This window comes from Vicugna pacos, chromosome 1 (assembly GCF_048564905.1).
Source record: "Vicugna pacos chromosome 1, VicPac4, whole genome shotgun sequence".
In the NCBI taxonomy this organism is placed as follows: domain Eukaryota; kingdom Metazoa; phylum Chordata; class Mammalia; order Artiodactyla; family Camelidae; genus Vicugna; species Vicugna pacos.
The window spans coordinates 31296470-31440648 of record NC_132987.1 but is presented as its reverse complement, the minus strand read 5'-3'; the positions used below and the strand labels follow the sequence as shown (position 1 = coordinate 31440648).

At 36.7% G+C, this 144179-nt stretch overlaps 2 protein-coding genes across 5 annotated transcripts; one reads left to right on the top strand and one right to left on the bottom strand.

Moving 5' to 3' along the window:
- Positions 1 to 30682: 30682 nt before the first annotated feature.
- GMPS (guanine monophosphate synthase) lies at positions 30683 to 90621 on the bottom strand. 3 transcript variants are annotated; one of them, XM_072959571.1, is made up of 16 exons: positions 90525 to 90621; positions 69791 to 69972; positions 66564 to 66678; positions 60135 to 60232; positions 57692 to 57795; positions 49887 to 50080; positions 49471 to 49636; positions 47110 to 47261; positions 46442 to 46615; positions 44984 to 45089; positions 43512 to 43627; positions 41149 to 41274; positions 38368 to 38483; positions 33122 to 33252; positions 32029 to 32201; positions 30683 to 30802 (listed from the first exon to the last, which is right to left on the bottom strand). In XM_072959571.1, the coding sequence occupies exons 1-16, from the start codon at positions 90567 to 90569 to the stop codon at positions 30701 to 30703; spliced, it is 2100 nt and encodes a 699-aa protein (XP_072815672.1). In that variant the 5' UTR covers positions 90570 to 90621; the 3' UTR covers positions 30683 to 30700. The 3 variants fall into 3 exon arrangements, with proteins under 3 accessions (XP_072815672.1, XP_072815667.1, XP_031535100.1); XM_072959566.1 differs by lacking the exon at positions 90525 to 90621 and adding an exon at positions 89009 to 89569; XM_031679240.2 differs by lacking the exon at positions 90525 to 90621 and adding an exon at positions 76469 to 76604.
- Positions 90622 to 105335: 14714 nt separating this feature from the next.
- On the top strand, positions 105336 to 128849 carry SLC33A1 (solute carrier family 33 member 1). Of its 2 annotated transcripts, XM_072959503.1 has the most exons (7): positions 105344 to 106651; positions 118088 to 118278; positions 122887 to 123071; positions 123354 to 123471; positions 125633 to 125848; positions 127011 to 127207; positions 128554 to 128849. In XM_072959503.1, the coding sequence occupies exons 1-6, from the start codon at positions 105877 to 105879 to the stop codon at positions 127176 to 127178; spliced, it is 1653 nt and encodes a 550-aa protein (XP_072815604.1). In that variant the 5' UTR covers positions 105344 to 105876; the 3' UTR covers positions 127179 to 127207; positions 128554 to 128849. The 2 variants fall into 2 exon arrangements, with proteins under 2 accessions (XP_072815612.1, XP_072815604.1); XM_072959511.1 differs by lacking the exons at positions 118088 to 118278; positions 123354 to 123471 and having other exon boundaries at positions 105336 to 106651; positions 127011 to 128849.
- Positions 128850 to 144179: the final 15330 nt, after the last annotated feature.

Here is a 144179-nt window from a genome sequence, read left to right as displayed (position 1 = left end):
AAAAATCCATGTGTAGGTGGATCTGTGCAGTTCAAACCCATGTTGTTCAAGGGTCAACTGTACATCTTGATCAAGTTGGGTTAATATCAGAATTGCAAGGACAGTTAAACTCTGTAAAATCTATGTATGTGTCTATCATGTTAATGGATTAAAGAAGAAAAAACATACATATAATCATTTCAATAGAGGCATAAAAAGCATTTGATAAAATCCAATATGCAATCAGAATTTAACAACAAAAACCCTCTTACCAAACTAGGAATAAAAAAAAACTTGCTTACTTTGATAAAATACATCTAACAAAAACCAAGAGCAAACATAATTCTAAATGATAAAAGTATTCCCTTTAAAGACAAGAAAAAGATAAAGACACCCTCTGCTATAAACTGAACTGTGTCCCCCCAAAATTCATATGTCAAAGCCCTAACTCATAATGTGACTGGATATGGAGATAAGACCTATAAGGATGTAAAAAAAGTTAGGTGATGTAATAAGGTTAGGGCCCTAATCCAACAGAACCAATGTTCTTATAAAAAGAGGAAGAAAGTTGTGGTATATTTATACAATGGAATACTATTCAGCCATTAAAAATAAAATAATGCCATTTGCAGCAACACGGATGGATCTGGAGATCGTCATTTTAAGTTAAGTAAGCTGGAAACAGAAAAAAAATATCACACGATGTCACTCATATGTGGAATTTTAAAAAAAACAGACACAAATGAATTTATTTACAAAGCAGAAACAGACTCACAGACACAGAAAACAAACTTATAGTTACCGGGGGAAAAGGGTGGGAAGGGATAAATTGGGAGTTTGAGATCTGCAGATACTAACTACTATATATAAAATAGATAAACAACAAGTTTTTACTGTACAGCACTTACAATGAAAAAGAAGATGAAAAGGAATATATGTACGTATATGTATGACTGAAACATGATGCTGTACACCAAAAATTGACACAACATTGTAAACTGACTATAGTTCAATAAAAAAAATTAATTATATTAAAAAAAGAGGAAGAGCTCACTCTCCCTTGATGTGCACAGAGAAGAAGCCATGTGAGGACACAGCGTAGAAATGGCCATCTGAAAGCCAGGAAGAGAGGTCTCACCAGAAAACCTCCTGGCATCTCATCCTGAGACTCCCAGTTTCCAGACCTATAAGAAAATTAATTTATGTTGCTTAAGCCACCCAGTGTGTGGTGTTTTGTTATGCAGCCCCAGCAGACAAATGACATTCTCAATAATTGTTTCAGTTCAACTCTGTATTGCAGGCCTCAGCTAGACAGATTAACAGGAGAACACTCTATGACTTCAGGATAGGGATGTAAGCAATACAAAAGAGTGCTATCCATAAAACAAAATACTGATAATTTTGAAACGGAAAAGACAAGCCACAAACTGGGAGAAGATATTAGCAACACATATATCGAACAAAAAATCAATACCAAGAATAAAAGAACTAGAAATCAATGAAAAAGGATACAATAGAAAAATGTACAAAAGAAAGCAACAAGTGTTTCAAGGAAGATGAAGCAAGAGTGGTGAATATAAATAGAGAAAGATGCTCAATCTTCTCAAGGTAACAGAAAGTAAATAAGACACCATGGTATACCCGCTGCTTTGTCTGACAATAGCAAGTATTGGGAAGGAGTAGATGAGTGGAGTTTTTTTTTTTTTTACACATACACACACCCCTATACACTATCTAGAACTATAAACTGGTACAGAAACTTTAAAAGATAACTTGACATAATCTTGTAAAGGTTAAGTATGTGTGTATCTTACAACTTAGCAATCCCACCCCTTGTTACATACCCAAAAGAAAGTCTTATACATATGTAGCAGGAGACATGTATAACTATTTTTATACTAGCATTGTTCATGATAGCAAAAAACTTGGAACACTCAAAGGACCACTGACAAGAGAATGGATAAGTAAATTGTGGGGTATTCCTACAGTGCAATACTATATAGCAATGAAAATCAATGGCTCACAGCCACAAGCAACATGAATGAATCTTAGAAACAAAGTTGACTGAAAAAAAAAACATGTTTTAAAAGACTACATGCAGTATAAAAACAATTTTATAAAGCACTAAAATAAATGATTTAGTGATGTGTATGTGACAAAAATATTTTTTTTAAAAAGCAAGGGAATAATAAATCCAAAATGTAGGATAATGTCTACCTCTGGTGGGAAAGGCAGAGGGATAGGCTAGAGAACACTGACAGGTTAAATAGCACTGGCAAAGCTCTTAAACTGGGTTGTGAACTTGCCAGTGCTCATTTTATTATTATGCCTTATAACTTTGTTGTATATATTTGTATATAAATTAAGTATTAAATAATTTTTAAAAATTTTAAATACTAAACTGACTTCTGACTGGAAAATTCAGGCTGAAGTTGAATTCTGAAATGCCTCGTGAAGTAGGGCAGCTCCTTGGTCCTTCAGTATACGACTCCTTAAGAGCCTTATGTCTTACCTCTAAAGCAAGTCCTATATAAGACATGTTATGTGCTATCTGTAATCTGAATTTTGATTGCTGAGGGTGTTACGATCTACTGCTAAAGCTTCAGAAGTTCTGATTTTTCCTTTAAACATTTTATTTCAATTGATCACATTTGCATGGATATAAAGTGATTTTGTAGACTCCTGTTTTGTGTGTTCAGAAGATTTTAATATATCTACTTTATACAGCACTGTAGCTCATCACATGTGTGTTACTGAGTTGAGTATTTGATAGGTGCTTACTCTGGTTTTTGCTTTTTCCACTGGAAGAATAGTTCTTAAAATGTGGTTTGCAGATCCCTGGGAAGACCAAGACCCTTTCAAGAATTTCACAAGGTCAAAACTGCTTTCACAATAACACTAAAAAATTATTTGCATTTTTAAAGGATGTTAACACTTGCACTGATGATGCAAAAGCAATAGTAGGTAAAATGCAGGCTCTTTAGCATGAATCAGGACAGTGGCACCAAAGTATGCTGGTGGTATTGCATACTTCACCTCCACGCACGTGCAGGGTCTAGGGCCTGGTGGGGAGGAACCAGGGTACTTACTAATGTCCTTGATGAAGCAGTAAAAGCAATTACATTTTATTATAGCCGACTTGAGCACATGCCTCTTACATACTCTGTGGCATGAAATGGGGAGTACGCACAGAGCCCTTCTGCCTCATACCCATGTCTGGTAGCCGTCTCGAGGAAAGTACTTGCGCAACTGTTTGATTTGCAAGCTGAACTGTTTTTCGCATGGAACACCACTTTTACTTGAAAAATAGCTGACAGATAAACTAGGTTATTCAGATTTGAGTCTGGTGGACATTTTCTCAGAAATGAACAAAGTGAGCCTGTCCCCTCAAGGAAAACAATTGACAGCATTTGTTGCTAATAATAAAATTCAAGTTTTAAAGACGACATTAGAATTTTTGGAAACTTATGATCGCCACCACAAACTGGACAGTTAGTTTCCCAGTCCTCAAGGACTTTTCTGATGAGATTGGTGGTGACATTAACAACTATGATTTCCTTTTATTGTATATGGAAATGTGCCACATTCAGAAGACCTGTATAACAGCAAGCCAATATTTTCCAAGTGACTAATGCATGGCATTACAAAATTATGCATGGGTCAAAGGTCAATTCATATTGCAAAATAGATTAATTCGAAAGTAAGACAGTAGGAAAAATAATAATCCTGTGAATATTACCAAATCAGACTATTTTAACAAGTTTAACAAAGTTATTTCCCTCTGTAACTTCAGAGGAGAGGGACCGTCTCTGCTTTCCTTTGGTTAATAATGAAGACTTGGGGTTTTTTTTGGGTTTTTTGGTTTTTTTAGGATCTTAGCAGTTATAAACCAAAACAAAGCCTATGTAAAACTATAATGACATAAAGCAGATCAGTTGTTCCCTGGTCCTGGGGGCAGGGGACAGAGATGGGGGTTGACTGTAAAGAGCCAGGAGGAACCTTCTTAGAGTAAAGGATCTATGCTATACCTAGATTATGGTGGTGTTACATGACTTTGTGCAATTACCAAAATTCATCAAAATAATATCTTAAACAGTAAGAGGGGAATAACTAGCCAGTAGGGCTCAATTTTACTGTCAGAAGTTGAGTAAGAAATGAATAGATTTTACTTAAAAAGATGAAATAAGGCACATCGAGCTTTTTCTTTCTATGAAAAAGCTTTTTTTGCAGGCCCAGGTGTCTATCCTGGAGGTGGAATGCATAGTGGTTACAAATTCAGATGTTCGAGTTGGACAGTCCTGAGCTTGAAACCTGGTGTTGCCATGTACTATCCACGTGACCATGGGAAGGTCACTTTTTCTAAGTCTCACTTTATCTGTAAAGTGGGGATCAACATAATACGTAGCTCATTATTTTAAGAAGATAACGTGTATAAAGTACCCAGCCCACAGGAAATGCTCAATAACATTTGTAATTACTTTATTGAACCATGTAGACACTTGATTGCTGCATGCGTATCCCCTTAGATGCTATGGTTTGAACTGTGTCTCCCCACAAAAAGATGTTGAAGTCCTAACTCTAAGAATGTGACATGATTTTTGGAAAGAAGGTATTTACAGAGGAAATCAAGTTAAAATGAGATGATTTAGGGGCAGGCCCTAATCCAATATGACTGGTATCTTTATGAAAAGGGGAAATTTGGACACAGATACAGACATGTACACAGGGAGAACACCATGTGACCTGAAGACAGACAGAGGATGCAGCTAAAGCAAAGGAACGCCAACGATTGCTAACAAAACACCAGGAGCTGGGGAAGAGGCAGGAAATAGATTCTCCATTGCAGTCCTCAGAAGGAACTCACCCTGCCAACACCTTGATCTTGGACTTCCAGCCTCCAGAACCAAGAGACAATTTGCTTCTGTCATTAAGCCACTCAGATTGTGGTACTCTGTTACAGCAGCCCTAGCAAAGTAATGAAAGTGCTAACTGTATAGAGGCCAACCCTTATTAACTCCGGGTCACCAAATAACTCAGAGAGACTGTACAATATGAACATATATAAGTCACTGCAGGCAGAGTGGAAGAAAGGAGAGGGGGAAGGGAAGGGAAGGAGAAGAAACACAGAAACAATGATTGGGACTCCAAAGGCAAAAGAGGAAAAGCTGAGAAGGGAGCAGTTTGCATTTACAAGAAAGGGGAAAAAAAAATAAAAGCACAGAATCTTGCCCACTGCCTCTATAGGCTTCCAGGGGCACCTCATCACGGATCACAATCAGTGTCTGTATAACAACTCACCCCCAGCTGGAATCCATTTACTGGGTGAATCAGGATGTCTGAAGATCAGGTTTTTGCTTCTCTTTTCTGCTAGAATTTCTTCATGGGAGGAAGGTCTCAGCTCAATTCCCCTTTATTAAACCACCTTCTAACCCCTGTCACCAAGCTCTGACCAAAACAATTAGACCCAATGCTTCCAGCAAGTATGTCCTTTCCCTACAGACTCAGAGGGAAAGGTTTCCCAGCCAACCTTTATCACTGCACAGCAATCACAAATCTCCACAGTTCACTGGCTGCACAGGTAATGGACTGTCTCCTAAGGTTTTTTTTTGTAAGAAATATTCCTATTTTTGTTATAAATTGCCCTGCACCTTGAATTCAATTGAATAGGTCTGATTGAGGAAACTAGAATATCCACTTTCACAATTTTCTTAAAAACATGGCCTAAGAGAAACAGCCCTTTAAAATAATCTGGTTTAATTCGATCACCAAATACTTAAATTCGGTCAAGAATACAGGAGTGATAGAGTCAGGACAAGGATTAAAGTCCACTCAAACTTTTAGTACAGTGATTTTTCCTATATATCATGCACTCCCTGTAAATTTACAGTAAAATAATTGGGTTTCACGATTAAATAGGGTCAGTCTGGATGCTGAAGTTGCCCTATTAAACAGAGTATAAACTCCCTCCTTTTACAAGAAAAGCTAGTTTTATGTATACCTTTGCCTGTTGTATGAAAAGTAGGAAGCAAATGTTTCACAAATGTTCATACAGATGTTGGCAGCTATCTGTCCCTTTCTGTTATAAGAACTCTGAAGGCCAAGTCACTGTGCCTCCGGGCATCAAGGCCATCATAGAATGCACAGACCAGTGGCAGGGCTCGAAAATGCCCGTGGCTTGCACTGTTTGTAGGGTCATGCCGAGAAATAGGTCAAGGAGAGACCAGAGGAAGAAAGATACATATTCAAGCAGAACCCTTACTCTCTGGCTATTGTTGGGACTAGGCCTCCAGCAGCTGAGACTCTGAGATGTATTCATTCTAAGGTGAAAATATGAAATGACAATTAGCAAATCACTAGCTCCCACAGCATCTAAAAAGGTATCTGTGCTTTCTATGTACTACACCCTGTTCCAAGCACTTTACACATACTAACTTATTTTCTCATCAACATTCTCCAGAGGTAAATATTATTATCCCTATTAAACTGATGAAGAAATTGAGGCACAGAAGGGTTAAGTAATTTGTCTGACATACCAAAGCTAGCAGCAGCAAACCCAGGATTCAGAGGCAGTCCGGCTCTGGGGTCCACATTCTACATTACCTTCCTATTACCCTTACCTCTCTCCCACCCGCAGTGGTGTGCTGGTAGATGTTTAACAACCAGTTCTCGGGGAAGGGGAGCTAATTTATAGCATTTGCCCGTTTCCACCGTGTAGCTTCTCCCACTATGGACAATTCCAAGCTACCAACATGATATCACTGAATATAAAATGGGTGAGAGCCAGCTCCAACACACCAGTGAGTTGAGCCAGAGAGTAAGTGAATGAATAAATGAAGATTGGGAGGCAGGGACTAGAATAATAAAGCATGCCTTCACCATACTACCCCTCCTAGCAGCAAGGCCTGAGGAATTTGCAGCTGTCACAGGGAGGATCCCATTGCTGAGTTTGGTTCTGACACCTTATTCACTAATAGGTTCTTTCTCACCACCAGCCTGAGAAATGGCAGTCTTGGGAATGTAACCAAAACATGCTGGTGCCAAACCATGAATAAAAGTTTGAAGGCAGCTGGGGGGAAGGGTTTTTCAGGCAGTGGGAGAAGTGTAAAGCCATGGAAATGAGAAAATATCATGTTTTCAAAGAAAGTAAAGGGTATATACAAAACTGTATGGTGTATCATGTATTTTTCATATGCAATTTCTCATTTTTTCTTCCAGAGATTACCTTCTCCATTGAATAGACAAAAAGCAAGTTATAGCAAGTTTGAATTCCCTGCTCAAAACAAGGAGTATATAGCAAGTTAAATGCAGGAACATATCTATAATCCAAAAAAAGCTGGGTTTAGTGGAATATTTGCAAGCACAGAAAGCCATGGGCCCTCTCAGTAAGAGTTTCTTGGGAAAAGGTTATTATATGATTTGGGCTTGTGTTAGATGTTCGGGGGAAAATCAGATGAAGCATGGTTTTGTTCTGGATTGAGTGCTCCCAGGTAGTGGGGACAATTGTATACTTGGATATGTTGCTTCTTTGTGTCTAGTAGGCAGAAGGAACACAGTGGGGAGAATGCTGTAATTGGTAGAGAAGCAATGGTCATTTGTCAGAGCCAGGTAAGGGGATGTTTGGCATTTTTGCATTTTGCACCACATTCTTATTTTTGTCTGTGTTTAGACACGATTACAGAGTGGTCTTGTTTGTCTCCCTCTATTGCAGACACAGAAGGCCCTTGTCAGATACTCGTTTTGTAAAACTGTTAACATTCAACAGGAGAACACCACAGACTAGCAGTGAGGACGAGGCCAGCTCCCAGCAGCTGCTTGTATCTTTCTCACGTAGCTGGGCTCAAACCCCTATCTTGTCAAATTGGTACAGCTACTATGGAGGACAGTATGGAGGATCCTTAAAAAGCTAAAAATAGACTTACTATATGACCCAGCAATCCCACTCCTGAGCATATATCTGGAGAAAATTGTAATTTGAAAAGACACATTCACCACAATGCTCATAGCAGCACTATTTACCATAGCCAAGACATGGAAACAACCTAAATGTCCATCGGCAGATGACGTGATAAGGAAGATGTGGTGTATTTATACAATGGGATATTACTCAGCCATAAAAAAGAATGAAATAATGCCATTTACAGCAACATGAATGGACTTAGGGATTATCACTTATATGGGGAATCTAAAAAAAAAGATACAAATTCTATTTACAAACCCAAAACAGACTCACAGACATAGAAAACAAACTATGGTTACCAAAGGGGAAAGAGAGGAAGGGATAAATTAGGGGTTGGGGATTTACAGACACACATTACTATATATAAAATAGATAAACAAGGAGTATATAGCACAGGAAACTATACACAATGTCTTGTAGTAACATATAATGGAAAAGACTCTGAAAGGAAAATATATCTGCATGTATAGGTATAACTGAATCAGTTTGCTGTACACCTGAAACTAACATTGTAAATCAACTACACTTCAATAAAAATTTTTAAAAGCAACCCTATCTTGTGGTGGCAGGCCCCCTGCTCCTCCTGCTTCACGCTCGCTCACCAGCCTCTCGGGTTTGCAGAGCTGCAGCAGTTGCTGGGCCTTATTTGGCAGTTCTCCTCATCTCCCTTCTTTTCTGTTCCAGTTCCTTCTCCCACTCTTTTTCCATTTCCACTTTCTGATTATACTGTATATATTTTGCATAAAAATGAAAAATTGTAACCACAAAGGAGAACAAATTTGTACAATACAATCACTTATGAACCCACCTCCCTAACAAACCGTATGGTTCAGTTTTGTATTCCCTTCCAGCTCTGGCCTACAAGCATCGACATTTCTATCCAGGCATGATGACAGGGTAAATATAATTTTGTATTTTGCTTTTTTCATTCAATGCTACATGAGAACTTTATTTTCCCAATTACAAAATTACACAGCGTAATGAAGAGCAGAGTTGAATAATTGCCTTTTTAAAGTATCCACACACTTTGGTTGGCTGTCAGTGGGATTCCACACCCAGGATGAAAAACATGAGGTAGAAAGTTCACAGGTGGGTCTAGTGGTGGGGCTAAGCAGAGCTGCTGACTGACTGAATGACGTCCGAACCCCCAAGCTTTGGAAATCCCAAGACCCCATAACTGGGTTCTTGAGCACTGGAGCACCTTTGGAGATATGAGAGTTCCCTGCAGGCAAGGATAATCTAGGGATCTCTTCTCCTGGCTCAGAGAACAGTAAAAGGAAAGCTTAAAAGGAAACTTAAAAGATGATTGCTCCCTTAACACCAATCCAGAAGACAATGAATAAACTCTCAGGAATTTGGACGAGGTCCACTGCTAGGGAACTTAGTAGGTGTTGCTCAGGCCAGGGGACGGTAAAAGTGGAATTCAGAGATATAGGGCCTGCTGGAACCCAGTAGCCAGAGAAACACCGCACCCTGGGGACTGAAGACAGGCCTGTGTTTTAGAAAACAACTTCTCAAGGAGAAAGTCCTCCCACAGGGACTGCAAAGTGTTTGAGGGTTGGGTACCATGTGTCCTAGGCATCTTCTAGAACTGTGCTTAGTAGGGTCCCCTTAAATGATTGCTGAATGACTGAAACTGGCCCAGAAGAGTGGCTACAAAGGGCAGCACCGATAAAAAAGCTTTCCTGATAAACAAACTGCTGCTCCCCAGCACCACCTGCCAAAGTCCTCCGGCACTGTGACAGGAGCCCCTGCCTAGAAACCCTGACGGGAAGCTTTAGGCTCTGCTCAGAAGCTAGGGAACTGTGGGCAGGAGAGCACTACCAGCTTCGGGACCGAAGCAGCACCACTCTTGATTCCCGGTGAGCTCCCTGGCCATATTTCCTACTGGGAAAACAAGGGGGCAGAGACTACTGATTTCTTTATAATCAACAGATAATGGTGGGGAGGGCAGCACATCCAACTATAAAGTGTTCTGGGAGCTGGGCTGATCAAGGTGGTTAGAACTAGATGCGTGGCTGACACAGATCCACAGAGTAGATAAGTGTATAAGGACTGTTTCTGGGGGAAAGAGATTCATGAAAAATATTTAACTCATTGCAAGACATTCTAATTTCAATTCACTTCATAATCTGTGTATATGTACGTAATGGTCAGTTCCTTAACTAGCTAGTGACTTTGGCTCTGTCTGCTGTAAAAGACATTTATTTACCTTGGAGATCTGAGGTTTCCGGGTTCCTCTTCTTTACGCAGGAAAGAAATTTTCTGAGGATTGAGCTGGGTATTGAGATATAAAGAAAAATGAGACATAAAGAAAAATCACTGCACACGGTGTAGTTAAGGAACTCCTCTCTTCTAGGAGAAAAACTGTTGCCAGCCTTAGGACATGACAGAGGATTGATGCTCCAGAACCTTAAGGTTTCTCTTAAGAAGGCAGAGTTTCTCAAGTGTCTGAAGGAGCCCTTTGGAATGGAGGGGCCACAGGATAATTGCAGATTCAGTAATAGTGGGCTGGGTTGGGAGGGGAGATGTAGTGTCTGTTTTTCCTTTGCTCATGATAAAGAGAAGGTACAGGTAGGGGCAGGGGATGGAAAAAAGGCACATGGCCATCAAAACCATACGTTGAAGCATGAAGTGGTCCAATACTAACTTTTGGAGAACTAGCCACTTCTTTCTAAGTCTGGAATCAGATCATAAGAACAGCTCTGTTGAGTTTTAAGAGAGTAGCACTCACTTCACTCTAACAAGAAAGATTGTCTAAACCTATGTAGACAATGGGAAGGGAAGAGGTGAAGGTGTCAAAAAGCAATGAGATACAAGGGTGCAAGGAAAGGGAGAAGCTATCAGACAATGGCTATGTCACAAGGGTTCTAGTTTTACCCCTTGAGTATCACCTCTGGGTCTATTGGGAGGATGTCCAGTTTGGAATCCAAGCTAGATCTGGGAGCATTGGACTGACAAGTATCAACACTGGTGGGTTGGTTTCTGAGCATGGATGGGTAGGGGGGTATCTAAGGACAGAGGCTGTGGTGTTGGATGGGGAGTCCTCTTCAGCATGTAGAGAACTAGGATCTTAACTGGGCAAAGATTTGGGTCCTGGAGTTACCTCTTTATAAAAACAGTATGCTTGAATTCAGAGAGCCAGGTGGGGCCATGTTAGTGAGGACTGAACCCCAGAAAATGTCAGCTCCCTTGCTAATGATAATTGCAGGAGTCTAGGAGAGACTACAGAGGGAGGTAGAGTGAAACTTTGATATGACAAAATTTGGGTGACCAATCTTGGTTAACAGGGACAAGCCAGGGAGTGGTCATATTAGGTAAGGAACTGGTTCTGGAAAATGTTAGCTCCTTTGTTGATGGTAATGGGAAGAGCTTTAATGCAACGAAAGAGATTGGAGTCAATAGTAGGGAAAAATTTGGCCATTTATACGTAGGAACCAACTAGTTAGTGTTCACATTAGGTGAGGAGCTGGGCTCCCAGAAACATTAGTTCCTTTGTTAATAATTGGACGAACTTTACGGTGATTACAGAGGAAACTAGAGAGAAACTGGGTTGGGATAAAACCTAGATATTCAAGTTGGGTTCAAAAGGATGAGACTGGGAAAGAACCAATTTCTTAAATCTACTGGGACAATGATCTCTGCCCTTATGGGTGGTCAAATGGGGGAGGTTTCCCATGAGGTCTGATCCTTATAGTTTAAAATTTTTTTCTAAGATAATAAAGTGAGAGAGACCAAGAGTTTGTCACACAGAAAGAAGCTTGAAACAAACAGTAGAGTTGAAGTCGATATTGAGAATAAAAAAAAGAAATGTAGATACAGGAAGAGAGAAGGAAAAAATGCATACTAGGAGAAAGAGTCACAGTATTGAAAAAATGCTGCTATCCAAGTGCCTTTAGACACAACTTCAAGAGGATCACTCAACACTGTAGGGTGTAAGGGCAAATTTGCTACATCCATACTTGTGTCTAGGGTTTGGACTGGGCCAATTAGAGCATCACCAAACTTCAATCTGGGGCAACCTGAAGCAGATAGCTGAGAAAAGTTCATATTCTTAGCATTACCAGCTAATATATTATTCTTTAATATATTATTGATTGGTGCTCTATTTCCAAAAGGCTTTTGAGGTAGCTTCCAAAAGGCTTTTGAGGTAGTTGGTACTGGCTTCTCACTGTCACTTAATAAGGAGGAATCCTCTCCAGGAGAAAGAGATGAAGACAGATACATTTTAATGGGAGCAAGTGGAACAATAAAGTTGGAGTGTTAACATCACAATGGAGGCTCTTCAGAGGCTACAGGCCACTGGAGAAGAGTGGCCCATGTACCAGATCACTGCTCAGAAAGAGGAATGGGAAAAAGGATTTCAAGAGCGAGAAAAACTCTTCAGAGTCTTACAATATTCTACCCATCCACTCAAAAGATTAGGGAACACTGTATCCCTAGTGTGGACTTAAAAAAATAGTAATACAGAAATGGAAATAATACATTGAGTTATTCTCTTGAAAGGTTCTTGAATATAGAATACAAAGTAAAATGTTGAAGCCCTAATTTCCCCCTCCACTGACCTATCCCAAATGTAACTACTTTAGACAGTTTACAGTTCTTTTTTATGCATTTACATAATTACATTTTTTCAAATGTAAGTATGATTAGCTATATGAGTTTTTCTAACAGTACATAAAGCTTGTTCTTTTTAGCAGCTACGTGAATACTAGACTATACATGAACCCTATTTTGTTGGCCATTCTCTGGATGGAAAATGAGTTTTTCCCTATCATATATTATTGAACACATTTCTGTCATGATAATCCTTATGTAAGTCAAGGATCTGTGTGTCTTAAATCATTACATAAACTTAAGGTGAATGTGAAATTAAAGCCAACTTAATAGTTTTCCTTTATAAAGAGAATTGTGAAAAGTCACAATAGAATTAAGTCCAAGAAACACACTTTTCATTAAATATTTATAAGTAATTTTTAAAATAGGTATCATTTCTCTAGTATGCATAGAGAAGATAGTCCAGGAAGGGAGAAATAGGGATGAGTAGTGAAGTAGAAAGGAAGAGACAGATAAAATCAGTACCCTTTCTGAAGCTCAGTGGGCCAGGTATTAATAACACACTTGGTCAACACATTTTCTAAAACAAAGTTTCTTAGCTTTTGAAAGTTCAAAAATATGGATAAATTTGCCAAGTTTTAAAATTCTTACTTAAAATATGAGAGCAGAAACTTTCCTCAGACCCCCCATTTTCTGGATTTTCAATGAGAAATATAGCTCTGTGGACTAGAGAAAATGACTTTTCAGATTTTAGGAACCAGAAATTGAATTTCACAGAATACCACCTTGTCCTGCAAGCCCCTAAATTCTAGGATATTGTTACAAAATACTTTGGAAAACTGCATTTTTGTTGACATACGTGGGCCAGCTCATATTAAAACCAAGGTGGAGATCATATGGGGCTAATTTCTCCTCTCCTTCAGGCCTAGTCACCAAACTTGGAGTTCTTTCAAGACTGTGTTTACCAAGAATGTGTGATATTGAGTGATCAAGAAGCAACTGAGGATTTGAATTTTATTATTAGTCTGAACTTAATTCGCTTTAAATAATCTTTATTCTTCAGAGGCTGAAAGACAAACAAGGTCACAGACACAATATGGTCTTAATCAACTCTAATATAGAACTTTCTACAGCCCAGGCTCTGATCAAGGGCTTTGTGCTATGCCTGTTCCTTGTCTGTAAACTAGGGATAATGATAATAATACCTACTTCGCAGAGCTGTCATGAGGTTATATGAGCTTGAGTAACTTGTCCGAGGCATATATCCAATGTCATGCTTCACCACCTTTACAATTGGTTCAACTTCTGCTTCCATTCACTACTGGTGCATTCATTCTCCAATTTACTGCAAAGAATGACGGAGGTGAGATGTGACCTAAAAGTTCATTCAATACTCTTTTTACTCATCTGCAAGTTTTTTAGCTTATGTTCTTAATGAGTGCTCAGTTGCAACTAAGGATATAAAAAAAACTTTTTAATATTCATTTAAATCTTGATCTAAAAATCTCGTAGTGGGGAGGGTATAGCTCAGTGGTAGAGTGAATATTTAGCATGCACGAGGTCCTGGGTTCAATCCCCAGTACCTCCATTAAATAAACAAACCTAATTCCCTCCCCCCTACAAGAAAAAAGAAAAAAGAAAAAATCCTAAAAATCTCATCATAAATACAAAACCTAAATGAAAACCTAAATGAAAAAAAAATAAGGAATCCTAAAATAATTTTGAGTAATTGGAATTTTTATGTAATTTTGAGTAATTATGAAAGCTTCCTCCCTTTCCTTTAACCTTTATGTGACAAGATTTGATACTTGGAATAGAAAAGGAGTTTGTGCAGGCTCTGGTTGATTTGGATCAACTGTAAACCAGTTTGGGTTTTTCTAAATAAACTTTCCTGGTTAGGGCAACTGTTAACCTCATGTTAATTAGTGACAGTGATTCAATACTAAAATTCAAAAAACCTAACCAAGAATAAAACAATGCATGTCCAAGTATGTCATTACATGTAAGTCCCCTACACTCATTCCTCCTGTGTGCGCCTCTCAAGAGCCACTGTTTACCTTCTATAGAATGGCATGAGCGTAGTCCCCTCTTATCCAGACCCCTGGCTGTGTGGCTTCTAGCTATGGATTTAATCACGTTAAATAACAGGGAGCTCATTCCACTTCACAAGGTGCCCAGGGTTCCCAGGCACAATAGTTTCAGTTTCCAACAAAGGCATCAGGCCAAAACACAAGGCTGGAAGTTTCCTGTTAGGCCACTGCTTTTCTGCTTTGTTTTGTTTTGTTCTCCCCCATCTTTTCTTGGGCTTTCAGAGAATTCATACTCCCTTACCAAGTACCAAAGTCTTTTATCAAGACATGTCCTTTCCCATATACCCCGAGGCTCTGAAAAATCTCTTTTAACCCATTAATTTCATCAAAAAGCCCTATTCCTGGTTTTCAGCTAACGGTTAAGCAAAATTATAGTCTAATTAAAGTACCATTAGGCCTTCTTCTCAGAGGAGTATCTACTTCTGTTTGGTGAGAATTTTTTTTTTCTTACTGTAAAAGCATGTGTTAATTTTGGATAATGTAGAAAATTCAAGCAAAAATGAGAAAATTTAGAGTTCCCTCTAATCTCCTTATCCTGAGGTAACACAGCATTAACATTTTAGTGAATATCCTTACAATTTTTCCATATGAACATTTTTGCAGAAATGGGTTCATTTAGCACATTTTGTATACAAAAACTACTTTCTTACAACAATGATTTTCTGTAATATCAATGAATGATCATGAATGTGCTTTAATTCATTTAACCAATATGCTATTGTCCTCAGGTTACCAGACCCTGAGGACTTGCACCTAGAAGAGAATGGACACCAACTAAAGCCCCTGAGAATGGAAGCCCCATGGTGTGATGGCAGTTGTCTTCTGATGCAGAGGGAGAGAGTCCATCTGTGGTTAAATGTGGTTAAAAGTCATGTCCAGTGGAGAATTCTTTGGCCAATTCCACTTATGCAACAGTTTCATCCTGTGCCAAGAAGCCATAGTGTTTAAACACTAAACCTTTCCTTGAGGTGTTTGCCCATCTCACTGTGTATTTCTTTAAAAGTTGATCTTACTTCAAAGTCATGTTTCATGTTAGACACAGACACTGAAATAATTATAGACACATATATATGCATGGGCACATACATGCATTTCCTAGCTTGTCCACTGAGAGCACCCAGAAACAGCAGCACAACACGCAGAAGCAACAAGCACACCCAGCACCCAGACCTTCTAATACCATTATTTAATGAAAGAACCCAGGCTCCTTGGAAAAATGGATAATTCTAGGGCTGGGGCAAGGAATATACAAGATGAGCCAGAAATATCTTACAGTGACAGGTAAAAAGGCTTTAAAAAGGGCAGGAGTGGGTGCACATGTCAAAAAGACACAACCCAGGAGCCAACCTAAAAGGGCTTCCAGTGGCTAAAACTGGAACACTCTGCATAACAAAATAAACAGCATGGCCCCAAAGTATAAAATCAATATCCATGAAATATCTAAGGCATGAGGTAAATATACTAGTATAAATAAATGACTGAATGGGAGAAAACCAAATCTCCCACACAGAACTCCAAATAATTTATGTAAATACTTCCACCTTCCACTCCCCAACCCACCCCAATTGCCTCCTAAAAGTAGGGTATGGAAAGAAGGGGAAAAGCAACTTTACAGTGAAAAAGCCTGGCAAACACTACCCTGACCAGGTAATCAAGATTAGTATTACCAGTGATAAGTCACACAGATAGCAAGTACCCCTTGTTAGGATGTCATGAGGGTGCTTCACCCATGTGCTCTTCCTCCAAAACAAAACAAACAAAAACCAAAAACAAAACTATAACTCCATTCTAAGTAGAAGAAAAAAACATCAGAAAAATCCAAATTAAGGAAATACTATTCGGCCATAAAAAGGAATGAAGGACAGATACATGCTACGTTGATGAACCTTGAAAATAATATGCCAAATCAAAGAAGTCAGTTGTAAAAGACTTACCGTATAATTCCATTTATACGAAGTGTCCAGAATAGGCAAGTCCATAGAGACAGAAAGTAGATTAGTGTTTGCCTAGGGCAGGGGTGTTGGGGTGGGGGAGAGAGCACTGGGAATGACTACTGTTGAGTATGCGGTGTCTTTTTGGCGTAATGAAAATGTACTAAAACTGATTGTGGAAGTTGTTGCACAACTTTGTGAATATACTTAAAACCACTGAATTGTACACTTTAAATGAGTGGATATTATAGTGTAATTTCTATCACAGTAAGGCCATTACTAAAAAGAGAAAGAAAAAACAAACTGAGGCATATTGAACAAAACACCTGACCAGTACATCTCAAAGCCATCAGGTAATCAAGAATAAAATGTCTTAAACACTGTTACAGGCAAGAGTGGGCTGAAGCGATATGACAGCTAAAAGTAAGGTAGTATTCTGGATAGGATCCTAGAACAGAAAAAAGATATGAGGGACAAACTCGTGAAATATGAATAAAATGTGTTTAGTTAACAGTAATGCACCAGTGTTAGCTCCTTAGCTGTGATAAATGTAGCTCAAAAATTGCACTCCAGTCTGACTCAAGTTGGTGTTTAATCCCCGAACACCTTGCCTATCTCTCTTGCAGCCCAACCTGTGGGAGTTGAGCCTTGTTCCTGCTCAGGTACTGCTTCAGTTTGGGGCCACCTCCCCACACTGATGCTGGGATTCGTGGACAGTGGGGGTTGGAGATAGGCCTAAACCATGGTAGGTAGCCAGCCTGACTCCAGCCTTGTTGGAAGCTTACCCCTCTCATCCAGGCCTACCACTGAGATTCCAGGGGTCCTCATCAAAAAATCCTCATGAGTTAAAAAAGAAACATCACTTCCTTAGCTCTATCTAGAAAGAGATTAAAATACAAAGTAGAATCAAAGTATCTGAGAATCATACCATGATTCTCTTCTGTTTGAGTGTCATGAGATGATTCAAGCATGGAGTGAGCATTCAAATGCTGAATTATTAAATTAGCTTTTGAAGGCATTAAATATCCTTTTTCCAAACATAAAAAGTTAAAATTTTACCTTCCAAGAAGACCTCCAAAAATTGAAAAATCAGTCTATAATCTGATAAAAGTTAGCTTGAAAGAGATCTTGAGGTAGTGGTTCTCTCTCTGCTAAAAGGACTCTGGTCCTTCCTTCAAGAAGCAAGCAGGATGAGTTTCTTAGTTTTAAACTACGCTTGACAGGGAGGCCCCAAATGATATGTCAGTGACCCAAGACATAGACTAATGGGAACAGACACCTGTTCTCAAGTGGGGTGGTAGGTGGTGGGAGGTGGGAGTCTCTCCCTGACCACTAGGTTCTACAGGGCTGAGAATCTCACGCAGAGAGAAGTGTTCCCTAGAATGGAGTTCTATGTGCACCTCCACCTTTAACCAGCTGTGCGCTCTTCCCATCGCTGGACATGGGAACTTCCTTTGGGATAAAATACAACTCTTTTTCCTTACCAATTCTCTTTTAGAAATCTGAATGAACTCAATAAGCCTCGAATAACCTTGGGGTAAACAGTATTTCCTCCCCCACTAAAGTTCTTTATAGGTTAAAGTTATCAAGAAGTAAAATTTAGTGTTCCTATGGCTTTTCCTCTTCTTTCCTTCCCAGTGACCAAGATGGTAACAGGCAGTTCAATAGCTAAAGACAGGCAGTAAGAAGACAGGGAGCAGAGGACATAATTAGGCTTGCATAGCTGAGGGATGGATAGATATCAAAAAGCATTTTAAACAACTTGTAATTGGACCAGGTCACACTTTATGAGCACCAACAGCTTGTACCCACCAATCAATACACACTTTTTTTGTTTTTCCTAGAAGCCAAAGGCTCCAAAAGAATGATAAAAATACAATTGTTTAAAACAAAGAAAAACTGACTTCACATCACTTTTTTTTCAGGCATCTGGTAGCAAATGTGTTTTAAATTGAGACAGTCTGACTTCTGATGTTAAAGGATGAAAAGGAAAAGGAACCAATTAAAATAGAAACTCTTTTGTAGGCTGAAATCAGAAACTAAGCTGGTAAAGAGTTCTGTGTCTCAATCTGGGTGTGACAGGAAGGAGAGGGGGAGCCGGAGATATGGGGAGTGCTTAACCCTTCTTGTACAAAGAGAACGCTTAGATAAATCTTAACATTACTTCTGAATTATCAGATCAGGATAGGTGGATTTTTTTAGCCTAGAGTTTCACTGCCTAAACTGCAAAGCTGAACTAAGATTTTCTTCCCTTTGTTGCTCAAATTTTCAGCATTTGCAGTATCATTTTGATCATTCAATTTCAGCTACAAATTGCATAATCTGTGTACCACTGCTCTCCGGGTTTGGTTCCTTTAGATTCTAATGCCAAGCTCTTATCCATCATAGGAGTTGTGACTGGGTTCTAGCTGCCTGGCACCCTATACCCTGGTGCCCCAAATGATCATATTTGAGCCTCCCAGGGAACCAAGACTGCTCCTGTCATGAACCTCCAGTGTTGTAAGGACCGGGTCCCAAAGGCAAATGGACCAAAAGATCACATGCAGACAATTCCTCAAAAACCCCGTCTGGAGTAGCACGCCAGGCAGCAACTCTGCACAAACCTGCCTAACTAGCTGGTCGGCCACAGCCCCAGGAGGAGAGGAAGTAGGAGCAACAATGCCCACATACTGCACCAGGCCACCTCTTCTGTCATCTATGGCAAGACACAAGAGGGCCCCTCGCTGCCTCTGGAAAACTACTAAGAGCTATTAAGAACTGACCTAAAGGAACTGAGGGGGGCTTCTAGGAGAGGTGACTTGAGCTGGGCCTTAAAGCTTGAGCCGGCTTTATATTACACCAGCCTAAGAAGAGCACAGCCTAGATATATGAAAGGGGCAGAAAGATGCCTAAAGCTTCAAGAGATCCATTGGCTGGAGAATAGAGTCTTAGAAGATGAAGATGGAAAAATAATTGTGTGTCAGGTAAAGCAGTCTGGGCATTATTCCACAGACACATGAGGTTACTGATGCGTTTTGAGCAGATGAATGCGATGACCAAAACTTTTTTTAAAAATTGTTTTAACCTTTTTTATTGATTTATAATCATTTTACAGTGTTGTGGACCAAAACTTTTTATGAGTCCATGATCTGTGTTTTGAAATGGAGATACCAATTTGGAGAGGGAAGAAACCAGGGGCAAAGAAAACCCCTAGGCTGCACTGCAGTGAGGTAGATCTGAGACAACCAAGGGCCTGGACTAGGGTGGAAGCTGAGAATGGAAAGAAGATGACTGAAGAGACATCTTGGAAGGAGGAGCAGTCATTTAAAAACAAACTAGATACAATGTGGACAGTTGGGTATGATGAGGGAACCAGAGGAATCAAACATGACAAGATCTCCTCCAGGCGTGAAGCCTTGTTCTCTGGAATCTAGTGCAGTACCAGGCAGGTACAGAACAAGTGCTCAACCAGCAGTTACTGCCATGAATGGACTCATGCTTGCTGCTTGAAGGATAATAAATGTCAAGTCACGTACACCTTCTCTTTACTGAATAAATGCAAAATGTTTACATTATTACGATAGATAATAAATCTCTTTTACTCTTCTACCACTAAGCCACAACATAAATGCAGCCTATAGTTGCCTCACATTTGCCAGGACACCCAGCAGCACCCACTTTTGTGAGTAATGAACTTAGTATCCCCCTGCTGCCACAGAAGCTGAAACACTCTCAACATTCACTGCTTAAACTTCTTTTCCAAAATTCTTTTATCTTCTGAAAAAAGAGTACTTATAAAATGTCCAGAGAACTAAAGAGCAAAACATTTTCTAAAGGAAACCTGGCCTGCCAACTGGCGTGTCTAACCATAAGCACCACGGAAATTGTTCAGACCACCTGAAGTCAGGCCCACCATCCCACTTCTTTGAATTCTGTAGTTTTCTGCTTCCCAGACAGGGAAGCCCTTAACCACCCAATCTCACTGAACAAATACTCAATAGCTGAATGCTATTCTCCAAGGACTCATATTTTAATTTGTAATTCAAACAGAATTTGCCACCAAAAACAGACTGTCTACCTAGAGTTTTTTTTAAAAAAGCAACAAAAAAGGGTGAAGCTACATATATAGGGAAAAAATGTAAGTGGTTTCCCATTTGGTGGTATCGGTGTGGAAGCAAGGGTGCAGGGTAGGCTACCTAACTTAGCCTAGCTTCTTCACTTAGGTGTCTGTTATTTGGAATTCTACTATTAGACATTTATTCCTTTAAGTAAGCTTTGTCTTCTTCTTGAAGGTCTTTTTTTTTAATCATTTTTATGTTTTATGAACCAGTCTCTGAAAGTTCAAAGATGAGTAAATCACTAACCCTGCCTTCGAAAGTTTGTATTTATTTTCTTCAGCCAGACTGTAAACAAGAGAGAAATAAGAAATAAAATATACACAAATAGTGATGGAATTCCTCAACAAGTAGTAGGAACTTGAGAAAGGAACATTGCATCCTACAGACATGAGGAGGGACTGTGAAGTCTCCACAGACGAGACCCCCGTGAGTATTGGAAATTGTGGTTAAGTGCAGACATTAAGGGTCCTGGGGCTGCCACTCCAGGCAGAGGAGCAGTGGGGCAAAGGTGAGAAGTGGAACAAAAGGGCATGAAGGACCCACAAGTGGACCCACCTGGCTGCGGAAGACAAAGTCAGGCCTGGCTAGTGGGCAAGAGTTAGGCTGTGGAGGGCCTTAGAAGCCACACTAAGCACTTTTCTCAAAGATACAGCATGTCACTTGAACCACGTAAGTAGCATGGAAATAGTTCATGTGATTGACTAGACTGACTAGAGATTATCACAGACCACATTAACAGCAAAGCAAATGGGTCAATGCTACTTTCTTACAGAGCAGCTGGGCCATCAGTTCTCCATTCCTTCTGGCTTCTCCAGTACACACTCCCAAGTGAACACAAATCAAACCCTTGGCTCAATCACAGCCCTCCACAGTTTTACACCAGCTCTCCAGTTCTACCTCCTAAACAACACAGGCCGGTCAAAGTTTATTCACTTTTGGCTCCTTCTGGCCTCCACCCACCAGAATACTCAACACTTTCTACCTCTCCATAGCCTACCTCCAAGACTCAGCTCCAATCTAAAGGGTAACGTAAGGCACTTGAACATCATATCAGCTTCAGGTGTTCTCCCTCACCTCTCAACATCTTATGGAAATTATTGCTTGAATGTTTTATTCTACAGCTACTCATATGCTGACTTACCACATCTATTATTGTCCCAAACTTCTCTCCCCAACCACAAGATTGATACAGAGGACAAATGTTTCATTATTGCACACACCACTAGAATCAGAAGAGAAACTGGACATACAATTTTAGTACTTTTCAAGTACAAAATTGGAGATTAAAAGACGGACCTGTTCCCTTATGGCAGGGTTAATATCAGGTGGTATAAATTTCATAAAAATGAATATATAGCCCTTGTACAACTGAAAGCTGTAACTCTCACCCCACCCTCAAAATCTGGAGACCTGGCATAGTGTAAATTTATCTGAATTGTCCCAGCTAATTGAGCACAATGGAATTATTAATCCATAGCATTTGTTTCATCTGCACTGCCATCTGTTTTAAATAACAGATCATGCTTATACTAGCATTTTACAGATAAAACATTTTCATACATAATGTATTCATTTTTTCATACTTAACCCTAACAGGTTTGAGTTAACAGGTATTTGAGTTAACTGTTGCCCAAGAGACTGGTGCCTTGCCCAAAGTAATATAGCTACATGGAGTTAGAGTCAGAAATAAATCAAGTTTATTAGATTTCAGGCTGATGCTGAATCAGCAGAGTTCGGAACAAGTATTATTTCTAAAATACATTCTCAGAATTACACCTAACAACTGAACTAGGAATCTTACTCTATGTCATCAATACTCCTAAGATTTCATGGTAGATTCTTATTCTCATGCCTCAGGAAATTTTTACATTTTCTACAAAGGTTTTCTTCTGAGATTTAAGGTTAAGAAAGCACACAAAGGTGAAACTATATACAAGAGAACTAAGCTCCTTTAGTAAGTTTTAAGTTCAATCTATTCCCAAACTAATGTGAGCTGTGCTGATTCCCCACTCCGCCTTCTCTTACAAAGAGAAATTAATGTAGTAACAAATGTGTAGATAGCACATTAGCACAGTCTAAATCCAGCAAATTAAAATATTCACTTCTGTAGCATACGATAGTTTTAAGCCTCTGTAGCAACAAGTTATCTGACAAAGCAAGCTCCAAGGTGAACGGCAGTATACATCAAACTTGGATCCAGGCACATTCTATACACGCATACTTTATGTAATAAATGGCATGCCTGTTTCTACACTCCCAGGAAGATGCATTACGATTTTAAAGTATCTTTATTTTTGCAAAATACTTCAATTCTTAAGTGTCAAAACCAAAGACAATTCTTCCAATATTAAAGACACAAGTATATTTTAGATGTACCCTTCGAAGTTAAGGAAAAAAAAAAAACATTAAAACACTGAGACCCCATGGTTCTCAACCTGTTCACTGAGGCACTCCAAGCCACTGCAAACTCACAGACACAGGAACTACTAGCGTACGGTAGTTACGGGACCATGCTACATTCCTTTCGATGATGCCGTATCTTTGCAAAGCCGGGTTTTTAGTGGCTGTTGTGATAAAAAGTACCATTCAAAAAGTCAGCATGGAATGGAAAATGAAGACCGCAGTATTCAACCTATTCCAAGGTTTAGTAAGTTGTCCAACACCCAAGAAATACATACACCCCAATAAAGATTAACTCTAGTTACTTATGAAGTTTTTTTTTCTTTCAATGTATAATATATTTTTTCAAACAGCTACTATGTTGTTAGGACATAAATACTTTTTATGTTGTTTGAATATTACTATCACTTTACGAAATTTAACTGTTAGATACTTATTTTGGCCTAGGGTCATTATGAAAAAAAATTACCAGCAGAATTGTGAAAGGAGAAAGTTTGAGAACCTCTAAATTCACATCAGGTACTTTTAAGAGCTGAACTAGAAAAGAAAGAAAGAAGTCAAAATGATCTTTCAAAATGTTTCCTATTCAATGGTAAAGCCTTAACTGTTTCTCTTTAAGCACAAATCTGACAGAAAATAGGCTAGGAACGCAGCATAAATATTGAATTACTTAAGGAAAAAATAGTCCAAGATACCTCACCTATTTAAAAATCTCTGGGTACTTATTACCAGCTTTTGGGAAGTCTCAACTATGTGCTGTATGGTTTTTTCAGTCATTAAAGTATTATTCTAATTCTTGAATCTGAGTATTAGAAATATGGAAAAATGCTAAATGTTCTACTCTACGTTTGTGTATGCTTAAAAAACTTTAAGATTGTTGAAAACACAACAGTCATTTTATATATAATTCTTGGTACTTTTCTTCCCCCACAAAATAAAATAAGCACTATAAATTAGAGTTCAATTCATTACATCCTTATCACCCACATTGTAACAGACGTTGCTTTCCAAAGAATCAGAAGGTAGAATTTTCTTGCATTTTGCTAAATACTAAAATTTAGTCCATTGCTCTTATTTAGAACAAATATCAATATCCTAATGTAATTAGGGAAAGGCATCTTGACAAAAGGCTCTCATGTTCTCTACTATTTAATGTAGCCACATTAAGTGGAGATTTTAAAATAGTTTTATCTATGGTGTTCATTTTTTTTAGAAAGTATGTGTTGGCAGGTTACATATTGTCTAAAATAGTAATATACAACTACATATGGAACAGCATCCTAAAATATTTAAAAAGCATTTAATTAGAATTCAACACTATATTTGGATATCAGTGAGGTTTAAGTGGGATTCCTAACTGCTTTTCCTAGTATCTAATTTAATATAACTCATAACTCACTAAAATAATTCACTAACACTCTACCGAAAAAAAAAAAAAACCTTAGCTATGGTGTGAAATATAGCTTTTGATAAAAGTAGAATTTTTTAAAAAGGCAAAATGACATATTTATGAGGATGAAAGATAAAACTCAGTAATATTTTTTGTTTTGAGTAATGTTAAAACAGTAAAAATTTACCAAATACAGTTGAATCAAGTACTGTCTTCCCAGACAGCAGAAGGCCAGACTAGGTCATTGATCTGAAAGGACTGAGCTACCAGAGGAATGTAGCTACCTGGAAGTAATTCCTGAATTCAGTTTCTGAACATGGCTATTTCCTCTAATCCTCATTAGTAACTCATTAATACAAACATCTATTTTGATGGGTTTGATCAATTCTGATAACATAGTTCCAAACAATGAAAAGGACCCAATTTTTGAATTAAATTAATAAGCAATTTATGTTTTAAGAAATTGAGAACAGTTTTGATCAAATATTAATGAATATTCAAGAAATCAAATAAGTATATGTGTACATACATATGACTTTAATTTTGGAAACACAAACATCTTTAGCTAGTCATTTAAGTATCTACCCAGTATTTTATATTCACCGTGTCCACTGTTAACACTCTGGGCGAAACACTGACACCCTCCTATATATCTAAGAGAAACAGGTTAATTTTATTACCCAGAACCCCCTGATAGCATATGCAATTTCTTATTTCCCACATCCTGATAGTGTCCACCCTATTTGCTCTTGCTTCTCTAATGAACACTGACATTTAATGACAAATTACAAAAGTCATCATTTCCTCCTTTATGAAGTATAGTGAAGACAAAAAAGCATTGAAGTCATTTGACATTAATTTAGCAAAGCTATTTTATGCCAACAATATTGCCACAACATACAATAAACATTTCAGTATACCATGAACAATTAGTGATTTCACAACTAGTTACTCCAATTAACAAAATATTTTATAAAAAATCTGTTCAAAAAGACATTACATTCACTTTTTCATTTAGTATAAGGTTGCAACAATGGTCATAGTAGATTCAAAACCAGAAAATTACTTACCTTGGACATTTGTATTCTCCAAAGGCATATACTCCACTTGAATTACTCAAGGTTCAGGTTTCCTGGAACACTCACTCAGAGGACTTTGGAGCTACTGAACTTAGCATACCCAAGAAATAGCCAAGCTCCCCCCAAAAAGTCTTGATTTTGCTAATCAATGGGCTTCTAGCAAGGTCAAAAGAAGCCACAGGATTCACCAGTGAACAAATACCCTAAATGAAAAAATTGAGATGGAGCTACTCAAAAGATTTTCATTCAGGAAACTCAGGTTACAGGTTGGTCATCTCTAGCTCTCTAGAGAATTATATCCAAATGGTACAGCTCCAGAAGCATTTCTAAGTAAGTGTAGTAATCGTTTCAGCTCCATAATCTGGCTTAAATCTGATCTGGAGACTTGGCTGCAGCCTAGGGGTCATTCCTCCTCTTTGACAAAGGCAAAAAGGAGTAGGAAGAAAGATTCTCAAAGAAGCTGGTATAGTTGTTGCAGACTTCAAAGCAAGTACTATCTATGTTCACTGCACTGATTATTACCAAACAAGCCCTTGGAGTGTCTCATCTACAACACAACACAGGTATTCCCTGGTTTGAAAGTTCACTTTACGCCACTTCACTTTTGCAAAGATCTACAGTAATACCTGTTTTCACAAACCAAAAGAAATTCAGAAAGGATTTAAGCTTTTATGAAAAAGGACAAAATGTAAAAATAGCATTCAGCGTTTTGTTTTGCAGGTCAGTAGAGGGCGTAAACCTCAAGCAGCAAGAGTGGAACAGCCAAGCTCCTTCCCCAGGGAACCACACTCAGCATCAAGCTGCCATAGCTTTGAACTATGTGTATAAGCACCTGTTCTTTATCTAGATTTATTTTGTGCATTGTTAGCAAGATGTATCCTAAAGTAATTGTTCCTTTGCTTTACATCATTTTGGCTTATGGAAAGGTTTCATAGGAATGCTCTACTTTCAGAATATCAGGGAAAACCTGTATAGGTAGCATCATTCCAGAGTCTGGTCTGTAGCTTCAAACTAATTTAGCTCCAAGATCTTAAGCAAGTTAGTATCTTTGGCCACCTCTTTTCACCTGTTTGACTAAGATTTTAAGCTGTAACTAGAGAGGCCAGGTATGTCCCTCAGTAACAACTTATTCCAACTGGGATATGGTTAACCGTCGATGCTTGGGCCCCACCAAGATACTAGCTTAACTGACTTGATTGTAGGGTCTGAGCATTATACAGAATTAACCCAAGTGGTAATAACAGGTATTCAGGGTTGAGAAAAGTTAGAATTGGGTGGAATACCTGGGCCTCTTCAATATATATGACTAGGATTGGGTGCTGGCATTTTGGTAATTTTGGGGAGATTCCAAATCTCTTCACTTGTCACTAAATGAAGTATTTGGGAATATAAGAGCCAAGGATGCCACCATTACTGTTGTCAAAGCCCTACATTGGTGGAAAAGATTCCCTGGCTCCCAGTATCACCTGTGTGGCAGCTAAATTACCTAAGGACAAAAGGGGTGCTTTCCAAGTGTAGAGACATCCACACTGTATTCAGTTCCCTGTTAAATTCTAATTTGAGCCCATGAAAGGAATATCCACCATGGTAATGACTAAGGTGTCTTCTCACCACATTCCAACGAGAATTCAGGAAATGGGGAGAGGGTAGAAAGAGGTAAGAAAGCGGTAGGGGGAGTAGCAGAGGAGAGTTGTGTGGAAAGGTAGGAACAAACAGAGGTATAACATTGGGCACAAAAGTATCAGAGGATTTCTGAGAGACAGTACTATCTCCAGAAACCACTCACTCACTTATTGTAACTAAGATGATTAATACTTTGGAAGCACATTCATCCCTGATGGTCAGTTACACACTGAGAACTTCTTGTTAAGCCTTGCCTTGAAGGGCTCTGGAGCATTGCCTCTTCAACACAGAGGGCACAAAGCCTGGATTCTGGCTCTGTCGACAGCTGTATATAACTGAGTATGGGAGAATTTTCATTAGTCTCAAAATCAAAGCATATTCTCTGTCAACTTTTCCAAAAACACATAGTAAAGAGACTACCACTGGGAACATGTTGACGAGTATCTTCCAGGTGTCATAGTCACAACAGAAGAAAGATTCTCAAGTGGTCAAACCTTGTTGACCCATGCCTCAGTTTCAAAAGAACGGGTAATTAATACCTGATTTTACAACATATTTTGATGCTTACTGTTGACTGGGTCATATCTGATGTTAAAAGCACTTTAAGAAAGAAAACTGTCCCATTTTTCAACTCATCTCCTGCCACGTTTTTTCTTGTTAATACGAATTTAGGGCTGGATTTGGTGTAAATATAATTCAACTGCCTCATCTTACACGTAAGAAACAAAAAACATAAGAAAACAAAAATTCTGAAATGACCAGTTTCATACAGCTGTTAAACAGCAAGACAAAGCACTAGAGATGAACAGCCCACCTACCTAACCTGAAAGCCCTCATTCTCTAGAGGTTTGATTCAAGTTACTCAATAAAACAGGCTAACAGGAGATAAGCCCAAACACAGCAAGGAAATAAACTTTTTTGACGCTTGTTTGGCTACACGCATGCAGTTACCTTAAGATAAAGGAGCGGCAAAAGATGGGAAAACTTGGATAACCCTATCTCCCAGATATATTTAAAGACCTGCTCTCAGAAATTATGACAGGCTGTTATTTCTAACAGAGCTGACGATCACAGATGGGGCCACTAAAGTGAGCCTAGGTATTTGGTTCTTGAAAACTTTTGTGCCTACCAATCTTAGGAATAGATGATGCTTTCACTAACCTGTCTCCCTCCTTCTATAGGTTCAAAGAAACAAAATACGTCTCTTAGATGGAGAGGTAAATAGGTGAGGGGAATGCAGTCAAGAGCTGCCAAGGATAATCAATGATAAATGTTATTGGTCAGGGAGTCACTGTCTTAGACTTGGTCAAAAAGAACCATTCCGTAATTTTATATAATTTTAGGTGCCAGAATTTACTTAAACAAAGGATAACTGGGACTATGGAAACCCTACGTTTAATTCTGAAACTCATTAGGTAACCATTACTAAGTTGACCTTGTTTTCTTAACTGTAAAACGGGACTGCAATCTTAACTTTTCTCATGTCCTCAGATAAAATACTGTGAAGGTACAGAGTAAATGTCATATGGCACAAAGCAAAAAGTGCTTTGTTAAAAAAGAAAAGACACTAAACATTAGGAAATTTGAGTTCTGGAATTTTTTTTTTTACTATATTATATAAAGATATGTTTTGGAGAAACCATTTTTCAGTATTAAGATTATATAAAAGGGGTTTAGTGGACAAGTATGAGGAAAACAATAGGTTTAAAAAGTTTAACCATTATTTCTAACTTTAAAATTTCTCAGAGCTCTGAATATAATGTATACCATAAATGTCCAAGACGGAAGAACAAGTGAGCAGCACTTTCCAAACTTATATGACCACCCTACCTTGTATCTCTGTGGAATACTGTTACACAGAACATACATGATGGGGAAAAAAATTCTAACTATATATTCTTCCCAGATTCCTATTATTTGCTTGAATACAAAATCATAAGACACTTTTTCTAGAAGAATTCTTTGCACATAAACGCAAATGTTTCTAAGCCTTTTATAGGTTGTCTGTTTCACCTCTAAAATAAATTGACTCCAAATCTGTTAAGGCCAGGCCACTAACAAACATATCCTCTTTGCAAAAGGATCCTCTTTGCATTATGAGTATCTCATCATCGGGACAGGAAATGAACCCTTCAAGTTTTGTAGAAGTCAAATACTCCTTTGTCTCAGATACAAATATGTTACAATAGACAGAAGCTTCTCCGTTGCTGGCCCAGCAACACAATTTTCTTATCCTCTAGGCCAACCAGAATGAAAGGAAGACTTCTGCCATGTGTATTTTATTGTTCAGCTAACACTGAATCCCAAACAAAATTGTGTACCTGATCCAACGCCGAAGATCCAGAAAATCAGGTAAGAGGCAGCAACCTGAGATGAAACTGGTATGAGAAATATATGGTAATGTTTTTAAATAGAAACATGAGCTAAAATACTGAGAGAGAAATGGTTGTAGAATTTAAATCCAGTGCTATCTATTTTTATAGCGCTTACATGAATGTTATAAAAGCGTCTGTTAGAAACTGGCAGCAATGGCAGAGCCCTACACCAGTTCTTGGATCTTCTCTTACAGCTGGTAGAGAAAAGTACAAAGTTTGGCAATACTCTGCATGGACCCAGACTGGTCACAATCTTCAGAGCAGTAGGTAATAAGCTTGTCTACCAATTACATGTAAGAGTTCATCTTACAGCTCTTTACTAGAGCATGCAAACTGCAGGCATGCATTTGTAAGCTGTGGGCATGCATGATGGTTTCTGTGATCTCAGAGATATCCTCTGACCAAACAACATTAAAATGTTCAAATTTATCTATGCTAGACCACAGACAGTCTCTTCTGGAGAGAGAACAGGTAATGTCCTCTGCAAGGCTATGGAAGTTGGCAATATAAGGCTGGGAAGATAAAGCTCCCTTACTAATGAACAGGTTGACAGCAATGTGAAGCATGATTTGAAAACATTTTAAACTAAGACTACTCAGTTCCTTCCTCCCATGGCTGTGATGACATAAAATTCAAATTAACTCAACAAATTCCTGGTCTTTTCCATCTTAAGGTAGCTTACCACTTCATAGCCCCAGTGTCATGCAAAAGTGGCTGCAACAGATAATCTATACATTTATCTGATATGTTGATCCCTTCCCAGAACCTTTGGAGGAATAAGGTTACTTAAAAGGAAACTCAGATTCTCCAAAAGGTATACATACTAATTCACACTGGTAGATAATGGGTGTTTCTACCATCACTTGGAAACTGGCAAGAGGACAGAAATCTATTACTAGATCGCAAACTCATCCACATCCATACATCTTCAATGACAGACATATCAACAGCAATAGTGAGTTTATACATAAAAAACAAGTGAGGCAAAGGCAAAAGCAGTGTCAATCTGAGTGTAGGCAATGGTGCTTTGATTATACCCGTACAAACTCTTCAGTCCCTTTTAGTTATCCCCAACTCAGCTCTTAAGCCGTAGGTTTTTGCTGTGGAGAACTCAGATGTGATGTAGTCGTTTCAGTAACTCTTTCGACAGTACTGCACTTCAATACTGGGAATGGTTTCTAATCAATTTAAACTCACACGGAACTTTAGTAGAACAAGTTTATTACTCCCACTCAGTAGTTCCTGGGGGCTTTGATGTTAAGTCGTACATAATTCGAGAAATGCCAGGAATCTTCTTAATCTCAGTGACCATCTTTAACACCACCTGTTATAAAACAAAGATTGTAAATACAGAGACAGGGTCCACTGCATGTCCAACAGACCTAGAAGGCTTGCGTTTGTAATCTGAAATTAAAATGTGATCTATTTTTACTATAATCCTCTATGTATAGGAGATAGTCCCGGATTAATTCATGTAGTGACCCTTTATAGATTTAAGTGACTTAAACTCAACACTGCTCAAAGTGTAGTCAGCAAACTGGTGTCAATCTGCAAATTATGTTTATTACTGGTCCATAACAAGTGTTTAGAAACATTTATAGCAGTTTGACATTGCTGTGGCATCCAATCATGTGATTTTATGGGCTTAAGCCAATGCTTCACAAATGACCGGTGGCCTACAACTCCAAGGCCAACAAGATGGTACATGATGCACTATAGTAATAACCACTGCTGTGTGGACATAAGGAGGCCTGGTCACTTGACTGTCCAGAGAGACTTGGCAAATGTGAGCCTAAGGGAAAAGAGACTCTAAGACACATTCCCCTACCCAGCTATCTAGCTATAATCAGAGCCTTGGAGCAGTGGTCCAACTAATAAAGTCTGACTTTGATTTTTATTTGCTATCTATCATGCAAATAGCTCCTTTGAAATACTCTGGTTGAAAAATAACAGGAGAGGGAGACGGTGATCAAAAGTGCAACTGACAGTAACAAGGGCATTAAGAAATTCAAGGGTGCTTGGCCATAATGCCGTCAAATCTCATCCTTGGGGGAAGGGTACAGCTCAGTGGTAGAGCACAGGCTTAGTCTGTATGAGGTCCTGGGTTCAATCCCCAGTACCTCTGTTAAATTAAAAAATAAATAAATAAACAAACAAACCTAATGACCTTCCCTGCAAAAAAACAAAAACAAAAAAATCTCATCCTTATTTCTGATAAACTCTTCTTCATTCCAAGGATTTTCTTTTTTACTTGGAGAATACTATTTATAAAGTAGAGGTTGGTAAGATTAGATAAAATGATAGATTAGAGTTGGTTACTCTCCACATAGTAATCAGAAATCTGGAGGGTTTTAATAAATGTAAGGCCTTTTCCTACTATAGTGCATTAAGCAATCAATTATGTGGAGATAAAGAAAAAAAAAGAACCTGTCTTGTGAACAGAAGACCAACCTCAGAAACATCGACACTGTCACAGCCTATCCCATTCACCATTACTGTAAAATGTATAAGGTATTAAAAATGTACATTAAGAAAAAATACATAAATTACCTCCACAGGGATCTCATTGCCAGGGGTTGCAGGTATACCAGTCATGAAATCACTAGTAATAAAGGTTCTAATAACCACAGATCTCTGGCATGAAGGCTGCTTCTGAAGTGGGTCCCGATCAAAATGTAATGGTGTCAAAATCACCGGCATCTGGCTGATTTTCCCAGCATACCCTAGAGAAATGAAGGTAACATGCAGAACCAATCACTACACCATGGAAAAGCACTCTAACCTAGTTCAATTAAATCCTCCCGGACAATATCTAAAATTGCCTACATACACACATCACTTCTTCAGGCTGTCATCATGTACTATTCTCAGTTACTCTCATAGCACTTTTAAGTAAACCCAATCACAAATACAAGTAACAGAATCTGATAACAGCAGTGGTATGTGACAGTGATGTGAGATATATATATATATACAGTCAATTCATTATTCATGGTAGTTACGTTCTGTACCGCAGACACTAAGTTAGGGAATACTGAACCACTACTCCTAGGGGAAACAGAGTTGGGTTCCTGCAGGCCTCTGGTCATAACATTTTCATCAACTGATCAATACACAACCTTGCTTAATGTGTGTTTCTGTTTAAAGACATCTTATTCAATATTTATTGTGGATTCATTAACATTGGACTCACAGCCAATAACACCATAACTCATGGCTGAATGAAGCTTATCTAACACACGTATTTTCTCAGTAAGGCACTGCACACAGCCTTCCTGTGCTTGGGGGACATTTTAAAGTGAAATCACCAGCAAAAAGCACAAAAATGCAAAAAACATGACCTTAGACTATAAAAAGGATACATGTTTATAGCAAGAGAGCTGAAACAAGAAGACAGAGGGTCGCCTTGTTCAGCCTCAGCTGGGAACATGCAAGTTGGGCAACTCAAATTTTCTGCCACTGTGTGCATGTTCACAGAAGACCACAAAGATGAATAAATTTTATATAGATAAGGCAGTATCAAAGAACTACCCACAGAATTAAATAATAAAACTAAAAGCTGCATCCTCCTACTAGACATTATAATGCCATGCTTCCAAAACCTAGTTAGAACATGCAGTGATAAACAAAATGGGCAACCTACCAGACTCCCTGAGAATGTTATGGGCCTCAAAATCAGCTTGGCGTAAAGTACTGAGCACCCCCGTTGTCAAGAAAGTGGGAGTAACGTCTGTAGGAGGTTCTTTAACTGGAGGGCCAAATATATAGACAACTCTAGAAGTGGAGGAGGTGAAAATTATACAGAAATTATGTTTTAGTATGAGAACCAAGACACATAAAGTAACATTCTTTCCATTTATTCTTAGGCCTCTCTCTTATCCACTTCAAATCCCCAAATGAGTAGGACAGGATCTAAGATTATAGAAGGTCTATGCTCTATGCACCTTCTCAAAGTATATTCTCTGGTATACTCGTATCTCAGAATGTGCAAAGATTTTTGAGTATCACCATCATCTTTTCATATAATGTACTGGATTAAAGTAACCCCAGAACTTCATGTCCATCTGGAATCTGTGGATGGAAACAGGGTCTCTGCAATCAAAAAAAAGGTCATAATGGCTTGGGGGTAGGGAGGGCATTAATCCAATGATTGGTGGGTGTCTTTCTAAGAAAAAGGAAATCTGGAAACACAGACACACAGAGAAAAGAGGGCCATGTGAAGACGGAGACAAAGATTGGACTTAAACTGTCACAAGTCAAAGACTGCCAGCAAACACCAGAAACCAGGAAGAGGCAAGGAAGGATCCTTGCCTAGAGTTTTCAGAGAGAGCACAGCCCTGCTGACACCACCCTTGATTTCAGACTTCTGGCCTCCAGAAATGTCAGAGAATAAATTTCTGTTGTTTTAAGCTTTCTAGTTTGTGGTAATTTGTTACAGTGGCCCTGGGAAATTAATCCACATAAGGCTGGGGAATCAATGAATAAACAGGTTTTATGACAAAACTTCAGAAACTTCAATATGCTAGTATGCACTGGAAACCTCCAATATGAGGCTACAGTGAATTGCCCAAACTTAGTTGGCTGTCAACTCAACCTCTTTTATCATTTTGGGAAACACTAATCCAAGAAAGATTCTTATTTCCACTTTATTAAAAATGTCACCTTGCTACTAGAGCTGATCGAAGAATTCAGCAAGGTAGCAGGTTACAAAATTAATGTTCAAAAATCAGTTGCCTTTCTTTACACTAACGATAAATCAACAGAAAAAGAAGGTAAAGAAACAATCCCCTTTAAAATAGCACCCAAAGTAATAAAATATCTGGGAATAAATCTAACCAAGGAGGCGAAAGAATTATACACAGAAAACTATAAACCATTGATGAAGGAAATTAAAGAAGACTTTAAAAAATGGAAAGATATTCCATGCTCTTGGATTGGAAGAATCAATATTGTTAAAATGGTCACACTGCCCAAGGCAATCTACAGATTTAATGCAATCCCTATCCAATTACCCAGGACATATTTCACAGAACTAGAACAAATCATAATAAAATTTATATGGAACCATCAAAGACCTAGAATTGCTAAAGCATTACTGAAGAGAAAGAATGAGGCTGGAGGAATAACTCTCCCAGACTTCAGACAATACTATAGAGCTACAGTCATCAAGACAGCATGGTACTGGTACCAAAACAGACATATAGACCAATGGAACAGAATAGAGAGCCCAGAAATGAACCCACAAACTTTTGGTCAACTCATCTTTGACAAAGGAGGCAAGAATATACAATGGAATAAAGACAGTCTCTTCAGTAAATGGTGTTGGGAAAACTGGACAGCAGCATGTAAAACAATGAAGCTAGAACACACCCTTACACCATATACAAAAATCAACTCAAAATGGATTAAAGACTTAAACATAAGACAAGATACAATAAACCTCCTAGAGGAAAACATAGGCAAAACATTATCTGACATACATTTCAAAAATTTTCTCCTAGAAGAAATAAAAGCAAGAATAAACAAATGGGACCTAATGAAACTTACAAGCTTCTGCAGAGCAAAGGAAACCAGAGATAAAACAAGAAGAAAACCTACGGAATGGGAGAAAATTTTTGCAAGTGAAACCGACAAAGGCTTGATCTCCAAAATATATAAGCAGCTCATACGACTCAATAAGAAAAAAATAAACAACCCAATCCAAAAATGGGCAGAAGACCTAAACAAGCAATTCTCCAAGGAAGACATACAAATGATCAAAAAACACATGAAAAAATGTTCAATATCACTAATTATCAGAGAAATGCAAATCAAAACTACAATGAGGTATCACCTCACACCAGTCAGAATGGCCGTCATTCAAAAATCCAAAAATGACAAATGCTGGAGAGGCTGTGGAGAAAGGGGAACCCTCCTACACTGCTGGTGGGAATGCAGTTTGGTGCAGCCACTGTGGAAAACAGTGTGGAGATTCCTCAAAAGACTAGGAATAGACTTACCATATGACCCAGGAATCCCACTCCTGGGCTTGTACCCAGAAGGAAATCTACTTCAGGATGATACCTGCACCCCAATGTTCATAGCAGCACTATTTACAATAGCCAAAACATGGAAACAACCTAAATGTCCATCAACAGGTGACTGGATAAAGAAGAGGTGGTATATTTATACAATGGAATACTACTCAGCCATAAAAATCGACTACATAATGCCATTTGCAGCAACATGGATGCTCCTAGAGAATGTCATTCTAAGTGAAGTAAGCCAGAAAGAGAAAGAAAAATACCAAATGAGATCGCTCATATGTGGAATCTAAAAAACAGAAACAAACAAACAAACAAAAACAAAGCATAAATACAGGACAGAAATGGACTCATGGACAGAGAATACAGACTTGTGGTTACCGGGGGGGGGGGGGGCGGGGTAGAGGGTGGGAAGGGATAGACTGGGATTTCAAAATTGTAGAACAGATAAACAAGATTACACTGTATAGCACAGGGAAATATACACAAAATGTTATGATAAATCACAGAGAAAAAAATGTGACAATGAGTGTGTATATGTCCATGTATGACTGAAAAATTGTACTGAACACTGGAATTTGACACAACACTGTAAAATGATTATGAATCAATAAAAATGTAAAAAAAAAAAATGTCACCAAAGTAAGATTTGGAATCTTACTATTTCCTTCCAAAAGGAATGATTGACTACGGCTTTAAGCAAAAGTCTGTTTGAAAGATATGAAGATACACTGCAGGTGTTAATAAAAGTACAATTTGAAAGACAGCTTGAGGAAATTAGACTCAAATAATTACAACTTAAGGGGACTCTTGCCACTAGTTAGGGCAAACTGTTTCACAACCTTCTCTCAGAAAACAAGAGGCAGCAGGGGTAGAACTGAGTGCCACCTAGCTCTTCCCGATCCAACCAGCAGGCAACTGTCCCTTTTCCTTAGCCCAGTCTTTAGCAGAGAAAACAAACCCCCCCTGCAACTACCACAGTTGAGGTTTAGTAATGTTTTTTTCTTTTTTCTTAATATGTATTTAGAATAAAACGTAAGAAAACAGCATCAGATCAAAACCACCACTACCACCAACTACTTCATTGCCTCCTTCCAAACATATTGCAGCAGGAAGGTTTTTGTGTCATGCACAGAAAGCCACAATTTTAAACAATACAGTTCCTAGAGCTCATAAAAAATCCTTAGAGGAAAAAGCTACTAGGCAAAAAAAAAAAAAAAAAAAAAAAAAAAAAAAGCCATGAACTTGTTCTTTTTATCTTATTTCTTTCAAACAAGAGTGACCACAGATTGTACAGGGATAGGCAGTCTTCCACACTGTACAGAAGAATAAAACTGCAACAGTTCTTCTCTGTACAAAGAATTCAATCATAAGAATTAGAGGGGGAAACTGGCAAAAATTGAAAATTTTTAAAAAAGTTCTTTAAATTCCAAAAGGACTCTGGCAAAGAAATAGAAAATTCACCAAGACTCTTTAATGGCCTGCTAGGTTCATATCTTAAAATCTAGTTTTTTGTTTATTGGTTATTAGACTGCATTTTTTTTTCTCTTTTGGGGAGGAAGGAAGGGTTAAGAAAGGAGGGAGAGACAAACAGAGAAAAAAGAAAAGATAGGCAAAGAAACCAGCATATAAAAGGACAAAGATAAAGTATAAGCATGAGTGAGTACGTTTAGCAAAAGAAAAAGAGAGAGATGAAACTATAAGAATGTTGTGAAATGAAAAACATACTAATTATATAGTAAAAGCAGTGGAGCCAAACTTAAGGAAAAGGAACTTTCTGTATGACCTATAAAGTTTATTTAGGTAGTAGCATTTTTCAAAAGATGAATGATGAACTATTACTTTAACCATGACAGTTATCTCCATTCAAAATAGGCAATTACAAATCTACCATTATTCATTAATAATTCACTTTTTTCAGTATATTAAACAAGCTTCTGTATCTGAGGGCTTTGGACTCATATGAGTAAGTTTTTTAAAGGGCGTGTTCCTATCAGTAAAAATGTGATTTTTCTTTAACTCTCTGTCTTAAAGGTCACACCAGTAGACAGGTATAAAATATACACAGCGTGTTAGGTGAGTACCAACAGGTATAAAATATACACACCCTGTTAGGTGAACATCAATAGGTAGATTTATAATTTCTGTAGCTAATTTGAGTAAACTGAAGTTTCAAATAATACTTTTTGGCTGTTATCTGCCTGATACTCATTAAGAAAATAGAAAAGAGTAAACAACTGTGAAATAAGAACATTTAATTAGCATCTGGTACTAAACAAGTATGATTTTTTTAACTATACATGAAACAATGCAACCATTACATACAGATTATAAATCAGCTGTTGATATATCCAACAAAAGAAATTAATGTGCAAATTAAAGGAAAACTGGATCTGAAAAACTAAATTCAAAGTTAGTTATATATTTAATGCAGTTATTTTAATGATATCTGGCATATGTTTTTCTTTTGATTTACTCTAGGATTATTAATAAATTGACCAAGTCTCTAATGGTAATTCTATAACCTGTATAATTTTTTCAGTCCTTCTGGAATAAAACATGTTATCATTAAACAAATAGGTAGTCTAAGCTCCTAATCAGGAAGACATGTTTTAAAGCTGTTTTTAATACTGTACCAAAATGCAAGACTTTTGTATTTCTCCCTTAAACAACAAAAAATTTTAATAAGCAGATGACTGCACTGTAATGAGAAAACAAAATACAAGGTATTACCAAATACCTGCTGGATTGTGACCTCAGCACATACCTGTATCTACACTTGAGCCACTGGTCTCTCAACAGTGGGGAGACCTTAAAAAAACACATCCTTCCATTACATCTCTCCCCCACCCACTGCAGAACACACCTGTTAATGTTGTGACACATGCGAGGTATAAGCCTAGCCAGAAAAATAAGAGATTCCCAGTCAGGCTCATCCTTACTGGAGATTCCACACACGTAACTGTAAGAACGACAGTCACCCTAAAAATAAAAATATAATTGATCACTTTTAATGGTTTTATAGAAGCCAAAAGGTGAACTGGAAAATACTTCATGCATGGTAACACCATTAATAGTAATTTAAAAAATCTTTTGAACAAAAACATGCTTGAATAAAAGTATATGTGGATAGTTTACTAATAATATAAATAAATCCTAAAATTAAATCCCCTAGTAAATCATATCTAAATCAGTTCAGACATAAAGAAAGTGTCAAAGTAATTTCAAGAATTTATTCAACATGCACCAGAGATCCACTGGGATTTCATTCCAAATACCTGCCCAACTGTAGGTGGCCAGCACACTTAATTTGGCAGGCAAGATCTGCGCATGTTTATTAGGTGGATAAAGGATTTTCACGTCAGAGATAAAAATAATTTCATACATATTTACTTATTAATTCCTTTAAAATGAGCAAAGAAAGTTAATTTTAAAGGAAGTGAATAAAACTGATAATACTGATTCTCATTTCCTTTGTCCTATTTAATCCAAATAATTTGCTTTAAAACAAAAAAAGCCATAAAAATTAAACTGAAAAGCAACTTAAGAGTAAGAGTCATTAGATAACTACCTAATACCCAGTATACTGAGAATATGAGAATTCAGACTATTTTAATGCTAATAGTATCTATCGAAGTTTAAAATGTATATGCTCTTTCATTAAGGAGATATTACTGAAACACATGAGTAACTGCTTGAAGAAATAAGATATTTCTTATTTGTTACTTGCTGAAACACCTATAATAGCAAAAAAGTAAAAATTATTTACATGTCCGTTGGTAAGAAAATGGTTAAACAAATTATGGTATAACCATACATGGAATATAAGGCAGCAGTTAAGAGTAAGAGTCTACTGGTAATGGCATGAAAAGATAAGAAGTTCATGGTGCTCAGTTAAAAGAAAAAAGTGATGAACAATATGTCCATAATTCCCTTTCATTTTCTTTCCAAAATGTTTCTAGAAAGAACATTTAACTGGTGAGCAGAAACAGAGAGAATCTTTTTAAATGTATTCCATTTTGAATTTTTTTCTTTACAAGTACAGTTTGATATTTAGAAAATAAACTTCACTGCTATCATAACCATGAATTATGATTTTTATCTGGGTTTATAAGGGTCTCAGCTTCAAGGGCCTATGAGACTAGATAAAGTTAAATAACTAACAACAAAAGAAACTTTTATTTTGAAAGGAAAAGTAGTAGAAATTGAGTAAGTTTTATTTTTTAGAAAAAGAAGTCCCTCATTCAACCAACTGTATTACCTCAAACATTTTATCTATGACATTATCTACAACACTTATCCAAAAAGGGGAGTGAAGAACTAGGTCAGTTCAACTCCCTGTCTAGCAGTATACAGAGCTGGAAGTTCTCTGTAATAGATCCATTTAGGACTGAGGAAAAAAAGAAGGAAAGAAAAAAAAAAATCAACCTATCTGCTCTTCTATTTACAGCCAGAGTAATTTCTGGCTGTAAATCTCATATCATGAACTTCAAAATGAATTTATGATAAATGAGATAACCTATACACCACTGAAAGAAAATTATTTTTACAATTCCAGGAAGGGTTATTTCAACAGTGATTTAAAAACAACGTAAGTAGCTTACACACAGGGCCTTTAAAAAGGGGAAGAAAGAGGGGGAAAGAGTCCTGTAAACAAAATAGCTGGCCCTATCACTTCCCTAAACCAAAATATTTTAGTTTAACTTTAAAACAATGAATTTTTATTGTCTTATTTATAGACAGAGCTACATGAATTCAGGAGGGGGAATTTAAATGGATGGCTCAGATTCAGATATTTAAGAAAAAGTATATTTATCAAGTTTCAGATGAATCTCTAAAACAGATTTAACTTCTTTCCACACATAATTCTACTATAAGAGAGCATTATAATATAAACATATTAACTCACTAACTGGCATTCATGCCATTTCGAGTTGAATTGTTGACACCATTTCTAGTTTTCAAATTCTAAATCACAGAAAAGAAACCTTCCTCTTCCTTCGTCTCCCAAGCATCTTCCCCCTCAGAAACTCACTTGAGGGTCACATAAATAAAGGAGAACTTAATATAATCTATTTATGAATAGCATTTCAATAGTGAGAACTATATTATCCTCACATGCTTTAACACCTGGAAAGACAACAATAAATACAGAAAATGTTAGCTGTACATTATCACAGCTAAGAGAGCAAGCAAGGACACAATGAAAAGGCAGAGGGCACTGGTTTCAGGAATACACAATCTGAGAACAAGACCTAAATGGTTTAACGTGTTCATCCAGGGACCTTCTTGCAGTTAAAGACTTCTAAAGCCACAGACCATTTCATATCAAGAAGGATAAAATGAGGACATGACCTCTCGGTACCTGTCCTTCAAGGCAGAAGCAAGCAAGCCAATCCTATAGCAAATCATTCTTTGAATCTTTTTAACTACAGATGACATGTTTCAAAACTACAAAATCTCAGTCTGTATGTTTCATTCCTATTACCTTACTCACTTCATAAACATTCTTTAAATTTTGCCTTTTTACATCTAAATTTGGTGTATACACTTTCATATTTCATTTGCCTAAGTCATTCCTATTTTAACATGAGCAGAAACAGCAGCAGAAAGTTATGTCACAGGTCAATGAATTCACACAACTCACCTGCACACCCACAGTTTTAATTGGTAGCAGAAAGGCATTCAGTGAATGCAGGCTTGTAATTTGCATCAGCTTTTCCTGATCCTCTTCAGTCGTGCAGGCTTTGACTCTTTGTAATAATGTATGCGGCTGGGAAAACCAAAGACACACTTCTTGGGGTTTCAAGAAATAAAGTACTCACTCTTTTGGTACCTATTACTGTTTTATGTGTCTATAATTACTGGTTTATAGCAATAGATCCTATTTGGCATTTCTCTCTGACTTGTGTGTGCTATACATTGTATCAGGCAAGTCAAACTTTCTCCTTATCTCTAATAAAACTTTCTGCCATAAAGTCAACTTTATCTGAAATTATTATCTTCACCTATTTCCTTTTTTTCCCTGGTGTAGGTTTTCCTTTTTTCTTTTTTACCTTCACTCCTTCTATCCCTAGATAAACAAACTAGAGTTATTAGTCCTTTTTAATCGTGGGTTAATAATATAGTTGAATGCCATCCTACCATTTCATTCAGTAGCTTCTATTTGCCACACTTTTTGTTTCTTTCTCCTTTCTTATTTTCTTCTGAACTGATGATTTCTGACAGTTCATTTATTTCCCCTTTGCTAGTTTTGAAGTTAAACTTTCTATTTTTATTCTTTAACAGTCCCCTTTCAATGTTATCATGGATACTTAACAAAAGAGAATCAACCTCTCTGTCCACCTGGCGAACAACACAAAGCATCTTCAAATGCTTTAACTCCCATCAGCCCCCCTGTGACTTAAACGTTATTTTAGCTATACAATGTTATACGGTTTTTAAAAATAAACATCAAAAATCAGACCATTATTTTATACAGTCTATGTCTGTTTAATTTTATCCACTTACCATTTTATTTGCTTACCACTCCGTTTTGTATCTCAGACCTTTCAACCAGGATCCTTTTGATTCTCCTAAAGCCAGTTCTTTAAAACAGTGGTTCTTAACCCTAGCTGTAGACTCAAATTACTTAGTATGCTCAGGTACCATCCCACATCAATTAAATAAGAAATTCTAGAGAGAAGGGGCCCAAGCATGGATACTTCAAAAGCTCCCCCTGTTGAATCCAATACACAGACAGCGTTGAGAACCACTGCCTTTATCCTTAAGTAACAGACTGCTCGTAATAAATTCTGTTTATCTGAAAATGTCCTTATTTTGCCCTAGTTCTTTGAGACAGTTTATCTGTTCACTATTATTCATAATTATTTTCTCTTGGCACTCTGAAGTCTTTCTGCTTTTACTGTTGCTTTCAGTAATAGTCTTTCCTTTATGTGGAAATCAATCTTTTTTCTGCAGCTGCTTTGTCTTTCACATTCTGCAGTTTCCACAGGTAAGCCTAATGGATGCCAAATTCTTTTCCTTTATCCTGGTTGGGATGTTATTATGTTTCCTGAATCTGAGGCACGGTGCTTTCACCAATGTGGAAGAATTAAAATACTTTTGTCTATTATCTCCTTCTAGACATACATTAAAGTTGACATTCTCATTCTCTCTTAACCTCTTCTAACCATATTTTCTCTTTGATGCTTTGTTCCAATTTCCAGATAATTTAACATCTGTCTTCAAGTTCACTAATTCTTTCATTAGCTCTTTTTAATTCCAGTTATTTCTAGAACTTAATTTTTTTTTCCAAAGCACCCCAGCCATTTTTTTTAGTCTCTTATCATACACTTTAATCTTATATCAATAGCTTCTTTTAATTCTATGTACTTTACACATTGTCAGTCTGCTAATTCCAGTACCTGAAGTGCTTGAGGGTCTTCTGCTAGTTGTTCCCACTAGCTCTCATTCATGGTGCCTTACTTTTTATACATATTTTATAGTTTTTTATTGTAAGCTCATATTTGTTGGAACTCTATCTACAGGAATTCTTTGAGACCTAGTTGAAGATATTCCAAAGAGAATTTACACTGCTTCTTGCCTGACACCTGGAAGCACTACCAAACAAAGTTTAACACAGATAATAAATTTAGGCACCAAATATATAAAGAACTGGAGACTTTTCCATCATCCTCAATTTAGAACTAAAATGATTTCCCTTACTTGCTTGCAATACGTATGAAAAGGTGTTTTAAAATACTTTATATCTAGCATTTTTAGCGATTAAAGGTATCTGTTAAAATATATGGAATGGCTTGAAAGAGAAGACTGCATTTAAGAATCTCTGTAGAATACTTTCTTCATAGTCATTTCAAAGATTAAATTACTTAGAAATTTCAAACAATGAAACCCTAATCACTTCACTATAAAAACTGGAGTAAAACAAGAATCCATTCAATTCCTTGTACTGATTATCTGTGTCTGTTTAAAGTTCCTATAATATACATATTCAATGTAAATTACTACCTTTTTAACACTTGCAGAAAAATCAGCTACTATTTTCAAAATATTGTTGGTTTCAGGAAAATCCTTACAAATATAAGGTTCTTCAGCACATATTACTCTGATTGCCAGGCCAGGACCTATAGAGAACAGTTAACAGTGGTATTTAATTTAAAGGTTATGTTAAATACAAAAAACTGACTTAAAGTCACTATTCCCAAAATATATTTTTATATTATATTTTTTACCAATCTTTTTGAAATATAATTGACATATACAGTGTAGGTTTTTTCAAGTGTTTAATTTCAAATGTAGCTATTACTTTCCCATCCAACACTTCATTTTTTAAGAATGCTTCAATTCTCTTTAAATCAATGATTTCTGTCTCCTATCTTGAAAGTTCATGTATGATAGTGTCACAGAATTCTCCAATAAATATTTTTAATTCACAATATGTATGTCAATCTGTTTAAAATTACTTATATACATAATCCTTTGCCAACATACATGTTAGGGACTGAGAATCTTAAATTACTAGAGTTTAAGTTAATAATGTAAACAAGTGCTAATACCAACATGGGTTATACCTTTGTGACATTGTTCATGGAGATAATACAGTAGCTAGGAGTAACAAGCTCTGAGGTGAGATTTTTGGGACTAGAATCCTGTTTCTAAACCCAACCTGCATAACCCTTGGCAAACTGTCCTCTGTCCCTAAATTTCCTCATCTGCAAAACAGATTCTATTGTGAGGATCAAATAAGACAATGTGTGTAAAATACTCAGCAGAATGCCTAGAACATGTTAGTATGCAAGAAATGTTAACTATTATTATGTTTTTTTAATTTAATTAGACCATTCTCTCAATTCATCACCTAATGACTATGTAGAGGCCTAGAAACTGAAGTGTAAGACTTGTCCAAGCTCAAGAACTCATAACAAAAATATGTTTAAGACTCTCAATTCTAACTTTCAACAAATATCACCTCTAATTATCTATTTTTTTATACAGCAAAGTATTTTAAAAACTGACTATTTTTATTTGTTCATGAATTAGTTACATAAAGCACTGTTCAAAAAAATCGTTCCTCCATGCAGACAAGTCAGCCATGGGATAAGGGATTTCAGAGAACCAAGTTTTAACCCCATCTTCCATGGAATATGTCCTAGTACAGTAGAAGGAACATAAAAATCCCAGCTCTAACACTAAGAGTTGTGTAGCAGTGTTATTAAAATATCTCTATTTCTTGGCTTTCTCATCTGATGGCAACATTACATGCCAATCTATACAAAAATGGTTAGATGAGTATTTAATAAAAAAATGAAATATATACAGTAGGCACTATAAAGAATGTTTATTCCCTACCCATCCTTTCCTTTCTCTCAAGTTACATATGTCCTAAGATGATAAATTACTTCAAAAACTGTCTGAGTTGATTTTTCTTCAACATTAAGGCCTAATAACAAATCAAACAGAACTCAGTTCTGTTTTTTCACCTGGAAACGGATGCCTGGAAACTAACTCTTCTGGAAGTCCAAGTTCTCTGCCTAAAATTCTTACTTCATCTTTATGAAAATCTTTCAGAGGTTCTATTACTTTTCCCTACAAAGAAGAAAAAGGCCAATTAATACAAAGTAGTAACCAAAATGACATGGAAAACAAAAAGTAATTACTGGCTTTTCCTGTTGTCTTTTACCTTAAAAAATCAGTTTTCAAAACTCGACCTTTTAAAGTATTTCCTCCTATATGCTTATAAAGAGTTAGATGAATAGTTTAGTGATCTTCATATTTCTCTTTGAAACACATTTTAAACATAAACCTCTTAAATAGAAATAAATCAGAGCAAACAAACCGACTCAACTCTGATCTAGTTCTCATTTGAAAACAAGGCAATCAGAAAATACTGTGCTAGTGCTTAAAAAACTCACCAAATGATACCATGAATAAGTGAAGACAATCCACAGAAGGCAAATCATGTATCTAATAAAGGATGTGTAACCAGATTATACAAAAAACACGAATCAATAATAAAATGATAAATAAGCCAATTTAAAAATAGGCAAAAAATCTGAATAGGTATTTCTCCACAGAAGATACACAAATGACCAATAAGCACATAAAGATGAGTGACATTATTAGCTACTAGGGAAATGTAAATCAAAACCACAATGAGATACCACTTCTCATCCACTAGGATGCCCAAAATAAAAAGGGACAGATAATCCTCAACCCTTAGAATGGCTACTCTCAAAACGAAAACAAAAACCAAGCAGAAAATAACAAGTGTTGGGCATGCTGTAGAGAAAGTGGAAGCTCTATGCATTGTTTGGTGGGACTGTAATATGGTGTAACTGTTATGAAAACATTTAAGGAGGTTGCTCAAAAAATTAAAAATAGAACTACTGTAAGATTCAGAAATCCCACTTCTTGGTATATATCCAAGAAACTGAAAGCAGGGGCTCCAAGAGATATTTGCAAACCCATGTTTATAGCAGCACAATTCATAACAGCCAGAAAGTGGAAACAAACCAAATGTGCATCGATAGATAAATGAACAAAATATGTATATACATACAATAGAATATTATTCAGTTAAAAAAGGAAGGAAATCCTGTCACAGGCTACAACATGGAAGAATCTTGAGGATCTATTATACTAAGTGAAATAAGCCAGTCACAAAAAGACAAACATTGATTTCACTTATATGAGGTATCCAAAGTAGTCAAATTCACTGAAACAAAGTAAAGTGGTAGGTTACTGGGTTAGGGAGAAGGAGAAAAGGGTAGCTGTTGTTCAACAGGTATATAGTTTCAGTTTGGGAAGACGGAAAAGTTGTGGAGATCTGTTTCACAATACAAATATGCTTAACATTACTGAAGTGTACACTTAAAAAATGATTAAGGGAACGGGGAAGGGAGGGAGGATTTATGGCACAAGTTCTCATAAGCTCTTACCTCCTCTCTCAACTTTCTGATAAGCTCTGTGTCGTTGTGATGGGTTTTGATGAGTTCAGCTTTGCCACTTGCAACAAGGGATGCACTTTCAATTAGATCAGGCCGTAAAGTACCTTGGGCAAGGAAAACCTCCTCTGGTTTCAGGTTCATTTCTCCTATTACTTCATTGGCAATCTATAATCAACAGGAGTAAACAGCCTTTTAAGAAGTGAATTTTTTCTAAAAGACAACAAAAGTTTATACTTTCAGCTAAATTTTTCAACAGTCCTTTTGCAATACTGACCAGCAGATGAAATCCACCAGCCCCCAAAATAAACTCCTTTAGAACATATCCTTGACATGATTCAAAAAGGTATGCCAATATTCCCATCAAAAGCCTAAAAAAAAAAATCTAGCCACTGAAATACCCAAAGAACTAAAATACAATATCAAGTGAAAACACCTATCCTTAAACAATTAAACCAATAGCCTGACAAAGCAAGTACATTCGTTTTTTAAAACATAAAATGCTTTCTACTGCTCAGTAGAATAGCAATACACAGTAAAACTCTTAGCTAACAAAGGAATTAACATTAGCCAGAAAATGTGGTTATCTGGTATAATGACAAGAAAAAAAATACTAAAATTCACATCAAAAATAGTACACGTTGAGGATGTTAAAAAGGTACCTTAACAAAAGTATCCCCAATGATTTTTCTTTTCTCCTCAGGACTCGTAGTCATATTTAATGTTTTGCTTATTCTTTTTCGTGGAGTTCTGTCTTCATCTGATATTGGTAGAGTTGTTGTTCCATTATAAAAAGAATGAGCAGCATTTATCACTGGGGAAGAGGGGAGAAGTATGTTTTAAACTCATAGAAGATTGTTTTAAATCATAAATAATAGGTCAAACTACAAAAAGAAAACCTAGACAGATCCTCTGATCTCCCTTTAGTTTGCCTACATATTTCAGAACCACCAATAAACCATGAGTCCACACACAGGCACTCATTAAATTTTATTCTTTTGAGAATCCTGTCGCATTTAATGATCTTGGCCCATAATATCACAAATTATGCTAATTGCTTTCCCTCTATTCAGTGTTTCACCAGAGCAACAGCAAAAGCCCCAGCAAGAAGCACAGCCCCAAAGGAATTAAAGCAGTAGCAGATATACAGGGATCAGAGTTCTCAGAATTTCATACTGACCAAGTCTCTTAAAAACTTGATGTCTATGAATATATATTCAGCGATCCTTGGCTGTCCTTTTATATTTAAGAGTGAAATATTTAAATAAACTAACTAAAATCTCTATTTGGTAATAAAGCTGAACAACTGCTGGGCTTCGCTGTAAGATGCCAAGGCAGCTGGCTACTTCACTCGGGACCACCAGTGAATTTGTAGGTCTTTCTCTTAAGCTGGTCAATTATCCCAGAGAAGATATCTCCAGTTTCCTGCCTATCAGCATTTTGGTAGTTGAACAGTTCAGAGGAAGTTGTGGGAGGAGGGAGATACCAGGAGATTTTTACTTAATTTTACTGTTTTTAATGTAGAATATTACTTCCACCCTCAACTCTGTCTGGAATTGATATGCCCAAGTCCAAAGTTTCTCTTGTTTAGCCTCTCTTGATGAGAAGGGATAGCAGCAGTGTGTTCCCGTTTTAAGGAAAAAGATCTGCTCTCAGATTTTTAACAAATCAGTTTTAAAATGACTCAGTGAGCCAGGCCCAACAGGGAAGCCAATGTTCCAACTCCTGAGCTTCCCCAGAAGTGTTGCTTTTTGTTGGCTTCCTTCCCTTACTCCCCACACCAAGGTTGTAAAGTCCTCCTTTCTCCTATGTCAGTTAACAGGGACAGATGCAGGTTTTCGTGGGGCTGAAATGTTTACAATTCGGAGGCTTCCTTCAAGAAAAAGAATTAACAAGAGATGCATTTTTTAAATCACAAGTTAAGACTAGGATAGCTAACACAAACTATATACAGAAACAATTGCACATTGCATATATAGCACTAAACCCCAACTAAGTGTACCCCCAACTCAACTTTTCCCTTGCCTAATCTCAAAATGCCTACACCCCAAAACCACCCAAAAGAAAGCAAGTTAGATGGAAAGATTCAGTAAACTAAATTAATTACAAATTATTAAAATATCTTACTTGCGAATTTCATACAATTTATGACCACGCGAAGGACACTACTAGGGTCTTTCCCCAGGTTTTAGAAAAGGCTTCGCTAATGAGGGTCCTGAAATTTAAGTTTCATTAGCTTATCAGAGAAAATCTGCATTATCCGTCTACTTTCCACCTTCCAACATTTTGTTGAAACCATTAGACTGCTATCACCTCCTCTCTATTCCTTATCCTTGTGGCATTACACTTGTTTTAATGCCTATACTGTTATTTTTGTGAAGTTTCAAAAGAGGAAAAGAAACAGATTCATCTTTACTTCATTTTTAACTCTGTCTTCATTTTATATTCACATCTTTTAGCAACAATTCCAATTAAATCAATAATATGTAGTTTATATCATTAAACTATTGACTTAATTTCACTCTATTGATTATATCTTGTCTTTAAAAAGTATACAAGATATCCACAAATGTAAATGCAGTTAAGGCTTAAAAAGTTTACTAGTGGCCCTAAAAAAAGTGACTTACAGACGCTTCACTCCTTTTCTCTATATAAGCTCTTTTATCTGTAAAATAATCTGTACATCTGTATCAGTAACAGGAAAGCCTGGATATTCTCATGCACAGATATTATGGGTGGGAAAAGATAATTTAAAAAAGAATGAATAGAAAGAACAGAATGGTAGCTAGAAAATGATAACTTGTTGATCTATATAAAACATTAGGAGTAATCAACAGTTTTAAAATTTACACTGGAACCCCTCTTGAACCAGAATTGTAATGTAAAATTAAGAAACATTTTCAACCATGAGCTTATTGGGAAAACTGTACTTGGTTAAGGTAATGCACTTACTTAAACCATAGGCTAGATTTGATTTAATAAGCCCTGACATGTAAACTAACTTTTCTGGAGTTCATCAATACCTTTCACTTGAATTCCAAGCTTTTTGAGGGCCTCTTCTACAGACTGACTTTCTCGTTTTCTCATAAATCCATTATCAATGTGCACAGCAATGACCTGATCTTGGTTCAAAGCACGATTCAACAAAGCTGTACAAACTGTTGAGTCTACTCCACCACTGAGTAAAACCTAAAAGGTGAAATGAAAAGAAAAACTGAGCAGAATAAGGAAAAAGATGACAAAAGCTATCATCTTAAATCACTACCTAAAATACACTGTTATCAAAGGTAGGTATGGTAACTGGAAAAGCGCCCTGAAAGAGTGCAACTCACAAAGCACATGATCACGCAGCCAACATTTAAGGGCTATGTTGAGGAAGTCAATTCTGAGTTCCAACATTATTGACAAAAATTTAGACTTACAGGTGTAAATTGCTTACCAAAACTTTTGATGTGCCCACTCTCTCTTTGATCTCTCGAATGCACTCAAGTTCTCTGTTCTGCACAGTGAAGGTCCCACTGCACCCAGCTATATCGTAGAGGAAATTCTTCAGTATTACTTTCCCATTTTCTGTAAGGCCAACTTCAGGGTGGAACTGTGCTCCATATAATTTTTTAGACTCATTTGCTATACCTTTATAGGGAAAAATAACAAATTAATCTTTTTCGCATTGAAAGGACTCAGCCATCACTTCTCGGCCTTTTGGCTAAGATCAAGTGTGAAAGGACTCAGCCAGTACCCACAATAATTCCTCACAATTTCTTCCCCTATAAATGTGAAAACTGACACAAATTAGTGGACTTTTAGCTATAAGGGGAAAAAAACACAATACAAAGAAAGTTTACATTGTCATGATCTATCTTTATAAAAGTCTTTCTTTACGTAGTAATTAATGAACAATATATATATGACAGTAAGAAAAGTTCTACAGAGATTATTTCATAGCCCCCTCACTTCTCCACCCAGGTTACTGCAAGTGTCTTGTCTATTTAATGCACTGATACTCAATTTTGGTTCTCAGTCCCATATGCTTCTCACATGCAATGTGCAGCTACCAATTTTCTATATTATAAGATCCTGAGACATTAAACCTATCAGAATAATCTAGTGTGTTTCTTCCTCAGATATTATTAACCACAAATATAACTTCAGGGACTTGATTAATGTTTCTGAAAAATTATTATCTATAAAGCAGCAGGTGTTAGGCTAGATGTTTTACATACACACGTATTACCCCTGTTTATGTCTCTGAGATATCAAGAAACTTGCCTGAATTCCCAGCTAGTTAAGTAGTAAAATCAGGCCTGCCAGACTCCCAAACTTATACTCATTGTACTCTATCAGGGAACCTCACACTTTCTTTACTCAGCTTCTAGGACACCACTCTCTTGGTTCATTTCTTATCCCTTCTGAATCTTCTTTGCTGGCTCTTCATCTTATCCATCTCTACATATGAAAGTCACCAAGTACTCAGCCCTTATATCTCTTCTCTAAACACTTTGAGTGATCCCAAATTCTCATGACCTTAAATACTGTCCATATGTTGGTATACCCCCGAATTTATTTCTCCAGCCCAGTTTTCTCTTCTACTGTCTTCACTCAAATATACAACTGCCTATTCATACCTTCATTTCAATGTTCAATAAGGCATCTAGAACTTAATAAGCTAGCTCAAACTCCTGCATTCCCTCCCATCAGGTAAACAGAAACTCCATCCTTCTGGTTGCTTAGGCTGAGAAATTTGGAAGTTAAAACTCAACTGTCTACTCTCTCTTTCCCACTCCACATGCAATCCAACAGCAGATCCTTTGCCTCTGCCTTCAAAACATAAAAGAATCAATAATCAAACACCTCCCCGAAACTGGCAGGACCAGATGGCTTCACCAGTGAATTCTACCAAACATTTAAAGAAATAATACCAACTCTTATCCAACTCTTCCAAAAAAATACGAAAGACAAGAACATGCCCAAACTCATTCTATGAGGCAAGCAATACTCTGATATCAAAGCCAGACAAGAAAAGACGACAAGAAAAGAAAATCACAGGCCAATTATCTCTGATAAACATAGTTGTAAAAAGTCCTCAACAAAGTATTAGCAAACCAAATACAATATATTAAAAGGATCACAAGCCATAATCAAGTGGGATTTATTCCAGGGATGCAGAGATGGTTCAACATCGGCCAATCAAGTGATACACCACATTAACAAAATGAAGGATAAAAATAATACGGTCATTTCAACAGATGCAGAAAAAGCAACAGATAAAATTCAACACCGATACGTGACACAAACTCTCAACAAACTGGAGACAGAAGGAATGTACCTCAACATAATGAAGGCCATATACAACAAGCCCACAATTAACATCACACTCAATGGTGAAAAGCCTTTCCTCTAAGATCAGGAACAAGACAAGGATGCCCACTCTGGTCACTTTCATTCAACATAGTACTGGAAATCCTACCCAGACCAATTAGTTATGGAAAAGAAATAAAAGTGATCCAAACTGGAAATGAAGAAGTAAAACTGTCTATTTGTCTCTATTTGCAGATGACGAGACATTATATCTAGAAAACCCTAAAGACTCCACCAAAACACTATTATTACTAATAAATTATTTTAGCAAAGTTGCAGGATAGAAAAATCAACATATAGAAATCAACTGTGTATGCACCAACAACAAACTATCAGAAGGAGAAATAAGAAAACATTCTCATCAACAAAATCAAAAAGAATAAAATAGGAATAAATTTAACCAAAAAGGAGAAAAATTGGTACACTGAACACTCTAATACCTTGATGAAAGAAACTGGACGCATAAATAAAAAGATATTTCATGTCCAAGGATTAGAATTAATATTGTTAAAATATCAATTCTATCCAAAGTAATCTACAGATTCAATTCGATCTCTATCCAAATTCCAATGGCTTTTTTCACAATAGAAAAAACAATCCCAAAATGTGTATAGAATCACGAAAGATCCCAAACAGCTAAATCAATCTTGAGAAAGAATAATAAATCTGGAAGCAACACATTTCAAAGTATACTACAAAGGTTGCGTCATCAAAACAGTATGGTATTGGGATAAAAACAGACACACAGACCTATGGAACAGAATCAAAGGCCCAAAAATAAACCCACAGACATACAGTCAATTTATGACAAAGGAGCCAAGAATATATAATGAGCAAAGGATAGTCCCTTCAATAAATGGTGTTGGGAAAACTGGATAGCCACATGCAACAGAATGAAACTGGATCTCTGTCTTAAACCATACACAAAATTCAATTCAAAATGGATCGCAGACTTTAATATGAAATCTGAAATCATAAAATTCCTAGAAAAAAACATAGGGGCAAAGTTCCTTGACAATGACCTTGGTAATGGTTTTTTGGATTTGACACCAAAAGAAAAGGCAACAAAAGCAAATATAAACAAATTGGACCACCTCAAACTAAAAAATCTGCACAGCAAAAACTATCAACAAAACAAAAATACAACCTATGAAATGAGAGAAAATATTTGCAAACTATCCAATAAGAAGTTAATACCTAAAACATACAAAGAACCCACACAATTCAATAGCAAAAAAAAAACCAAATAACCCAAATAAAAAGTGGGCAAAGGACCTGAATAGACGTTTTTCCAAAGAAGACCTACAAATGGCCAACAGGTACATAAAAAGGTCCTCAACACCACTAATCATCAAGGAAATGCAAACCAAGCCCACAATGACGTATCACCTCACACCTGTTAGGATGTCTATTATAAAAAAGACAACATACCAAATGCTGGCAAAGATATGGAGGAAAGTGAATCCTTGTAGACTGTTGGTAGAAATGTATACTGTAAACTGGCAGAGCCACTATGAAAAACAATATGGAGATTCCACCAAAAATTAAAAATAGAACTACCATATGATCCAACAACCCCACTACTAGATATATATCCAAAGGAAATAAAGCCAAATCTCAAAGAAATATCTGTATGTTCACTGCAGCATTATTCACAATAGCCAAGATGTAGAAACATACTAAGTGTTCACTGACAGATGAATGGATAAAGAAAATGTGATAGACAGACAGACAGAATACAAACACACTCTCTCTGGAATAGTACACAGCCTCAAAAAAGGAAATCCTGTCATTTGCAACAACATGTATGAACCTAGAGAGCTATAAACTAAGTAAGCCAGACAGAGAAAGACAAACAATGCATGATATCACTTAGTAGAATCTTTAAAAAAAAAAAAAGCTGAATTCTAAATAGAAAGTGGAAAAGTGGCAGCCAGGGGTTGGGGGATGGAGTGAATACAAAGAGGTTGGTAAAAGGGTACAAACTCTCAGAAGATAAATAAAGTCTGAGGATCTAATGTATAATATGGTGACTATAGCTGATAACACTGTATTACATGATGAAAACTTGCTAAGCCAGTAGAACTTAAATGTTCTCACCAAAAAAAAAAGAAAGAAAGAAAAAGAAAAGGAAATACAATTGACCCTTGAAAAATGAAAAATGTGGGGCTTAGGGGTCCCTACCATTAGTGCAAACAAAAACCTACATACAACTTTACTGTTGGTCTTCTGTACCCACAATTTCAACCAACCACAGATCACACAGTACTGTGATTTAGTGAAAAAAATCCACATATAAATTGACCCACACAGTTAAAGCCTGTGCTGTGTAAGGATCAGCCGTATGTGATGTGATGGATGGGTTAGATTAACTCAGTGGGGGAAAATCCTTTCACAATGTGTATGTACATCAAATCATCACACTGTACACTTTAAATATCTTATAATTTTGTCAATTGTAACTCAATAAAGCAGGAAAAGTTAAATTTTTTTTAAATGTTAGGAGAAAAAACACCACAAACCTAGAAGTCTGTGCCCAGAGACATTATCCTTCAAAAGTACTGGAAAAATAAAAGATTTTCTCGAACAAAAACTGAGGCAATTTGTTGCCAGTAGACTGTCTTGCAAGAAATGTTAAAAGAAGTTCTTTAGAGAGAAGGAAAATGATAAAGATCAAAAACTTGGATCTACCTAAAAAAAGGAACATCAAAAAAGGAATGTAGGCAAAATAAAACCTTTTCCTTCCTAATTGATTTAACAGATAAGTTCATTCGAAATAATAGCAACAATGTATAGTTATGTATGCTTACATATACAGATAATCTTATTCATGCTTACTTCTAAGTGACATGAATGACAGCAATGTAAAGGGGATAAGAGGGAAGAATGAGTTTTATTTTGTTATTATAAGGTACACTACCTGTAAAGTGGTGTAACGTTATTTGAAAGTGAACCTGGGTTAGTTGTAAATGTATATTGTGAAATCTAGGGCAACTTTTTCTGAGAAAAGTAAAAAAAAAAAAAGAGGTATAACTTACATGTTATGAAAAAAGAAAATGGAATCATACAAAATGCTCAATTAAAACCATAAAAGGCAGAAAAAGAACAGAAAAACAAAACAGGAACAGAGAACAAAAGTAACAAATATAAGACAGTAACAGATAAGAAAGATATTAATCCAATCTTATCAACAATCACTTTCAACACCAATGGTCTAAATGCACCAATAAAATACAGAGATTGTTACCGTGGATCAAGAAGCAAAACCTAAATATGTACTGTCTACAAGAAATGCACGTTAAATATAAGGACACATACAGATTAAAAGACAATAGACAGAAAAAGGTATTATCATGGTAACACTAATTATAAGATAGCATGAGTAGCAATATTAATATCAGAGGAGACTTCAGCCAAGAAAAGTTATCAAGAATAAAGAAAGGCATATATACATATATATGTAAATACAAAGGAGTCATCCATTCTCAAAGAAGAGATGAATCCATTACTGTATTACAAAAAAAAGAAAACTAAACACCAATATCTTTCATAAACACAGATGTAAAAATCCTCCCCAAAAATGAAACAACGTATAAAAAGAATTATACACCATGACCAAGCAGGATTTATCCCAGCAAGGCTAGCTCAACATTCAAAAATCAGTTAATGTAATCCATCACATCAATAGGCTAAAAGAAACATTACATGATCATATCAACAGACGCAGAAAAAGCATCTGAAAAATATCCAAACACCCACTAATGATTAAAAACTCTCCATAGATTAGGAATAGAGGGGAACTTCTCCAACTAGATGAAAAGTATCTTTTAAAAAACCTACAGCTAACATCATACCTAACCACGAGAAACTCAAAACTTTCCCACTAAGATCAAAAACAAAGCAAGTATGTTCCCTCTCACCACCGCTTTTCAACATACTAGAAGTCCTAGCTAATACAATAGGAGAAAAGGAAATGAAAGATATACAGAATGGGAAAAAAGAAATAAAACAGACTTTGTTCACAGATGACATGATCGTCTACATATAAAATTTGAAAAAATCAACCAAAAACACTTGGAATCAGTAAGTGATTACAATTACATAAAAGTTCACAGCTTTCCCATGTACCAGCAATGAACAAGTGGAATTTAAAAAATACAATTCAATTAATATTAGTACCTCCCCCCAAAATGAAAAACTTAGGTATAAATCTAACAAAATATGTAAAACATCTGTATGAGAATTCAATCACCTCTGAGCACTTGCACCTCCACCACCCTGTTCCTTGCACATAGTCTCCTTTCCTGATTACTGTAATATATAATAGACATCTAGCTGGTCTCTCTGTCTCTACATTTAACTCTGTCTCTTTTTTCCTCACTATAACCAGGGTAATCCTGAAATTAGATCATGTCTCTCCCTCCTTTGTTCAAAACTCCACCTTACTATGAGTAAAGCCAACATTTTCACAATGGCCTCAAAGGTCGTGTTCTGACTTTCAAAACCTCTCTGACCTCAACTACCACACTCCCCTATGCTTACTCTGCTCTAACCACATGGTCTCCTTGCTGCTCCTCAAACATGGTCCCATTCCAGGAGCTTTGTACTGCCATATACTCTTTCCCCAAATATCCAGAGAGGTCAGCACTTACTTCCTCCGTGTCCAATATCATCTAATAGAAACACCTTCTCAGAATATCCCATACAAAAGAGTAACTCAACCCTAATCATACATTTCACAACACTCCTCTCTTCTGTTTTTTCAATGAACTTCAACATTGTCTAACATCTGACATTCTGCATTTATCTGTGTACTGTCAGACCCATCCATAACCCACCCCTGACCTCACCAACTAGCACATTAAACAGAGATTTTTGTCCATTTTGTTCATTGGCACCCGGAACTTTGCCTGGCATGTGTGGGTACACAAATATTTGCTGAGTGAATAAAAATAAATAAACCTATCTACCACTTTTGATCTTTCATATGAAATTAAAACCTGACAATATGAAAACCATTCCTGATAATTCTGATGCTAATATATTAGTCTGTCATTGAATTGGAAGCAAATTACTCAATTCAATTTATCCACAAATCTTTTTTCCAATTTTTCAGGTGTGGCATTTCAAACAAGAACTTCACTGATAAACTCACTTTTTTTATTTTATTGATATCCAGGATTACTGGTGATTATTTATGTTACAATTATTCAAGCAAGCAAGGGAAAACTCAGAAACTGTCAGAAAATCAACTCCTTTTCCTCAAAAAAAAAAAAAAGAGAACAAAAAATGGTTTAGAACATGAGTTGGCAAACTTCCTACAAAGGGCCAGACAGTATAAATTTTAAGCTTGGTGGGACACATACATACAAGTCCCTGTCTTTTATTACTACCTTTTAATAATGTAAAAATCATTCTTAGTTCCTGGAAATAAACAAAAACAGACTACAGATAGATCTGACTCACAGGTAACAAACAGTCTGCCAATCCTGATTCAGAGAAATGTCCTGAATGCTTAGTCTGGTATATACATGCCTATATATACCTAAGAAAGTCATTAAAGGGGGGGGAGGGAATTATGAATATAGCATGCTAGAAAGACAGTTCTCAAATTTTGCCTGAGTTGTAATAGTTGTATTTTATATCTGAAAAACATATCAGAATAAACATTTTTAGAAGTATTTCATAGCAAACTAGTGACTTCTAAATAATCCTTCTAATATATTAAATAAATACCTTTTATAAATTAATGGTTGACCTCATGACATTTACAGTATCTTTACAAAATAAGAAACATCAAAAACTGTACCTCGTACAGAAACATATGCTTAGACTCTTCAGATAAACTTTTAAAAATTAAATCTGCAAAAGTTTTAGAATTTTCACCTGCCACAATGTTCCCAGAACGTGCCACAACCTTGAATCCATCAGCTACTTTGTCTACACTATCTCCATGGGTAAGCAAAACAATTTCTTCCTTCTGAAGGCCCCTAAATACATAAAAAATAAAACACAATACACAAATAGCTTAATTATAAGAAAAGATTAATGGAATATTTTGCTTTGTTTCTAGCTTTATTGAGATATAAATGACATATAACATTATGTAAATATGCAAAGTGATGATTTGATATACATAATGTAAAATGATTACCACAATAAAGGTTAGTTAACACATCCACCACCTCACATAGTTAGCATTTTTTTGTGTGTGGTGGGAACATTTAAGATCTACTCTCTTAGCAACTTTCAAGTGTACAATACAGTATTGTTAACTGTAGCCAATACACTGTACATTAGATTCCTAGAACTTATTCTTCTTATAATTAGAAGTTTCGGGCTTTAGAAATACTAGCTTGTTCTATGTATAAATCAAGAAAATAGAAAAAGTATGTAAGAGTGCAACACTGATAGAATTTGTTTATTCTGTCCATTATAAAACCCATAATAACATGAAATCTCAAAAAAAGGCAATCCATAAAAACTGAAAACTGAAACATATAAAGTTGGTGGTATAACCATACACATAGAAAAAGTTTCAAGAGGCCATAAAATTAATAATTTCAAAATTCTCTCTCTGTTGGGATTTATCTTAAGAACAGCCATCATTAATGGCATAGTTTAAAACGGATGTAAGTAACATCAAATGCAACTGCATGAACTTTCTTTGGACTCAGATTCAAACCAATCAACCATAAAAAGATATTTTCTACATTATGAAAAAGTCTGAACAAGAACTTGGTATCAAATAAGATTAAGAAATAAAAAATTAAAAATAAAACAAGAAGATAAAGTACATTAAAGACAAAAGGATATTTTGGGGTGGTTATTATCATTACCATTGTTAGGAAGGATTATTAGTGTAGGTTGTAACTGAGTATCAGAATTTTACAATTAGAAACACAGAAAAACTTTAAATCTTAGCCAGATCTTTACATTTAAAGCCTCTTGCAGTATCACATACCACCAGCAAGATTCCTGAAGCAGTTCTCAAAGAAATACACTTGAAATACAGCTGAATGCAAGCAACACTTCTCCATTATGAAGTAGAAAAAGCATCGGATATCAAAATGTATTTTGGGAATGAGTAGCTTCAGTTCATAAAATTACTTTGAGCAACTTTTGCTTTTTTACTAATATTCCTTTGAAAAATGAGAATCTTTGAACACAGATACTCTTATCTTTGCTCCTAATACTGAAGAAGAGCCAGCCGCAGCCAATTTTGTGTAAAAACTGGGATCATATCTCCATTTCAAATAAAAACAAATTCTTAACTTGGATTTTAAAATTTCTGATCTGTCTAATTTGGAGAAAACTATTCACTAAAAAATTAACTTAGGCACAACTCAATAGAGCCTTAAGAATATCTGTAAATAAACAAATCTGTAACTAATAATAATTAGCACAGCTATAAAAAATGAAAATAAAAACTACATGTGCTCAGTCGTTGACATCAGCCTGCATTTTACAGATTTAATGCAGTTAGGGGGAAATGTGATTTTTAAATAAAAATGAAATTTAGGTTAAAAAAAAAAGTAACTCCACCAATACACCAGTACACCTAAATGGGCAATACTCAAAACATGGGAAAACCCAGAAAAGGAAAGCAAGTGATCAAAGCTTAAGTTTTCTAGTCTTTGAGAAAACTGAATGAAAACTCAGCCTTTTTATTTTTTTAAGTAAAGAAAATAAATGACTGTAAGGAAGCTAGTGAACAGCTCATTCAATAATTTTTAAATATATTAAAGCTACTACACCTAATCGATTATCACCTAGCAATAAAAGCAATTAATGCATTTGCTGTATTTAAAAGAGAATATATCAGGTACAGTTATGCTCAGATACAGTAGAGAAAGTGAAGAAGAGAGAAATAAAACACATGTTTAGTAATGAGTCCAGCAAATGGGTACCTTGCTAAGTACTGAGAGCAAGAACACGGAACAGAGGCAGAGGTACACAAATGCAGGACAGTTTAACTTCCAGCTGCCACATGTGTCACTGTAATGTTTAGAACCACAATTCACAGGAGTGAAAAGGGAAAAACTACAAATGCTGGCATCACAATACGTAATCCCAAATGGGGGTCCAATAAAGTAGTGCTTTTAAATTATGTCATTAAGTGCTTTTCTTATTCCTTATTAGTATCACCATCCTCTGCCATCTTGACACTCAATTGGAAGACAAATATGACAATTAACACCTTTGGCCACTACTGTAGCCTTAATTTTGTCTCAGAACTACAGAATCTCCAATTTTGAAGAATAACATTCCCAGCTTTAAGTTAGTTAATCTACTAACATTCTTATTTATCTAAAAATATCTGTAATACCTGAATAACGAGCATGTGTTATCCACACTAACACTGAAGACTCCATCTTCTCTAACACTTTTTTTGTGCACAGTACCTCCAAATACCTTATTCATCATCTGTTCCAAAAGAAAATAAATTGATGTTAATATAAATCAAAAGAAAATTATCCTATTTTGCGAATTTAATCATTTATATTTCTTGTTTCTATAATAGCTGTTATTTTTGTGCCCAAAAAATAAAGGAAGTTTGATAAATGTAGATAACTTGGTATTATTATATATAATTCTACAGTTCTCAAAAGGCCTAGTTACAAAACAAAACTAGATTAGAAATTTGACCTGAGGTTAATTTCTATTAAACACTGGCAAATTTTCCACTTAATGGACTTTAAATTAATTCATCTGTTTAAAATAAAGATTTCTTTAATACTTGCATCTGAGTTTAATTTAAAAGCATTTTAAAAGGTACTCTGAGCTTAGAAAGTACCTAAGTTGGTATTAAAACTAGGCAGATATAAATTCCTCCAAGCTTTGGCCCCAAAGGAATAGTCTGCAGAAAGCTGTGCTGTGGAGATAGGATATTAAAGCCAAAAGATGGGCAACAGAGAAAAGAGGTCAAGACAATTCACAAACAAATGAATCCATAATTACTATATTTATTTGGCTATTCTTATCATGGAAGAAAATTCTGAGTTAATAAGAACTTGCTTCTGACACTAGAAAAAGCAAAGTACTATAACATGTCAATTAATAATACTACTATTTAACTCAGGGAATACTTTCCTAGCCAACTCAATTTCCAGATGATGTAGTTAAATAAGATACATTGTCAAAAATTATCTCAATTAGAAAATAATTTTGATTACAGGAACCAGGGATAACTTTTCTTAAATGTATTTATTTATATTCTCACCTCCTCAGTAAATACATCTTACTGAATAAATCATTCGTTGATAAATGAGAAATCAGCATGTTACTGGCTCAGTAAGATCTTTCTTACTCAATAATCACACTCATCTGATAAGCCTATAGTGCACTGTTTGAAAATGAAGGAAGCAGAAAAGGTATCAAAGTAGCCAAAACAGATTTCCAAACATTTAACTCATAGAAGACCAGCGTATATGAATACTTCAATTAGTCTCTATTTAGTCTTGCTTTTGATACAACTCCAAGGAACATATACTTATTTTTTCCTTCCAGTTTTATTGAAATATTATAAAAGTTTAAGGTGTACAGCATAATGATTTGACCTTCATATGTCATGAAATGATTACCATGGTAAGTTTAGTGAATATCCATCACCTCATATAGTTATGAAATTTTTAATAAACAGAAAAAATATTTATCCTTCTGACAAGAACTCTTAGGATTTATTCTCTTAGCTTTTATATATAACATACAGCAATGTTAACTGTATTTATACATGTTGTAGATTACATCTCTAGTACACATTTATCTTAAACCAGAAGTATGTACCTTTTGATTGCCTTCATCCAATTCCCCCTCTCCCTATACCCTGGGTCCAGGTAACCACAAATCTGACCTCTTTTCTGAGTTACTTTTTGAAGTATCATTGACCTACAAGACTGTATTAGTTCCTGTTACACAACACACTGATTCAGTATTTCTAAACATTTCAAGGTCATCACCACAGTAAGTCTCATGACCATCCATCAGCATACTACCTAATTATTGACTATTTTTCTCACACTGTACACTTCATACTCGTGACTTTTGCATCTGAAAGTTTGTACCTCTTAATTTACCTCACTTATTTCTCTCTTCTTCCCATCCTCTCCCCTCTGGCAAACACTTGCTTCTTCTCTGTAATAACTCTGTTTCTGCTTTGTTATGTTTGTTCATTTGTTTTGTTTTTTAGATTCCACATATCAATCTGATTCTGTCAGACTTATTTCACTTAGCATAATACCCTCTAGGTCCATCCATGTTATGGCAAATGGCAGACTGCAATCTTTTTTATGACTGACTAACATTCCTCTGTGTGTTTGTGTGTGTGTGACATCTTATTTATCCACTCATCTGTTGATGGGCACTTAGGTTGCTTGGCTACTAATAATAATAGTAAATAATGCTACAATAAACATAAATGTACACGTTTTCTAATTAGTGTTTTTGTTTTCTTCAGATAAATATCCAGCAGCACACTCTGCTCTAGTCACCAGAGCTATATGCTCTAGGGGTGCCCCTGAAGTGGGCTGTATATGTTCTTCTGTTGTGGTGAGCTGACTACTGTGTGCAGTCGGGCAGGCATGGCTCATCCCCAGTCCTGTTGGTTGTTGCCAGGCCTTGCCCTGTGTAGAGGCTGCTGGTGGGCAGGGACAGATATGAGGCAGCTGACCGCAGAGCCCCGGAGGTCCCAGGGCTAGTGCTGGTTGCAGAGCCCAGGGTACCAGATAGTGTCAACCTGTTGGTGAGCCGGGCTGGTCCCTGACATGGCTGGCTATGGGGTTAAGCGTGTCCCAAAACTGATGTTGGCCTGCTAGTAAGTGGGGCCAGATCCCAGGGCAGCTGGTTAAGGGTCCCAAGTCGTCCCAGAGCTGTGTCAACCCCCTAGTAGGTGGGGCCAGCCTTGGGCCCTCTGGTGGGTTGTCCAGATCCCAGGGTGCTGGGTGGTCAGGAGGTCCTAATCCCTGGCCCATTTGTGGGTGGGGCTGTGTTTCTGCCCACCTAGCTGCTTGATCTGAGGCATTCTAGCATGGGTGCTCACAGGCTGGTGGGTGGGGCCCATTCCCAGCACTAATAAGCTAGAGAGAGGATTCCAAAATGATCTTTGCCAACACCAGTGTGCTCCTGGAAGAATGAGCTCCTCAAAATGGCTTCCACCACCCCCACATTCCAGGAGTGTTCATCTACATGAGCTTTCCTGGAGGCTGACATCTTGACTGGATCATTAGCACCAAGACATAGTCCCACCCAATAGCCTGTAGGGAAGCCTCAGGCCAAACAACATACAGGGTGGGAACACAGCCCCACCCATCAGCAGACTTCCTAAACCATAAAGGCCTCTAGACACAGTCCTATCCACCAGAGGTGCAGGACCAAGGTTCATCCAGCAGTGGCCATGAAACCTATATAATTCTCTAGTTTAGCCTCATCCACCAGGAGCAGATACCAGAAATAAGAAAACAACAATCCCAAAGCCTGTGGAAGGAATCCACAAACACAGGCCAGACTCTAAACTGGGACTGGCTGGACCCTGGCCCTTGAGTGATAAGAGAGGAGTGTACTGCTGGGGGTACACCTCTCCAAGGTTGAGAAATGTAACTAATCTACCTAAAAATACAAATAGAAAGATAGACAATATGAAGTGGCAGAGGAATATTTCCCAGGCCAAGGCACAAGATAAAATCCCAGAAGAAATAAGTGATGAGCAGATAGGCAATTTATCTGAGAAGTTTACAGTAATGATGGCAAAGATGTTCAGAGAACTCAGGAGGAGTACAGATGCACACAGCAAAGTTTTTAGCAAAGAGTTGGAAAATATAAAGAATACCCAGAGCTGAAGAATAAAATCACTGAAATGAATAGCACACTAGAAGGAACCAAGAATAGACTAAATGAAGCAGAAGAACGGATCAGTGAGCTAGAAGACAGATTAGTGGAAATTTATATTGCAGAATAGAAAAAAGAAAGAATGAAAAGAAATGAGGATAGTTTAAAAGAATTCTAGGACAACATGAAGTGCACTAATATTCACATTATAGGGGTCCCAGAAAGAAAAGAGAGAGAGAAAGAACCTGAGAACATGTTTGGAGAGTTAACTGAAAACTTCCCCAACTTGGGAAAGGAAACAGTCACCCAAGCCCAGGAAGTGCAGAGAGTTCCACACAGAATCAACCCAAAGAGGAACATACCAAGGCACATAGTCATCAAATTGACAAAAATCAAGGATAAGGAGAAAATATTAAAATTAGCAAGAGAAAAGCAACAAATAACATACAAGGAAACTCCCATAAGGTTATCAGCTGATTTTTCAGCAGAAACTCTACAGACCAGAAAGTAGTGGCACAATATATTTAATGTGATGAAAGGGGAAAACAACCAAGAACACTCTATCCAGCAAGTCTCTTGTTTAGATTTGATGGAGAAATCAAAAGCTTAACAGATAAACAAAAGCTAAAAGAATTCAGCACCACCAAACCAGCTTTTACAACAAATGCTAAAGGACCTTCTCTAGTCATCAAACCATAAGGAAAGATAACAAAAAGAAGAGGCAAAAAAAAACCTACAAAAGATTGCTTTGGCAGTTCAGGGTCTTTTATGGTAAATTTGGAATTGTTTGTTCTAGTTCTGTGAAGAATGCCATTAAGTATTCTGACAGGGGTTGCATTGGATCTGTAGATTGCTTTGGGTATAGTACGGCCATTTTGATAATGTTGATTCTTCCAAGAGCACAAGATATCTTTTCATTTCTCTGTATCATCTTCAATTTCCTTCATCAATGTTTTACAGTTTTCAGAGTATAGGTAACCTCCTCAGTTAAGTTCATTTCTATGTGTTTTGTTGTTTTTAATGCAATGGAAATATTAACGCCAGTTATAAAATTCTGGTTTTTGAAGTGAAAAAAAAAAGTGAATGAAGGGCTACAAATGGCAGAATATCCTTTTTTATGGGTGAGTTGTATTCCATTACATATACATGCTGCATCTTCTTTATCCATTCATCTATTGATGTGCACTTATGATGCTTCCATATCATGGTAATTATAAATAATGCTGCTGTTAGTAGCAGGGTGTATGTATCTTTCTGAATTAACTCTTATTTTGTGGTTGGCTTAATTCTTTTGATAACTATGTAAGTTTAAAAAGATAAAGCTCTAAACATTCTTAGAAACAATGAACAGTTCATATATATAAATTTTTTTAAATGTGCAATATATTGTGTATATGTATTTACATGTAATATATTGTATATGTGCACTCAAATTATAACAATTCTACTTAAACTGAAAAATGAAAAAAATGGGGGAAAAAAAGGCCGCCACCAGCGTCTGTGTCTCCATGGTGAGTTTCAGTTGCCTCCTGCCTCTCTGGGAAACTCTCTAAGATGTGTAGGTAGGTTTGACCCAGGCTCTTTTCAAATCACTGCTTCTGCCCTGGGTTTTGGATCTTTTAAAGATTGTGTGTGCACCCTTTAAGAGTGGAGTTTCCATTTCCCACAGCCCCCTGGCTCTCCTTAAAGTAAGCCCTATTGACCTTGAAAACCAAACATTCTGGGAGCTCATCTCCCCAGTGCACAACCCAGGGCTGGGAAGTCCAATGTAGGGCTCCAACTTGTTGCTCCTTGGGGAGAACCTCTGCAGTGGTAATTAACCTCCCAGTCTGTGAGTCGCCCACCTAGGGGTATGTGTTTTGACTATACTGCAACTCTGCCCCTCCTACCCATCTTGTTGTGGTTCCTTCTTTATTTTATTTAATTGAAGAAGATCTTTTCTGCTAGATTCTTGTCAACAGTTGCTCTATAAATAGCTGAAATTTTCATGTGCCCGTGAGAGGAGGTGGGCTATGGGTTTTCCTACTTCACCATCTTGGCTACTCCCTAGATATAATTAATTAATTAACATTACAGTGAAGACACCTGGGAAACACCATCTTAACCAAATGATGGAAATTAACATCACCTATCATGGTATTAATTGACTTTGTGCCTCCTAAAGAGATGCTCTAACAGAAGCACAGCATCACTTCTGTGGCATTCCTGCCCCAAAATACATAACCTGAATCTAACAATGAGGAAACATCAAACAAACCAAAATTGAGAGCTATTCTACAAGGTCACTGAAATGTACTTCTTAAAAAACTGCCAAGGTCACAAAAGAAAAGGAAAGACTGAGGAATGATTCCAAACTAAAGGAATGCGAAGAGACATGACAACTAAAGACAATATACAGTCCTAGACTGAATTCATGACTTATAACAGACATTAATGAGACAATAGTAAAATATGAATGAAGTCTGTGGATTAGACATTAACAATGAATCAATATTAAGTTCTTGATTCTGATAACTGTATTATAGTTACATAGGAGAGAATTCTAGTGCTTAGATAATATAGGTAACAGAAATCATGTCTGCAATTTACTCTCAAAATGGTTAATAATGCCAACAATTGGGGAATTGAGTAAAAGTGTACAGGAGCTCTGTGTACTGTTTCTGCAACTTTTATGTATGTCTGAATGTCTAAATTTTGTTTGTTTTTTAGTGGACAGTGTTGTGTTGTATGCAGTAATATAATTAGCTTCTTCTCTTAAAAATCCCCTCTCAGGTCAGCTCTGCCATATTAGTATTCATAAACAGTTGTAATATAAACAAATTACCTCATACAACTAAATATCCTAAATACTCAAAAGACAAAAAAATACTAGTATGGTAGGAGTGATACAGAAAAAAATTAAGGCAACTCAAGGCAAATTCACAGATATATGTACCTGCATGCCATAGCAAATTCCAAGAACAGGCTTGCCAATGGTGAATATTGCTGGATCAAACCAAGGAGCATCTTCTGCATACACAGAATTAGGTCCTCCAGAAATGATAATGGCACTGTAGATTTAAGGAAGAGAATCAGTGAAGAATCTCTAGCTGCTCATTTTTATACAAAGTCTATGCCCTCTCCTGCTTGTATCACTGAGAAAAAGACTCAATACAGGTTCTGAGATTTTGTTATGTTTCCAGTATATTGTAGCAGATCCAGATTCAATCACAGCTAATTAACAGCCTCCTATACAGCTTAATTATGTTTACTTTATTGCAATATGTGAAAGTTTATCAATTAAACAATCACCAGTTAATAAGCACAAACTTCCAAATATATAACACCAAAGTATCTATGAAGGTTAGCCTGAATTTGTTTTGTTTTCCTCATCAATGGAGAAAGTAAACAAGAATTCTCAAGGGACACGGAGAAAATAGAGGTCTTCTGCAAGGTAAGGAGTAAAGTAGGTCACAGGAAGACAACTGACAGTATTATGAAGGCCCTGAATGACTCAGAGCACAATACTTTACAATAAAGAATGGCAGAGAATGTGAAGAATTACCTAACTTTGCCTGTTTAAAACCTGTCCAACATTCCCGACAGTTTTACCTGTGACCCAGGAATGGAAGTTAACATGATTTGCCTCACATGCCCTGCTCTCAGAGCCCAAGTCAAAATTATTACTTAGCTACATTGTAATTTATGGAACATTCTATGGGTTAATTTGGGAATAGAACTATTATTATAAAGAAAGTTGAACACTGAGGCCTATATCTCTCAACCTCTGATACATCTAACTTTGGTCCTCAGCATTCAACCAAAAGAATTTTACAACACTTCAAATATTTTGAATTTTACATAAAAATTCAGATTTTGAAGTTTCCTTTAGGAAAAAGGAGGCGGGGAAAAATCTGTCAACACTGGACCTTCATCCTCACGTGGCTACAAATGACTGGAATCACAGGGAGACTTGCACCTTCAGACTACTCATGCTCTCCAGTTTGCCACACACGCCCAGTTACACAGTACAGGCATACTTATGCTCTTTACTCAATTTAAGATATTTTCAAACTCTTTTTAAGTTTGAATTTGTAGAAATTCTAATTTATCTGTATTTCTAAAAGGAAATACATTCCAAGATCTAACTAAAATCTACTTACAAATAAATTTGGATTACAATTCACTTTATAATTAGCGGTTGCTTGCCACATAAAAACATATAAACCAAAATGTTAGACTTATAATACATCCAGAAAAGTAATGCAAGTCAATTTCATAAAAATTACAAGCTAGTATATAGTTTTTAAATATGTAACAATAATTTCAGGGAGCTCAAAAGCCCTAATTTTGAACTTTGTACTGGTAACATGAATTATGGTACACATTACATCAGTTAGCTTATTTCCTGGTAAAAGAAACTGACAACAACCTACCCAGATGATAAATGTGACATCTTTAAGATAACAATTTTAAAGGGATGCAGGGTTAGCCCAAAGGGTAAATATATAACCTAGCTCCTTAAAAATGCAGAAGATAGAATTCTATAAAACATGTTTAATAATCAAGATCTCTAGAATTTCAGTATGTTTTATTTAGCTTTATAAAGGATAAGCACCATGGGACTGCCCAGCATCCCTCATTAATCTGCTAAACAACTCAAGGCTGTAAGATTCTTAATACTATTAAAAAGAAAAGGCAATGGACTTAGTCAAGGATAAAACTCAAGCAGCACTTAAACCAATTATGAAAATTCTTATCTCAGTAAGTCTTAAGATGAGCTAATCACCCATTCTGAGTTTTCTATTTCTACTGTGCTATTATTTTGAAATTAAATTGCAATTACAAGGCCCAGTAAGGCCCCCAAGGCATTCGATACCAATTTTATGTATCAGACAGATCAAGGTTCTGAAAACAGGTTAAGATGTCTCTCATGTCATAAACCTAAAACTTATTCTAGAAAAAGGGTGTCAAATAGCTATCTCAGCAGAAAGGATTACAGCAATGAAAGCCTCAGTACTATAGTTCCTACTCTTCTACACAGAGAAGAAGCTCTAGGCATGAGCAGGACCTAAGAACTCTTTATGAACAGGTAATTAGGTGACAAGAAAAAAAAATTAGACTTCTATTACCAAGAATTAGTTACCCTATTCTAAAACATCTGGTCTCGATTAGTTTGCTGGGGCTTTGTTTGTTTGTTTGTTTGGGGTGGCGGGAATGAAGGAGCTTGGATTTAACATTCAAATTTCTTGCAATTTTTTGATTCCCTTAAAACTGGTTCTCTCTGGCAAATCAAGACAGTTGAATTAGATGAACTCAAAGGATCCCTTCTTGCCCTAAAATTCTACAGTTTAAAAGGGATAGCTGTTTTAAATCTGCATCTTAAAACTAGAATAGGGTTAAATTTAAGCCTGCCTTTTCTGATTTCCAAGTCACTCTATTTCAGAAATAAGAATCACAAGAAAATGAATATACGTCTAAGGAGTTTTAAAGTTAACCATTTTTCTAATGGAAAAACATGTGTTTTTAAAAAGAACACATTATTTTGAAAGAAACATAGCACTAAGGTTTAAGAGCCATTTAAAGATATAAACTGCAGTTGCCTGCTTCTGAATAACACTCTTTATAAAGAATGAACATTAATTCCATGAGAGAAGACACTGCATCAACCCGAAATAGTTGTTAAAGGAAAAAGCTATGTAAGTTAGATGTCGTTTTGACTAGATTTAAGAGTACATGCTGTGGAATTAGCCCTTATATTAGACTTAGGAAGTCTTCATACTAGAAACTAGTCTCTGGGGATAAGCAGCAGAGACATATTGTACACAGGATCTAATCCAGGCATTCTAGCTACTATATATGTTTCTTTGATCAAATGCACTGGGATCAATGAATGAATGAATGACCATAATAGTAAATCTAAGCCTGACCGAGAAATCCTATAAAACATAAGATATTTAAAATATGATATGATATGATATGATAAATTCTTCTAACTGTGCACTTAAAATTAAGGTAATCTTTTCCTTTTTTTTTTTTTTTAAATCAGAGCCATGAGAAATTTCTTGTAAAACCATTCCATATCTTATTTTCATTAAAAAATTCAGCACCCTGGCAAACTAATAATAAAATATCCCACAATCTAAGCTCAACCTTCTCAGAAAAACTAAGTGAAAAGTCTACCGGAACCCTTGCTCCTTTATGGCAAACGCTGGTGTTTCCAAGGGGAAGATTTCAGACTGCACAAACAGTTCCCTCACTCTTCGGTCTATGACTTTCCCGTATTGAGCACCCGCATCCAGAATGACAACAGCTCCTTCATAGTGGTGGTGGCCATCCTTAAGGTCTCCTCCGGCATTCTCCAGCTGCAAATATTAACACAAATGTCTTCTTAATTATAAAAATTAGAGCTACTTTCAAAAATTGTGATCACTGTCAGCTCCAAAAACACACAGAAACAAAAATGGTTAATTTAGGATTTTGAGTTGCCAACTCAAAATACTTCTTTTAAAGGAAAGAGTTTTACATATATTCATCCACAGGAATAAATAAAAGCTACCATCTATTGACTACATGATATAGTCACTTCATGTTTAAAGAATCTTTTGCACATTATCCAATAATAGGGTAAGCATACAACCCAGCTAAGTCAAAATATAGTACTGGTTTATGCCATGCCTGTTATACTGGCATTATCATTAATAGTGCCTCCTTCAAATTTCAAAAGCATCCCAGTTTGGACAATAAATTATATGACCGCCCTATCTAATAGTCACAGCATCCCTATGAGGGAACATACTGATGAGGAACTGTAAGTTCCCTGCCAGAGTATAAGCATGCCCAAATTCACTTTACTAGCATTTTTATATTACCTGAGAAAAATTACATATGCATCTAACCCACAAGAGTAAAATTTTAAAAACATTTTTTAATCTTATCTCTGACAAGTGTACATTGAGAACATTTTTCTGGGAGAGCAATTCGGAAAAAAGTAAAACCTTTTCCATGTGTGCTGAAATATTTAGGCGGAGTGTGCTAAAATATTTACCTGCAACTGGCTTCAAAATAAAGCAAAAGTAGGTAGGTATGGATGAAACAAGATTGCCTACGTACTGAAATCATTGAAACTGGGTGATACAAACATTGTGTTTACTTTAGTCTCTCTCCTGTTTTTATAAATTTCAGGTGAGAAAAAGCTTTAAGATGTTTATGTACCCTGGAAAGTCACTTGGAGAAAGCATATACAATATGATCCCATTTCATAACATTTTGTGTAAAAGTGCAAGAGTGTGTATGTATGAGAAGAAAATGTATAGACAGATTATACACCAAAAGATTAACAGAGGCTGTATCTGAGTAACGAAACTAGTAAGCTATTTAAAATTTGTCTTTCAGACTCTTCAGTATGTTCTAAATGTTTACAACAGACGTATTTTTGGAGTTTTCCCCCCTCTAGTTGTAAAATTTGTACATTAAAAAACCTTGTAAACCCCCTTAAAGGCACTTATACAATCCTTTCACCCTTCTTGCATCTCCATTTATGTGAGATGCAGACCTCACACCACCACTCACCCTTCTGCAGTAAGCGAAAAAGCAACAATCATAGCCACATCTACAGAGGAGGATTTGTGAGAGGGACCTAACCACAGTCCAGAAGGAATTACTCAGATCACAAAAATGAAGGTTTTAATCACATAAACACTGAACAATGTAGAAAAATCAGATCAAGGAAAACAGAAGTTTATAGAATATATTAGTTCAAGAAATGCTAAAACTTTCTCCTTTCACACCGTTACCTTTAGTCTTTCTGTATACACACACATACACATTTCCCTTTAAGATTAAGGAATTTATCTAAAAATTCTTAATCTATTTTTAGTAAAGATTAAAGTATATTTAAAAGATCACTATGTTATTGTGTAAGTTTCTGATTCAGTTCCATTATCACCCTCAAAATTTTCATCAAATACAAGGACAACCTATTTTTTTCATATTAGAAGCAGAGTTCTCACTATGGATAATTTTTAAATGCATGAATTTCATGCTATGTTTTATATCAAGGTTTAGTTAACCAAAACAGTCCCTAACATCATGGTTCAAATTTCAGTTAACATATATTAACTGTAATTACATAAAGTACAAACCTTGCTCATCAATCCACAAGTTATCACATAAAAAAACATCATGATCAGTGACCAAGCCCGTTCTTTCTTTCAAAGTCTGTTGGTGACTAGTCACTGCACAACAAACAGCCAAGAGTGTGGTAGTGTTGCCTCCTTGTTGTCAGGCGGTAAGTCCACATCACATTTTACACATATGGATAAACCAAAGAAGTGGTCTGACAAGCAAAATGAAAGTGCAGCAAAGAAATGAAAAGTTGTATGCTAGAAGTGAAATTCGAGTCCAGTGTGAATGGAGTTATAGAAGAAATAGCTGGCCACGGCACTGTTGGCACTGCTGCTGTGTGAGCCCCTCTAGATGTGCAGTCAGACCCACTTAGTGAAGGAAAACTTATCAACATCAATGAGGGAAGCAGTTGTGATAAAAAGGATGACAATGTCCCAGAGGAAATGACTCCAGGGAAATATTTCCAATTAAAGAAACTCTGAGATATTTCATGACATGCAAAGGATAAAATATTGAAAGCCATCAAAGCACAGAAAAGATGTGAAGGGAAGCACTGTGTAAAAAACTTATCAAGAGTAGTTTAAAAAGAAAAGCAATTCTCAGTGTTTCTAATGTTTTAAGTCATACCAAATAGTAGTTTCACTATTTTCCCTATCCTTTTATAATTAATAGTAAGACTTAATATGTCAACAAAGTTTAGTAAAAGTCACAAAACCATCGTAATTTTTCCATTGATTTTAAGATTGCTTTGCATGGTTTCAGCTGGTAAGATCATTTTTATGATCATTTTAATATTGTGCAGCAAGGACTGTCTATTTCTTTAAATCAACAAATTTTTACTTAAATAAATTGATTTTAAAATAAAAGTTTTTGTTTCCTTAGTATGTTTTAAAATGTTCAATCAAATGACACCAGAGATCACTGAGGAAACACGGAATCCTTGGCCTCATTGCCTATCCAGCACAAAGCTTCAACAACTCAGGGGAAAGCAAAAAGGTCACCAGTAATAAAAGCAAAAGTTTCTTTCTCTTTCCCTAAAAACCTTGAATCTATTTACTCCTACTTCACATAAAGTTGAAAGTTTGATCATTAGACTTACAAAACTTCACCAGATTAGAAAAAGTAGCCTAATGAGAAAAATATCTCAGGAGTCACATCAATAGTAGAGACAAATGAAATTCCACATCACAAGACAGAAAAACCTATTTTGTCTATTTATAACATCTATTAAAAAGTAAAAACGAAAGCCTAAAGGTTTAAGGTTAACACCCCTCTCAAGTGACCTAGGTAATCATCATAAAGTAAGTGATGTTCATAAAGATATCTTTTAAGACAGCAAAAAAAAATATTAAGGAAAAACTAAACCATATTCAGAAACCTATTGAAGAATAAAGCAAAAGAATCTTGCAGATTCTGTAGAGATGGAAATGGCACTGGGGGAAGGTATATATAGCTCAAGTAACAGAACACATGCTTAGCATGCATGAGGTCCTGGGTGCAATCTTCAGTATCTCCATTAAAAAAAAAAACCTAATTAATAAATAACTAGACCTAATGACCTCCCCACCTCCAAAAAAAAAAAAAAAAAAGATGGAAATGGCATCATTTGGGGATCTTCTTGAATTCCTAAATATCACTGAACAACCAGACAGCAAACCAAAACTCAAGACATACGTAACTAAATGACAAGTTACTCCCCCAAGAATCCCAAAATACAAGCTGGTGGGAACTAAACAGTCACAATCCCTAGTGTTACAGCAGCTGTGTGTCTCATGTAACAACCAGGTCTCATAAAAGAATCTGAGGATAGAATTCCAAAATAGCCAACAGGTGCTAGCTAGCAAGCACATGGGCCAATGTAAGAACAGTAGCTGCACTGGGAGGTGTGCCCACTCTAACGGTGCGCAGGTGGCAACAAACAGGCCAGAGCTCCCTTCCAGGTCAGAGCTCACAGTAAGGAGCAACTGCTGGGAGCAGAATCAAAATTAAGTTAGGATAAGGACAAGAGAAAAGGAAAACAGAAGGGCCAGACTTAAGGAGAATGAAGCAGTGCCAGGAATGCTCAAAAAACAAACTGCCATGATTTTAACATAAGAGGGAACTCTATCAAAAGTTGCAGACATTATCTGAATATTTGTTCTAAAAATTCAAAAGATTAAATTTTCATGAAAGAGAAACAATAAGCAGAGAAGTTAAATCCCATACAAAGTTACTAAAAGTAAAAAAGGAAATAAGGAATAAAATAGTATCTCTAAAGAGAGCAAGTCAGAAAGACATACTCAACAGATCAAAACTGGAATGTATTATTTCTAAGTGAACTAAAGACATTAAGCAAATTATGCAAAGCATGAAAGAATATGAATCAAAATTTGACTATGAACACAGAATGACCAATCCCAAGACATCCTCTTAATAGTATTATGTGGCTTTAAAGAAAAAAATTTTTAAATATTTTGGGTAAAAAGCACACAACTTCTAATTCACTCAACTGAACACTCGTTACGTGTAGATTTCTTTATCTATGTTTTATTTTACAATAAAGAAAAAGGGAATTAACATTTAGTTTGTACCTATTATTTAAGGTGTTTTATGTATTTTCTTATTCATAAAGTATTTCTGTTTTACAGACAAAGAAAACGTTACTTCCCTGGTAATAGGACTAAAATGGTAGGTCTTTTCAAACTTCAAGACAATTAGCACTACAGAAGGTAGTATATAAATATGCATCATATTTTTGGAAGACTACCTTCAAAGTTACTTTTTTAATATCTTGGTGCTTTATTAAAAGGGGTAAAGCATTATTTTTAAGTTTGCTTACATGAGTGAAATAATGTTCTGCTGATGTCTGAGAAAATACATAAATGATTTTGGAAATTGAATTTCATCAACACTAAACTTATTTGGGTAGATGCCTTTGAAAGGCCTTTCAAAACAAAAGACTTCAATTGTTGAAATAAAATTAAAAGTTTTAGGATTAAAAAGATTTTAAAAACACCTACCCACACACATTTTAGTGATCTGGGATTCTCAACTGCCCAAAATAATCCTTTCATTATCAAAAGGCTACTGGAAGTTTGACCACAATACTTAATCTAATCTCACACCTGTAACTAAAAAAAAACAGTACATTCACACCCATAACTAAAAAAATAGTACATTTCTTCACAAAATTATCCAACACCTCAGGTACTTTAGATGAATCAACTTCACTGAAGGTTTTTCACAAGAGACCATCACCTCACATACAACGCTGAAGTTTGAGCTTACAACCAAAGGGTTAAATCAAAGAGTTAGACTCTAGCTCTTGACCTTATACTATGCTTGCTCTACCCTCCTTTGATTTTGAAAAATTACAAACCTACAAAAAGTTGAAAATCAAAAGCATCCTCTACCTAAATTTAACAATTAGTAACATTTTAGGGGGGTGGAGACAGCTTAGTGGTAGAGCTGCATGCTTAGTGCGCACGAGGTCCTGAGTTCAATCACCAGTACCTCTATTAAAAAAAAAAACTAACATTTTGCTTCATTTGTTTTATTTATATTTATGTATACTTCCCCACTGCCTGAAAAACTGGAGAGTAAACTGTAAATATTTAGCTCCCCGAAAAAACTTTCCATCATGTAGCTCCTACAAAGAGGGATATTCTCCTACACAATTACAATACCATTATCACACCCAACAAATTTAACACTAATATTATACATTTCCCCAAATGTCACAAATACCTTTATGGCTTTTTTAAAAATTCCAGGACCCTACCAAAGACCACAAACTTTGCACACACATTAATCTAGAACTACTCACCTCTTCACCTTTTTATGGTCTTTCACAACATGGACATTTTTAAAAGTTCAGAGCAAGCTTTTTGCAGAATGACCCACAACCAGGATCTATTTGTTGCCTCAAGATTATACTCTAGATAAATCTTTTTTTTTGAAAAATTGGCAACAATTTTACATTGATGATGATTTTACATTGACTTCTCCTGATATGATAGAACGGCAAGGACACAATGCCATTTTGTTCCACTACCAGGGATATCTACTTTGATCACTTGATTCACATGACTGTGTGCTCGAAAGAAAAAAAGAAAATCTGATTTAAGCCCTCCCCCTGCTTAAAACCCTATAGCAACTTTCCCTTAGAATAAAGTTCAATAAAGGCCAAAATACTTTCGAAGCCCTATGATGCCTTGGCCTACTCTTTTGCCTAAATTGCCATTTTAAACTTTCCACAGCCCTTCAGAGTAGTATGCTGTCCTCTCTGGCTGAAAAATCCCACATGGATGAATCGATCTCAGATACATCAACTGAAAGGAATCAGACATCTCTGAAATCATGCTATAACTTAAATTTTCCATTAGCCCAATGACAAAACTGTCATTGCCATGGTCATAGTTACATACAATTTGACATAAAATCCCTTAAGGGAGAGTGATTCCCAGAATCTCTCAGTTAATTTCCCTTAGAGCAGAAAGATGCCCCAATAGTTCAGGGAAAGAAATACAGGTGAGCTTGCCTGAAAGTCATCTAGAATAGACATGCTGGAGCTTTCTGTAATTCATCAAGTATGTCATTTCTCTATTCATTCTATGAACAGTTGAGAAAGATCCCTGGAAAGTACAGTGGCTTGTTATTTCTACTGGTATCACTGAACAAGCGCAATCCCTTAACATTTCAGTCAGCAAAGCTTTTTACAAACCATTTGAAGAAGGACTGAGTTCTGGTTATTACCTGAAAAACTTCCATTGACATCTTCTGGTAAGATTAAGGAAGCACTAGTGTCAAAAATTCCAGAATGAGTTGTCAATGGCCTGGGAAAAAAATCCCAGAAATAACTGAGCATCCTCAAGAAATACTGAATCATCAAAATTCTTGATGGAATAAAAGATCTGTGGAAAAACAGGACATGGACAACTCAAGTCAAAAAGTAATTCAGGAGAGGCTAAATGTGAAGAAGATTTAGAAACGCTAAAACTATTTCATACAAATATAGAGATCTTTTATCTATGTGATTCTTTAAAAAAAAAAGTAAGTCTGCTACAATATATAAAAAAATTCTAGGTCCAATTACTGAATACAGGTGACAGTTATTCAGTTGTTCATTTTATGTAACAAATGTATAAAATGCCTTTAGTTATACACCTAAGAAAAATCTAGAAGTCATGCGACATCCCCTGATGCAATAATACACAACACTGAATATACATTTAGTCGTTTAAGCAATGCTTACTTATCACCGACCGTTTCACGTTACCTAAATTATGATCACTGACTTTTGTTCCATTTGTCTATAATTTCAACACATTTGTAGATATTAAATATTATAATTTTGATCACTCAATTTGTTTGAATTCATTCTCTCTCTCGTTTAATCCAAGTATGCAACCTATAGGCCTCTAATGGAATATCTTCAATAAGTTACTATGTTTAAGTTTTCAGTGTTCAACAAGTTTGGGAAATACAAGTCCCTAGTGAAATATGGTGTTGACATAGCCGTTCACTGTTCTTGGTTAGTTAATGAGTTCAAACATTGAGGAAACACTCTTCCCTAACGAGATTTCAAGCTTGTAGTTATTCATCACTCTTACTTTGTTTCTACATGTTATTTGGGACCATGCTACTATCATTTCGGTATTATCTAATTTCTAGTTAAATTATTTTTTCTCCTTTTCTGAACTAATCTGTAGTACTTCTGATTAGAACATCATCTTCTCTTGAGTAAACAACTGTAGCTTTTGATTCTTCAAAGTCATTATAAATCCTCTTCTCCCCTATCTACAAAGGTGTGAACAGCTCCTTTCAAGTTCAAGTGGGCACCATTCCCGAACAGTCTGAATGTATTATCTAAATCAATGAATTAAAAAGCAGTTTAGCTCAGACTCAGAAACTACTTTTAGCAGCCACTTAAAGACAGCCATAACCCATATACACAAACCCTAATCATGGAAGTGGTTGAGAAATTTCAGCTTCTCAGATAAACTATAGCATTAATGGGTTTAATTTATACATATGATCACTGGGTAATAAAATAAACACACAATTCTAAATTATCTTTCTTTTCTAACTTCAAGGGAAATAAAAATTTATTCCAGTGTCACAATTTCTAATTCTAATTTTTAAACCTTTTGAAATCAATGATCTATTTTCCCCTTTGATTTCAATGATCCTAAAAGAGGTCTTTTGAGAAAGTTATAGCAATATTAACTTGGTTGACAAACTATAACTAAAAAAACTTGGCACTGTTGATTAAAATCAAAGTACACTATTCTTTACCTCATTTTAAATCCTTAAAAAGTTTTATTATAGCTACTTTTCCCATTCAATGGTCAGCATTAGCCAACTGAGAAACAAGGTGATCTCTAGATAAATCAAAACTACTATTAATTAGCCCAAATCATTCTGGTTTTTTTTCTGAAAGTTGGCAATATACACACCCAAACAGCATTCAGTAACTGTTGTCATACCACTAAAATATCAGAAGGAAAAGTTCTGAATTATGTTCAACCTGATTTTCTTAGTTACACGCCTCACAGGTTTTTTTCTTTATGTTAACCTTTAGTTTTCCTGACTGACTCTGCATTCTAATTGTGGCTGAGATCTATTATTTTAACAAAAAATACTGCCTTGGATAGGCTACACGATACTATAGAACCAAAGGTTCCTTGCAAAGAAGCAAACAAAGAAACAGAAATACAGTTTTAGCCTCCCTTCAGTTCATCACCTCATACTATCAGTATGACCTCAGATGACAACACTTTTCAAGCAGAGATGAAAGATAATCAAAGGGCTATCTCTTTAAATATACTGAGTTTGTGAAGAGCTTCAACTTTGCCTCTCTTATAAAATCACTATTCCTAAAACACGTTTAAGAATTAGTTTTAGCTTAGAAGAGATCTAAGGAAATCTATAGTTTTTTTTTTTCTAAGAAAAACTATAGAGTTTAAGCAGTAGAATGTCAGTTTCACAGGTATTCAGCACACAGTCCATTTTTCAAGATACTACTATTATACTTCATAATCCCAATCTCCGTTCTATATCTTGCCCTTTCAACTATCACATGTGCCTGAACTACACTTTATTGAAAATAATGAGTTAATAGAACTTGAAAAAACTATGAACCAAATTTTTGAGTTATGGGAAGGAATCATGTATACATATATTCTGCTTTTTAGTATCAACTCTGCCACAAGTAACCATAGGGTTAATGAGAGAAAGTTCTTTATAACAGTTCCAGAAAAAACAGAATTAGAATATCACCATTTTGCAATCTCTTATAAAATAATGGATCTAAGTTACTGTGGTCCACAAAAGGACCAGTGCTGGTCTGCAAACTGTCACCAGTCCATAAAAGGAAAATGTACATAAGTTTTATATAAGCATTTATAAACTTATAAAACAAGTTGAGAGAGTAATTTCATTTCCTTGAATCTGTAATAAAAATTTAAGGCTTTTATTCTCTGCATTAGATTTCTTAATTTTAAATATCTAAAAAGGTATTTTACAAAAACAGTAGTTACGGTGGATTGGAATTTTTTAAAAACTGATTCTTTATTGCAGATCTGTGAGAAGCACTGAATTAGACATTGGCTATTAAAATCATTAGGTAAAAGACTGATGAGGCATTTGACAATGGATGGATAAGACAGCAATGCCCTGAATCAAATGACCAATCTTAACCTACAAAAATAGATCAGACACATTTAACTTACTAAGGCACTAAGTAAACATATATGAAGGAATATTAACCACATGTTTCTAACTGCTAAGCTGAATGATGAGGACATTATAGTCTTTGCACTATTTGTACGTGTTTTTAATTTTCCATATGTAACAGACTACACTATTCTTCACTGTTTCCTATGTACATGCCTTTTGTCAAGTCACTTTGCAGTTTGTCCTATTATAAGCAGAATATATTTCCTCACTCTTGACACTGGGCTCAACCATGAGACCTGCTATGACCAATGTAATGCGGGCAGAAGTGATAGTGTGCCAAGTCTTAAGCCATCTTAATGCTTCCACTTGTCTCCTGTACTTCTGCCATTTTTATGAAAGCATCATGAGCCTACTTACTCGTTGAAAACGATGAGAGCGGTGGAGCTCAGCTGAGTTCAACCACAAACTCCTGGGCATGAAATTAGCATCACGTCTTTCTGAAAATGTTTCTAATACTACCTAAGTGAAAGTTCAAAAAACCATCTAACACCAAAGCATCCATGGCAGGTTATGAATCAGTAACAAATTATAATTCTACTTTCTCTGGCCATATATAACAAATACATAAGAATGTAGGACAGTGGGAGAGGGTATAGCTCAAGTGGTAGAGTGCATGCTTAGCGTGCATGAGGTCCTGGGTTCAATCACCAGTATTGCCTCTATAAATACATACATACATACACACACACACATATACATACATACACACACAAATCTAATTACTTACCCCCCCCAAAAAAGAATGTAGGGCACATTGTACAAAATGGTTATTATTATGCTTAGTTTTCTGTGACCTCCCTCAACTTCAAAATATACATTACACACAGGAGGAGGGTACAGCTCAAGTGCTAGAGCCCATGCCCGAGGTCCTGGTTTCAATCCCCAGTATCTCCTCTAAAAAGTGAATAAATAAACCTAATTATCTCCTACCTCAAAAAAATATATATACACATATATACACACAGTACACTGAATATTTAGCTTTAGAGATTAAAATATAATTGTATACTTACCTCTTTTTTTTAAGGAGGTAACTAATGAAGGAAAGACAACAGTGAAGAGAAACCACATAGGGGCACTATTAAATAAACTCTTGAACAGCTAGGCCTGGTGAATTCAAGAGGCACCACAGGAGACAGGGTAATATTAATATGCCTCACAAACAAACTGATAGAAATTTTCTTACCAAATAACCTGAAAACAACTTTAATGTGAAGATACTGCACCAATGCTAAGGTTGTTTAAAACATCCAATGTTGTTAAATCCAGAATGCTTCAAGTTCTATTTATTTTCATCAGTTTTATTGTCAAATTATTTTTTAATTTAAAATTCATAGATAAACAAGAAGTTCATACTGCATAGAACAGGAAACTATATTCAATATCTCACAGTAACCTACAGTGAAAAAGGATATGAAAACAAACATATGTATGTATATGTATGACTGAAGCATCCTGTACATCAGAAATTGACACATTGTAAGCTGACTGTACTTCAATAAAAAAATATATATATATACAAGTTTAAAATTAAAATTGCTACTATCAAATAAAGTAGTGGTTCATTTCCCTTGGTTTTTATAAACCTATCTAAAAGGAGCTTATTGTGTACAAACCATATACTATTTTCATTAAAATACAGCTGAGCAAGATACTTTTAAAAATATCCTTAAGCATAAAATATTATAATAGAACTTTTTAAAAGTTTGTTCTACTACACCAAGGTTTATCTCTTCCAGGCATCAAGTAGCCTATTACTACAGTCTAAATATTCCAAGCTGGAGGAAATGGGAAATACCAAACCTATTAAGGATTATCCTCTGATCCAGCAATTTCACTCCTAGGTATTTATACAAGAGACATGAACACCTATGTCCACAAAAACTGGGAACAATCCAAATGGTCATCAACATGTGAATGCATAAATAAACTCTGGCATATCTATGTGGAACACTACATAACAATAAAAATGAACAAACTACTGATACACACAACAACATGGATAAATCTCAAAAATATTGTGTTGAATAAAAGCCAAAATCATTGTGTGATTCTACTGATACATAATTCAAAAACAGACAAAACTAATGTATGGATATAGAAATCCGAACAGTGGTTGCTGCTGGAGAAGTGGAGGGGCTGACTGTCAAGGGGCATGAGGGAAATTTGGGAGTGATGGAAATGTTCTATATCTTGATTGGGGTGGTGGTTACATGAGTACTATATATATATATATTTGTCACAAATCAAACTGTACACTTAAAGATCTGTGCACTTCACTGTATCTACATTTTACCTCTATACAAATAAGTAAAAAAAAAAAACACTTATTAGTGACTTTTTCAAACTACCATTTCTCTCCACAAACTAAAAGGCAATGCTACAATAAGTAACTGTTACCCTCAGCCTTCAGGAGCACTGGATGGTCATGGTCAGTAACACTGGACGGTCATGGTGTCAGTAACAAAGCCAACACTCATTCAAACCTATGAGCCACTCTTGTTTCAAAACCAAAGTCCATCAAGTTAAATCCACTTAAAAGGACTGATTAATCACCCATTAAAACTTTATTCCTAAAAATGTTCAGTCTAACTCAAGCTGTAATCCATTCAAAGTATACCAACTACCTCCAAAAGAACTATGTTCTTCAGCCGAATGCTCTAAGTCTTGTGCAACAATATGAAAATGGCCCACCAAAATGTAACCAAGGGTCCGACTCCAAAAACTGATCACATAAAGCAAATTTAGTAAAAAGTGAATGGTATCCCAACTCATTCTATGAGGTCAGAATTGTCCTGACACCAAAACCAAAGACATTATAAGAAAACTCCAAGCCATTATTGCCTATGAATGTAGACATGAAAATCAATAAAATTAACAAGTCAAATTCAGCAACATATAAAAAAGGATTATACATCATTACCAAGTGAGATTTATCCCAGGAATGCAAATTTGATTTAATATCTAAAAATCTATTAATCTAATTTATCAATCAATATAATTAAGAACAAAAACCATATAATCAACTGAATATATGTAGAAAAAAGTATTTGTCAAAATCCAGTATCTTTTCATAAAAGACAATCCACAAACTAAGAATGAAAGGAAATTCCCTCAACCTGATAAAGGGCATCTATGAAAAATCCACAGCTAACATCACATTTAGTGATGAAAAACTAACTGCTTTTTCCCCACTAAGATCAGGAACAAGGATTTCTGCCCTTACCTAATCTCTATTCAGAAATGAAGTAGACATATTAGCCAGGGTAATTAAGAAAGAAAATGAAATTAAAAGTACCTATAGAGTGGAAAGGAAGAAGTAAAACTATCTCTATTTGCAGATGACATGATCTCACAAAAATAAAATCCTAAAAGTTCCATTAAAATACTACTAGAATAAATAAATTTGGTACGGTTGTAGGAAAACAACTTTGGAAAACAGTCTGACAATTCACCAAAGGTTAAACATAGAATTCAGAGCACATGACCCAGCAATTCTACTCCTAGCTACATACCCACAAGAAATGAAAATTTCTCTCTATACAAACACCTATACAAGAAGGGGAGAGTATAGCTCAAGTGGTAGAGTGCATGCTTAACATGCACAAGATCCTGGGTTCAATCCTCAGTACCACCTCTAAAAATAAACAATTAAATAAATAACCAATCTCACCTCCCCCCAAAAAACCTATACAGGAATATTCATAGCAGCATTATCCATAATAGCCAAAGAATGTAAACAATCCAATATCCATCAACTGATGGATGGATAAATAAAAGGTGCTATAGCCATACAATGGAATATTATTCGCCAATAAAAGTAAGGTACTTACACATGCTACCGGGTGGATGAACTTTGAAAGCATTTATGCTAAGTAAAAAAAAAGCTAGTCACAAGAGATCACATATTGTAAGATTATAGTTATATAAAATGTTCAAAATAGGCAAATCTAGAGAGACAGAAAAAAGATTAGTATTGCCTAGGGCTGGGAGGGTGCAGCAGGTGGGGGACAATGAGGACTGATTGCTAAAGGGTACAGGATTTCTTCTAGGGGTAATGAGAATGCTCTAAAATTGACTGTGGTAATGGCTGTAGAAATCTGTCATTATACCAAGAACTAATGAATTGTACCCTTTAAAAGGAGAATTTTATGGTATGTGAATTATATCTCAATTAAGCTAATATAAAAATCTTTAGGAAAAGTGAATGGTAAAATCAAGGTGGTGAACACAGATGTTGACTAAAATTTCTTCTAACTTGTCTGAAATTTATCGTAAAACGTTAAAGTGGAAAAAAAATCATAACATAAAAAAAGTTTCACTATTATCAATAATGTATCAAAACAATGACCTACCTACAACTATTTTTATTCATCTAAAATCTCCCAAATTAATTAGGGATTGTTCACTCAAAATTTGTCCAAAGTAGATTTTAGAATTCTGGAGTCCTAGATTTACATTCACAATGAAACTCAGAAGATAAGGATTACTAATACTAGTTTTCCAAATTACAGACAAGGTGAAGGTGACTTGAATTTACGTAATAAGTCTCCATGAGTTTTGATAATAAAAAGGATTCTTTTTTTCCTGTTGACAAACAGGAGAAACAGAGAATTTTACATGTCCAGCCAGTTTTAAAGGTTTCAAAACATTCTCTGCAATTGTTATGGTAGACTAGGGCAGATTATATTACCTTTTGATCAATTTCAACACGGCTGGTTTTCAAACTTTGGAAAGCAACTAATTTGACACTCAACTTTTAAGAATTTTAAAATAACTCTCTTAGCACAGTTACTAATTTAAAAATAAAACTATTTTAATGCATACACATTAGGCTTGTATTTTAGCCAAATTTTAAATACATATCACTAGAGAGATCAAGATTGAAATGCAAAATAATACATACTCTACAACTGGAGTGATCATATGGCCCAGTTGGCATAGGACTGTCCTAATTTACAACTGTTATTCCCACATCCTACCCAACTTAACATCTGTCTCATGTTTTTCATTTTTTAACATATTATGAATAACTGCATTAGAGTAAGATAAAATGGGCTTGTTACATTTCCACTTTATACTTTCACCTTCTACCATGGCTTTGCCTGGTACCCTGTGGAGTGCAGGTGTAGTGAAAGCCAACCAGAGAAAACCCACCTCTCTTTTGTGATCTTTTCCACATAAAATGAAGTACACTTGGACACTGGAAATTAGGGTTAGCTACTCTGTCCAGTCATTGGTGCTGACAGAAAAATGTTAGAAGCTGCTGTCCAGGCCAGCCACTTGGTATACCTGCCAGTTGTGCCACAGCCATTCCTCGGCACAAAACCTCCAGGTCTTTATCAGCTGGGTTGGTGGGATATGTAAGGTGTTTGTGAAATACATACAGGAAAGATTGTGGGTTCCTGTGCATAATGTACGAAGAGAATAATCTGAACACTCATGCTACATAAGTCCTGCCATGTGTTTATTTGCTATATTGTATAAATCCAATTATGTATTTCGTTTGGTAGCATTTTCAGCAAATATAAATTTAAATTATTTTTAGCACCTCCTTTTATGCTTAAGTGCCCCAGTTTAGGCAAAGAGTACATGGTCACCGTACTATAACCAAACACCTCATTCCTATCAAGTTGTAGTGGACTATATTAAGGAGTGTATTGTCCTAACTACATAAAGCATCTCCTAGGTCCTCAAAACCATGAACCCAAAGGGATGGCAAGGGTCGGCCAATGAGAAAACCAACTAGTATGAGACTATCATTATAGTAAAGCTATTTTTTGAACTGCTGTGACTCATAAACAAATACAAAAAACTCTATTCCACAAATAAGCATGGAAAAAAAGAATATTCTACACAACCTGGAACTATATATGTGATACAAAGATTCTAAATTCTCTGAAGCAATTACTTTTTTGTTGATTCACAAAGTGCTTCAAAATCATGTATTAATCCTGAGGACTTGATTCACTTTGAGCATCTAAACAGAGTTTAAGTTAGAAAGAAGCATGAAAACAGCTCAAGTACCGTAACAGAGGAAAATTTCATCGTTGTGGATAGCAAATAATTATTCATTATTTCAAACAGCATCCTTTAAAATATAATTCATTAAATAGCTTTAGAAAAGTATCAAACACATATGAATGAGTATAGGACAAATACGTACTTTTTTTAATTCTTAAAAGACAATTATTTTCCTTAAGTGACAAGTTGGACCATGCTAAAGACAAGGTCATCTGAGGCTCCCGGAAGAATTTCAAAACCTTTCAAGCCTAAGAACAGAAAACAATAAAAACCTTTCCTTTTGTCTGTAACAGCTCTTCCATTCTAGATGAATATCTTAACAGATGAAACAAAATCTGGAGGGAAAAAAATATCCACCTTTGACCTTTGGGAAAAAGGTACTATAGGGTTATCATAAAAGGACAGTTGTCAATTCTCAATGCATCCCTAAAAATCTCAGGTCATCTTTCCATTCAATTCAAAAATAAATTTTAAAATGGCAAATCTTGATTTTCAACATTAGATGTCATTGAAGATCCTATATCACATGTAATCAACAGGTATTTTTTTAAAAAACCTTTAATCCAAGTATGATATACTCTATAGTCAACATCTCAGTGAAGGTGGTGGGGCAGGCAGGTCCTACCTCTGCTCCAACCAAAAGGGTCTAAAGCTTAGATGGGGCGAAAGGTGGTAAGCTTGACAAGTAGCCCGAAGAACATTACTCTCATAATCTTGCCTTAATAAAACTGAAAAAAGCCAGTATATCTAATATTTGCTATATACATACAAAATACAAAATACATCTAATATTTGCTATATTCATACAAAATAATGAAGTTTTAAAAATTTTTTAAAGAAAACCTGTCTATGCTCTCTATATGAAGACTTTAACTAAATAACATCATATCAGCTCTTTAAGGAAACCATAATCTCTACCTTAGATGGTTAACCAAAGTACTCCTGAAGAAAAAGAAAAGCCAGGTTCTAACACCAGCTGTTTTTCCAGCTTAGGAAGCAGAAACACATAAAGGTCCTTTCCAGCTCTAAATGACACTCTGTGGATAAAACTAATGAAAACAGCCCAAATGTTTTTACAGAATTTAGGTAGGTTTCTCCCTAATTTCTATCACACAGAAATGTCATTTCAGAAAATCCTGAAAAATATTGAAACATACGGAAATTCAAAATCAGCTCTTTCCCCACCTTAATTTATCAACTAGGATTTACTACAACTGTCAGAGGCACAACAGATGTACAAAGTAATCTTGGGTCTGGTACTTGTATTTCACGCCAGAGGAAAAGGTGGCTCTGTGGTAAGGTATGGAAAACAGATGCCTACTCAGATTTCCAGGTGGACCTTTCATAACATCTTACTTCACCTACTTTACTCTGCATGTCCCATTTTAAACATCTTTTCACTTGGAATGCTTCTTGTAATTAATCATTGTTTAATCATAAGGTTTATTTTTCCTCCTTGGGAGTACATGAAATAATCACAGATTTGACAAAATGTTATTTCCCTGTATTGCTTCTCTTGAAAATGCTTTCAGTTTGGTTTTCAGTTGTTAGTATGGTCAAAAAAAAAAAAAAAAAGAGAGGCATGCTACAAAATAAAGAACCTTGAAATAAAAATAAGTTAATCAGCAAATCACCTGAGGCTCAAATATATCAAACTGATCAAGATTCTCTTTAAAATTCAAGTCGAACAAACAAAAAAACTACCAACTATGGAAAACAGTATGTGTTCTATACGCCTGACTCATAAACTCAATCTGAGTTTTAAGATTCAGAAAACTGAATCTTTAACTTTCTGTGTCATTTAATATGCAAACACTGTTTTCAAATCAGCACATGTTTTTCAGTCTGTAAATTAGGTTTGAGCCCTCGTAATAACAAGGTCATATCCTCTACCAGCACAAAGAGGAATCTTTCAATGACTTTAAGGCTCCAAATTAAGGAAAGAAGAAAATTGTTTTGTAAGTTAACTAGTATACACGAAAGAGCTGTACGCTGAGGTTTATGTAAGCTTCTGAGGTCAGAAACTAAAGGTTCAAGTATCTTCATTCACCTTTATAATACCAAGAAAGAGCTCCAACTAGTCTTGAGCATCAGTTCCCTTGGTTTAAAAAGAGTTCATCAACTACCTTATAATCTTTACTAATTTGTTCAACAAATACTTTTTTAATGTTTACTAGAGACTTAGCCAATTACGCATGGAGAGGACCCACTAAGATGTGACTTAGGCACCACCTCTGTAAGACAATACTGTCTGAAAAGGCACTACTACCTGACTCAGAACACCAGTTTCCACCTGACGTTTAAAAGTCCACACACCTGAATGAAACGTAATGCAGTAATTTCTTAAATCTAGGCCCTAAACATCTCGCTTAAGTAGATCCCAATTCAAAACCGCGCAGTTTCCCGCTGACAAAACTGATTTTGCGCGGGTCTGAAAGAACTCCAGACCAACGAAAATTTTAACACAAGCGAAAGCGAAGGTGCTCAATACAGAAGCGAGACGAAAGAGGGTCTAAAGAAAAAGTGAGCTGGAGGTGAGGAGACGCGCAGCAGCGGCCCAAACGTGCTCTCCGCACTCGGCACACCAAGTTAACTTCTCCCGCACCCGGGACTCCAGACTTCCCCGGCCCTCGGGGCGCGGTGGCGGAGGCCAGCGGCCGGGAGTGGGTCTCCCCGCGGCGGGGAGCGGGTCCCACCGCAAACCAAGGCGGAAAAGTAAGGAGTGAGCGGGATGGGGGCGGGGCTGGACACAAGCTTCCCCCCTCGGAAAAGGATGGGGGGAGGGGAACGGAATGCGCGACCCTCCGGCCACTGGCCCAGACCAGGGAGGGCGCCGACGGGGGCGGAGTAGGGGTGGGTGGTACAGTCACGCGGCCTCCTCGAGGGCCGGCCTCGCCACCGCGGACCCAAAGGGCGACGTAGGGGAACCAGGCGAGCCTCGCCGAGGGCAGGCGGGAAACGGGGTGGCGGGAAGAGAGGAGGCCGGCGCAGCTCGAACGCCTCACGCGAGGCCCCGACCCTGCCCTGCCTTCGGCGGGCCCCGGCAGCTCCACAAAAGGCCCCAAGGATCCCGAAGGGACGGGGCGAGGGCTGAGGAAGCCCCCACGCCTCACTCTCTCTCTCTCACACACACACACACACACACACACACACACACACACACCCGCTCGCCTCCCTCCCCCCACCTCGGGCCGCGCTCCGCGGGCTCGGCGCCCCACAGCGGAGCGGGGGAGGCGGGGGCCAGGGCGCTGCGGCGGGAAGCTGACGCCCTCCCCGACGCCCGGAGCTCAGCGGGCGCAGGAACCCCGTCACGCAGACAAAATCAACAAAGCACCTGCCGCTCCAGAGAAGAAAACATGCCACAGGCCCCGACCCGGGGCTCTGCGACGCGCCGCTGCCCGGGCCGCAGGGCTGCGCTGGCGGGCTCGGGGGAGGAGGCGGGGAAGGTCCCCGCGCGGTGGCTCCCGGGCCCCGGAGCCTCGCCTCCGCCCGGAAGCGGTGAGGCAGGGACCCCCCACGCCAGAGACTGACCTTGGAGTCTCCGTTGCAAAGAGCCATCGGGGCTGGGGCCGCGGTGCCGGCGGCCAGAGATGAGACGGGGCGGGAGAGGGTCGGTGGGGTCGACGCCACGGGCCAGGACTGAGAAGGTGGCCTGGTCGAGTAGCTGGCGGGCGGGCGGGCGGCGCGGAGAAGAGCTGGCCGCCTGCGAAGCGCCGAATCGAGCAGCAGCCTCGGAGCGCGGGCCCCAGCGCCGCGGGAGAGGAGACCAGCAGCGCGCACGCTGCCCCCGCCTCCTGCTTCCGCCCCGGCCGGCCACTGGGAGGAGCCAGAGCCCGTTTGGCGAGGCTGCCGCGCCGCCGGCACTCCCCCAGCTGCCGCCGCCACCAAATAAGCCCGCCTCCGGAGGTGGGGACTTCGGCGACTGGCCCCGCCTCCAGGTCCGTCCCCGCCGCTGCCGAGGCCTGCCCCCGGAGAAGAAACCCGCGCGTCCCCGGCCTGCCCGCCCCTGAGAGGCGGGTCCTGCGGCGTCTGGCCCCGCCCCACTCCTGTCATGCCGCCCGTGGGGGGAGGAGCCCGCACCGCCCAGCCTGGCTGCCCCTGTCCCGCCCCCGCACCCGGCAGCCCGGCGGGAGAGGAGGAGCCGGTGGCGCCCCGCCCCACCCTGGCCGTTAAAGTGGGCCTTGGCGAAAAACCGAAGCTGCGACCCGCGTGCCTTTGGCCGGCCGGCCCGCAGCCTTTGACTGCTGCGAGAGGCTGGTGACCCTGAGGAGGAGGCCTCCAGAGAGCTGGGTCACGGGGGGAACTCTTCGCCAGTGGTGCAGCCTCATCTCAGGTTGCGGGTCATGGGGGAGGCCAGGAGTGCTTTGAAGAGTTTCGTGGTGACATCGCCGTGGACTTAAAAGTGGTATCTGATGACTTAGGCCCCTCAAAAGTTCTACAGCGGATGCAGAATTTCCACGAGGAAGGGTTAGGGAGCGGCAGTCTGGTGGAAAACTAGACCGGAGGACTGCAGCTCTGTTTGCACAGCTATGTTTTTATTTGGATTGTTTGTGGGGAAGGAGCTGCAGTTTTTCCAGCTACTCCTTGGCACCCGTCAATGCAAAGTCTTTCAGCACCTTGAATTTGGTCACCTGGGGGGTCTAAATCACCGTTGGGGAATAAATAATAACACCTGAAATGGCCTTCCATTTACAAAGGCTTTTAACAAATACTCAGTTGTTACAATACAGCCAACATTTGCTGAGCTCTTGCTGTGTTTCAGGCTCTAGTCCTGGTATTCAGGAGCTAGAGAGACAACCCTAACTGCCAAAAACCCACTTTATTCTAACTAATCTCATGGAAGTGGTGTAGTAGGATTGATGGTCTTACCCACTATTTACTAATGAGGGAATTGAGGCTCAGTGACATTATGTGCTTCTGCTTCTCTATATAGGAGGTGAGGGGCACCCGATCTGGGAAAGAATAGAAGTTGTTAGTAAACTATTTACAGAAACAAAAGGCCCAAGGCCCTCATGGGCCTCAGACTCAAATGAAGTATCTCACTTACCTTTCTCTGAAGTGAAAAATGAACACTTGAATCTTCTAAAGCCATGGAGACTGTGCTTTCTTGGTAGGTCTGGATGAACAATTGAGAGAACCGTGTAGTAACCAATAGAATTGGTTCACCTGCAATGGAATGGAATGTGATGTGACAGCAATAAGGATTGGCTAAATTCTGTCTGTGTTAGATGATGCCCAGTTTAAATGTATTCTATTGGTCACTTGTGTTTATGGCTAAGAATGTCAGCATGTGCTGGCATCCTTCTAAGGCTTCTTCCTTTGGCTCTATTCACCCCTTCCTCTTTCTTGAAACTGGATTCCCCTTACAGGGCCCCACACGGGTGTCTTTCCACCTCCATGATTATTTTCCACCACCTTTTCTTGTCCCTCTGCCTATGTCTGTCCTACAAGAGGAAACTTTGGTATTGGTTTTCTTCAGTATTTCCATTACTAGCCCTCTTCTTATCTTACTTTTCACCTTTGTTTCCCTGAGGCACTTATTTTAAAATATAGACTTGTTTAAAAACACCTTAATAGGTTCTATGTCATGACAGCTCTCTGGTCTGAGCTCCGGATCCATATTATAGCGTACATCCCCAGTTAGACATTCAGTGTCATAGTGGGTCCCAAACTCAAGTCCAAAACACAACTTTGTTCAAGACTATTCTTGCTAATTTTCTGTTCATTTGTCCTATCAATTATTGAAAGAGAGGAACTAAAATCTCCAACCATAATTGTGATTTTATCAATTTCTCCTTATAGTTCTGTCAGTTTTTGCTTTGCGTATTTTGAAGCTCTGTTTTTAGGGTCATAAATATTTAGAATCATTATTAATCCCTTTATAGTTATGAAATTATATTTTTTAGATTCCCAGTAATATTCTTCACTCTGACATTTACTTTGTCCAATATTATAATAGCATGCCTGCTTTTTTGACTCATTCTTGAAGTAATATATCTTTTGCAACCCTTTATCCTGTTTGTGTCTTTATGTTCATAGTGTTTCTTGTAATTGGGTTTTACTTTTTATCCTATCTGCCAATTTCTGTCTTTGAATTGGAGTGTTTGGACCACTTACGTTTAATGTGATTATTGATATGGTTAGGTTTATTTCTTTAATCTGAAGAATCTCAGGGCAATAAACTGGGACAATTGAAGGGTTCATCTCTTGTTTCCTGTCTCTCATGGATCACTGTCCTCTTCTGCATGATATCCAGTATCTTGAAACCATTGTTGCACATATTTTGTCTTGAGTTTTTTGTTCTTATTGCAAGCAAGAGGGTACATCCAGTTCCTGTTACTCCATTTTTGACAGAAGTGGAAGTCTTTTAATGATTACTTGAGGCATCCTAAACCTATAAGGTCTTCCTTCTGTTACATGTCCTATCATAGTTTTATATGCTTATAAAGGTTAAGGGTGAAGATTGCTCTGACTTCAGAACAACTTAGGCAGCATAGACTTGTCGTGCTGATTCTTATAAATGTAATTGTGTGGTTTCTGGGAAGAAACGTTTTAAAAGAAATATTTCATAAAATCACAGCAAATTTACATGACTTTTCAGATTTGGTGAGTAGTATGTCATGAAATGTTTATTTCTGATATAATCCATGGTCATCTTAGTTCATCTTTCAAAATGTTTAATATTTTAAATTTCCCATTAACAAAAAAATTAACTTTTAAACTTATGAAAAATATTAGGTGTTAACTTAAAACGTAGAAGGAAGTACACAGTTTTTCAAAATCCTTTTAGGATGGTATGTGAGTTAAAAAAAAATGAAGACAGCTGTTCTAAATTTGATCATATATCCTTTGCTAAGAATCTTCTCAATGGCTCCCCTTTCCTCTCAGGATAAACTCCAAACTTCTAATATTGCTTACTTGGTACTTGGAGATTTGGCCAGCCCATTTACCTTGTAGCCTTCTCTTACCACTGCCCCACCTCACTCTACTCTCAAGCCATATTAAACTGCTTTCATTCCTTAAATATGGTATGTTCTCTCTTGACTTGGGCCTTTTGCACATGTCTTTTGCCTAGAATGATTCTGTCCCCTCCCCACAACTCTGCAGTCTTGGGTTAGCTGCCTCTTCCTCTTTTGTGCTCCCATAACCCTTTCCCCTTCATTACTACTCACCACCCTCTACAGTGTTTACCTGTTCACTTGTCTCTGTCTACAGAAAAGCTCTGGGAAAAGTATCATTCCAACAAGCAAATAAGGACCCAGATACTGGTTTCTAAATAAGTGAGAGGAACCAGAACTTCTTGAAGAAACGACTGATTTCAGGACTGAGGCAGGGACAAGATGACCAGGAACATCTTTTCATGCCAAGAAGTAAGGAAGTGCTCAGAGAATGATGGGGACATTTCAAAGGGACACAGAAATCAGTGTGAAAGGATTTTACTGGCCAAATCTTGGGCAATATATCAAAATAGTGATGGTAAAGATTCTATCCTCTGATTAGGTTAGAGCTCCATCAGTCTATTATGATAAAACTAAACGAGTAAATGGAAAGAAAACCCTTCCTTATTATGATAGAATGTCAACTAATAAAGTTCAAAGGAATAATTGAGTTAGAAAATTATCATTAGGCAACCATCATAGAAATAATAAATTCAGACAAGAAATATCAGTGGATGGTAAAATTCATGGGTGAAAGTAGGATCAAGAACAGGATTTATTTACATTGTCTCAAAATATGTCTCTACAAAATAATTATTAATTATACAAGGAAAAAGAGTAACTTTACAGTGGAGAAACCTGAGGACACCTCCTAACTCAAGTGATCAAAGTTAGCATCAACAATAATGGAAAAAAAAAACATGTGTTACCTGGTGGATGCAGTAAGCCGAGGATGGTATTACTTCAGCAGTGCTTGCCTAAAATGAATTACCTAAAGTTGACTAAACACCAGGCAAAGCCAAATGGAAGCACATTCCAAAGAATAACTGGAACAGTTACAGACCTGTTATCTATTGCTTTGCAACACCCTAAAATCTAGTGGCTTAAAGCATTATTGATTTTGCTGCAATTTGGACAAGGTTCAGTAGGAGCAGCTCTTCTCTGCCCTAATGTGTCAGCTAGTGCAGCCCAGAGTGCAGCTCCACGAGACCTCACACAGGGTCTCAAAGGCTGGGAACCAGAATCACGCGAAGGCTTTCACACATCACACAAGCATATACGCATCTCTAACACCTAAACGGGAAGATCCAAACAGCTGAGAGCTGGAACAGCCACAGCCCACCTGGCATCTCTACCTCTACCTCTGTGTGGTCCCTCCATTACCACAACTTCACAGTGATTGGATTTCCTATGTGTCAGCTCAGGATTCCCAGAGAGTGTGAGTGTGTGTATGAGAGACCGAGACAGAGAGACAGAACTAGTGAGAGCCCGGTAGAAGCTGTGTGGCCTTTTCTACCTAGCTTGGAAGTCACACAGTGTTTTTTCTCTGCATTCTCATCGTGGAATGAGTTGCAAGTCCTGTCCAGATTCAAGGAGAGGGTTCTGGAAGAGCACGTGGAACTGCAAATGTGGTGCAATGCTTGGAAAATACAATTAGCTACAGTGAAGTGAAGGTTAAGGGAAGACTGAGGAACTGTTCCAGATTGAAGGAGAATAAAGAGACACGACAGCTGAGTGAAATACACACACCTAGATTGAAACCTTTTGCTATAAAGGCTACCATTGGGTCAGTTGGCAAATTTTGAATGTTCTGTCTAAATGAAGTTTTTATGGGGGGGGATTGTTATATTATTCCAACTTTGCTATAAGTTTGAAATAATAAATAATAATAAAAATGCACCATAAAAGCCTATTGTTTAAACATTTTACAGTTAATCCTTTCATAAAGCAGCAGAAAATTGTGTAATAAATTCACCACCTAAATATGATAAAATCATATTTACGTCACATTTTATTAAAGCAGATCATTGAATGTTATTATCATAATTATATTCTTATTGATTACCCCTGCTATGCCCTTTGTCCCAGCCGTTCTGCCAGATTTTGTTTACTTTCCCTTAAAGCCAAATTGACATCCTCCTGGTGAGGACTGATTCAGCCTGTGCCTTCTTCATCTCTAGGAAAAGTAGGAAAACAACTTTTGCTGTCTTGCCTTTGAAAAGTTTCTAGAACTGGTGATGAAGAAAGCCCTTAACAGTAATAGTAACAGTAGCAGCAGCACTTTCCGCGCCAAGGCGCTTTTCTAAACTCCTTACGTACATCAGTCCATTTAATCCTCACAACAGTCCTATGGGGTGGGTACTATTATTATCTTCTTGTTTCCCCTTTATGATTGAGAAAAGTGAGAGTCAGAGATTAATTAGTGGAAGGCTATATAGCCAGAAAACCACAGACCTGAGATTCAAACTAGCCTTTTACTGTTTATTAAACATTCAAAATATACATTGCCAAACAATCTTTAAAGCCATACGTATCACTAGGCACATTTTAAAGGAGAGCAATGTCCCTGTTACTACTGTTTCTTTCAACTGTTTGCAGCGCCATGATTTTGATGGATTTTTGAATTGGCTATCCTTAACAAAATTCATTGCATTGATTCACTGGGTATTTATATAACAGATTTAACTGTGGTTAAAAAAATACATAATGTAAAATTTACCATCATAACCATTTTTAAGTGTACAGTTTAGTAGTGCTAAGTATATTCACATTGTTTTGCAACAGACCTCCGTAACTTTTTCATTCTAGAAAACTGAAACTCTATACCCATGAACAACAGCATCTCATTTGCTCCTCCTCTCAGCCTCTGATTCTGTTTCTATGAATGTGACTACTTTAGATACCTCATAGAAGTGAAGTCATACAATATCTGTCTTTTTGTGACTGGCTTACTTCACTTAGCATAATGTCCTCAAGTTTCATCCATGTTGTAGCATATGAAAGGATTTCCTTCCTTTTTAAGACTAAAAAAAAATTCTGTTATATATGAAATATATATGTATTGTTTATCCATTTAACTGTCCAAGGGCATTTAGTTTGCTTCCATATCTTGGCGACTGAAAAATGCTGCTGGTTTTGGAGTGTTCGTAAATTAAAAACTGAAAATATAAGACTGAAACATGGTAATTCATAAAATAGCTTACAGTGAGGGTGAGGAAAATGAAGCTTTTTAGGTTTTTAATGTAGTTTGCTTTCTGTTCTTGTATAAGTAATGATAACACTTTTCAAGGAATTTTTTAACTTAGGACTTTAAGCTGTTTTCATATATCCAAATCACTTTTTGCACAATGTCCATGAATTTAATATTCTGGCAGTCAGCACCATAATATTTATACATGTAAATGTTAGCAAACTGCGCTTGGGTCTAATCGCCCACAGCACAGCAAAGGCAATTTACTGACACCAGGTTGTAGTGAAGGAAAGTAGTATTTATTGCAGATGCAAAATGAGGAAAGTGGGCAGCTTACACGCAAAAGACCTGAACTTCCCTATGGCTTTTAGGGAAGGGGTTTTTAAAGGCAATATTTGGGGTGAAGGCTGCAGGGTATGTGACTTTCTTCTGACTAGTTGGCGGTGAGGTAACAGGATCATGTTTCAGGAATCTCAGTCACCAGCCTTCTGGTTCCAGCCAGTCTGGGGTCTAGTGCTCAGCATAAGCACCACCTCCACCTGGTGGATGGGGTTTAGTTCCTGCAGATCAACTCAAAGATACGTGTCAGATTTTATGCGTATCCCTTGAGGAGGAACTTGTTCTATAACTGAACGAACTGTTGGTTCTTGACTGTTTTTGTTACCTTCACTTCCTTAAATAGTAACTGCTAGAGTCTCTTCAGAACTTGGAAAGGCCTAGGAGACCAAAGCCTCTTGCCACAGAAGACAAAAGCCTGGGGACTCAAGGATGTTTTGTGCCTGGGAAGGCCCCGTGGAATCCTGCTCAGCTTCAGTCCCCTCTCTTCTTTGATATTTCTCAATCCTGAGGGGAACAGGGGCAGGACAAGAAAGGGAATCAAGTTTTGGGTAAAGTTAATCATAAATTGGGCAGGGAAAATTAGTTTTAGGGGGACTCAATTTCACACAGATTATGGGTCAATTTGAAACCACTAGCTTGATGTTTTTCAATTTCAACATCTTCTTAGTAATGAGCTCTACATTCAGAGCCTCAACCAAGATGCCACAAATGTGAGGTGGCTAAAAGAAAACAACATGGCCCAACTTTCCCTAAGCAGTGTTACAAGACTAGATATTTTTACCGAAAGGAGAAACTTCACAGTCTGCCTTTCCAAACCTACTCCCATTTTACCCAAGATTTCTTTCCCTAGTGGTAGTGTTAGTTGCCCAAAGTAAAATTCCTTCTCTAGGAACAACCTGTTGGAAAAGATAGGTAATCAGCATTTCAAAAGATTATTTTAAAATGTGAAAGTATATTGTAAAGATTCCCAAGGGAATGTTTACCCAATACTCATTGAATGGCCACTTCCCAGCCTCCCACTCACACATTTGTTACCTCTTTCTCCAACTGTCTCCATCCCTTAGTCAATTCCATACATCTTTTGACTGTCCTTCTATTGCTTATTCTTACTACATTTCTCTCTGCTCTTTAATTGGCCACAATATATATGTAAAAAGATTCTTTGGTTGTGGATGGTTGTGTTTCTAGTCTTTCAACTTGTTTTACACAGAACTAGAAATATATATGAAAGCACTTTGTAAACGATAAAACACTATATGAAATATTAGTTATTTTCAGAATATATTCCAGTGCCTACCACATTGTGGGTACCTAATAGTTTAGTAAAGCATTCTGTACTCTGTTCTAATTTTTAAAACTGTGTACCTTAGAACATGACAAGAGATGGGGAAATTTTAACAGCAAAAGAACAGATATGTTAATCTCTAAAATAAATGGAACATCTTATAATAAATAAAAACAAAAATTACCAAGGCCCAAATCAGAAAGGGGTAGACAAAATTCACAAATTAGACAGTACAAATAGTTAATTAACATGATATGCTATTTCAAATATTTTGGTGTCATTTCCCCAGCTTTCTGAAATCTCATAAAATGAGAGAAGAAAAAATTTAAAAGTAAAAGATGGCAATATTGGAAAGACAGGTAGGAGGTCATGAGCAGAGAAAAGTGTTTCTGGCAGGAGTGCAAAATGGCATAACCAGTTTAGAAAACATCTTGGCAGCTTCTTATAGAGTTAAATATACACATATCATACAACTGAGCAATCCTATCTTAGGTAATTGCCCAAGAGAAATGAAACCTATGTTTACACAAAAACCTGTAGGCAAGTGTTTATAGTGACTTTATTCAGAATCACCAAAAACTAGAAATAATCCAAATGTTCCTGAACTCTTCAATGGATTAAAACATGCTGGTACATCCATACAAGGAAATGCTACAGCCAAAAAAAAGGAGGGGTTCACGGTGGAGGGTGGGGGACTATCAATACAGGCGACAATATGGATGAATCTCAATGCATTATGCAGACTGAAAGAAGCCAGACTCAAAAACTACATATTGTATGATTCCATTTATATGACATTTTGGAAAAGGCAAAACTATAGGGAAAGAAAGTGTGTCAGTGGCTTTCAGGGGCTGGAGACTGAGTGGAGAGGCTGACTTCAAATAAGCCCAAGAGAATTTTTTGGAGTGATGAAACTATTCCATATCTTGACTGTGGTGGTGGTTACACAACAATTTGTCAAAATGGTTGATATTTCTCAAAACTCATAGAACTCTACACTAAAATTTTACTATATGAAAATCATACCTCGATAAACCTACCCCCCAAGAAAGCAATTACAAAATTCAGAGGAATATATAGATGATATCACTCAAACGATAGTGAACTGGAAAACCAGTCAAGAAATCTGCAACCACACGTAAGTTTAGAAAGCAGCCACTAGATGGCAGTATTAATCTTTGTAATAGAGCCCAGGAAAAACTTGAAGCTCAGAGATCAAAGGCTTGGCAGTGGAGCATTTTTTTTGAAAAATTTCCTATAAATTCATAGCTATAGCTATGACTCCTGCTGTCAAGTCTCAGGCTGCATTGGTTTCTGTGTTGTTGCTAAGCCAGGTCTCAGCCTTCCACTGATTCTGTGAGGCCATCAATATCCTTCCAATAAATTCTTTCTCCCTCTCTCTCTGTCTGCTTTTGTTTTTGTTTTTGTTTTCTAAAACAGACTGAATAGCAGAACCACTAATGGCTGTTAACCAATTTATTTTTTGTTTGTTTGTTTTGATTTTCTTCTTTTCATTACAGGGAATTTGGAACATGTACAAAATAAACAGAATGGTATAATGAATTCCTGTATCACCAAGCTTCAATAGTCACTGATAATCTGCCATTCTTAATTCATCAAGCCTTCATCACCTCCAACCCCCGTGCAAATAGTTTTTTCTTTTACAGTCCTTTTTCTGAGATAAATTTACATTATTTTGAAATGCATAGATTTTTTTTAAATAACATTTTTTTTCACAGCAAAATTGAGCCAAAGGTATAGCAATTTCCTATGTGCCTGTTGCCGCCACATATACATAGCCTCCACCCATAATCAGCATCCCCCACAAAGTGGTACATTTGTGATAATTGATGAACTTGCATTGACACATCATTATCATCCAATGCTCATAGTTTACATTGGTGTCATACATTCTACAGGTCTGAACAAATATATAACAACAGGTAACTACCATTACAGTATCATACAGAGTACTTTCACTTCTTTAAACATCATCTGTGTTCCCCTTATTCATTCCTCCCTCTCCCTAAGCCCTGGCAAAATGCACAAATTTTAGCTACACAAATCCAATTTGTTTTTGACAGATCTAGTTTGGAAGTCTCTAGTAACACAAAGCAAAAAGAAAAGCAAAAGTTGTGAGAGAAGACTAAAGCAATACATCTAATAAGTAAACAAACTAAAATTTACTAGGATTTCCAGGAGGAGTTAATGAAGAGAAAAGAAAGAAAAGAAAAATCAAATACATTATAAAAGAAAATTTCCCTAAATTCAAGAAAGGTTTGTAACTTTGTTCAAAAAAGCCTAATAAATGTTGAATCAGATTAATGGAGAAACATACATGCACATACTTTCATACATTCTGGTGAAAATTCTGAACTCAAAAAATAAAGGAAAATTCCACAAGCTTCCAAATGGAAAAATAGGATACCAGTAAAGGAACAAAAATTTATAGTGTCAACTGAAAACAAACACAATGTGAGAGCTGTGAGTTCAGTTGTACTGGGAAACTTACTGAGCACTATAGCCCAGGAGACAGGCTCTCAAAGAGCTCTGAGGAATTTCTCTGAAGGGGGGGTCAGTATACATGTGATTTTGGCAAAGGGCGCACATGCAATCAAACACACATCCCAGTAGAAGGCTGCTGCTAGTCTCGAAGAGCAGATGTCTCCAGTAATGATTCTAGTGCTTTTCTAGGCAAGAAATTGGGTTCAGAAAATTTTCTCCTGAAAATAGCTAACTATGACACGGCCTGTTCTACCAGTTTTCCCAGAGCATGGAGTGCCTCATCCCTGATCTCCACCCTGAACTTTGAGGGCGTGTTAAAAGTCAGCAACTACAGTGGCTAGTGACTTCATTCTTGTAGAGTCAGATGGCAAGTGATAGGTTTTTTTTTTTGTCCATAGTAAATAACAACAATATAATATAAGTAACTTTCTCTGGTGTAATTCATATCTTGTTTGTTGTTGTTGTTGGGGGGTTTTTTTCTTTTTTTTCTTTTTTTTTTTTTTTTTTTGGTGGGGGAGGTAATTAGTTTTCATTTTTTTCTGTTTTTTTTGTTTTTAACAGAGGTAGTGGGGATTGAACCCAGAACCTCACGCATGCTAAGCATGCGCTCAACCACTGAGCTATACCCTCCTCTCCCATACCTTGTTTTTGAGAACTTCAGCCTCAAGTCATAGAAAAAGAGAAATAATTTTTTTAAATTTTTATATCATGAACATGAACATAAGCTTTTATCATTAATAGAATACAATTAAAATAATACCACATTTTTGTACTTTCATATTGGTGTAGATTGACAAGTTTGAAATACAGAGGGTTGATAGGGGCAAGCAGATGCAATTAATCATAGTTAAACAGTATGCATTGGTATGAAACTTTTTGGAAAGTTATTTGGCAGTATGTTACACTTTAAATATTTTTTTATCCAGAAATTTCACTTTTAAAATAAATATACGTGAATTTTATTTATATTTATATATAATAATACATAGTTTATATATTATATATACATTTGTGGGGTATTAGGAAAAGACCATCAAACCAAAAAAAAACCTAAATGGTCATCAGTATCATGAGACTGGTTGGTAAATTTTAGCAAATCCATGCAATGGACTCCTATAAGCCTAGTGCAGACCCTGTGTTCACTCTTACAGTCATTCGGATGTAGGCAATGGAGGATGGGGATGGGGCAACTGAAGGCAAAGCAGGATCATAGCTACCATCAGGAAGGTTTTGTGTTTGGAGGTTTCACTAGCTTTACCAGAACACTTCAATCAAGGAAGTCAGTTTTCCAAAGAAAAGGGAGAATGATATTAGCAGAAGTGAGCACAGAGTATGCAGAAAGAGCAGCTGCTCACAACAGTACCGGCTGAGAGTCCTATGGGGTAACAGTCTTGTTTTCATAGCATAGTGACAGTTGTTCCACATTTGCTGAGATACACCGAGCCTGATGGGGTAGTGCTCCCGGATTTATAGAGCAGTGTCTCAGTCTGTCCCACAAGATTACCATGAGGCCTTCTTGGGAGGAAATAGCAATTTGGCCATGGCTTACCCATGAGTACGTGCCTCTGCTCCACGTGACTTCAGCAAGGGTAGCTCAACTTGAGGCTGGAAGATTCACTTCCAAGATCGCTCACACACAGGGCTGGCGAGTTGGTGCTGTTAAAGGGGAAATCAGCCAGCACTGAGAGCCACAGGCCTTACTTAGTTCCCTTCCATGTGGTCCTTCCTTTAGTGCATGAAACTCAGTTCCAGGAGTGACTATCTCAAGAGGTAGGACGTGAATACTATGGGTTTCATAAGACTTGAGCCTGGAAATTATTCCAGCATCACCTAAGCTGTATTCTGTTGGTCACAGAGCCTAGATTCAAGGAAAGGGACATAGACTCTATCTTTCAAAGAGGGAAGTGATAAAGAATTTGGAAGCTATGTTTTAAAAGTGTCCTATCAGGTTAAAGGGAAATAATTTCAGTTTTTAGGGTTAGGTGTGGAACCTCTAAAAAAACCTCAAGGGTTTAGATAATCAATGTGGAGTATGCATTATGCATGACCAGCTGGCTTACTCTGCTTAATATCTGGCATTAGATTACATTGCTACCTTAAACACGTTAAAGGATTGCACCATATCCTACATGAGAATTTCCTAACCCATCCCTCACCCCAATGTGCTTTTGATCAAAATTCAGCCCCTAAATGAGAGGTACTGACAAAGAGAGATTTGGGCTCTTTTTGATGCAGTATTATCAGTTGAGTGTCAGTTCTGGATATCTACATAGTAACATTTAAACTCTGGCAGATTGTGGAAAACCACATAGTGAGGACAATCATAAATATCATGAGCCATTTGGAAACCATTTTGTATTTCACTTTTTAGTTAGCCAGTACCTAACCTGGAAAATATAAATCAAGGATCAGTTTGATCAACCTTAGTTAACTAAGTAGCCTTTAAAAAGTGGCTTATCATTTCCTCTTTTTTTTTGATGAGTATAAGATGTATTAGCTACTGTGTGCATTCTCTTGGCTGGCCTGAAAATTGTCAAGGGCAATTGTATTATTTCGGATGATTTTAGATGACAAATTTATATTAGCTTTTGAATTTCTTAACTTATTTTTTGTGTCATAGTCAGTATGATCGCATGTTTTAGATTAGAAACTTCTAGCCAGCATAGATGCCTGTGTCCTGGACTACTCCTGGTAAGTTAACTGGGCTTTTAAAAACAATGAGTTACTAAGAGGTTTGTTTTAATTCTTGGAAAGGCAGGATGACCTGTCCAAATCACAGGTCACAGTTGATACAGTAAGTATATGAAGGCCATCTGAATACACAAGAATAGCCCTGAGGAGTATTAAGGAGACACAAATTACTGTATGAATTTAGTTGGTTTAATGGACTTCAATATATTTTGTTATGGCATCTAAATACCTTTCTCAGAAAATAACTGGACTATAGCATATCTCAGTAGTCTACGTTCCTTTTTATCCTTGATGTCCCTGGAGTGTCTTTGAGGCTCTAGGAAACATCACCAACAGTGACAATATCACTATCAGGGAGGAGCTGTGCTGGGTTAGTAATATTAACTAACTAATTTTAACAATAATAGCTATAGTTAGAAATTAATATATAACTATATAATACATAACTATAGTTAACATTAACTCTAATGGTAACCTATAGGATTTAGGGGCTAGATAACAAAAACAGCAGATTGCAGTTCCAATGATTTACAATACACCAAAGTTCTTCCGTTGGCACCTACATCTGAGTTAAGCCAAAATTGCACCTTTCCTTCAAGAAAATTTCTCAATTAAAAAAACCCTTAAAAACCTACCGATAAATTATTACATGTAATTTAAAAAAATAATTGAAGAAAACTTTGCTGAACTGGGAAAAGATTTTTATCTTAAGATTGAAATGATCCACTGATTTCATTGTGATGGTGTAAAAATATGTCTACAAATCCTTTGATACTTTTCCCTTCAAGAGGTGGACCTTTATTCTCCTTGACTGAAGGCTGAACTTAGTGACTTGCTTCTGATGACTAGAGATTGGTGGAAGTTAAAACAAATAATAATAAAGTGACAGCATGACTTTGGAGATTGTGTCTTAAAAGAACTGTAACTTCTGTGCTCTTTTAGATTACTTGCTCTAGAGGAAGCCAATTGCCATATCAGAAAGATACCTAAGCAGCTCTACAGAGAGACTCACATGGCAACAAACTGAGGCCTTCTGCCAACAGGCGTGTGAGTGTGCCATCTTGGAATTGGATTCTCCAGCCCCAGTCAAGTGTTAGATGACTGAAGCCCCAGGTAACATTTTTCACTGCAATCTTATGACAGATACCAAGCCAGAACCATACAGCTATGCTATTCTTGAATTCCTAACCAACAGCAAATGTGAAATAAAATGTTTGTTGTTTTAAAGTGCTAAGTTTTGGAGTAATAGATAATGAATATAACCAGAAGGGCACATCAAGAAATTAAGAAAAAACTTACAAGCATCAGATGGAAAGAACAAGAAAAGAAAAAAAATCAGGTGAATACTTTTTCTTATCAGTAATAGTAGAAGCTGGGCATCAACAACTACAACTTCTGGACAAGCAAATGATTCAGTTTACCTATATACTCTATTTTTTAAAAATAATGGAAGAAATTCTCTAAAATTGAATAGAATTTAATCATGACTACACCAAGATTTTAGGGGCAAGATAAAGAGCACATCACACAAAAGGCTATTTTGCAATATTTAAGTCTAAATGGATGCTGAGAATATGAGTGGGAATTTGTAATGTTATAAAATCCATCTTGAAATAGAAATAATTTCCACTTACATAGCTTAGTATTAAACTTTCTATTACACAATTCATTGTTCAGCAGGTATTTACATGTAACTTGTTATGCAAATGTACTTAAAATAATTCTCAGCAAGTGCACTGAACTTTGATGCCCACAAATGGAACTTCTCTTAAGAACTACAAAAAACTTTCCTGCAAAAACTTTCCTGAAACATTACATCGTTAGTTTTCAGAAATGTACTAGTTTGTACAGTCTGGTGTCCTGTGTAAACTTTAGGTTATATTTAACAAGTGTGTAACCTTGTATTCAAATTTTAATGTCCATCTTCAGAAAACTAATCTTTTCTTCTGAATAATTTTGAGATGGACAGTTATTTTAACATTTGTATTTGGAAGAGGCCAGCAATAACATGCTTTATCTCTTAAATGGTGTGAGGTTGAGTATATTTAACTTTAATTACAGGTTTTAAGTTTTTGGTTTTAGTATTTAATTAGTCATCCGATGGAAAACACTCTTATTATATATAAAACTTCTATAGGTAACGTATTTTCTATATATTACAAATTATGCTTTGGTTCCCTAATGTTATTTTACCTGTCATCATTTCAATGCCGTATACATGTTGAGTTAGCATGAAACAAAATTTTAATATTGGGCTCTTACGAGACTTTTTACAGTGGCTCAAAAATAGAGGGATGTAAGGAGTCATAATTCCAATCCACCCAACGTAACTATTTACCCAGATCCCATTTCCCCTAAATTTCTTCCACCACATTGGAAAAACCGACTACAGAGAAAACCTAGTGCCTCTTGAGCAGTTTCATTCATTCTACAAGTAAGTAGACACTGTAAGGTATACGCTTCACTATTTAGCCAGGACTTTTTTTTTATTTTTTCACCCTTTTGCACCCTTTGTGCACCCTTTTGGGGGCACAAAGCGCCCCTGGCTGCTGATAAGGATATTTCGTAAACTTCCGTCTTTCCTCTGTTTCTGCTCGGCCCACAAAAACCAGGGCATTTAAAAATTCCCAGCCTGGAGTTTGGGCACTGCCCACCCCCAGCCTAATGACGAGCCCTGGCAAGGCCCCCGCGGCTTCAGAGGGTGCACGGTATTAACACGGCTGCAGGCTCCGGCCGGCCTGAACTGCCCTCACGTGGCCGCAGGGGCCCAATGACCGAGGCCCACGCTTTCCAGACCGCCGCATGCGCTCACAGAGCCCGAGCTCGCGCCCCGCCCCGCCCCGGCCGCACGGTGCGCCTGCGTAAGTCCTCCCGTGAGGTCCCGGCCACTGCGGCTTCGGGTTCCTATCTAGCGTTGCTTCCGAACTCGGCCACGGGAACGGGTCCTGGTTGGCCGACTCTGGAGGTGTGGTCAGGACTCATTTGAGAGCAGGACCACTTCCTGAAGCTCGAGGCAGGAAGTTATCTGGTACCTCTGGAGTCCGGTGGAGAAAGTGCTGTCTGCCGCATTAGTGGCGGCGAGAGCAGGCGGTGGGCCGGTGGACTGGCCGTTTGGTCTCTCCGCAGCTAGGGGCCGGTCTCCACCGCAGCACCACGGCCCCCTCTTACAGCCTCGACCCCGGCGCGGCTGCCGGGGGGGCTCCTGCAAGCTCCTTGACGCCGCTCCAAGGGACACCTACCTGGGCATCGCCTGGGCCTCCAGCCAGAGGACTGGCTCCCGGCTTCGGCACTCCAGGTCGCAGTAAGAAGCGCCCTTATCAACCCCAGCCCTGTCCCCCTCCCTGAGCCATCGAGACCCTGGTCCAGAGCGACAGCCTTGGACCTGGGACTGGACGGATCCAAGACGCTCAGCCCCGGCATCCCACAGACGGGGCTCTGCATCGTCCCTGATATGTCACCCACCGTCTCCCACAAGGACAACAGTCGGCAACGACGGCCAGGGACTTTCAGCCATTCTCTGGATATGAGGAGCGGTCCTTTGCCGCCGGGCGCCTGGGATGATAATCATCCGGACTTGGTGGGCGGGGAAGGGGACAAAGAAGCTCTTCTGCCGGATGTCGATGTTAGTGACCTCTCAAAACCCCCACAGAGCTGCCGGGCCGAATTAAGCAGCATTTTGCTGTTGCTCTTTCTTTACGTGCTTCAGGGCATTCCACTGGGCCTGGCGGGAAGCATCCCACTCATTTTGCAGAGCAAAAATGTTAGCTATACAGATCAAGCTTTCTTCAGTTTTGTCTTTTGGCCCTTCAGTCTCAAATTGCTCTGGGCCCCGTTGGTTGATGCGGTTTACTTTAGGAACTTCGGTCGTCGCAAATCTTGGCTTGTCCCTACGCAGTATATACTAGGACTCTTCATGATTTATCTGTCCACTCAAGTGGACCATTTTCTCGGGAATACAGACGGCAGAACCCCCGATGTAGCTGCTCTCACTGTGACCTTCTTTCTGTTTGAATTCCTGGCAGCCACTCAGGACATCGCTGTGGATGGTTGGGCGTTAACTATGTTATCCCGGGAAAACGTGGGTTATGCTTCTACTTGCAATTCAGTGGGCCAAACAGCGGGCTACTTTTTGGGCAATGTTTTGTTTTTGGCCCTTGAATCTGCTGACTTTTGTAACAAATATTTGAGGTTTCAGCCTCAACCCAGGGGAATCGTTACTCTTTCAGGTAGTGTATTTAAACTATTATGCTGTTAAATTTATTGTACATTTATGAATCCTTTTGAGACAGTGTGATGTTGAAAGGAACCATTATTTAATTTACTGGAAATCATTTTAAGGGAGGTGACCCGAGGTAAGTTTTCTCTACTACTAAAATAAGCTTCAAACAGAATGACTACCTTAGAGCAATCATAATTGATCAGTATTCTGAAGTGAGCAGGGAAAGGCAGCCCATCCAATAAATATTGTTGTGTAATAGCAAACAAAACCCTGAGTCTAGGGATCCCTTGGCACTTGCCTCAGATGCACATTTTTTCTAAGTCTGGCTAGTGTGAAGGCATGAACCCAGCCTGACTCTAAAATTTTCCTTGTGTCTTTTGTTATTGAGATTTATAGCTCTTTGTTTTCTGGTCCATTTCTACCCCTGCTCTTATACCAGGAGCCCTCATCTAGCCTTCTGGTAAATGGAACATGGCTAATTCCTTCAAACATTAATGAGTAGGCCGAGTGACAGAGTTCAAAGAGCCTCCTGTGATTAAAGCAGAATCCAGCCCACAAGAAGGTTTCTTGAAGTGGGTACGTGGAATTCCAGAATGCATAAAACACCAGATGAAAATGCATTGAAGCAGCAAAGTACAAAAAGATCCAGGACAGTATATATAACGTTCAAAGTGCCTGAAGGAGTCGTTGTGGGGACTGGTTTTAGGAAATGGTGCTGAAAGAAAGGTGACCAAATTAGTAGGCTGTGACTGAATTAAAGGTTGTTGACCAAATTCTTTAGTTGCTGTAAGGGTTTGAAGTTTATCCAGTAGGAAATTGGGTGTAAGTTCTACAAATTTCCCCTTTTTCTGCATGAGTAAAATACATGGCCCTGTAAGGTTTTCTGGGTTATTTGTTTTTTTCAAAACTTCCCTAGAACTCAGAAACAGTAGTAAAGTTACCAATGTCAAGAATAACCAACATCAGGAATATAGTAGAATTCTTCATTCTGGTAGTGATGATGAAATTAGGTGATTTTCTTTTGAAATTTAACCAGCTAAATGTCCTCTCATCTTCCCAGTACTAGGGGAGTCCCAATAGGGTAAATGTCAGGGTTAGGTGTGTGGTGAGGGAAGTTTAAGCGTTATAATATTCACAGAAGGGAAAGTGGGAAAGAGTAATACACAACTGTATTATCTCCTGAAATTGTATACACCCTTCCCCCAGCCTTACATCCTATAAAGGACCCCTTTCTACCTCTTGAAACTGCTAGTGAGCCACTACTACTGATGAAATAATAGTACTTTTCCTCAGTTGGTTTAAGGCCAAGAATGTTTGAGAGATACTGCTTTGCACCTAGACAGGTTTATCTTTGAGAGTTCTGGGATCCCACTCCTGCTCTGTGGATAATTCTCTGCCTAGAAATACTTTGTGTATGCCTCAGATCAGCACCTTGTTGCTTTTTATGTGTTTTGCTTTTTGTTTTGTACTGGGACTGTTCATATCACCAAAAAAGGCTAATAAGATTATGTGTTGCTTAACATGGGAAAGTCTCAGTAGAGAAATCAAGGTTGAAGAGACTATGGAAAATAAGTTGCTAAGTAAATTAGAGCTTTCTCTTAAGTGTGATATAGGAGTGATTAATAAATATCATTCCAGAGAATGCCATTATGCATTCAGGAGCCATTTTAACTATATCCTCCCTTAGCCAGAACTGTTTTCCCATAGGAAGGTCAAAATTGGATTTAGTGCCATTGAATTTTTATTTACACTGGTTTATTATTTTGAATAGCTGTTTGTTCTGTGGAATTTGAACTTCGTTCTCCAGGAAATTGTAAAAATAGCTTACTTTTTTTTTTTAACCAGTCATCTTTTATTGGGTGTTAATTCTCTAGAAGGATATGAAAGGATTTGGGGGTGCCGGTCAAAGGTCATGGTCAGGAATATACAGTGCACCCTCTTCAGTGGTACTTGCTTAGCCGCTATCCTCATAACAAAGGGAGTAGCTGAAAAGCGAGTAAGCTGCCTGCACCATAGAAAGCCCAGCGACACTCCCTTTCTTCACGTTGACATACTTGGAATACCAATAGTAACCTCTTTGAAATGCTCCAGTAATGCCTTTGGGGTGAAATCCCGCATCAGTATCCAGCTTGGCAGCTGCCCTAATTTGACATCCAGGAGCCTCTTCTTCAGCGGTACAGTTGACACCATCTTGGAGTCCTGGCTGTCCGCTCCTCCAGCCGTGCCAAAATAGCTTTTTGATTGAACTGTTCATATCTGTAGTGTACTGCTGGTTTTGATTCAAACATTTTAATAAGTTAAGAGTTAAAGAGTTACTGCATTTTCATTTTTTTAAATGACTGCACACATCACATTTATAGCTTTGGGTCTTTTTGGAATCTAGTAATAGTATAACTAAGAAAAAACAATGGTTTTAAGGAACTTAGCACAGAAAGAATGACGAAGGGAATACAATTGCTTAGGTGATAAAAGAAGAGCCAAACATTGAGACAGATGTTTACAAAATGAGAAAATTAGAGAGGCATAATTTTTTTTAAATTCTGAAGTACGTTCTTTAATTAACACTTTTGTTTTGAGTTACAGATACATAGAGAATATATTGAGAAAGAACAGTTTTTACCATCCAGAAAGCAGTAATCTGAATAACACATTTAGAACAGGAAGGATGGGATGAGAATAGAATCCCTTAGAAGGAAAATCTTGACTATGCTAAGATTGGCTTTTTGGTACCTTAGGGATACAGAACAGTCCTCAACTCAGAGGTGGGCTATTTTTGGTCTTGCTCCCTTGGTTTTCAAGGATCTTTGGTAGCAAAAAGAGACAACCCTATAAACTTGAAGAAATACGAGCATAACCCAGAAGAACATAGAAATCAGAACATAAAGTTTTATGACTTGAAAAGATCATATATTTCACTTCCTTCATTCTTTAGATGAGGAAACTGATCAGGAAACTAACTGGCTAGTGAGAGGTAGAGATATACCTACAGCTAAGGTTTCCTGACTATTTGGTGTTTTTCCTACACTTGGTAGGAAGCTAAGAAAAACCTCAAGGAAAGCCTTAAAACCTAAATATGTGCTGATTGGGCTTTTCTGCCAGAGAAAAGTAGCTCTCTGACTGCGATTGTCTAAGAAACATCAACACGCTCCTAGAATGCCTGATGCCCAGAAGTGACAGACTCAAGGTTTTTTGTTGTTTTGTTTTTAGTGACCTGTGTCATTCATTTACTCAGCACTGAGTGTCTAGTTGGTGCTGGTCATGTGATAGGTATTGTAATTTGATGAATAAAACCTGGGAATTCTCTGCTCACAAGGAATTTATAGTCTATAATGGAGGTTTGCAAACCAAAACGATGAATTGGTGTAAGACTGTAGGTATTGAAGGGGACAGTAATGACCCGAAAAACTCATACCCTTCTAAAAGCTCCAATAAATTGTTGTCTTGTGGCAGTAGGATCCCAGGGTTGCTAGATCTTAGGAGTATTCAAGAGAAGCTGGAAATTCCGTTTTTAGTTTCTAATTAAAAAAACCACTGGAATCATAAAATATGTCCTTAGGCCAGAGTCAGCCTGAGAACCAATAAGTTGAGGCCTGCTCCTCTGTAAGCAGTGGTAACAGTAATGAACAGAAGAAGTGATTGGGATAGGGAGCAGGACATTTGGGTTTGGAGACAGGGAGCAGGATAGTCTGATAGCAGAGAAGGGAACCAAACATATTAGAAATTATGAATCAGTATACTTATATGCACATTTGTGGGGTAAGTCAGAAAAAGGAAATGATGCTTTGAAAAAAAACTAATGCTCTAAGTATGAAAGTAATCAGATTGTTTCAGAAAATAGTAAAAACAGTATTTTTAAGACAGTCATGCTCTGAGAGAGAGCGTGTGCTGATTTCTGACCACTAAACCACCAGGGAGTGTCATGATGCTCATGCTATGAATTAGGAGCAGAGCAGGACCATTAATTCTGATTTAGTAACAAATTTATTTGCCTGAAGCAGTACTCATTAATATAATTTATGTGACTAGAAATGTTCTTTAAAATTTGGGCAGAATTAACTGACCCATTCCTACATCAGTTTTTCTGACATAGGCTGTGATACATTCTTTAACATCTGTAGGTACGCTTCAAACCATTATGTTCTCAAAAGATAAAACTATAGAGATAGAGAACGGATAAGTAGTTACTAGGGCTTGTGGGTGACGGAGGAGGTTACTATAAATGAATACCATGAAGGAGTTTTGGACGGTGATGGATCTGTTCTGTATCTTGTTTATGGCTGTGGTGATATGAACTTATATATGTGTTAAAATTCATAGAACTGTACACCAAAAAAAAAGACAAATTTTTAAATGAATCCATTACCTTAAAATTAATCCCTGAGTAATTCATACAAAGTATAATTTCTAAAATCCTTGAGTTTTGCTCTCTTTTTGCCTTGTGAACAAGTTCATAAGTCTGGTGGATTTCACATTTCAATACAGACAAATGGAGCAAGTTAACTTCTCAAATGTTGGGGCCCTAGTAAAGTGAGACAAGCAGAAAATACTGAGGCTACTAGATCCAGGAGAGATTAGACATTAACACCTGGATCCCACACCCCAGAAGGAAGGTCTTAAAGCCTTTTTTCTTTTTTAAAGCAAAGCAAAGGAGAAATGGTACTGTGTGCTTTCTTTTTCCAGTACAGAACTGTGGAATTGCTTTTGTGGCTGGGGTACACAAAAGTCATTTTAAAAAATACACTGGAAGCTAAAAAATCGTTTGATTTTTCTTGGCATATGTCTTACTCTGAATTTCACTTCTAATTTTATAGAAATTTATTTGGAGGCCAATTGAATTAGCCTTTACTATGCAAATTTATCAATGAAAGAATCATAGATCCTTACTATTATAAGAAGTCTCCTACTTTCATTTATAGTATTCCTGAAAACTATAATTTAATTGGAGAAAACAAAATAGACTTACCTAATACAAGGAGATGTTCTGTTCCTAGAAATTTAAAAGTGGAAAATTAAACTCCTGATTTCACCTGTTCTTCTAGATACAGTAATGGATAAATCTTGAATTTTATTCATGTTCTTTAATTTCATTATTTTTATTATTTCATATTTTTTAATATAGACTTTATATCTTATGGTGTATTTAATATCTTAGTACAGGAGGTCACAAATACATAATTTATATTAAGTGTGCACACTGAAACATTTTTTAAGGATGGAGTGCATATTCAACAAATAGGATGATACTTTCCAGCATCTCTATTCCTTGATTTGGTGTTATCTAAGAAATTTTTTTTGAATTTCATTTTTTCCGTTCACTTTTGAAAACACAGTAGCTGAAGTCTAGTAGTCATCAAAGCTATAGAACAGGTGGTTTCAACATGCCTAAAGATTTCTATCTTTTTTGACCATTTTATATTATCTTGTATTTGAGACCTACATTTCTTATTCCTAGCACAGTCATAGAACTTTTGCATTCTTATATTTCCCATTAATTTTGAAAAACTTTTTATTTGAAAATAATTATAGATTCACAGGAGGTTGCAAAGAAATATTTAGGGAAGTCCCATGCACCCTTCCCCTAGCCTTCGTTGTTAACCTCTAACGTAACTGTAGTACAATGTCAAAGCCAAGAAATTTACACAACATTGTAAAGCAACAATACTTTTTTTTTAATTCTTTTTTTAAAAAACTTTATTTATTTTGTGGGGGCAGGTAATAAGGTTTGTTTGTTTATTTATGCTTAGAGGAGGTACTGGGAATTGAACCCAGTACCTTGTGTATGCTAAGCATGCACTCTACCACTTGAGCTGTACCCGCCCCCGTAAACCAACTATGCTTAAGGAAAAAAAAAACCCAAGAAATACACATTGGTACAATCCATAGAGCTTATTTAGATTTCACCAGTTGTACGTGTTCTTATTTAAGTGTGTGGGTGTGTAGCTCTATGTAGTTTCATCACATGTGTAGCCTTATATAACCTCCACCACCACAATCAAAATATTCAGCTGTACCACAAGACTCTTGTGTTGCCTCTTTATAGCTATACCCATTTTGTCCTGTCCACCCCTAATCCCCGGCAGCCACTAATCTGTTTTCCATCTTTATGTTATTTTAGAAATGTGACATAAATGAAATCATACAGTATGTATCCTTTAGAGATTGGCTTTTTTCACTCAGTAAGCTCTTTGAGGTTCATCCAAGTTGTTGCATGGATTAATGGTTTGTTCATTCTTACTGCTGAGAAGTATTCCATTTGTTGGACATAGCACACTGTATTTCCCCACTCATCCTCTGAAGGAGATTTGGGTAGTTTCCAGGTTTTGGCTACTGCTGTGTGAAAATATGCCTTCCTTTCTCTCAGATCAACACCCAAGAGTACAAATGCTGATTTATGGTAAGTGTGTTTTTAGTTTTGAAAGGAACTACCCAGTTTTTTTCCAGATTGGCTATGTCATTTTATCTTCCTACTAGCAATAAGTGAGTGATCCACTTTCTCTGCATCCTTACCAGCATTTCATGTTACCATTATTTTTCATTTTAGCTATTCTGATGTACCCTGCACCTTCATGTGTTTGTTTGAAATGTTTGCTATCAACTGTTTTGTAAAAATCTGAATGCAGCTTCCAGCTTACCAAAAGTGATTGAGGGGTGTCAGGATATAGGTCGTACAAAAGCTGAATGCAAGAACCTCCTATCATGGCATCAGAGTAGAGACATATTATCTGTGTTTAATTAAAATTGATTTTTGTGCCTGGCCAGAACGTATTTTAAAAAATGGAAAGAGTGATTCATTTCCATCTGTTCAGTGATATAGGCCCTAGAATTAGCATGAGATGGGAGCACTAAATGTATTGGCCTCTCAGCTTCAGTTTTGCGTTCTGGGCTGAGTTTAAGCCTAGTGTTTTGAGACAGCATGGTTCTTGATAGCCCGACAGCTGCTTAATCTGGTGCTTGATTGAGGAAAGAATCTCTTCCTCCCCGGTTGAAAACTTGACGTTGTTGGGGTTAATGAAAAAGTATCTCAAACGTGGCACCTTCCTACAGAAAACTAAAGGATTAAGAATATTTCAGAATTAGCTTTGTATTTACTCAATCCCCAAATAAGATATGACTATATTGTATAATCAAAATAGCATTTTCTGGGGATGCTCTTCAGTAGATATTTTGAGCAAATGCTTAAGGGAGAGATTTGTGACGGAGAAGAAAAATTTTGTTTCTTGCTAAGACTTAGCTGGTAACTTGGGGCCAGATACATAATATTTCTATTTCAGTATCTTTCGCTGTGGAAGAGCAGTGACCTGGATGATGGGTGTCTAAAGTCTCTTCATGCTCTAACTTGTAAAGTAGAGCTGTGCTGGAAGCTAGATGAAAGGAAGGCTGGATGGTTATTTAGAACAGAAACTGAAAGTTTGTTTTCCTGCCATTGATTTCTGAAGGACTAAAGTTAATTTCCATAGTATGACAGAGAACCTGGTTTGAGCCAAGGATGGTTGTATCACACAATGCTGCTTTATTTTTCTACTTCTGATGGTGTTAGAGAATGAACCTACACCACAAAGAGTCTGGGGGCCTAGCCCAAAGCCTTGAAAGCTGAAATTTTTTTGAAATTAAATGTTTTATCTTTTAAATTCTTGGAAATTTTGCCTTCTCTGTAATATATGTTTTTCATGAAAATGTTATTGCGTAAAATGAACTTTAGGAAGATGTCCTATGTTTGGTTTGCATACCCTTTGGCATTCCACCATATAGGAAATGGAGGTGGGAGGGGTAATACAAGGAGCCAGTAAAGAAGTAGGCTCAAGTATCTAATGTTCCAGACTTCATGATTTGAGCTAAAATAAGTATCTTTGTTCTCAGGCGTATCTGTTTGATAGGAAAGAGAGCCTGCTTGCAGTAGGTGTATCAGAGCACCTGGGTAGTATAATGGAAAATATTCTTGTTTTAGAATCAGATCTGAGTTTGAATCCCACCTCTGGCATTTTCTGGTTTGTGATCCTCTTTCATTGAGTATAAAGCAGGGGTAATAATGCTTGTCTTGGAGAGTGATTTTGGGGTTTATTGCACTGCCCTGTGTTTTGCCTTGGCATCATAGGCACTCAGGTGCTACCTATTATATCCTTGATTACTAGTGAATTGTTACACGCTCTTAATTTTTGCATTTATGGGAGCACTAGGTAAGTTCTAGTAGCCACTTCAGAATATTTACTTTGTCTTATAGGTCTTTGTACAAAAATCATGTTTATGAAACTTGAACATCAGTTTTGATATCTTGATCATACATATATACATCATAATGCTTTTGCAGATAAAACACATAAATCAGAATTAACCAAAATGTTGATAATAAAATATTTAGATTATTCTTGGTAATAATGTCTTTACAGTGGTTGGTATATCAGACTATGGATGTTTTGTAGCATCAAAGCAATACTAAACAATAGTCCATAGTCTCATGGTCAGTATTTATGATAATTGCATTCATAAAACTTCTTATATTTTTTCTGGCAGTGGCTAAGCCTCTCCTGAGCTATTGCTTCATTCTTAATCCATGTGAGCAATGGAGAGCCTTTGAATGAAGGCTCTGCATGACTCACTATCACTGCTTCCTTCTTTCTCACTGTTATCCTCAAAGCACAAAGAAATTAGAAATAATCTTATATGCAAACAATACTGAAACCTGTTTAACTTGTTCTTATTCTTTTCTCCCTTGCTACTGATATCAAGGAGTTTAAATTTAGATGAAGATTTTGTTCATTAAAATTGGGAGAATATACTAAGCAAATTAACTTTTTTTTTTTTTGCTTAGAAAACTGGAACTCTTAAAGTAGTATATAATTGAAAACTTTTCATTTTCACTTAACATTTTTGTAGAGACCATTAAGTGAAATTTCTGGTGAAAGTTTTTTTTCAGGGTTTCTTAAGCCCTAACTTAAATCAAATAATGAACAAAAACTATCAATAAGAATAATATTATAGATGAAATTTTATGAACAAGTCATTATTTGCAACATTTCACAAATGAAATTAAGAATGCAAAAATAATGAACATTAGCCTCACTTAGACGAATAATCTTAAACTGTTGTTCATTCCTTTTGAACCAGATTTCCAAAACATTATATTAACATATACTAGAAATTATGTTATTGTGTTACTTTAATGAACTTTAATCTTAAGACATATATTAGCACGTTTTTAAATGGGTACTTTTGCATTTAGGAATGTTTCCTATTTTTCTTCTGATATCTAAAATTAAGAATGGGGGAAAGAGAGGGCATAGTTCAAGTGGTAGAGTGCATGCGTAGTATGCAAGAGGTCCTGGATTCAATCCCCAGTACCTCTAATTACCTACCCCCCCAAAAATAAATAAAATTAAGTACAGAGCCTCCTTGACTTATGATGGGATTATGTCCTGATAAGCCTGTCATAAATTATAAACATCATAAGTCGAAAATGCATTTAATACACCTAACCTACCGAACGAACATCATAACTTAGTCTAGCCTACCTTAAATGTGCTTAGAACACTTCCATTAGCCTATAGCGAGGCAAAATCAGTTGAATATCTCGTGTAATTTATTGAATACTGTACCGAAAGTGAAAAACACAATGGTTGTATGGGTACAGAATGGTTGTGAATGTATTATTTACTGTCATGATTGTGTAGCTCACTGGGAGCTGTGGCAGGATCATATTGAATATTGTTAGCCTGGGAAAAGATCACAATTCAAAATTCAAAGTGCAGTTTCTGTTGAATGAGTATTGCTTTCACACCATTGTAAAGTTGAAAAAAATCTCAAATCAGGCCATCATAATTTGGGGACTGTGTCTAAGTTTCCCATTATGGAGAAAAGAATTCACATCAGAATACAAATTTCCATACATGTTTGAAGCAGTTTAGCTTTAATTTGCATAATTTGAAAAACAGCCTTGTTTATGATTACCCTTATAGAGACTCAATAGCCAATTCTACTAGATTTGTACTTTAACATTAAATTTTTAAGAAATCTTTATGTAGGCAGTGTGAAATAGTGGAAAGAGTATGAAACCCAAATTCAGAAGATTTAGGTTCAAGTTCTGCTTCTTTATAATTTGACCTTTGGCAAAGATTTAAATATTCTGAACTTTTCCTTGTCACTGCATAGCAATGACACCTGCTTTGCCTATCTCACATGTTTACTATGTAAAAAAGGAGCATTTAAATACTAAGGCGAAATTGATCTGTACATGAATGAAGTTGATCTAAACAAATAATGTTGTCTGCCTCTATCAAAAGTTAGGTTTAAGCCATAGTGATCATCTTCACCCAACACAGCAGCAGGACAAGACTGAATACAAAGGAAAAACCCTGACTCAGGAAGGCTCTACCTTTTTTGGAAAAAGGTGACTCATGAACAGTTAGCTGTGCCGCATGAGCAATAAAATAAAAGGCAAACACACAGAGAACTGAATACAGCTCTAGACTATTAGGGCTAGAAACTATCTGGGATTTTCTAGCCAAGTCCTCTAATTTTATAGGTGAAGAAACCAAGACAGGGTTATCCAGTAAGTTTTGTAGTGGCAAACAAACTAAGATGCGTTTCTCAGGAGACGCAAGTTTTGAAATTAGTTGTATAAGGTACTGACTTAGAATGTAGCTTCAGGCACCATAACCTTTCAACCTGTTTCTTCATTTGAAAATTGGGGCTACTAATAACCGTATTTGTTGTGTTGCTGTGGTGAAGGAAATGACATGTAAAAGACTTAGCACATTTATGGCACATGGTATTCAATTATAAATAGTGCCTCTATTATTACTACTGTTTTTAGCTGTTAGGCAGAATCTTCCAGAACATTACTCACTCCCTTTGCTTAATTTGTTCAAAATAATGGTTAATGGCCCAGCTGTCTTTCACTGAAACAACTCAAAGGGTACTCTTCACGTGTACCTTTCGTGCATCTGCAAGTATGAGAAAACTGCTTAGTATTACAGTACTGAAAAGAGAGGGTATTCTTAAACAGATTAAAAGCCAAGTTTAAAAACAAAAGGCAGGAAATCTAATGCAAATGATCATGTTTATTGTCTTCGTTGTAATTTAGTAACTGAAATGGCTTAGGTGCTTAAGAAGTATGACCCAAAAGAGAAAGTCATATCCCATTAAGCAGATTCCTTGAATAAAATGACACAGTAGACTTTTATTTCATTCAACCCACTAAGCCCTTTTCTTTTCCCTTTTTAAATATCACTGTCTGTTCTGGGTCTATATGATGTGTGCTTAACAGAGCCAGGACTGTCCTGTTTATCTGCCATGCCTGGCCTCGTGCCTTGAACGTGACAGTTACCTCTGTGTTGATTTTTTTTCTTTTAACAGATACTAGTTTTGGAAAAGTTGTATACAGATTTAGTATAAATGAAGATATGTCATTTCAAAAGTTAATTATAGATTTAAAACATTTTAATTTCAGATTTCCTTTTTTTCTGGGGAACTGTATTTTTGATAACAACAACTTTAGTTGCTCTTCTGAAAAAAGAAAACAAAGAAGTATCAGTAGGAAAAGAAGAAACCCAAGGGATCACAGATACTTACAAGCTGCTTTTTACAATTATAAAAATGCCCGCAGTTCTGACATTTTGCCTTCTGATTCTTACTGCAAAGGTAAGAGATTTATAAAGCAAATTTCCCATTCTGTTGCAGTGACCAATATCATGGAATACCTCCCTTGCCTTTACATAAGTCCCTTTCCACTAATACTAGAATTTAACAATAAAACCTGATATTTTCTGTTTATTAATTGTATTTTAAAAGATGTGGTGACACCAAATCAAATATAATTTCTTAAGGCACTGGGGATTGAACCCAGGACCTTGTGCATGCCAAGCACACACTCTGAGCTATACCGTCCACCCCCAAATATAATTTTAGTGTAAGCTACAAGATTTAGGATCCTGGAAAAAATTGTCAATTTGAAATACTTCTAATAAATGTGAGGTTTTTAATGAATGGTATTAATGTTTGGAATGGAAATGAATGCCTTGGAGGATTAATAGCTCTGTTACCAGGGGTTAAAGGAGGGTGGGAAGGGATAAATTGGGAATTCGAAAATTGTACCCCTTGGGGTGTGATGAAAATAGTTAGCTATCTTGATTGTGGTAGTGGTTTCATTGCTGTATACATCTATCAAAATTCATCAAAGTGTACATCTGAAATATATGTAGTTTACTGTTCAGGAACCATACCACAATAAAGATGTGAAAAAAAATAGCTCTCTACTGTTAGAATAAGTACATACTTAATGTCATAGGTAGTAAATTATTTACTTATAATGATTAACAAAGACATGAAAATGTATAGGTATTAGAAGTCTATTTAAAAATCAGTTGAATTATTTTTAAAATATTAGAAGGGAATTTGCTATCAAATAAATGGGAATTTTGGTGACTTTTTAAGAATTCTGTAAGTTTTCTGTATTAAGATGTCCTAATTTTATAGTTCTAAACATTTTAAAGAGATTATGCTAGAAGAAAGGTAAGTGTATATTGTTATAGTGACCTGTTGCTAGTGTTGGAATTAATATTTCTGGAATCTAAAATCAGTTACAGGATTCTCATATTATATATTTAAACCTATCTACATAAATACTTTTACAACTATCTTTGGATAACCCTGAAGTAAAAATTGTAGCCTCATTGTTTTGAAATAGTTTTTCCTCCTCTCTAATGATAAGGAGGGTTAAATTTTAAGGAAATGTTAGGAAGGCTTAAACTTACCGTTCAATTTTAGGAAATGCTAAAAGTTTCAAGGGAGAGAATAGCATGATCTGATTACATCCAGTAGGGATAACCATTGTTAACATTTTTGGTATATTTCTCTCCAGCCTTCTTTTTCCCCCATGTACATATGTGTGTGCATGTAGGTGTGGATATATATACTTTACATGCATAAATATAATTCATCTATTATAATCAATAATAATGTATATTTATATACATGCAAATACTTTAAAAGTGAAATTGGCTCATACTGTATACTTTTTTATCTTGTTATTGTCTTCTTATTCTATATTCATTAAATTATATTTGAAAACATGTTTTTAATAGCTATGTAATTGTCACAGTCTGAATTTGTCATAATTTACTTAATCATTTTTCTATTGTATATTTAATTTGCATTTGTTTGTAATATAAAAACGTGCTAGTGAATATTTTTGTGTATAACTCTTTCCTTGATGTTCTGAATATTTTCTTCTAATAGATTTTTTAAATTAGTTTAATTTTTAACATTTGTTTGGGGCAAGGTAATGAGGTTAATTAATTAATTTTTTAATGAAAGTGCTAAGGATTGAACCCAGGACCCTATGCATACTAAAGCATGCACTTTACCACTTGAGCTGTATCCTCCCCTCTTCCTTCTAATAGCTTCTTAAGTGGGTTAGTGAATATGATTGTTAAAGTATTTTTTAAAAGATTTTATAATTTATATTGTCGCCAGCAATATATAAGTATTTGCTTCAATATCAGAATCCCATGTTCCCCCTTTAAATGTCATCAAAAGTAACATCTCTCCTAACTTTTAATACCATAAATTAGTTTTCCTTGCTTTTGAGTTTTATGTACATGGAATATCCAGTATGTATTCTTACGTCTGGCCCTTGCATTCTTTCACTCAACGTCATATTTGTATAATTTATCTGTATTGTTATTTATAGCAATAATTTGTTCATCTCATTGCTTAATATATTCCATTGATGAATATGCCACAATTTATCCATTCTATCAACAGATGTTTAGGTTATTTCTACTTTTGGACTATTAAGAACAGTACTTCTATGAACATTCGTGTGCATTACTTTTGGTGAACATAGGTGTGCATTTCTGATGGATAAATACCTAGGAATAGAATTGCTAGGCCATAAGAAATGCATAGTATATGCTGCCAAACAGTTTTCCAAAGTGGTTGTTTCCAAATTAATTTATTTCAAACAGATAACTTATGGTTATCAGGGGAGAAAGTGATGGGGAGGGATAAATTGGGAATTCAGAATTTGCAGATACAAACTACTATATATAAAATAGATAAACAACAAGGGAGAGGGTATATAGTTCAAGTGGTAGAGCACATGTTTAGCATGCACGAGGTCCTGGGTTCAATCCACAGTACCTCCATTTAAATCAATAAATCAGTAAATCTAATTACCTCCCCCATCAAAAACAAAACAAAATAAAAATTTTTAAAAATTGATAAACAACAAGATCCTACTGTATAGTACAGGAAACTATGTTCAATACCTTGTAATAGCCTATAATGAAGAAGAATATGACAAGGAATATAAATGTACAACTGAATCACTATGCTGTGCACCAGAAATTGATACAACATTGTAAATTAACTATACTTCAATTAAAAAATATATGTATGTATATATAAAGTGGTTGTTCCAGTTTTCTCTACCACCAGCATTGTTAAGAGAGTTCCAATTACTACACAGTCTTGAAAACACATATACTGTCTTTTCAATTTTAGCCTTTCTGGTCGGTGTGTAGTGGCATCTCATGGCTATAATTTGCATTTCCCTGATGACTAAAGAAGTTGAACATCTTTTCATATGGTTATTGGCCACTCAAATATCCAGAATTGCTCTTGCTTTAAATTTGTAGAATTTTGATTTTTTTATGTATCCTAGATATGAGTTTTCTTGTTAGATATGTGTATTACAGATGTCTCCGATACCACTTTCAAGGCAGAGTAAATGTTGCAGGTCACTTTGTAGATCTAATTTCTACAAAGAGAATGGGTGAAATATAAGTGAAATTCTTTTCTGAACTTAAGTGAAATATCTTTGACCTTTAATTCTTTTTATGTGAAATTTGCTCTTTGGCTCCATTCTAAGAAGTTAAAAGTATTTAATGTATTTATCATTCCTTTTTTTAAAAAAATTATTTGTATAATTTCAAACTTAATGAGAATTTACTTGTATAGTTGAAAAAATTTCCATACATGTTTATCCAAATTCTCTAATTGTTAACATTTAGCTTCATTTCCTTTATTCTGTAAATTTGTGCTGTATTGCTTAGATCTTATGAAGTATTTGAGAGCAGTTTGTGCAGATATCATGCCCCTTTACCCATAAATACCTTAAGTATGTATCTCCTACGAACACGGTCTTTCTCTTACAAAGCCACAACTTAATCAAAAATCAGGAAATTTTAAGTTGATATAATACTACTTTCTAATCATAGTCCATATCCAAATTTCATCAGTTGTCCCCGAAGCAGCCTTTATAACTATTTTTTCTTGGTCAGGGATCCAATTCAGTATCACATTATATTTTAGTTGGTATGAGCTTTTCTTTGTCCTTCATAACCTGGACATTTTAAGAGAATACAGGCCAATTATTCTATAGAATGGGCTTCTATTTATGTTTGTCTAATGTTTCCTCATGTTTAGGTTCAGGCTGTGCATATATGTCAGGAATATGACAAATAATATTGTGACATTTTCAGGGAATTTTATCAGGAGCTATATCACGTCCTTTTATCCCATTAACTATTGTTGTTAACCTTGATTACCTGTTAACTGATTACAAAGTTACTATTTTTCCTTTTGTAACTAAAAACTTATTTATGAGGAAGTAACTTTAAGACTATCTAAATATCTTACTTCACCTCAAACTTTTACCCACTGCTTTTAGCATCCTTCCTCTTTTTTCACTGTTTTTAAGAATTAATCTAACAGTACTTTTTCTTACATCTCATTTTATTCAACCTCTCAAATGTAACATTTTCTCAGAATTACTTTTGAAAAGCTAGATAACTTTTGGAAATTTTATTGTCAGTCATAAATCATCAAAAATGTGTATAATATGTGTCAATGATGCTTCATTTTAACCAGAGTTATTTGGCATCAAAGGCTTTTCTTTTAAACTTAAATTATATAAATCAGTACATCTGGAGTTGGATGCTGTTTAAGATACAGAACTTTTTTTTAAGATACAGAACTTTTGCAATGGAAATTTAGTTGTAATTAAAATTACAGTTCCTAAAAGTACTGAATTTTCACTTGTTTTCACTTAATATTGTTAGTAGACTATAGGGCACAGTGTGCTTTCTGTAACTTAATTGTTGTACCAGATGTAATAATATGATACTTACTAGTAACTGGCATGGGTCAGGAATGAGATTGAGGTTCGTAAATTACTTACATATGCTTGGAGGAAAATATTTCATAAGTCACGAATTAAAATGTTTTTTTGTTTTTATATTGCAGATTGGTTTTTCAGCAGCAGATGCAGTAACAGGACTGAAATTGGTAGAAGAGGGAGTACCCAAAGAACATTTAGCCTTATTGGCAGTTCCAATGGTTCCTTTGCAAATAATATTGCCTCTGATTATCAGCAAATATACTGCAGGTCCCCAGCCACTAAACATATTTTACAAAGCCATGCCCTACAGGTAAAAATGAGATAAAAATACTAAAAATACTTACTAAATAAGAAAGGTTAAATGAGGAACTGTCATCAGTATCACTAATATCTGTGTGTAGAGTATATATGGAAAAAGGCTTGGAAAGCATCTTTAACTTCAGTATGATTTATATGCACTTTTTTCTCTTTTTAACCTCCTAACAGGTTTTGGATACAGGCTGCTTTCATATGATAGGCACAGAGATTTCTGTTCTTGTTGTTTTTTAACCTAAAATGGAAGTCAGGTCCATCTCTCTTTCTTTTTCTTTAGATTATTGCTTGGATTAGAATATGCTCTACTGGTTTGGTGGACCCCTAAAGTAGAACACCAAGGGGGATTCCCTATATATTACTATATTATCGTGCTGCTGAGTTATGCGTTACATCAGGTAAGCTTGCTGTGGGGTTTTTTTTTTCTTTTTTAAAATTAAAAAAAAAATTTTGGGGGGGGTCAAACCATTTTATTGAAGAGATTTGGAGGAGGGTTGAAGGGCTGGCAGGACAATTAAATCTGACGTCCTCGTCCGGCTGGGATCTCTCTAACTTCACACTCACTGAAAAAAGCCTTAGTAAAATAAAGAAGACATTTTTCTACACTTACTTTTAAATAATGATAATAAATTTAAAGTCTTAAGCATGAATCTGACACTGAAGAAATTATCTGATGGTGAGCTTTAAACCTTGTGGATTTTGTTTTAATGAATTCTGTTCTTGGAGAGAGAGTGCCTTCATTCATTTCATTTTTTTGTTCATTCAATAAAAGTTTATTACATTTAAGAATTTATTCCAAAGTTAGGAATTCTGCCCTTGCTAAGCATCCTTCAGTTCATCCTTAGATTTGAGTCCTTTCTTTTATTCCTGATTTTTTTTTCCGGAAAATATTGAGAAATAATGATGGCTTCCAGGTCCCAGGTTTTTGGTTTTGATTCTGTATTAAAAACTTTGACTTACTCTTTGTGGTTTTGGAAGCTGTATGTTAATCTGCTTTTTTTTGTTTATTAAATATGTTTTTAATACCTATAAGATATGATCTTCACTTTGCCATAGCTTCACCCAAGCTGTTGCTGCAGAATGGGTTTTTTTTTTTTTTTCTGGGAACAAGTGATTCAAGTAAATGGCAGACACCCAGCAGTAATTTGGAGGACTTAGGTGCAATTATTGCCAATGTGTGTTTCAGAGTAACTTTGGATTTTTCTATAGAACCTAGTTTAAACTCTTTGAAAATTATATTTATAAACTCCTTCCTTTGTTTTTAACTGAAACCTAAAAAATATGGTACCAGGTAATCTCAATATTTTGCATACAATTATATTATTTAGGAGAATTCTGTAGTGGATCATTTTTGGCTAACTATATATAAAATCTTGAGGCTGGGGTGTCAAATATAATTTTTTTCTGTTTTGCACATACTTAGTTAATGCTAGGTGCAAAAATTGAGTTAAAATAAGTGCTTTCCCTTAGTAATGCTTCACAATCTATATAAGTAAAGGAAAACTATGATGTAGTTATCCAAAAATCATTTGTTTGGCTTTGGAGTTCATGAGAGAATTCTCAAAGTATAGTCATTAAAACTCAGACAACCAGATGCTTTGTGGGAAAAAAGGTACAAGGTCAAACAAATTTGAGACATGATACACACCATAACCCCTCTTTATGTAGCATCTTAATCATTCCTTCAGCAAATATTAAGTGGACAGTTACTCCTTGTCGCAACCATCCTAAGTACTAAAAACAGTGAATAAATCACGCCAAAATCTCTGCCCTTAAGGAGTGTATATTCCAAAGGCTTTCAGAAGTCCTACAGTCCTATTTAATTTTGTGTAACTTAGTGTTTCTCAGTCATTTTTGGCCTTGGAACTTCTTTTTCTACGAACATCCCATGGAACAGTATTCAGAGAAATTCTGTTTTGGAAACATGGTTTATTTTCATGTTCCTAAATAGAAAGTTAATTTTTGCCTCTTAAGCACTTTTTGCCTCTCAAGATTTTTCTCCTTAGTCTGTCACATAAATTTTGAATTTTATATATATATATATATATATAATTTATATATATATATATATACACACATATATATATATAATTATATAGTCATATTCCTTTGAATATTTGAGTTCTTATATATATAATACAAATATACATATAAACATATACATGCATGTGATATATTTAGGTATAGTACAGATACAGAGTTTTGCTTATTGCTGTATCCATCCTTCAATGACGCTTCATCTGTCATTTTCTCAATTGAGTCTTCCTTGACTACTTGTGATAGAGTTAATCTGCCAATTATTTAGGCCCCAGTAGCATGATGTGGGCATTCTTTCCCTACTTCCTAGCTTAGAATAAATTTTTCAAAGACACAGAGGGACTACATCATCGATCATTGTATTGCCATGGTCTGGCCTAAAGCCTGGCCTGTGTTAGGTGCTCAATAAATAAATATTTGTTGACTTGAGTTTTAAGAAGGGTCATGAAAATTAATTCTTAATTCAGACCATAGCTTTACAAAATCTAATTGTACTGAAAATGTTTTACATTTTCCCTGTAGGTTACATTGTACAGCATGTATGTTTCCATAATGGCTTTCAATGCAAAAGTTAGTGATCCACTTATTGGAGGAACATATATGACCCTTTTAAATACTGTGTCCAACCTGGGAGGAAACTGGCCTTCTACAGTAGCTCTTTGGCTGGTAGATCCCCTCACAGTGAAAGAGTGTGTAGGAGCATCAAATCAGAATTGCCAGACACCTGATGCTGTTGAGGTAAGTATGTTGCAATTTTAGATAACATTAAGCTTATATTAAGATGTTCATTTCCTCATTTTGCCTCTAGAAGTACTACCTATTTTTTAACCATTTTAAAATTTATTTATGTATTTATTTTATAATACCATATTTTTTAAGTTGAAGTATACTTGATGTACAATGTTATAATGTTACAGGTATACAATATATTAATTCACAATTTTAAAGGTTATACTCCATTTATATTTATAAAATATTGTCTATATTCCCCATGTTGTACAATACATCCTTGTAGCTTATTTTATACCTGATAGTTTGTACTTAATCCTCCACCTCCATCTTTCACCTCCCCCTCCCCTCCCCCCGCTGGTAACCACAAGTTCCTTTTCTACATCTGTTAAGTTTGTTCCTTTTCTGTTCTGTTCACTAGTTTGTTGTATTTTTTAAAATTCCGCATGTAACTGATATCTTACAGTATTTGTCTTTGTCTGATTTATTTCACATAGCATGATTCCCTCCAAGTCCATCCATGGTGTACACCAGAAACTAATACAACATTTTAAATAAACTGTATAGAAATACTACCACTTTTTTAAAAATTATATCTGCCCATAGTTTCTAATAGTTTTTTCTTTCCCATCATAACTGAGGGTGTAATGGACTAAAATCAGTAAGAGAGGTCACTTGAAGGTGCTTCTCAGCAAGGAAGGGGCAATCTCCTCCACCCTGTGGACCATTGTCTTAGACAATAGACATTGAATAAATGAATGATTAGTAGCTAAGTTTTATAATGATAGAAGAAGGGAAATTCCATTGGCTATTCATATAACAATTGGAGCTAAAACTGAATGGTTAGTAATTGGCTGATAAATTATTTTAAAGTAACTTTAGCCCACTTCTAGAGTAAATTCATTACAAATTTCTTTACATTACTAAATATGAAAAGCTGTATCTTGAAAATGAGTGTTGTTTACAGCAGAAGCTGAAATTGTTTTTAATCCTGTTAGTAGCATTAGGAGATTAAGATACATTATTTTGTCATTTGAAGTGAATGAAATGTTGAAATGTTTTAACAAAAAAATTTTGATTAATCTTGTAAATCACAATATAGAAACATGTAAATTGCTGAATACTTCCATCTTGAAATTATGGAGTATTTATTATAATTTTATTTTTACAGCTTTGCAAAAAACTCGGTGGCTCATGTGTCACAGCATTGGATGGTTATTATGTGGAATCCATTATTTGTGTTTTTATTGGATTTGGTTGGTGGTTCTTTCTTGGTCCAAAACTTAAAAAGTTACAGGATGAAGGACCATCTTCATGGAAGTGCAAAAGAAGCAAGTAATAACATTCACTACTGGACATTCTAGAAAGGTAACTATAGTCTAGTTTTAACTCAGAGAGCTATGATAATCAGTGTACAGGAGTATAAAATATTACTTTAAACAGGAAATTATTAATATAAAATGCCAAATGGTTAAAAAATAGAGACCTCTCTGTATATTTGATTTTATTTTTTCCTTGCCTTGTCATTGTATTTCACGTTTACTTCAGGTCAGGAAATTGGTACTAAAACAACTTTTCTGGCTTTGTTATTTGATTTATACCTTTGTAATTTACTGACCAAAGCATGTTTTAAACTGCAATGCAGTAGTCATGGGCGGTAACCATGCAGTCAAGTATTGTTATCAGTACCTGTCATTGAGCTATATTTAAATGTTTGGAAAAAATATATTAAATGGAACAGAGCTTGATATTCAGATAGTAACTACACCTAGTCTAGCCTTGTTGGGCAGTTAAATCTTATTTTGAGTTGCAAATTGGTTAAATTGTATGTGGAATTTGCTGAAAAGAGAATGTAAACCACTGAAATGCCATTTTAGTTGTTATTTTTCTGATCATAACCACATTATACTAATGAATCTGTGTTAAAAAAAACATTTTAAATGTATTTCCTGCTTTTGTGAGCAGTAAAGATTTATAAGATTATTCAAACTATTTTTTTATAAAATGAAAACTATGATTTTTAATTTATTAACTCCCCTGCCCACCCTCTTTTTGGAAGATATTTTGATTCCTTGTTAACTTTTACCCTAAAGCTTACATATTTTTTTTGTCATCAGTGCTTCATGGCACATGGACAGCTCTTGAGGGGGTCAAATTTAATGTTGTATGTATGTTCATGGCAAAGTTTTGAAAATAAAAAACGTTTTTCTTCAAGTAGTTTTTTTTTATTACTGAAAGAGAAAAAACAGTAAAACTTTCTGATTAAGTAAAATTTAAATGAATAATACTATAATTTTAGAAACGAATACTTAGACAGACATTTTGAGCCTTTGACAAATTACATGGTGGAAAAGATTTTTTTAATTAAGCACTTTACTAATGTGAAAACATCTCACAATTACTTTATATCAAATTAGGTACTGTTTTCCCACTTATTAAAACATAACCTTCTGTTTGTAAACTATAATTTCCGGTGGAGAATTGCTATCCCAGGAGACTTAAGCTTTGGAGTAATTTAGCAATTTGCAACATATTATATGTACCTGATAATAAGGTTCTTCATGTATTTTGTGTTATATAATACTCTGACTCTTTAGAGGCTATATAAATCTTTCAAAAGGTAGAGAAAAAGGAAGATGTCTCTTATTTAATAATTATTATCTTTGTGGGAACATACATACTAATGCCTGATTTTGTTAATTTTAATAACATAGGTTGAATTTTAGAGTGGGGTTTTTACAAATAATGGAGGATAAAATGGGTGGGAGAAAATGTTACTCAGCATCTGAAGAAAAGATAGAGGCAGTGGCTTCTAGAACTCATACATTGTCATTGGAGAGCCTGTGTTGGGCATCAGTGTCACATCCTGAAGAATCACCTGGAAAAGCATCCCAGAGACAAGAAGGTCACACCAAACCATAGACTACAGTGCTTTGTCACATGGGTTGTCCATTATCATGTATTATACTCAGAATGTTTACTTGAATAAAGAAAACCCACTTAACTCATATATGACATGTATTTTGATGTTTAATTTTTGGATTAAGAAGCTCACATTGCCATAATTAACTTTATTTTTCCCCACATTATTGCAAATTATACATACTTTCAAACATACTTAAGACTACAAATCATTAATGACCTAAAGCTTTAAAACATATTTTAAGCCTTAACTGTAAAGTGAAAGCCATGTATTGCTTTTGCCCTAGAAATGAATAATTGTTTTGAATTATAGTCATTTGGTTACTTGGGTACATGCTTGTAATACATGCCAAAAGTGATGTGTTAATATCAGTGTTGCGTACGTTGATCATTGATGGTGTCTTACAAATGATCTACCTTAATGTGAGGATCTGTTTGCTATAAATCTACTAGAGAATACTGCTATTTTTGTGTGTGAGTGTTTTTCCTTACTGATAGATCCTGATAAACTCTACCCTCAAGTATGAATATTAATTTTCCAGTTAATGTATCATATCATTACTGGCTAGTATTGGATATAAACATATATCTCTTTATGTCAGTATTTCTGTCTGCACATTGGTTGCAACATATATAAATCTAAAATGAGTTTGAAAAGTTCTTATAAGATTAGTTAAGACTAAAAACTCCCTCCTCTCTGAATATTTTAATTTTGCCTAATCAATCATAAAAAATGTGTTCAACATCTAAAATAGATTTCTCTATTTTTAAAAAATATTAAACCTTTGAAATCTAAACCTACAATCTAAACCTATTGATTTCATCCCTGTATGGCAAGGATTTTTATCCTAAACAGATGTCAGTGGGACCTTGAAACCCCTGAATTAATTGCAAAACTCTGGAGAATAATTTGTTTTTCTGGAGAGCGTTCTCATTAAAATATTAAACAGGCTGTGATCCAGAAAAATGTACAAGCCATGGCCTTATTGAATATGAGCTGTACTATGAATTTTAAACATATATTTGAGATAATAGTTGTGAAACTAATTGTTTAAAGCATCTTGAAAACCTTGTTAAAAGGAAAATCTATGATGAAAACTAGAGAATCTCTGCCTTTGTAGTACTGAACTTGAATCTTGAAGGGATTAGAGCGGATAAAACTTTATTGGTAGAAGAAGGATGTAAGGGCAAATGACACCCCACAAAAGACAGATCTTAGTCATTTAATCCTATTTTGCTATGTTAACAGAAATCTAAAATGTACCTTTTATATTAAATGGTTGAGATCATTATTTAATATAATGTAAGACCAGATTTGTTTTTGTATTTGGGAGGGGATCATGTCTTTTCATGTATTTGAAAGGATGAGTAAAACTATATAACATAGACCCTGCTAAAAACAAAGAACCAATTTGTTGAGAACATTTCATGCAGATTTCCCAAATGTATTCTACTTAAATATTAAAGAAAGAGAATAAGCTTTAAAAAATAATTTCCTAGTAAATAGGATTAATATATTTGATAGCCATTTTAGTTACAGAAGAGAAGGTGATATGCATTGTAGTTACTGAGACTTTTTTTAACCAATGTCTTTGGTAGATAATAAGGTAGATTATTTGATTTTTTCGTAGAAGATTGAAAGTACCTATTATAGACCAAGTTCTTTTTTTTTTTGTATATACATATATATTTTTATTGAAGTATAGTCAGTTTACAATGTTGTGTCAAGACCATGTTCTTTTGCACTTCAGTTTAATCTCTGCCTGATTTGACAGTGTCAGTTTTTTAATGTAATCACTATTTAGTTTGAGGCTGAGAGCCTTCCCATTTCCTACCTGTCACAACTACTATTAGAGTCTTCATTTTAGTCCTCTAAATTGTTAGCAAGGTAGAATGGGCCGGGAGAGCTAGTATTCCTTTCTGGGATTCTGTTTTGGTAGAAGCAAGTCCTGTATCAGGGCAAAATAGTTAATGTACAGGTCTCATGCTGTCTCCTTTAAGTGAAGAGAACTATTTGACTATTGGATTATAAAGGTTGCTTTTAAGGAGGTTTGTTTATTTTTTTAGTTGTTTTTTTTCTCACCATGGTGGGGGCAGACATTTTGTAGGAGAAAATAGTTTTAGGTAGCAGAATGAAAATTTTATGATTAATCTTAGTTCCTCTTTTTAAAGTGTAATTTAAAAGATCATCTTAAAATATCAACAATGTTAATTGCATAGTTCATATGAAGTCATCAAGGATCATTGAGGTAAAGCATTACTACATTTTAATACTTTTCTGTTGTCAATTAGACATAACTTTTTATAACAATTTCTGTGGAGAATAATGATTAAATAACATAATGGAAATGAATAAGATACTGGTATAATTCTTAGGGAATTACCATAAGTTTCTAAGCTTTAGCACGTTGGTTACAACTAAATCAGTTACTGTTAGAAGATACTAATATTAAAGCCTATTCTTTTCATCAAAATTACCTTTAATGTTGGGGAAAGTTTATTTTTTATAGTCTTATACTTAATGAAATTGAAATTTTTTATTACATGCAACTATAAAATTAGGAAAATATGAAATTGGGACAAAAGTTTGATGTTTTAAAAAGTTAGTTTGGCATATTTGATAAATTGATAGATTACCATTGTCAGGTTATACCAGTGAGTATATCCATTGTTGCCCTGAGATAATACCTTTGCAAGGATTAGTGTAAAATTGAAAAAACTACTCAATGTTGAAAGGTGTCATTGTTGAGGTTTTTATGAAATCATTGCACCCAGGTACAGTTTTGAATTAAAATTAGACAATCCAAAATAATCTATTAGCTCTTTTGGAAGATCTAGCATAGCTTTGATAGTTTAACATTATTATTTAAGTGTTTTAGTATATGTGAAATGTTCATTTGTTTATTAAAATATGTTCATTGAAGCTTGATATTTATGCAGTGTTTAAATATTTGGAGTATATTTGAAATAATTCCTCTAGATTTTTTTATATGCATAAAATGATTATTTAACAATCAATCTCTAAAAAATAAAACATTAATGAAAGATTCTTGTTTTCATTTTTATAAAGTAATAATGAAATTTACCTTAAATAATTCATGTCAAAATTATATTAGCTTCATGTTATATAATTAAAAACTATAAATATGATGGGATTATATGAAACCATTGTGAAACTTGAAAATTGTAAAGCACTATAGAATTTAAAGAATCTTTCATTCAATTAAAAAAAACAAATACAGTAATTTCAAGAGATGTACACTTAGCACTAAATCTTTTTTTTTTCCCTTTTTTTATGAAGTCAGTTCATGGTTGTACTATTAGTAACCTCAGCAAATGGGAAAATAGGTGGAGGCACAACCCTTTTCTTTCAGGAGGAGATGATGTATGGATAGTTTGGGATTACAAAGAATTTCACTTGAAACATTTGTGTTTGGATATTGGCTTCTTCAGCAGTTACAATTTTGAAAATTTCTTTAAAGGATAGTTTGGGACTGTAGATAAAATTTTTTTTTCTGCACAGTTTGAGCTTTCTGAGAAAATTTTACTGAAACTGGGGACCTGGGCTGAAAGAGAATCCTTCAAAATTAAATAGTGGCTGAATAGATAGTGAGAAACCATCCAGAGTACATTAGTGTGCTTGGACTGCCACAACAAAATGCCGCAGACCGGGTGGCTTAAACAACGAAACTGATTTTCTCAGTTACAGAGAGCCTGGCAATCCAAGATCAAGGTGACAGCAGGTTTGGTTTCTCCTGAGGTCTCTCCTTGTTTTGGAAACTGCCACCTTCTTGCTGTCCCTTCCTCTGCATACACATCCCAGGTGTCTCTTCGTCTTATAAGGACACCAGTGCCATTAGATAAGGGACTCACTCTTGTGACTTCACTTAACCTTAATTACCTCTGAAAAGGCCCTATCTCTAAATACAGTCAAAGAAAATTAGAGCTTCAATATAAGTATTTTGGAGAGACACAGTTCAATCTATAACACGATTGTTTACATCTCCACTCTGCCCAGTTGGGGGTGGGGGCAGGGAGACAGGGTGAGACCTGGGACCATGGAGGCATGCTAGGTTGTAAATTGACACACACACACACACACAAGTCTTATCTTCCTCCTAAAGACAAGTATTTACATTCCAAAGAGGAAGAACCCAGGATCTTTCCCAAGGAGAATTTATTTAAATTAAGGAGATAAGATTTATCTTCCTTTCTCTGGAAGAGAGGAGGGCTTCATACAGTTGTACTGTAGGTCCCCAGATTCATATTTTGAGGTTTCTCACCTATAGTACTAACCCTGGTATATGTAGGCTCTCATCAGTCTGATAAGCTGTCATCAACCTGGCTCTTACTGATTACCCAGGTGAGGATTGAAAATTGAAGAGTATAGGAAATCAGTATGGTTATTAAAAGGAATTATTAAATCTGTCCCTGCTCCGGAAACTTTGTATGTACATTCAGTACAATGTGGATAAATGGAACTTAACATGTTTTATCTGATGTTTCTTAAATTTATATTCTGTTTAATTCATATTTTTTGGTTATATTATGGCCAGAGGTCTGGGATTATTAAAACCTGGGTTTTAGAAGCAAGAGTTCTATCTCAAGTGATTGTTTCCTTTTATATTTTCTCCTAGCCTAAATGGGGCAAATTATCCAAGTTATTCAGTTTCAGGTTGTCGACTGAAATAAATGTGCAGGCTAAACGTTAAGAGTTATGTTTTATTTGGAGGGAGGACTCAAGCCGGGATGACAGCCTATCGATTTCTCTGAGGGACTGCTCGGAAGAGGTAGGGGAGGAGCTAGGGTATATAGGAGCTTTCCAACAAAGACCAGATAGTTGGAACAATAAAAGGTTATTTTTATCTAAAGAAAACGAGGCATCTCAAGTTAAAGAATTATGTATGGGAGGAAGCAAACATTTGGGCTCATTGAATTCATTCCTTTGACAAGCACCTAGCTATCTAGGGCCAGTATCCTGTCCTTTCTTATTCTGAGTCCCCTTAGAGTGCACCACTGTGAGTGGCTGCAGAGGCTGGGCTGCAGGCTTGTCTTCCCTGAGGGGTGGCGGCAGCTGTTGATGACTTGATGGCTTCAGCGTTCTTTGTTTACTGATATGGTTTGCAGTATTTTTCCTTCACAAGGTGATAATAAAAAAGTCCACTTCTGTGGGTAGAGAAAATTATAAATAATAGTATTTCAGTAGTGAGATTAAGTTGGAGCAAAATTGGAAGGTCTATGGGAAGAAATCAGATCCTGTAAGTCAGGGAATGAAAAACTACAAAAGCATTAACAATAAACTCTGGGTTAAAAGGAAAAAAGAAATGCTGAAACCATTTCAATATTGATGTTTTATGGTTTTAAAAACATTTTTGTTTTATTAGGTTCATAACTTCTGACAAAAGAAAAAGTAGAGGTTTTTAAAAATTTTTATTTCTTTCTGGTCTTCAAAAGATTTTAACTGCTGATCAGATACTGCCCACACTAAGAGAATGACTTATACATAGATCATAATGTATATATAGTCAGTGAATGCAAAAGATAAGATTTTGCAGATAATAAACATTGATTTATTAGTGACTGCTTTTTTTTTTTTTGCTGATGTCTAATAAAATGAAACTGGAGGAGAGATCAGTTAAAGGCCTTCAGAGTATACAGGGTCTAAACTAGAATAGTAGCATTGAAAAAGGAAAAGAGGAAATGTATTCCAGACACTGTGAAGGTGAATTGAAAGGACAGTTGGATGCTATAGGAAGCAAGGACATGAACCTTTGAGTGCAGATGATGGAGGAAATGTGGATGGTGGAACAGCTTTGAAAGAGAAGGCAGTTTTAATCAGAAGGTGGTGGTAGGAGTGTGAATAGGGACTTGTTTCAAACACTTTTTATCCTAAGCAGTTGAGACAGCATTCTTTTGAGTTCAGTGAGTGAGCTGGGGAAATGAGCCCAGCATGGGTGCAAAGGAGAAAGGGGGCAATTTGTAGGACAAAGTTCTGGAGAAGACAGGATGAGGATAATAGTTTTCTTTATTAAAATTAACATTTACTGCATTTGGGAAAAAAAGAAACTATTGGTACACTCTTCATTATTTCAGTCCTGATAAAAATAAGAACAAAAGTTAAGAGTTGGAGTTTTGTTAACACTCATACTCCTCATGGTGAATATCAAAGTATTTTTGAAATTCTTAATTGTCAGTCAGTCTAGGATTGTGCAGTAGTCTTACGATGTTTCTTCCTTACTCTCAGTTCTTCTAACTCGTGTCTATATTCCTCGCTACAAATATTATAGGGTTCTTCCAAAGTGCAATCAGAAATTTTGAACTCCTTTCTTTACAATAAATTGCTTCCCCCAAGTGATAGAATCAATAATCTTCGTGATCTTATCACATTTTCCAACACATTCCCTAATCTACATACCAGCCACAGTAAAATAATTCCAGATTTCAAGAACACTGTGTACTAACTCCAAATTCAAGGCAAGCCCCATGGATATTCTTCTCTAAAATTAGCAGTGGGTTTTCATTCACTCTCAAATCCCCAGGATCACAGCTTATTTAATCTTCATGAGAATCCATAATTTTAAAAGGTAGGCATTATTGTAATTCCTATTTTACACAAGAGCAAATAGAGACATGGAGAAGGTAAGTGATTTGTCCTAGTCAGACTGCTAGGAGGTAGCAGTCAGATTACAACTATGGTAATCCAGTTGAAATTCATACTCTTAAATCACTTAACTGCCAGAGCTCTAGCCCCAAAACCAACTCACCCAGCCCACCACACAGCTCAACATTATTCTATCCTGAATCTTTTGCACCATCTCTGTTGACTCTCAAATGATGACAAAATTCCTCAAGAAATAGTTGGAGCTCATTCTTGAACCAATATTGCAATTTCCTGTTTACGCCTCTTGGTTCATGCCATCTCCTATTCTTTAAATACTTTCCCCTTAAAAGTGACCTTTAATGAAGATAATTATTTGGCAGGGATAAGAGTTTTAGCCAGAAGAGACATATCCTCTGAAACTGGAGAAAAGAAGAATATGAGAGAAAATTAAGAATCTGTTGATGGAGGAGAGGAGAGAAAAGTTGAAATTAATTTGCCAGGTATTTTAATATGAGTAAATAAAAGGTCAAAAAGAAACTGAAGGGTGAGAAAATTGAACTGAAAAGACAGAAAAGGTTTGGGATACAGATAAATGGTAAGCATTCAAACGAATCAAGGCTAAGTTTAGAGTTTGTTACTGGTCAGGTTTCTTGCACTTCTTAATTAATAAGATATCAGAGGAGAAATTCAGGCCAAGTTTTATTGGAACTTGTGCTGCAGTACGAGGAAGCAAAAACAAGTAACAGGTTCCCTTGCTGGCTCCCTAAGTCCGGGAGAGGTGGTCCCATAAATGGGGTGAAGGTAGGGGCAGATCCCTGGATGGGGCCAGGCTGATGGCTTAGGTGGTAATCCCGCCTCCTTGGTGGTGCCCTGTGCAGGGATCATGCGCAGTGCCCTGCTTTTGCTCCCAACACCTCAGAAGTTGCAGTTGGGTTTCTGGTCTTTTTGTATCTTGTTTATAATTTGCAGCAACTGCTCTGTGTACCCAGTTATTTTTAGTCCCTTATAGTTGCTTTGTATTCTGTTGCTCAAGATGTTTGCCCAGGTCAAGCATTTCAACAAAGGGTACCAGGCCCCAGGCTGTCTCATTTAGATAGCATAACTTCTAAGTGGGGTTAGTCAGTCTAGTTTTCTGACTTTCCCAGCAGTTCTTTGACTCTGAAGTGAGAAGTCTCAGCAGTGGTAGAGACTTCAGCCATGGCTACTTGGCCCTGCAGATGTGGGACAAAGTTATGGGACACAGAGATTCTAGGGCATTGGATCTCAAAGATATTTCTGCATTGATGAAACATGATGGGACATTCATTCCTAAGAGCATATGCAGTGTTATTTCTAATTCCTGAAGGAACAGCAGTTTTACTGTCTATTTTCCACTCAAGAAAACATACTAGGATGTAAGAATAATAGCTTACTTCAATCTGGAATAGTTTCCCAGTTGTTCTTTGTGTTTAATGCACCTCTCGCATGTACATACATTCACCCATGTGCACACACAGTATTTGAATGCGTGTAATTTTGGAGAACAAACTCTCATTGTAGTTTAATTTGTGTTTTCCTGGTGGCTGTTGATGTTAAACATTGATTTTTCCTCCAAGTGAAAGTAGTATCGAGAAAACATATTCAGATAGTGATTTCTCTGGTTTTGAGTAGTAACCCCATTCTTGCATTCCAGTCCTTTTTTTTTTTTTTTAACAATCCAATCTTTAGTACTCTGCCAAGGCAGTCTAGCATCTCCCCTTAATTAATGTAGGCTGCCGTCGTGTCCTTGATTTAAGGAATCATCCCTCTTACGTAGTACAGTTGGCTCTAGGTGTCCTTCCCAGGATGCCCACTAGCCTTGTATTCTGCTTCCCTAGTTCAACAAGATTCACTCTCATGAGTGTTTTCCCAGGTCCTGCTGGGAACCTGCTAAAGCATGGTTCTCTAATTTTCTCTGTGAATAAGGTATTTCCTACCTTGGCAGGTTTGGTGTATTTCTGCTCATATTGTTCTGAGACTGGCCTTGTTACTGGCCTGGAGGCAGTGAGTGGAGACTGGCCACTCAGAAGCCCCAGGGATTTTTGCTGTACCGATTAAGCTGAAATTTCAAGGATGCAGAAACTATAGTTCGGCATAAACTATGACGTAGATAACAGTTACTGAATTTCCTGTGTTTCTACAACAATACAAGTTTATACTTGTGGTCCTAGCAAAATTATTACTAGCATTTTTTTTATTCTGAAAACTGTCCTGGTTTTGATCTTAAATTGTGTGGTCACCCCAGTGATAGAGAAGAGGGTCAGGAAGTCAATTTTGTAATGGGAAAGAAAGAAGGAAGGAAAGTGTAAATGGAAGAAGAGAGAAGTAAGATCATGTTGATAGTGAAGCATTAGCCTGAAGGGTCGTAAATCCCCACCGATGTGATTCCTGAAGCTTCACTGGGGTCATTTTCCAGTGTCTGAGATTCCTAGTAGAATAATTTTGTGAGATTCCTTTCTCTCTTATTTCTACTCCAAGCATTTACACTGGGAGGACCTCTTTTATTTGAAATAGACAAAGCAAATCTCTATTCTTGGCCAACAAAAGAGCACACACATTAAGTATGGTCCTAACGCAAAGGCTAAACTAAGGGATATATATTAATATAGTAAAGATTTTGTCTGTATATAATTTGCTATGATCTGCCAGAAATTCCTTAGGTAGATTTAATTGCCAGACTAACGCCTTGAAGTAAAAGTAAACAGTGCATGTAAACTTAATAAGAGCTAAGTACTGCAATGATAACCCCAGGAGGCAAACACTTGAGTTTCACTATCCAGTTTTCTAAATTAGGCTTATTACATGATAGAGTGGAATGGCAAAACAATGGACTATAAATAGGAAAATGCTGTAAGAATAGTTAAGTCTTGAATGTAATGATCTAAAGATTACAGGTGACAACACAGAAATATGTCCACACACTCCTTTTTATGTTGGTTATAGTCTTTGATTCTTATTTTGGTTTTTACTTTGATTCAACAAACTTATTGATTATCTTTTCTGCCAAAAGGTACCCTGTGGAAAGAATAAACATTTCTTGACATGTCTTTCTCCTGTATAGGTTCATAATTTACTGAGCAAAGAAAGGGCAGTGAAAAAAATTGAGGTGGCAGAGTAATTTTGTTTAGGAGAATGCTCTGGAGAGGAGGTTTTATCTCTTGTATGCTTCCCACATCCCCTTCTGAGGGCAAAAGCTTTACTTAGAGCCCCAGGCTTGACAAAGGAAATCAAGCTTTTCCCTTAAGTTTAAGTGGCTATGTTTTTGACCACTTGACCTTGTCATACAGACTCCAGCTGATTGTGCTAGAGACGGGAGCCTCTGACTGAAAGATGACTTTATAGACCAGCTATCAGTCGGGAGGTAGGGTATAGCTCAGTGGTAGAGTTCAATCCTGGGTTCAATCCCCAGTACCTCTACTAACAAGAAAACAAAAAAAGGGGAAGTGGAGACTAGCCATCAGTCTGTCTCCTAGGTGTCTTGGCATGAAAAACTTTCGATAAGGATGAAAACACTTGCACCAATTACAGTTTTTAGGAGGTTGTGTTGGGGAGATGTGTTGGTATTCAGTAGAGTAAATACACAATGAGACAGAAATTGAGTTTCTAGTGTTGCCAAAAATCAGCCTCTGCACCCCAAAAAGTGAATTCAAACTCGGAGACAGAGTTCTGTGAGCAAAGAAAAGAGCAGCTTTATTGCTTTGCCTGGCAAAGGGAGTCACTGCAGGCTACTGCCTGAAAGACTGTGAGCCCATCTTGGGGTTGGGGTCTTGAGGTTTTATAGAAAAACTGGATGGGACAGAAAAGGTGATAACAATCAGGGCGTTTTAGAGGGTGCTACATTCCTCTTAACCTCAATCTTTAGGAGGGTCTGTCCATTCTTCTGAGATTATCAGCCTCCTTCCTGGGGCACAGCTTCTAGGTTCAAGTTAAAGAATGAAATAGCAAATTCATTAAAGAATGAATCAGCAAACAGTTTCACATCTGGGAAGTCAGTTTGTTAGTTTGCTTTATACTCCACTAGAGATAGGTTAATAATAATATTCATAAGGATTAATGAACTTCTGATCCTATTACCAACCAAAAGTCCGTGTGCCGAATGCACAGTGAAGCCAAACAAACCGGAGCAGAGAAATGTTTATTGCAGGGCCAAGAAAGGACAGGGAGCTCATGCTTGAAAAACCCAATCTCCTTGATGGTTTAGCTGGAAAAGTTTTTATAGGCAACCTGGGGTGAGGGCTGCAGGGTGTGTGCATTTCCTCTGAGCGGTTGGTGGTGAGGTAACAGGGCGGTGCTCACCCTTATGCTCAGCCTGACTTGCCATCCTCCTCCTGGGTGGGGGCATTAGTTCCTGCAGCAGAACTCAAAGGTACTGTTATGTATATTCCTTGAGGAGGAACCATGGACCCTGCCCCAAGGCTGTACTATTGTTTCTTGACAGTTCCTCCCTGGGCTCTCCATTCCCTCCCTTCCCTGATTAGCAATCTGTTTTGAATCTGCCCTTTGGAACTCAGGGAGGGTCAAGGAGGCTGAAGGAAGCCTATTTTCTACAAACAAGAAACAGAGGACAGGGACAGGATTTGTACCAGGGAGGCCCCCACAGGGTCCTGCTCTGTTTCACTGTGTATCAGGAAATATGCTCAGCACTGGCCATGCAGTCACAGACACAGACATAGTAAGGAGACACAGTCCCTGACCTGCAGGCTAGTGGGGAAGGAGGGGAATAAAAAGGAAAGCCTAACTGTTGGTTTATTGAAGCAGGCAGATAGCTAGATAGCTAGATATGAGCGGAGAAAGCGGGGCACGGGCCAAATGACAGGAAACCCTACATCATGTGAACATCACGGCAGACCGAGAAAAGCAGGAACCTCAGGACTGATAAGTGATCACACATTGATAAGTGATCACACATTTCGTGGTGACAAGTGGCCTGGAAACCGACAAAGAAATGTGGGAAAAGGCAGGAATGTCCAGTGTCCGAGTATAACCTTTTGTTCATTATGACCTTATTACAATAAAGTTAGCCTTGCAGATTAGAAGTACCGATCATGCGCCAACACCATGACACTTCTGATGCAGGCTAAATAAGGACAAAAATCCCTCCTTCCCCAGGGAAGCTGGAGTTGGGATGAAAAGCAGGGAGTATTACCCCAAAACCCTTCCCTCCCCAGTGGATACTCTGCCCATTCATTGTTATACTCTCTGTTGCCAAAGAAACTCAGGGCAGCTGCTCACCTGAGCCTGCCCACTCTCCCCTTGAAAACATACTACCTATCCCTTAATAAATCCCCATTTTACTTTCTTGACCTCCTAGTCTCATCTCTGAATTCTTTCTGTGACAAGAACCTAATTGCTGGCAACAAGTTTATCAAAGTACAAATTAAATTTTATGTTTTGTGTGGTTTGGACCTACTTGAGATAGTGTTTAGAAAAGACCTCTTTGTGGATGTGATATTTAAGCTGAGACCTACAGGGTAAGGAGCCAGCTTGGTGGTGGTGATAGGGTGGGGAGGGGAAAAGGGAAGAGGGCATTCTGGGAAGAGGGAGCAGTAAGTGCAGAAGATCTAAGGCAGGAATGAACTTGGTTGTGTGCAGACAGAGGTCAGGGTGCTGAGTGTGTTTTGAGGCACAATGAGTGAAGTAGGGAGTAAGAAAGAAAAGATAGACAGGGCCTTGATTATGCAGCAACCTGTCTGTGAGCCAAGGAGCTCTGACACTACTTGAAACATAATGGAAAGCCATTAAAACAGAAATAATAAACTGAAATCTGTGATCTCTGCCTCAAGGCATAGTCTTTGCCCAGCACAGTGTGTCACCAACAGTTAATTTTAATTTCAAAATAGGATGATTTCACATAGATGTTTAGATCTGAAGCTTCTCTTGAAAAAAATCTAAAGATCTCCCCATACTGAGCTCCAAGTGTTTGCTGAAGTTTAGATGTAACTCAGTGTGGGGGTTTTGCCAGACAAGTGCAGAGGAAGCAGAGGGGAACTGGAGTTGAGCCTATTTTCAAGGAAATGATTATAATGCTAAATCACAGAGTCTAAGCTGGGTAAGATGGGTGCTGAAGACAGAGGGGACTGATGAGTAGGACATGGTGACTGAGCGGATTGGTCATCTTAATGAGCTCAAAGAATCATTGCTATGAGATATTTTTACAAGTTAGCCAGAAGAAGAGGAGTTTGTGGTGGGAGGGTGAGGTGTTAGGGCTGTGACTGCAGGTGTGGTAATTTCTGATGAAGACAAGATCCAGGGTGTAATCGTGGGAGTGGATGGCTGACGTAGGATAGAGGGAAAAGTCACTGGCATGAAACAGCCAACCACCTGAGAGATGAGGATGAAAGGAACTGAGATGAAGAGAAACGCATTAAGTCAGATGCTAAAGTCTTCAGTGAATAGGAGAGATTGACCTGGAGATCACAGGATGACAGCCTTGATCACTCCTCAGTCCTGAAGAGGGTGGGGGGAGGGTAGTACTTTAGGGAGCAAGGACGTTTTGACCTCACCTCCTGATCCTCAAGTATATAAGGTTTTAGTTATCTCAGGCTGCTATGACAAGTTACCATAGGCACTGGGTGGCTTAATCAGTAGACATTTATTTCTCACAATTTTGGAGGCTAGGAAGTCTAAGATCAAGATGCTACCAGATTCATTTCCTGCTGAGAGCCCTCTTCTTGGTTTGCAGACTGCCACCTTCTCTCTGTGCGCTCACAAGGCAGGGAGAGAGGAAGCTCTGGTCTCGCTTCCTCTTCTTTTAAAGACAATCCCATTATGGGAATTCCACACTCACCATCTTCTCTAAACCTAATTACCTCCCAAAGACCTAATACCAGCACATGGAGGGTTAGAATTTCAGCAGAAAATTTGGGGGAGACACAAACATTCAGTCCATAACAATGGGTGTGTTAGAGAAGTGGGATGGTTGACTTTAAAACCGGAAATCAGGCTAGAAACTGGGGTGTTTTTGTGAGTGGTCCCATTCAATTTTTTTCTTTTTCTTTTGATTCTAAGAAAATTCACATTAATATCCAAGTGAGTCAGAAAATGTAATTCCACCTAATTAATATCAAACTTCCAAAAAAGAAAAAAAAAACGCAAACAAAACAAAAGACTTCCAAAAAAGTCTATATAGACACAGTCTTTGTGCCTATGGTATTGTGGGAAATTAAGAGATGGGCAGGGAATCTAAAAGTGTGGCTTTTTGTGCATACCTCTCTACTCGCAAAAGCAGCATATCCAGTGAGTTCTCTGAGGTCACCAGCAGCAAAAGGAGCAGGGTCCCTTGGTGGAGCAATCCAGGAGAATGTTAAATCTCTGTTAACCTATAGAAATCCTGGGGCAAGGACCACACTTCTCACATCAATGGTTAGTGGGATGATGCTGAAATACTGAGAAGGACATTTCGAGAAATCTAGAGCACTTAGAGTCAACCAGGTGGCTAATATCTGGGGTATAGAAAAAAGGACTTTGGGATGGAAAGTAGGGAGAACAAACTGGGCTGTCTTCAACTAGGACAGTGAGAGGGAGAAGAAAAGAGGTAAGAGATACAGGATATTGGAAAAGCAGAAGAAACAGAATTAGGCATATAATTGCCCATGAAGAAATCTTATTTTTTTCATTTATTAACTAAAGCTATTCAAAATTTGTTAACGTACAGAATTTTTGTTTTTATTTGAAATAGTGATTAAGGATTTTGGTTGTAGTGTATCTTTTTATTTGGATTTTCCCCAATATAATTTGGGTTGTACTTTCACTGGAAATTATAGGAATTTACGTGATTCAGCTGATTACCTTTGTGGGAATCAGTGTTGTGGTTAAGTGCACAGACTGAGCCAACTGGCTTGAGCTGAATCCCAGCACAACATCCCAGCTCACCACTTCTTGGCTGGGTGACCTTGGCTACTGGCTTAATGACTCCGTAAGTGCTTCCTCTTTAAAACTGGATTAATAATAGTGCCTGCCTCATAAAGTTGCTATGAGGAGCAAAGGAGTTAATATATGAAATGTATTTAGAACAGTGCCTGGCACAATAGTAAGCAAGATTTAAGTGTTTGCTATTGTATTTACTTTCCATTGGCTGAGACAATATATTTTATTCCTTGAACGAAATCCTCATATTAGGAATCAACATAATCTATTTTGACTTTTAAAGGCAGCATAAATTAAAAAAACTTCCAACAGTATACCTGCACTGTCCAATATGGTAGCCACTAGCCACTAGTGACTAAATTAATTAAAATTAGTAAAATTAAAAATTCAGTTCCTCAGTTACACTAGCTACATTTCAAGCACACAGTAGGCACACATGGCTATTACCTACGAAATTGGACCGTTCAAGTATAAGACATTTCTGTTACTGCAAAATGTTTTATTAGAGCTGGCAAATAGTGAAACTTCCCTCCCATTCCTACCCCCAATCCCTCAGCTCAGGGACAATCCCAGTTAAAGATTTCTTGCACAGCTGTCCATGACTCAGACACAAATTTTTTACACGAATATTATATAATTTACAGTGTACCGCAGCTTATAAATGTCGACTTCTTTTTTAAATTGCTGTATATAACATTTCTTAGTTTCAGGTGTACACCATAATGATTTGATATATGCATATAGTGCAAGATGATTACCACAACAAGTTTAATTAATTTCCATGTATTGATTTTTGGAATATGTCCGCTCCTTACACTTAATCAATTAACAATTTAGAGCATCTGATATTAGACTTAAGAAGCAGCTGTGACAATCTGAAAACACAATTCAACTATAAGAAATATGCATCTTGTTATATTTGGAAGCAGGTGG

Coding starts and splice junctions, on each gene's coding strand:
- GMPS (XM_072959566.1), bottom strand. CDS start 89,530: ATGACAGGAGTGGGGCGGGGCCAGACGCCGCAGGACCCGCCTCTCAGG. Junction 60,233..66,563: donor GAATTTGCTATGGCATGCAG/GTACATATATCT, acceptor CTTTTGGAACAG/ATGATGAATAAGGTATTTGG. Junction 50,081..57,691: donor TTCTGGGAACATTGTGGCAG/GTGAAAATTCTA, acceptor TTCCCTATAAAG/GTATAGCAAATGAGTCTAAA.
- SLC33A1 (XM_072959503.1), top strand. CDS start 105,877: ATGTCACCCACCGTCTCCCACAAGGACAACAGTCGGCAACGACGGCCA. Junction 106,652..118,087: donor GGGAATCGTTACTCTTTCAG/GTAGTGTATTTA, acceptor TTTTAATTTCAG/ATTTCCTTTTTTTCTGGGGA. Junction 123,472..125,632: donor TGAGTTATGCGTTACATCAG/GTAAGCTTGCTG, acceptor TTTTCCCTGTAG/GTTACATTGTACAGCATGTA.